The sequence below is a fragment of the Hyperoodon ampullatus genome (assembly GCF_949752795.1).
Source record: "Hyperoodon ampullatus genome assembly, chromosome: 5".
Taxonomy (NCBI): Eukaryota; Metazoa; Chordata; class Mammalia; order Artiodactyla; family Ziphiidae; genus Hyperoodon; species Hyperoodon ampullatus.
Window position 1 is genome coordinate 31,297,688 of NC_136918.1, and position 116,174 is coordinate 31,413,861.

The following is a 116,174-nucleotide window of genomic DNA, read 5'->3' on the forward strand; positions in this document are numbered from 1 at the left end:
AGACAGGAAACAGATGAGTTTTCCCTTTATTTGAATAAAAATGTTACTGAAGGAGGTTTGATCCCAGCCTGTATCTTTCAACTCCTTCCTGCCCACCCCTTGTTGTCACAGTCTGTGATTTTCACCCGAGGTTCCTGAGCAATTTTTGTGTGATTTGGTCTTTATGGGTGTGTTTATCAGAAATCCCAGCCACCCACACTTCAAAGCCCACATATTATTGTGGGTAAACTTGTCAGGGATTTGAAGTGGGGGGAGAGGGTTGTGTCATAATTTATTCATTATTTTGGTACCTGCTTATTAGCAAAGAAAATTGAGTCCCTGGAGTGATTCTCCTTTGCTGTTGTCTGTTAATCAAACGAACACCAGGACTTGCAATGTAAAATCTTAGGACCGTGGAATGTTAGATTCATCTGGTTAGATTTCAATGTAAGTAGAGCCATAAGAGCTCGCACTTCTTTGAATAAATGAGTGACTGTCACAGTGTTAAATTCCATAAAAAGCAGTTACATCTGCTCAGTTTCCAGGTGAGAGACCATGGATGCTGGGGAGCACATTTATCATCGTTATTTTAAACAGCACTCAGTAAAGGAAAAGAACTGTAGAATATCACATTCTTATCTATACTGTGAGTACAATAATGTATGAATTATGTAACTTTATGGGCAAGAACAGGAAGGTAAAATGGGGAAATGAATATGGTTTTGCCAATACAGTTCATTTTCTTTTTAAAACAGAAGGAGGAGAGGCCAGCAGTAATCTATCATCAAATCCCAGTGTGACATGAAACTCTCGGTGTCCTTTTATTACCCTCGGCAACTTTCCTAGGCTCAGATCAAATTACTGAGGAATTTCCCCAAATTTCCTACCACCCATTTCTGTCTCGTCTAAAAGTAGGCCAAAAAACCAGGGCTGGCCAGAGGGGCACTGCAAACACGGATAAACCTGGAAACCAGTACGCTAAGTGAAAGGAGCCAGACACAGAAGACCACATATTGTTCATCCCATTTATATGAAATTTCTGCAAAGAGGAGATACTATGGATATGGAAAGCAGATCAGCAGTTTCCTAGAGGCTGTTGGGAACAGGGATTGAGTATAAAAGAGCAGGAGGAAAATTTCCAGGGTGATGGAGTTGACCTAAAACTGTATTGTGGTGATGGCTGCATAGCTGTGTAAGTGTAGTACAATTCATCAAATTACGAATTTTATGATATGTAAATTATACATAAAGCTGTTTGAGAGAGAAAGAGAAGGAGAAAGGGAGGGAGGGAGGGAGGGAGGGAAGGAGGAAAGCACTGGGAATTGTGCACTGCTACACCATTTCTAAAATGCAAAAAAAGGTTAGACAACAACTTCTGGTTACTGTGGGGTAGAAAAGCTCCCTGCTGGACGAGTTATAACACCTTCACTCGCAAGTAACATCCAGCAGCCCCTGCACATAAACCTTTACCCCCAACATGCACTCGAGGGGAAAACTGACCTGTTTTGCAAGGGAACTTCAAGACAAACCTCCTGCCCTCCCCTCCAACAGACTGCCTGCCCCTCGGTCCCTTCGGAACAGATGAGCCAGCGCAGCACTGTCCCCTGGAAACACAAGGGGAGCCACATGTCTGTACTTCTACATTTTCTGGTAGACACATTAAAAAAGGAAGAGATGACATTAACGTTAATAATATATTTTCTTTAACCCAATGTGTTCAAAGTATGATCATTTCAGCATATCATCAATATAAAAATTATTGAGATGTTTTACATTCTTTTTTTCATACTAGATCCTCAAAATCTGATACGTGTCCAACAGCACATCTCAATTTTGAACAGCTGCATTTTCAAGTGCTGGAAAGCCACAGGTGGCTATTGCCTTGGACAGCACAGGCCTAGAGACATCCTGTTGATCATCCAGAGACTTCAGATTGTTTGAGGAAAGAATGGTTTTCATGCAGACTTCCACTGCTAATTAAACAAACAAACAAGGAAAGGTATATGTTGGATTGTATAAAACCATACTCATCTCTGTGATCCTCATTTTTTAAAAAAAATTAATTTTTCATATGGTCCTGAAGAATTTTTTAATGTACTCAGTGAGTTTCATTTTCAGGTCTTGGCAGTTAAATCCCTATGGTCAGCACACATGGCAGTGTTTAAAATTAATATTGCAAAGGAGGCATTTTGAGACTAGGAATTATGAAGCAAGGATTTTAGTTAAGATTAAAGGTATGTCCTTTATCAGGAAACTGCATTCTGTCCTCACAAGGGAACAACTGTGATGATCTACAGTAATAAGTCTGATTATTGTAATTATTGAACTCTAAATATCAGCCATCTAGAAATGACGGCATCACAGACCATCTCAACCTACAGGTTGAAAGGGTCTCAGGTGGACTTTTTTGGTTTGGTTTGATTAGGGGTGAGATAGAGGTTGTCCAGTTTGGGATAATACAACCAGTTAAAGTACTGTCAAGATTCTTACAATATATATTCATTGATGGGTTCTAGTCTGCTGTCTCATTACAGGAGAATCTGATTAATTCTACAGTATTCGCTGTCCAAATTTGACAGTTCTACCTGGAGCTAACTACGCAGCTCTCTTGTGGAAATAAAAATTATTCTGCTGCTGGAGCACCTGAAAAAATATTTCTTTTCCCAGAAACACAAGAACTACATTTTCCCTGTCAACTCACAAATCCAAATAAGAATAAAGCAACCTCATAAAATCAGCTGGAGGAAGGCAAGTGATTGTTTGATTTCTCAGTTATTGTTGATTGTTCTTGGAAATCCCCCTTCGCTAATGGTGACCTTTTGTTCTGCTCTTCCTTTCCGTGGGTTAAAATTGTGCCCTTGGGATGCAGGTGTGTCCCTATTTGGCCCTGTTGGACTGCTTTTTATCCCTGTCTCCTTCTCCTCATTTCCTGCCATACAAATAGCCCCACAGCCAGGGATGGTCTTGTCGTTAGATCCACAGGCTGATTAGGGGTGTCGTTCCATGGCAGGCCCCTCACACAAATGTGGGGATGGGATAGAGGCCTTCACCCTTGGTCCCTGCAGTTGATCTAGACCACCTCCCCTTCACAAGTCTGCTCTGCCCACTTGTTCTCTGACCCTGTAACCTCAATTGAGGCCTCCCAGGCCTCCGTGGTCTGCTTGGAACATTTGTCTCTCCCTCAACCCACAGCCTTTTCCATTCACATCTTCCACACTAGGGCCGGGGATGTGACATACATGCACGCCCAGGATCAGCCAGGCTGTCCTCCCCTGGCCTATGTCAAGAGTCAACCTGACAGCCTCACTTTGTTACCAGTGGGCAGAGCTGAACCCCACTTCTTCAGCTTCTGGGACACTCCTCTTCCCAACAGTGCAGCTTCCCTTTTTGTTCTCGTTCAGCAAAGGAGCAACTTTATTTCTGAACATTCAAGATAAACACACTCCCATCATGCTCACTGATGCATGTTTTAGTTTAGGTTCTCCCCCAAACAAACCCTCAGCAGAGACTTGGGTCTTGGGTGCAGGTAGCCTTTTGGGGAGGGGACCCGGGAGGTAGGAGAGAGGGAGTGGGGTAAGAGGAGAAAAAAGCCAGTAAAGGCTGTGTGCATCCACTCGTTATTGTCATGGACGTCAGGGGCGCCCTCTTGCTGGGACCCTCCAAGGAATGGTGTAGAATGTCTTCCAGCATTGTACCCCTGAAGAACCAGAGACTGAGGCCACCGACTTTCCGTCCACCCCAGTGGTTGAGGGTTGCCCTGGGAATATTAACACCCCCTGTTCTTCGGGCTGCCGGTGTAAGGGCAAAGTGAACTATCGAAGCTTCAAAAAGCCCTGAGGAAGGAGCTCAAGGTGGGTGCTGGTGGTGTGCACAGAGAATGTCCCCTCAGCTACAGCTGAAACCCCGGAAGGCCAGAGGGAAAGTGGTGGAGAACACAAAAGCACTGGCTTTTTCACGATCCTCCTCACCCCCTCAAAAAAACAAAACCCAAATATGTTTAAATGGAAATGTCCCCACAACCTGATGTAACTTCTGCAGCTCTTTCTTCATTTCAAGAGAATGGAATCCTCAAAGACAGCCAGCTTACACATGGTCAGGTCAGGGCCAAAGCAAGGGCCCTTTCCGCTGGAGGGCCTAGTCTTCTAACTCCTGTCTGTTCTTAAGTTAGATGTGTTTCAGTAGCCAAAGTCAGGCCAAAACGGTGGTGATCCCTAGCCCTGTCGTCACCCTTCATCAGTCTATAAGAAGCTGACTCACAGTCACACGGGGCTTGGGGATAGAACCTACCCCTCCTGTGCAAGCTGTGATTTGGGGAACATTCAAAGCCAAGCTGCAAACTGGCCCAAATGGGGACTGCCCTTATTTCCACAGCAGAGCAGTCCCCACGGTGACATCTTCAAATGTAGAGACGACGACGAGGGGAGAAGTTCCTCGTCTTTGGGGCAACCAAAACAAGTCCAGATGGCTGCTGAGGACTTAAAGTCTGGGAAGAGGAGAGCTTGGGGGGCTTAGCAAGGAGCCCTTGGGTGCTGCTTATGGGAGACACTTAACGTCAGCAGATGACCTTCTAAAGCCTGTGACTTTTGAAGATAAACTTGCTTAAAATTACGCTACTAATCACAGGATTCCCAAAGCATCAAGGTCATTCTTAAAACAGACACACAGACAAGCTGGACTGTAGGATAGGATTACCCAGGAGATCTGGGACCCTTCATAGTCATGGCATAGCTTGGCCTTTTTAGTAAGGGTTGGGTGTCCTAATAGATACTGTCCTTCAGCTGCCATTTATTGTACTCAGAATGCGTACACAGACCTTTATTTATATTAGCTTGTTTAGTACATGACAGCAAAGTAGATCTATTATCACCGGTTGGCAGATGAGGCCACGGTGGCTTACGGAGGTTAAGGACCCACTCAGGGTCACACAGGCTCATAAGCAGCAGACCTGGGATTCTAAACCGGGCCATGGGCTAAGACAGCAATGTGGCTTGTGTATGATTGTACATACCCCTTTCTACGATCCGGGAAAACAGGCACCCTAAAGGATCAGCCTGCACCTCTATAAAATAGGATGGCAAACGGTTCAGAGCTCAGATTTTGGGGTCACATCATCTCTTCGAAGACCCTCGGGGAATAGAATTAGATACAAAATTATCTCTGTGTCTTCTTTACAGTCTGTGATTAAATAGTTTAAAAAATAACAATAGGTTCTGTGTACATGAATGTGTGAGTGTTTTGTCCTGGATGTTTGTCATAAACTAAATGTTTCCCAGAAAAAAAAAATTGAAACAAAAATGATCCTTTGTATCCTTCTGCAAGATGCATTTGTGTCCCAATTTCAGAAATCTGCTTATCCTTTGGGCCGCACGTTTATATTTGGCAACAGATTTCAGAAGTTTGTATGAACTAGCTTCCTTGGGAAAGTGAGGAGGGAAGAACTGTGTGTCCCACCCAGCAGAAATGAAACTGCTGGCCTTATGGGTTTGCAGCCTTCTGACAATGGGGAGAAACCCATGAAAATCTACACTCGTCTCTCTGTGGCTGCAAGCTTTCTTTTTCATTTTGGTTTTTCTTGAATCTCTGTGCATGGATCTCTGTTTTGCTCCGTCCAACTTCCCAATGAACTATCAGAGAGAAATGCCTCATTAGCATCACAGACAAGTGATGAGCTGGCCCAGAGTAGGCGTTTCATGGAGCCAAAGCTCCACAGCATTGAAAGGGACTTTCAAGGCCATGAGCCTGCAGTGGAAGTGCGTGGTTTTGACTCACTCATTAGCAAAACTCGTCAGAAGAGGTCTCTATGTATTTGCTGTCTCCACTGGCCCACATCCCATGTTTTCCTCAATCCCGTCCAGTCAGTGTCCAGGACCCCTACTCACTGAAATTGCTCTGGTCAAGGTTTCAGACAGACCCCCTGTCACCGAATTTGGTGGTCACCTCTCTGTTCACCTGTCCCTCCACCACTCAGTGGCATTCAAGCCAGTGGACCACTCCTTCCCATCATCTCCCGGCTCCCTCCCGCCTTCCCAGACACTCCTTCTTAATCTCTCCATTGATTTCCATGCCACAGACTGGCCTCTGGTTCTTGCCCAGCCTAGGGCTCTCTCCACACCACTTCCCAGGAGGTATTTCTTCCCGGCTTCTGGCTTTCAATACTATCTATTTACGGATGATTCTCAAACTTGGACTCCGAGCTCCAGACTCAAGTGTTTAACTGCTTACATGACTTTGCCTCTTGGATGCCTGACAAAGATCTCAAATTTAGTATGTGCAAAACAGAACTCTTGAATGCTCATTTCACCCAAACTGCTCCTCCCTGAGCCTTCTCCATTTTTGTTAATGGGACCACCATTGGCCCAGTTGTTTAAGCCAAAACTTAGAAGTCATGTTTGATTCCTCTTTCCTCTCATCTCTGTAGCCAATGGCTCAGCAAGTCCTGTGGGCATCCTCAACATGTGTGCCAAATTCATCTTCTCTTGGTTTTTTACTCTGTCCTTCCTCATCTGGATGGTTGCCATAGCCTGCTACTGGTTTTCCCGTGTTCACTTGTATCCTCCTATAATCCATTCCCAGAGCAGATCTTTTAAAAATGGAGGTCAGATCATGTGACTCACTGGTTTAAAACCCTCCAGTGGCTTCCTGTGACTTAGAATAAAATTCAGATGTCTCACGAAGACGTATAAGGCACCCCCTGACTTAGCCCAGGGGTTGGCAAACTTTCCTGTAAAGGGTTGGGTAGTACTTATTTGGGGCTTTGTGAACCGTACGGTCTGTGTTGCAACTTCTCAGCTCTGTTGGACCATGACTGCAACTGTAGACAATATGGCAAACAAATGAGTGTGGCTGGGTTCCAAGAAAACTTCATCTACAAAAAAGGCAGTGGGTTGGATTTGGCCTGTGGGTCACAATTTGCTGACCCCGATCTATTATCCCGTTTCTGCCTTTCCAACCCTGTCGCACACCACTCTGCCCTTCACTGTGGCCAGCCGGGCCAGCTGGGGTAGAAAGTCTCCCGAAACGGCTGCCACCAGTTCCTTTGGTCCCTACACACTAAAGCCACAACCCCTGAATATGCTGGCCCTACCGCTACTTTGGCCAGTGGAAAGTGGTGGGAGGGATGTTCTAGGGCTTCCAAGCTGAGGATTTAAAAAAATTGGCAGCTTCCACCTCCTGTCCTGGAGTCCAGCCACCATGCTGTGAAAAAACAAAAGCCACACGGAGAGGCCACACGTAGGAGAACAGAGTTCTGGGCCATCATCCCAGAGGCCCCCCAGCCGTGTGAGCGAGCCACCTTGGAGATTCCAGCCTTTAGATGACCGAGGTCGACTGGAGTCACACGGAGCAGAGAGCTGTCGGGTGAGTCTGGTCATTTCACAGACTGTGAGAAAGAAAATGGTTAGCACCTTAAGCCATTAAGTGTTGGTGCTTTGTCTTACGGCCATGGATAATGGAAACAACCGGCTTTCTTTCTGTCCCTCAAACCCATTCCTCCATCGGCACCAGCTGGTCTCTCTGCCTGGAGCACACCTCCCCCAGGTCTTCACGTGGCTGGTCCTTTTTATCCCTCAGTTTGGCCTATAGCACCTCAGGTTTTGTTGTTATTGTGGTTATTGTTGTTTCTTTTGGAAAGTTGCCCTTTCTTTGCTCAGGCTGTGCGGCCAAACCCCCACTCTTTGCATCCCCCCATTGTCTGGACTCCAGAATCAACTTGCAGTAAAGGCCAAGCCAATCGGTCGTTCTCCCTCTCCCCACCCAGACCCCCCAGCCTCAGTTATTGATTCAGGGATGGACATGTGACCCAAGTCAGTTCAATAAGAGTCAGTCCCAGGAATTGTGGGTGAGGGTTGTCAGGCAGGTTTAACTCAAGCCTGGAGCTGCTGGTGCCCAACTGTCCACCACAAGGGGCAGGCCTGTCTGGGAACAGAGCAGACGCAGGGGAGAGCAGGGAGGAGAGGTGGAGATGGTGAGAGAGACGCCCGGATCGAGCCATACTTGACACTTGAATTTCCTTGGATTTTTAAGTTACACGAACCAGTACATCTGCCACTCCACGGTCACCCCTCCCTTCCTTTCTTAAGTCAGTTTGAGTTGTATTTCTGCCACTTGCTCAATTATTTGACTCACCCTCCACCATCTCCACCAAGGGTTAGGTTAAGCCATATGAAATTTCTGTTCTTGTAGGTCAAAAATGACTGAACATCAGTAATTTCATCTGGCTAACTTATTTGAACACCTCCAGAGACAGGAAACTCACTACCTATTGCGGCAGCTCAATTGAAAATTAGATAAACTTAACTGACAGAAAATTATTTTTCTAAAATGAAAATCCATATCCCTGTCCCTTCACCTTCATCTGGTGCTCTCCTCTGAACACACTTCACATTTAGCATGGCACTTGACTGCAGACTCCAGGAAGGAGTCTCCCTTAGTTGTCTTCTCTCTAGACACAGTACCTTCAGTAATGCAGCCTACAGCATCCAAATCTTTTCAAAAAATGTTATGTCTTAAGCCATGTTTCTCCATTTTGTTCTAGTTTATTTCAGACTAAGTTCAGGACCTTATATTTAGCCCCAGTGAATTTCACTCTGTTCTCTATGTCCCACTTACCCTAAAGGCTTCTGCCCCTGCCCGTTATGTCAAAGTCTTTGTGAATTATTTTCTCTATAGTTGCCATAGTACAACAACACAATGGAAATCCAATGCCACGATTCGTATGAATCATGGTTGTACAATCTGGGTATCCCTTCCAGCCTTGTGTATCCTGCAGGTTTGAAAAACATGCCTTCTCTATATTCAGCTGAGTCATCACTACAGATGTTGAAAGGGACAGAGCTGAGAGTCAAGCCCAAAGGAGTATGTGTGGTTGGACAATGATCCATGAGGTATTGGGCTTGGTTGTCCAGTCAGTCACTACTTCTCTGACCTGTGCTAGCAACTGCCCATTTCTCAGTGTGTCTGTAGGAAGTCACATGACACCAGCTAAGTGTCTTGATGAAACACATAAGGGGCTCCTCATTACTGGGTATGCATGATCCCATTCCTGAAGGTAAGTAGAACTGTGTGTTATTTGGGATAGGCGAAGCCATGGTAGTAAACAGACCCAAATGTTGAATGGCTAAACACAGTGGAATTTTGTCTGTAGCTTAGGTAACAACTCAGGCACTCAGGTTGGTACTCTCTTCCGGGCAGCCCCTCTGGGACCTAGGTTCTCTCCACCTCATGGGTCTGCCATTCTCCAGGGCATCACTGTCATCTGTATCCAGCCCAAAAGAGCAAAGAGCATAACATGGGAAGTTTTTGTGGGGCAGGCCTGAAAATGCCGTATCGCTGCTGCTCACTTACTCAGCAAAACCACGTTCAGCCAAACGGGTGGTAGGAAAATGCTGTTTAGCTAAGTGCTTAAAGAAAGGGAGAATGGATTCGGTGAACAGCTGGTGATCTCCACTATAGGTAACTAACGTCCTCATGACACAAGATTAATCACTAAAAAACTGACCTCATGCACATTCCTTCCTTTTAAAACCAAGCTTGTCCCTGTCTATTGGGTTGAAATCTTTGTCCAGTATCCCCTCTAGAGTTGTCAAGCTACAACAACATAATGCAAGTACAAGGCAAATAACATCAAAATTGATGGCAAAGTGAAACTGTCAGTCTTGCAAAATAAGCTAGATTTCAAGATTAGGAAAGCTATTTTGGGGAACTGCCCTCATCATTTGAAAAGCCATTAACAAATGAGGAAATGGTAGTGTTAGATCAGAGAATGAGGATGAGGACCAAAAAGACACCATGAGAATGATATTAACATCAAAAGGGTAAGAGAGACAACTGGAAAAAAATCAAACGCCTCAAGTATTTTTGCCGAAGTTATGCTGTTTATGATTGTGCTGTTAAAGTCAAATCTTAATTGAAGAATTTCATATTATGTGATATTAAAAGTTTATCAGAAAAATATGCCCCCCCAAAAAAATCCTCAAAGACGGCAGAGTAAGAGGACATGGAGTTCATCTCTCTCTGCAGATGCATCAGAAGTACATCTATAGACTTAACAATTCTCACAGAATACCACCTGAAAACTAGCAGAAGACCCTGGACACCAGAAAGGACTATAACAATCCCTGCATAACTGGGTGGGACAGAAAAAGAAGGGAGAAGGAGGAGGAGAGGAAGTGGGACGGGACCTGCACCCCAGGGCAGGGGAGCTGAAGTAGAGGAGAGATTCCTGAATTCGGGGAAACTCCCTCTCCACTGGGGAAACCCCCGATGGGGAACTCGATTGGGACAGAAGGCAAGCATTTGAGGCTGTCAGAAGACGCTGAAGCGGCCGATCTGTGGCAGACGGGACAGAGTGAGACACAGACGATCTGTACCGGGGCTCTAAGTGTCCCGACTGGACGTGTGTTCACAGGTGTGCAAGCGGGCTGGGAGCTGGCGCATGGGGACTGGTGAACAGGCCCAGAGTGAGAACTGCTGTTGGCTGTGGGGAGACGGACTGAGGGGACGGGAGGGAGGAAAGCCGCAGCAGGGAATGCCTACGGAGGAAGACAGGACTGCCATGGAAGCAGGCCCTATTGCTGAGTCACACGCGGGGGAGGAGCCACTATTGTAGTCTCTCTCTCCCTACACACCAGCGCCTGCCGAGGACAATAAAAGAAGCCCGCTCAGGGCTGGCTGTTGCACGCTGGTTGCTGAGCAATAAAATAAAGCTCCCTCAGAGCTGGCCCTCACATGCTGGCTGCAGGGCAATTAAAAGAATAAACCCTCTCAGGGCTGGCCCTGCGCGCCTACTACCAGGTGCCAGAAAAACCTCAGCCAGGACTGGCCCTCACAGGCCTTATGCCGAGCACCAGAAAAGGCCTCACTTGGGCCACATCTCTTGCACCCGTGGCTGCCGGCTTCCCTGCGCATTTGGCGCTGCCCGAGCTCCCACAATCCAAGCAGTCATACCACCTCTGTGCCCTGTCCTCACTGGGGCAGACCCAAGAGCTCCAAGGCAGCTTCTGGACCAGACTCCTGTGGGTGAACCACACACAGAGGTGGGGATAAACCAAAGCTGAACCCCAGGGACGGGGTGACTGAGGAAGAGGATTGAAAATCTTTTCATCAGCTGTACAACCTTCAGGTTAAATCCCCGCGATCAGCTAGGTAGACCCTGCGTCTATGGAATATCTGTGTAGACAATGAGTGTTCCCATGAAAGAAAAAGGTCTAGCTCTGGCAGCTGTGGACTTTGGGGGCAGCACACTCAGGAACTGGGCCAAATCAGAGTCTGAGTTGTCCCCACAGGCACCACAACAGGTCCAGAGACCAGCCCAGAGGCAGGACAGCCTCTTGGGGAGACGGAGGTGGGCTGTGGCTCACAGCGTGTGCAAGGACACTTACAGCGGAGACCCCAGGGAAACATAATTATTACTATTAATTTTATTATGTTTTGATTCATTCTGTTGTTGGGTCTGACTTCTTTTGTTGTTGTTTTTTCTTTCTTTTTTTGTTTGTTGTTGTTTAAGTACTCTTTTTATTTAGTCTTCTGGGATCTTCATGTTTCATAACATTTTTTATTTTTTTAAATATATTTCTATTTTTACTTTGCTTTTCTGTTGTTCTGTGTTCTTTTCCCTATTTTTTTCTTCTTTTTCTTTAATATGTTTTTAATTTTTTTATACTTCCATTTCTATTTTGCTTTTCTGTTGTCCTGTGTTTTTTTCCCTTTTTATTTTATTTTATTATTTTTTTAAAATCATTTTTATTGGTTTGTTCTGTTTCCTTGCTTTATTCTTCAGTTGGCACACTGCTATGGTTTTGTTTATAGGTTTTCTGTTTTTGTTAGTTTTGATCCTAATTGATTTCGTTTTTGAGTTCTTCTATTTGTTTGGTTGTTCTCTTCCTTTTTGTTTTACCTGGTTCTGTTTTTGTTCCTCTTGCCTGTGTGTGTGTTTGCTTGTTTCTGTTTTTGTTTGATTGTGTTTCTACCATTTCTCTGGGGTTTTGTCTTTTTTTTTCTTTAATATATTTTCTATTTTACTTTTTTTTTTTTTTTTTTTTTTTTGCGTTACGCGGGCCTCTCACTGTTGTGGCCTCTCCCCCTTGCGGAGCACAGGCTCCAGACGCACAGGCCCAGCGGCCATGGCTCACGGGCCCAGCCGCTCCACGGCATGTGGGATCCTCCCAGACCGGTGCACGAACCCGTGTCCCCTGCATCAGCAGGCGGACTCTCAACCACTGCGCCACCAGGGAAGCCCCTATTTTACTTTTTTATATTTCTATATCTATGCTGCTTTTCTGTTGCTCTATCTTCTTTCCCCTTTCTCTTTTTCTTTTTTTTAAAATCATTTTTGTCAGTTTGTTTTGTTTCTTTGCTTCATTCTTCAGTTGACACTCTGCATTGGTTTTGCTTTTTGGTTTTACTTTTTTGTCAGTTTCCTATTTAATTGTTTGATTTTGTTCTTGGGTTCTTTTGTTTGTCTGGTTGTTCTCTTGCATTTTGTTTTATTTGGCTCTGTTTTTGTTTCTTTTGTGTGTGTGCATGTTTCCTTGTTTTGTTTTCGTTTGACTTTACTTTTTATCATTTGGGGTTTTGTTAGTCTTTTTCTTTTTTTTAAATCCCCTTGATTGCAGGGATGAGAGACTTGCGGGGTCTTGGTTGCTTGACCAGAAGTTGGGCCTGAGGCTCTAGGGTGTGAGCACCAAGTCCAGGACGCTGGACCACTGGAGAATTCCCAGCCCCAGGGAAGAATAATGTCTGAGAGCTCTCAGAGAGGCCTCTATCTGAATCCAAGACCTGGCTGCACCCAACTGCCAGCAGCTCCAGTGCTGGAGGCCTCACACCAAACCAACAAACAAGACAGGAACACAAACCCACCCATCAGCACACAGACTACCTAAAGTCATACTAAGCTCACAGACACTTCAAAGTATATCACCTGACATGGCCCTGCTCATCAGAGGGAAAAGACTCAGCTCCAACCACCAGAACGCAGGCACCAGTCCCTTCCATAAAGAAGCCTACACAAGGCACTTCCCTGGTGGCACAGTGGTTAAGAATCTGCCTGCCAATGCAGGGGACACAGGTTCAAGCCCTAGTCCGGGAAGATCCCACATGCCGCAGAGCAACAAATCCCATGTGCCACAACTACTGAACCTGCACTCTAGAGCCTGCGAGCCACAACTACTGAGCCCGTGTGCCACAGCTACAGAAGCCCATGTGTCTAGAGCCTGTGCTCTGCAACAAGAGAAGCCACCACAACGAGAAGCCTGCACACTGCAATGAAGAATAGCCCCCGCTCACTGCAACTAGAGAAGAGTCTGCACACAGCAATGAAGACCCAATGCAGCCAAAAATAAATAACTGAATAAATAAATGTATTTAAAAAAAAAAGAAAAAGCCTACACAAGCCACTGGATCAACCTCACCACTGGAGGCAGAGAACAGAAGCAAGAGGAACTACGACCCTGAAGCCTAGGGAAAGGAGGCCTCAAATACTGTTAATCAGACAAAATGAGAAGACAGAGAAATATCTTGCAGGCAAAGGAGCAAGATAAAATCCCACAAGACCAAATAAATGAAGAGAAAATAGGCAAACTACCTGAAAAAGAATTCAGAGTAATGACAGTAAACATGATCCAAAATCTCAGAAATAGAATAGAGAAAATACAAGAAACATTTAACAAGGACCTAGATGAACTAAAGGGCAAACAAACAGTAATGAACAATACAATAACTCAAATTAAAAATACTCTGGAAGGAGTCAATAGCAGAATAACTGAGGCAGAAGAATGGATAAGTGACCTAGAAGATAGAATGGTGGAAATAACTGTCACAGAGTAGAAGAAAAAAGAATGAAAAGAATGGAGGACAGTTTCAGAGACCTCTGGGACAGCATTAAGCACACCAAAGTTTGAATTATAGGAGTCTCCAAAGAAGAAGAGAAAAAGAAAGGGTCTGAGAAAATATTTGAAGAGATTATAGTTGAAAACTTCCCCAACATGGGAAGGGAAATAATCAAGTTCAGGAAGTGCAGAGAGTCCCATAGAGGATAAACTCAAGGAGAAACATGCCAAAACACATATTAATCAAACTAACAAAAATTAAACACACAAAAAAATATTAAAAGCAGCAAGGGAAAAATAACATACAAGGGAATCCCCATAAGGTTAACAGCTGATCTTTCAGCAGAAACTCTACAAGCCAGAAGGGAGTGATGAAAGGGAAAAACCTACAACTAAGATTACTCTACCCAGCAAGGATCTCATTCAGATTTGATGGAGAAATTGAAAGCCATACAAATAAGCAAAATTTAAGAGAATTCAGCAGCACCAAACCAGTTTTACAACAATGCTAAAGGAACTTCTTTAGGCAGGAAACAAAAGAGAAGGAAAAGACCCACAAAAACAAACCAAAACAATTAAGAAAGTGGTAATAGGAACATACATATCAATAAGTACCTTAAATGTAAATGGATTAAATGCTCCCACCAAAAGACACAGACTGGCTGAATGGATACAAAAACAAGACCCATATATATGCTGTCTACAAGAGACCCAATTCAGAACTAGGGACACATACAGACTGAAAGTGAGGGGATGGAAAAAGATATGCCATGCAAATGGAAATCAAAAGAAAGCTGGAGTAACAATACTCATATCAGACAAAATAGACTTTAAAATAAAGACTATTACAAGAGAAAAGGAAGGACACTACATAATGATCAAGGGATCAATCCAAGAAGAAGATCTAACAATTGTAAATATTTATGCACCCAACATGGAGCACCTCAATACATAAGGCAATAAGGCAAATGCTAACAGCCATAAAATTGTCAGTAACTCAATAGTAGTAGGGGACTTTAACACCCCACTTACACCAACGGACAGATCATCCAAACAGAAAATAAATAAGGAAACACAAACTTTAAATGACACATTAGAGCAGATGGACTTAATTGATATTTGTAGGACATTCCATCCAAAAACAACAGAATACACTTTCTTCTCAAGTGCACATGGAACGTTCTCCAGGATAGATCATATCTTGGGTCACAAATCAAGCCTTGGTAAATTTAAGAAAATTGAAATCATATCAAGCATCTTTTCCAACCACAACGCTGTGAGACTAGATATCAATTACAGTAAAAAAAAACTGTAAAAAATACAAACACATGGAGGCTAAACAATATGCTACTAAACAACCAAGAGGTCACTGAAGAAATCAAAGAAGAAATCGAAAAATACCTAGAAATAAATGACAATGAAAACATGATGACCCAAAACTTATGGGATGCAGCAAAAGCAGTTCTAAGTGGTAAGTTTATAGCAATACAATCCTACCTCAACAAACAAGAAACATCTCAAATAAACAACCTAAACTTACAACTAAAGCAATTAGAGAAGAAGAAGAACAACAACAACAAAAAACAACCCAGGGCTTCCCTGGTGGCGCAGTGGTTGAGAGTCCACCTACTGATGCAAGGGACACGGGTTCGTGCCCTGGTCCGGGAAGATCCCACATGCTGCAGAGCAGCTGGGCCTGTGAGCCATGGCTGCTGAGCCTGCATGTCCGGAGCCTGTGCTCCGCAACAGGAGAGGCCACAACAGTGAGCGGCCCACGTACCGCAAAAACAAACAAACAAACAACAACAAAAAAACAAAGTTAGCACAAGGAAAGAAATCATAAAGATCAGATCAGAAATAAATGAAAAAGATATGAAGGAAACAATAGCAAAGATCAATAAAACCAAAAGCTGGTTCTTTGAGAAGATAAACAAATTGATAAACCATTAGCCAGACTCATCAGGAAAAAAAGGGAGAAGTCTCAAATCAACAGAATTAGAAATAAAAAAGGAGAAGTAACAACTGACACTGCAGAAATACAATGGATCATGAGAGACTACTACAAGCAACTATATGCCGATAAAATGGACAACCTAGAAGAAATGGACAAATTCTTAGAAAAGTATAATCTTCCAAGACTGAACCAGGAAGAAATAGAAAATATGAACAGACCAATCACAAGCACTGAAACTGAAACTGTGATTAAAAATCTTCCAACAAACAAAAGCCCAGGACCAGATGGCTTCACAGGCAAATTCTATCAAACATTTAGAGAAGAGCTAACACCTATCCTTCTCACTCTTCCAAAATATAGCAGAGGGAAGAACACTCCCTAACTTATTTAACAAGGCCACCATCACCCTGATACCAAAACCAGACAAAGATGTCACAAAAAAAGAAAATTACAGGCCAATATCACTGATGAACATAGGTGCAAAAATCGTCAACAAAATACTAGCAAACAGAATCCAACAGCACATTAAAAGGATCAGACACCATGATCCAGCAGAGGAGTCCCAGGAATGCAAGAATTCTCCAATATACGCAAATCAATCCATGTGATACACCATATTAACAATTTGAAGGATAAAAACCATATGATCTTCTCAGTAGATGCAGAAAAAGCTTTTGACAAAATTCAACACTCATTTACGATAAAACCTCTCCAGAAAGTGGGCATAGAGGGAACCTAACTTAACATAATGAAAGCCATATATGACAAACCCACAGGCAACATCATTCTCAATGGTGAAAAACTGAAAGCATTTCCACTAAGATCAGGAAAAAGACAAAGGTGCCCACTCTCACCACTATTATTCAACATAGTTTTGGAAGTTTTAGCCACAGCAATCAGAGAAGAAAAAATGTAAAAAGAATCCAGATTGGAAAAGAAGTAAAACTGTCACTGTTTGTAGATGACATGATATTATACATAGAAAATACTAAAGATGCCACCAGAGAGCTACTAGAGCTAATCAATGAATTTGGTAAAGTAGAAGAATACAAAATTAATGCACAATAATCTCTTGCATTCCTATACACTAACAATGAAAAATCAGAAAGAGAAATTAAGGATACACTCCCATTTACCATTGCAACAAAAAGAATAAAATACCTAGGAATAAATCTATCTAAGGAGGCAAAAGACCTGTAGGCAGAAAACTATAAGACACTGATGAAAGAAATTGAAGATGTTACAAACAGATGGAGAGATTTACCATGTTCTTGGATTGGAAGGATCAACACTGTGAAAATGACTATACTAACCAAAGCAATCTACAGATTCAAAGCAAGCCCTATCAAATTACCCATGGCATTTTTCACAGAACTAGAACAAAAAATTTTACAATTTGTATGGAAAGACAAAAGACCCCAAATAACCAAAGCAATCTTGAGAAAGAAAAATGGAGATTGGAGGAATCAGTCTCCCTGACTTCAGACTATACTACAAAGCTACAGTAATCAAGACAGTATGGTACTGGCAGAAAAACAGAAATATCAATAATTGGAACAGGATAGAAAGCCCAGAGATAAACCCTCACACGTATGGTCACCTTATCTTTGACAAAGGAGGCAAGAATATACAAAGGAGAAAAGACAGCCTCTTCAATAAGTGGTGCTGGGAAAACTGGACAGCTACATGTGAAAGAATGAAATCAGAACACTTCCTAACACCATACACAAAAATAAACTCAAAATGGATTAAAGGGCCTCCCTGGTGGCGCAGTGGTTGAGAGTCCGCCTGCCGATGCAGGGGATACGGGTTCGTGCCCTGGTCCGGGAGGATCCCATATGCCGCGGAGCGGCTGGGCCCGTGAGCCATGGCCGCTGAGCCTGCGCATCCGGAGCCTGTGCTCCGCAACGGGAGAGGCCACAACAGTGAGAGGCCCGCGTACTGAAAAAAAAAAAAAAAGAAAAAAGGATTAAAGACCTAAATGTAAGGCCAGACACTATAAAACTCTTAGAGGAAAACATAGGCAAAACACTCTATGACATAAAGGTCCTTTTTTACCCATTTCCTAGAGGAATGGAAATAAAAACAAAAATAAACAAATGGAACCTAATGAAACTTAAAAGCTTTTGCACAGCAAAGGAAACCATAAACAAGATGAAAAGACCACCCTCAGTATGGGAGAAAATTTTTGCAAATGAAGCAACTGACAAGGAATTAATCTCCAAAATATACAAGCAGCTCATGCAGCTCAATATAAAAAAAAAAACCCAATCCAAAAATGAGCAGAAGACCTAAATAGACATTTCTCCAAACAAGCCATACAGATGGCCAACAGGCGCATGAAGACATGTTCAACATTGCTAATTATTAGAGAAATGCAAATCAAAACCACAATGAGATATCACCTCACACTGGTCAGAATGCCCATCATGAAAAAATCTAGCAACAGGGGCTTCCCTGGTGGTGCAGTGGTTAAGAATCCACCTGCCAATGCAGGGTACACGGGTTCGAGCCCTGGTCCAGGAAGATCCCACATGCTGTGGAGCAACTAAGCCCATGCACCACAACTACTGAGACTGTGCTCTAGAGCTCATGAACCACAACTACTGAGCCCGCATGCCACAACTACTGATGTCTGCATGCCTAGAGCCTGTGTTCCACAACAAGAGAAGCCACTGCGATGAGAAGCCCGCGCAACAAAATGAAGAGTAGCCCCCGTGAGCCACAAGTAGAGAAAGCCTGCATGCAGCAACAAAGACCCAACACAGCCAAAAATAAATTAATTAATTAAAAAAAAATCTAGAAACAATAAATGCTGGAGAGGGTGTGGAGAAAAGGGAACCCTCTAGCACTATTGGTGGGCATGTAAACTGATACAGCCATTATTGAGAACAGTATGGAGGTTCCTTAAAAAACTAAAAATAGAACTACCATATGACCCAGCAATCCCACTACTGGGCATATACCCTGAGAAAACCATAATTCAAAAAGACTCATGTACCACAATGTTCATTGCAGCACTGTTTACAATAGTCAGGAAATGGAAGCAACCTAAATGTCCATTGACAGATGAATGGATAAAGAAGATGTGGCACATATAAACAATGGAATATTGCTTAGCCATAAAAAGGAACGAAATTGAGTTATTTGTAGCAAGGTGGATGGACCTAGGATCTGTCATACAGAGTGAAGTAAGTCAGAAAGAGAAAAACAAATATTGTATGCTAATGCATATATATGGAATCTAAAAAACCAGTACCGATGTACCTAGTGGCAGGGCAGGAATAAAGACACAGATGTAGAGAACAGACTTGAGGACATAGCGGGGGAAGGGTAAGCTGGGACGAAGCGAGAGAGTAGCATTGACACATATACACTACCAAATGTAAAATCGATGGCTAGTGGGAAGCTGCTGCATAGCACAGGGAGATCAGCTCAATGTTTTGCGACGACCTAGAGGGGTGGGTTAGGGAGGGTGGGAGGGAGGCTCAAGAGGGAGGGAATATGGGGATGTATATATGCATATCGCTGACTCACTTTGTTCTACAGCAGAAGCTGGCACGGCATCATGGAACAATTATACTCCAATAAAGATGTAAAAAAAAAATCCTTGTCAGTTAACTGATCATTTTTGTGGTGGTGAGTATTGCTATTCTGATGAGCTGGTGGCAATACTCTTTCCTGGCTTCTCCAAGGCCCTGCCTCTAGATGTTGGTGTGCTCCCAGCTTCATCCTGGTCCTTTCCCCTTCAGCATCCCCCCTGTCCTAAGTGATCTCATCCAGTTCCATGGTTTTAAATATCATCCATACGCAGTTGACTCTCAAATTTATATTTGTGGACTTGGCCTTCAGATGTGTATCCTCCTATCTACTTGACATCTGCATGTGTGCGTTTAGTAGCCTCTCAGAATTAGGTGTCCAAAAACACACCTCATTTTTTAAATAATTAATTAATTAATTAATTGTTTTTGGTTGCATTGGGTTGGTTGCCGTGTGCGGGCTTTCTCTAGTTGCGGTGAGCAGGGGGTACTCTTCTTTGCAATGTGTGGGCTTCTCATCATGGTGCCTTCTTTTATTGCGGAGCACGGGCTCTAGGCATGCAGGCCTCAGTAGCTGTGGCATGCAGGCTTCAGTAGTCGTGGCTCGTGGGCTCTAGAGCACAGGCTCAGTAGTTGTGGCTCATGGGCTTAGTTGCTCCGTGGCATGTGGGATGTTCCCGGACCAGGGCTCGAACCCGTGTCCCCTGCATTGGCAGGTGGGTTCTTAACCACTGCGCCACCAGGGAAGCCCACACACCTTTTTTTTAAATTTATTTTTTTGAAGTATAGTTGAATTACAATATTTTATTAATTTCTACTGTACAGCAAAGTGATTCAGTTTTTATATATTATTTTTCGTATTCTTTTCCTTTATGGGAACCAAATATATTTCCTTGTGCTATACAGTAGGACCTTGTTGTTTATCATTCTGTATATAATAGTTTGCATTGGCTAATCCCAAACTCCCACTCCACCCCTCCCCCACCCCCTCTCCCCCTTGGCAACCATAAGTCTGTTCTCTATGTGAATCTGTTTCTGTTTCATAGATAAGTTCATTTGTGTCATTTTTTTTAGATTCTGCATATAAGCAATATCATATGATATTTGTCTTTCTCTGTCTGACTTACTTCACTTAGTATGTGAATCTCTAGGTCCATCCATGTTGCTGCAAATGGCATTGTTTTATTCTTTATTATGGCTGAGTAGTATCCCATTGTATATACGTACCACATCTTCTTTACCCATTCATCTTGTCAATGGACATTTAAGCTGCAAAACATACCTCTTTTTTTTTTTTTTTTTGCTGTACGTGGACCTCTCACTGTTGTGGCCTCTCCCATTGTGGAGCACAGGCTCCGGACGCGCAGGCTCAGCGGCCATGGTTCATGGGCCCAGCCGCTCTGTGGCATGCGGGATCTTCCCAGACCGGGGCACGAACCCGTGTCCCCTGCATCGGCAGGCGGACTCTCAACCACTGCGCCACCAGGGAAGCCCCATACCTCTTGACTGCAAACCTTTTCCTCAAGTCTTCCCTGTCTCGCTCAGTAAATGGCAGCATCTTTCAGCCACTTCTCACATCAAAATCTCAAGAGTCATTCTTAATGCCTCTGCCTCCGTCCGTTCCCACATGTTGGATTTGTCTTCAAAATACATCCTCAATCGACTCACTCCATTTACTCAGCCTAGCCATGTCTCTTGCTGGGGCCCCCGTGACAGCCTCCTAACTAGTGTTCCTGCTCCCCCTGTTGCCTTCATGGCCATCCCATTTCCACAGAGAAGCCATGGTCATCTTTTAAAAATACAAAATGGATCTTGCTATTCCTCAACTTCAATCCCTCCAGTGGCTTCTCATCACATTTATAATAAAATCCAAACTCTTTCCTGTGGCCTCCCAGGCCCCACATCATCTGATATGTGACCATGGTCATTTCAACACCCCGTCCTCCCTATTCACTCTCTGGCCATCTCAAGGGCTGTCCAGCCAGCTCCCTGCTCAGGGTCTGTGCCACCCCGATCACTCTTTCCTTCAGAGTGTGGCTGCCCCACTCCTCCTCCTCATCAAATCTCAGCTCAAATGTCATATCCACAGAGAGCCTTCTCCATCTCCTGTCTGAGGCAGCCTCCACCCTCCAGCCTCTTTATTTGGTTTTCCTGTTTTTTGTTGCTCATCATGGCAATTATCATTATCACTAACTGCAACTATTTTGTTTACTTATGTATTTAATTTTTTTCCCCTGTCTTCCCTTAGACTATAAACCACAATGAAGGCAGGAATTTTGTCTCATTTGTTCACTGCTGGGTCTTCATTGCCAGAGGCCATCACATAACAGATGCTTGATAAATATTTGTCAACTAAATAGTCTTTAAAAGAGAAGAAAAAACGTATTTTCATAATTTTAAGTTTATTTTGCAGAGTAAAGCCCCAATAAAAGTCTTTTTTCATTATTTAATGTGAAATTTTGGTTTCCTTTATAAGTGGGTTTATTTAGGTGGCCTTTTCCTCTACCAGTTATCTTTGAATAATGAAGATATCCTGTCTTGCGTATTTCCTTCCTTGGCTAGACTAATAAACTTGTATAATAAGGAAGGGAGGGCAAGGCTGACATAAGTTGTTCTTGGTTAACCCAAGCTAGATCACAGTGATCAATCATTTTTCTTCTGGGGCACAGAAATGACCTTTCCCTTTAAAATCCATTCTAGAATCACGCCTGCAATCTGTTATACTCACTGCTTTGCAGTGTATGGAACCCTCTTTTTTTTTTAATGGAACACTTTTTTCTGTCTCCATGATTCTGGCACCATTTAAAGGACCTTGGCATCAGGTCCTTTAAGACCACAGGTAAACACTGAAAGTTTCCTTGCTGGGTTCTCTAAGTACTCTGGCCTATAGTCCATCTGAGTCAAGAAACTTGAGCTTAATTCAATTTAGGACACAAATAAAGGTTCTCATTAGAGGGGAGCAGCCACAGTGCAAGAAAATTTGGCAATACTATATACTGATGTCACCAAGTCACAGAATTAAACAGACGCCTTGTGATCTGGAGGCCCTGATCCCTTTCAAAGAACTGGATTCTACGGCTCCTTGAGTTCTGAGAACCAGTCATCTGGGGGCAAAAAGCATTGTTGAAGGGTTTGAGGTCTGCTTTAGAGTTCTCTTCCCTCTTGCTGCATGCCGTGGTCCTTTGGAGTTCGTAGGAAGGGAAGGGAGGGTGGGAGGAAGGCAGAGGGAACCTGCATCTCCTCGTCACCTTACAGCATCGCCTTAGTGCCAGGGTGTGGCCTGTGAGACTGAGCAGGTCGGCCTCCACGGCTCTGAGGCTAACATATCCTTTCCAGAGGGTCAGCCACTCCTCCCATCTCTGGACTCTCGCCAAATAGAGAAGTGTGAATTCTCTTGTATTGCCTGGATTTTAACTGCTGCCTCAAATTTACAGAGCACTGTGCCAGCCAGACAACACGTGCCCTCCAGTCTGATCCAGTCAGGAGCTACCAATTTGCCACCTCTGACCTAAGGCAGCAGGTAAAGATGGCAGGGTGGCCAAGAGAAGATGCTGATGTCAATTTCTTCAGCCACTGCCACCAGCATGTGGTGTGAATGCAGATCCACTCTTCCTTAGTCCAGAAGAGCAGTTCCTATTTTATAGGGGTTAACAAGCAGATGCAAATAATTTTTTAAAAATCCATGTTGCAGGGAATCTTCATTTAAATGGCATTGAAGTTTGACAGGAAGAGCCTTAATTTCACAGGAAGGAACCCCGTGATTGCTTCCTTGCGGCACAAGTTTGGTGGGGACGTGTCTCCCCAAGTAGGAAGGCCCTATGACTTTGTCATCTCCATGTTTGGGGCCCTCAAATTGGCACCTGGAATTGTGCATACATGTCAGAGGTGCTTAAAAACATATTGAATTCATTTTGCTGACCACTTTCAGCTTGCAGATTTCACTTTTAAAGACATTTAAAAAAATCTCTTGTGTAAAATACCTGATTCCCTCAGGTCTAAGCCATGGGGCAGAGGAAGAGAAGACAAAGGAAGCACCATGACTTAAAGTTTTGTCAGGGGACTTGCCTGGTGGTCCAGTGGATAAGACTCTGAGCTCCCAGTGCAGGGATCCCTGGCCGGGGAACTAGATCCCGCATGAATGCCACAACTAAGAGTCCACATGCTACAACTAAAAGATCCCGTGTGCCGCAATTAAGACCTGGTGCAGCCAAAATAAATAAATAAATAAATAAAATAAATAAAATAAATAAAATAAAGTTTCGTCATGTGCCGGTAATTCTGTAAATACCATTTTATTTAATCTCCACCTCTCTGATCGGGAGGCACCGGTGTGATTACCTTTATTGTACAGGAAGGATATTAATGTTCAGCTTGTCTAAAGTCAGCTCACAAAGGGTTCAGCTGGGATTTGAACCCAGTTAAGATATCATTTTTGTCATTGCAGCTCTCCAGGAGCCCCACCAAAAGAAGAGATTTCCACTGCACCTCTGTTTCCTGGAGGCTCCCAGTGTCAGGAATAAAACCGGCCTGATCCTTGCAGCCCAGGTGAGCTGGACCCCACTTGCTATGGTAGGGAAGTTTATTGAGGCCATAGGAAAGGTCTTCCAAAGAGTTTTGTTCAACCCTTGGGTAACCTGGATCCCTATTTCCAAGTACGACAGAGAGTCGAACTGTCAGGGTTTTCCCTTTAAAATCCGTATGTTCTAAAAAAATGATAATTTATTGTCTTCCCAGCCCAAACTTCTATAGCATAGGTGCCAATTAATCGTGTCATCCAGTCCCTCGAACTGGAAAGTTTGGAATCATCTTTGACTCTTTCCCCTCCTTCCCTCCCTCCCTCCCTCCCTCCCTCTCTTCCTCCATATCTTACCAACCACCAGGTTCCATTAGTCTCAGGTCCATTCCCGTCTTTCTATCCCTTGATTCAGGGATGGATCATCGCTCCCTGGAACTATTTTAACAGCCCCTGCCTCACCCCCTTACGCCCGCCCTTCCCATTTGATCCAGCTTAGATCCCATGAGCCACCATTAAATCCCTACACCTGCTGTCACCCACGATTCCCTCACCCCTCTTCCCCACCACTGTGGGAACCCAACATAATCCCAGCCCTGGTGAAATCTCGCGTTCTTACTACTTTCCACCTGTATCCTGACGCTGAAGTTGGGTAGGCAAAACCATTCATCTTGTGATGCGTGGTCTCATTGAGAATCTCCAGCCACAGATGGGTCCTCAGTGCAGCCTGACAATTATAATGTATTCCCCTGGGCACTCACTTCCCAGCTGTCCTGGATAGCCATTCACATCTCTCCTCTAACCGCCAGGGTTGCTCCAATGCCCCCCATGCCCCCCTTATTCACAGCCGATGACCTTGCTCACAATTTCACTGAGAAAAGGGCAGTAACCAGAAGAGGCATCCTCATCTCCCAGCCTAACTATCTTGCTTTCTCTCCCACCAAGCTCCTGGGACCCCCTACACATGCTTCAGGCGCTGGAGTGCTCTTCCCCAAAGGGATGGGGGGTTTGCTCTCTCATTTCTTTGGGGTCTTGACTCAAAGTGCCCTTCTCAGGGAGCCTTCTCCATAACCACAACAGCACCCCTCTTTCTCTGTCCATCCCCTACTTGGCCCTTGGCCCTGATCACCCTGACCTATTATGCATTTATCTCCATGACAGCAGGGAGGTAGTGTCTTTTGTTCATAGTGATATCTTGGCCTCTGGTATAGTGTCTAAAACATATTAAGTACTCAGTTAATATTTGTTGGATGAATAATGTCTAAAACACATTAAGTACTCAGTTAATATTTGTTGGATGAATAAATGGACAAACGAGTATCTCATTGTCTATGGTCTGTAGTTCAAAGGTTGAGCCTGTCACTCATGGCCCTTGAGGACCTGCCCCAGACTCTACTTTAGGCTTCATCCCCTGCCCCTTCCTCTTCCCACTGTCCCTCCTGTCCCAAGTTGAGATGGTCTCTCTCTCCGCTATTCCTGACTGGTCCACCCCCTCCATGATTTCCCCATGTTATTGCCTATCTGGGAAGCCCTTTCTTTCTTTCTTTGGCAAAATCCTCCTCCCTTGTTTGAGGAAATTCTGTTTATTATTCAAGGTCCAGTGTCATCTTCTCTGTAAAACCACGCTGGCCCTTGCAGGCAGAAGATGGGATGACCTCTGTGTTCCCATAGAGTGTGACACAGCCCTTTACAGCAGCCAGGAGGGAAAGGGCTGCTCCTTCAGCCAGGTGAATGGTCAGCACTATCCCTCATTCTGCCCTAAACTCCATCCAAGCTCCCTGAGGTCAGCAGACCTCCTTACTTCCTCTCAGGCCTCCACTCCTGGGTGTTCATGAGTTTGGGGGAAAAGGTCACGTTTCTCTTTTCACAAAAAAGGCCAAGAACATTTTAAACACAGTTAGAGACCCTCTCTTCACCCGAAGACAGGAATGTGAGGTCCCTTGAACATGGCAGGATTTTCTTTGCGTGTTTATTAAATAAACCCAAGTTTCTTTCCACACCTATGGAAATAGAAACATCCCCAAACGCTCACTCCAACTGGGGGACTAAATAAGGAGAGGGTCTCCCTTTGCTGGACACTTGCTTGCTTTATAATTCAGAGAGGAGGAGGCTTGGATGATAAATGTGTGACACCAGTGAGGAGGTGGGGTTACAAAAGGAGAGGGTGACATTAATCCCGTGAAAGAAACCAGATCATGACAAATAAGGACCCAATATGGAGAAATATGTAAACCTAGGTTCATCCTGCCAGATACCTTTTTCCTCCTTCTTTCTAAATGTCAGCCCACTGCGCTCTGTGGCAACTGGGGCAGCACAGAGGCTGTGATTTTCATCAAGGAAGATTTTCAGCTTGAGGAAGTGGAGGGGCAGGGAACAAACACACATATTTCCCCCCAGTCTAACCACACTACAAGGAGATAGTAAAAATAAATTGAACAGTGTGGACAAAGAAAGTTGCAGCCATCAAGTCATCAGCCCTGCTGGCGAACCCTGAGGGGATTCAGGGTGGAGAAAACCAGGGTACTGGCCCTAGATAGTTACTATGCACATCTAAGGAATAATTTCAATGAGCCCAGACACTTGCATCTTCACATACATAGAAAAGCATGAAAATCATTAACTTGAGATGTTTGTTTTTGTGATTAGCAGTCATCTTTTGATGTTTGCCTACATGTTTCCCCCCACCCCCAGCAAAAACTTTTAAATGTCCTGGCTTCCCCCACCTCTTTGGAGCAGTTCCTTCAGAGCTGCCTGAGAGGCTGCCTCCCAGGCTATAGTCCTCAGGACTTTCCCCAAATAAAACATAACTTGCAACTTTCAGGCTGTGCATTTTTCTTCAGTGGACAACAGGGAGTATGTCTCCTAGTAAAGCAGTCCTCAGGATTCTGCTAAGACGTTGGCCATCCCCACTTTGCCCACATCACGCACCATGTGATCAGGCTGCCAAAAATCACAGCTCTGGTACAGGTGTGCCCCCCACCACTCGGGACCACCCAAAGCCTGGCAAGCAGAGGCGTGTTCTCGGAAACCACATCACACACAAGGCACTAAAAAGCTGACTGTTTCTCCAAAGGGGCAATGTTATAACTGGGTGATGAATTCTTCATAGGAATTGACAAAATATAGATCCCAGGAAATAACCATACAAAAGCAGCACCTTACCTAATGATCTCAATCACTTAAATTATTAAATTATATTTAAAGTCTTTTGAAATGGACAAAAATGTACTGTGCCCCAAATACTCCACCAATGGGATCTTGGGAGGGGTGATGAATCTTTTGAGTGAAGGAGGCAGTGGAACATTTATGGAAATAAAAATGGATAACTCAAACTGGAGGATATGTTTCCTCTAGCTCAGTGGTTCTCAAACTTTTTTTTTTTTTTTTTTTTTAGATGTTGGGGGTAGGAGTTTATTAATTAATTAATTAATTTATTTTTGGCTGTGTTGGGTCTTTGTTTCTGTGCGAGGGCTTTCTCTAGTTGTGGCAAGCAGGGGCCACTCTTCATCGCGGTGCGCGGGCCTCTCACTATCGCGGCCTCTCTTGTTGCAGAGCACAGGCTCCAGACGCGCAGGCTCAGTAGTTGTGGCTCACGGGCCTAGTTGCTCCGCGGCATGTGGGATTCTCCCAGACCAGGGCTCAAACCCGTGTCCTCTGCATTGGCAGGCGGATTCTCAACCACTGCACCACCAGGGAAGCCCCCGGTTCTCAAACTTTTTGTTGCTAGTACTTCTTTATATTTTTTTAAGCCATTGAAGATCTCAAAGAGCTGTTGTTTATGTGGTTGCATCTACAGGTGGTTACTGTGTAGAAATTAAAACAATTTTTAAAACTTTTTAAATTAATTCATCTAAAAATAACAACACATTCACTACATGTTAACATAAATATCATAATTTTATGAAAAATAACTCATTTCCAAAATGAAAAATAAAATTGTTTCCAAAACAAAACAAATAGTGAGAAGGGCATTGTTTTACATTTTTGCACATCTCTTTAACAGGTGGCTTTAGCAAGACGAAGCTGGATTCTCGTATCTTCTGCATTCAATCTGTTGTATCATGTGTCATGTAACTTCTGGGAAACTCCAGTGAATACTTGTAAGAGAATGAGAGTGGGAAAAGCAAGTCTTGTCTAGTATTTGTCTAAAACTAGTTTTGATCTCATGGGCATCCTGAAAGTTCTCAGAGACCTTCAGAGGTCTCCAGCCCATACCTTTAGAACCACTCATCTAGATCAATATGGCAGCTAAAATAAATACTAAGCATTTGCTTGGGTTACGAGCCACTTACATGGCTTGCCTTCTTAGTATGTGAGGTAGTCAGAAGTATAAGATTGCCCCATTTCCTGCCCCCTGCTGTACATATTCCTATAAAATGTGGGAGCTTGTAAATATGATGGGACAGTCACCACCATGATTAGGTTGTGAATATGGCACAGTTGACTTTATTCTGTGTGGACCTGACCTAAGGTCAGGGACTGGGCTTTTCCTGAAGAGTAGATTGTAGTGTGAGATGGACTCAACCCAAGGAAATTCTCTGCTGCTGGCTTTGAAGATGGAGAGGGCCATGTGGCAAGGAATTCAGGTTGGCCCTTGGCTGAGAGCAAGGAAATGGGGACCTTAGTCCTACAACCACAAGGAACTGAATTCAGCCAGCAACCTGAATGAGCTTGGAAGGACTTTTTCCTCAGAGCCTTCAGAAAGGAATGCAGCCTGATCTACACCCTGGTTCAGTCTGGGAGACTCTGAGCAGAGAAGCTAGTCACACCCTGCCTCAACGTCAGGCAAGCTAGTCACACCCTGCCTCAACGTCAGGCCTACAGAACTGTGAGGTAATGAACAAATGCTGTTTTAAGCCACTAAATTTGTGGTAGTTTGTTGCACAGCAACAGAAAACTAATACAGTATGCATTATTTTAAATTTATTTTAGAATTACACAACTAATCATAAATACATCCTCCTTGTAAAAAATGAAAACATTATCGAGAGATTAAAAGTTCCCTTTGCCATGCCCAACCCCATCCTAGCCAATCTTGGGCCCCTCCATACTGCCTTTTCCAGGGCTAGCCACTCTTTGTTGGGTATGAATCTTCCTTCCAGACCCTTTTCTATGCATTGATGTGCATATGTATGTGTCAATAGAAATATATAGTACTGCTATGGTTTATTTATTTTCCTTATTTTAACTTTAGAACATCATGCTATAGCTGGCCCAGGTCTTCTAAAAATAAAACAACAAAAGTCTACAGTGATGTTCAGTGTTCAGGAGCGGTTTCCCTACATCCCATAAAGGCATTTTTTTTAAAGAGACTACATTTTATTTATGTATTTATTTTTATTATTATTATTATTATTTTTGGCTGTGTTGGGTCTTCATTGTTGCACGGGGGCTTTCTCTAGTTGTGGCGAGCAGGGGCTACTCTTCTTTGCAGTTCACGGGCTTCTCTTGTTGCGGAGCATGGGCTCTAGGCACGTGCGCTTCAGTAGTTGCAGCATGCAGACTCAGTAGTTGTGGCTCGCGGGCTCTAGAGCGCAGGCTCAGTAGTTGTGGCGAATGGGCTTAGTTGCTCCTTGGCATGTGGGATCTTCCCGGACCAGGGATCAAAACCATGTCCCCTGCATTGGCAGGCGGATTCTTAACCACTGCGCCATCAGGGAAGTCCCCCCATAAAGGCATTTTGAACCACCCTATTGCTCTTAGATCTAAGCTTAAACTGTAATGTAATTTGGAGGCTATTGTTTGAATGGTGATGATGAGGTTCCACCACTTGGGAAGCATTTAGAATCAGGGCTGACCTCACTTGTTTTCAACCTCTGTCTCAATCTGTGACTCTTAATGGCCATCTTGACCCTGCCTTCATCCATCACTGGAAGATGAAAAGCAACTATGTCTTTAGCAGGGAACTTGAGAACATCTCACAAAGAACTGCTGACTTTCACTTGATTTAAAGAACAGTGAACAGGTGTGACCTGTTCACAACCAAACCCACGGTGTACACCTGTGTTACCTCCAGGAGACAAGCAAGCTCCTGTGATGGTGGACCACAGTGCCAGAGTGTATAGGGTGGAACCTTGCCCAAGGAGTAACCCCCCCCAACTTAGCTTTTGATAAAACCATCATAAGCACGTTTCCCAAGGTTGGCTTTAATGACAGGCTCTCGGGAAGAGGCTCCTTTCTCAAGCAAGTCTGCCCTCCGAACTCACAGAGCCCACAGGCCACAAGCTTCTGTGTAGAAAGCGTGTATGCTCTGCATTTTTGTAGTGAAGGAGACATTAGCAATGGCCAGTGGCAATGTCCTTGCTTGCTTTGCTAAGGTCATCTGACCTTCTGCTCTCCTGACATCACAGTGGCCCTGCCATTTCATAAAAGCACAAACATTCCCCTTATTCTTTGGCTTTTTGTGATGTTGAATTTGCCAGGCAAGTTCTGGCTCTCTGCTCGTTCAAGGTGGGCAGGAAACCTCACCAGTTCACAAATCCTTGGATGGCGCGTGCCCATGAACAGGGGTTGCACTCGCATCTCCTTGAGAAGGGTGTACTGGCAGGCACCCACTCACCACGCACATCCCTGATCAATGGATTTTCCATGCTTCCTGCCTCTTCAGGTAGGACCATCCCGCAACTGTGAAAGCACAGGTGCTTGCGTATGGAGCTCTGCTCAATGGGGACCACAGCCTTTGGGCAAGGAATCCACGCAAGGAGCTGCAGCTGGCTCCCTTCTTTGTTCTTTTGTGTCTATGTAAGCATGTTTCAGTTCCCTTTTCTGGGGAAATCTTCAGGTACACACATTTCCCCAGGTTAACCCAAGGGGACAAAAGCGCTTTGAGTGTACACAGAGGTTTGAGTGAGTCTTGAAACTGGTCCAGGGTCACTGAGTACAAGCTTCTAAAGATGCCTTCAGATGGTGGGAATACCCCAAACTTTCCTTGCATGCAGTCAATTGCCTTAGCAGAGGAGGGAGGGAGAGAAAAGCACCCTGACACCAGGCGGCCGACGTTGGGTAAATTGTGATCTAGTCGGGCTGCTATGGTAAAAGGGGGTGAGGGCTCCCCCATTTCACCACCCTCACGCGTTCCGGGAGTGAGGTTTTGTGACGGAGCCCCAGCTATCCCGGCCGGCCGGCCAGGTCTAGAGTCGGGGCCGCGCAGAGCCGGCGGGCTGGGGGCGGAGCGGGCGGCGCTGCGCTGACGGCCACGGCGGCGAGGGGGCGACCGCGCCCACTTCCTCCTGAGCTGGGCCCGGGAACCCGCGGCGGCGAGCGGCGCCTTCTGAGCGCGCCGGGCGGTGGCCAGACGGCTTCGGCCCAGTCTGCGGCCGCCACCCCCGCGCTCCCAAGTCCGCCGCCCGCATGGACGCGGCGCCGAAGCGGAGCCGTCCGGAGGAGCCGGCCGAGCTGCCGCCGCCAGCCCGGGACTCGGAGGAAGAGGAGGAGGGGATGGAGCCGGGGCTGGAGGAGGAGGAAGAGGTGGACCCCCGGATCCAGGTAGGGCGCGCGGGGGTGCACAAGGACCCCAGCATCTGCACTGAGTCCACCTCGCAGCCGCCTCCCCCAACCCCCCACCGGTGCTTGAGCCCGGGGGAGGTGGCAGCGTAAGTCCGGGGCTGGAGGAGAGGGTCTGAGAACCCGGTTTCCCCCGGTTCCTGGGAGGCTGCGGTGCCCGCGTGGATGCAGCCTGACTCTATCGCCGGGATTCCCCGGCAGGATCCGGGGGTCGCAGCAGCGTGCCCAGCGCTGCGGGCGGTTGCGCAACAAAGAGGAAAGGGGGCGGGGGCGCCACGCCGGCGTCTGGGTACCCGGCCGGGCTCGCGGCGCCGCGGGCTTTGCACAACCTCCGGGCTCCGGGAGCCGGGCCGGCCGCTTAGGCGCGGGCTCCCGGGGCGGTGGGCGTCGTCGGCCCCTGCAGGTGGGCGGCCACCCGTGCCTGGGGGTCGGAGCCTCCTGCTGGCAGAGGTGCCCGGCCTGAGCCATCTCCCTTCTCCTCTGATTCATTGTTAGCAAACCGAAGGGCTTATTGTCACCACTGGCTCAGCTCTCCGCTTGGCCTCAAACGGTTTAAAACCCAGCTTTCCCTCCATATGAGGTCGGGTGTGAACAGAAATCTGGGACAAGCGGTGCGCATAGCTGACGCGCGAGAAGGCAAGAGGGTTGGCCCGGTTCCTGTGCCTCCATTTCTCTGGGAGATGATTAAAAACGATTTCCAAGCCGAGATCTCGGAGTGACAGCTTAACCTCTTCACCCTCCAAGCAAAAAGCACAGCACATCGCTTTCGAAGACCCGTTTTTCTACCCTTTCCATAAAGCTGTTTTTTATTTTTATTTATTTTTTTATTTTTTATTTTAAATATTGCTTTTCAGCATGTGCTTCGGTTTCTGGAGACTTAACTGGTTTTTCAGCTCGCAGATCAATTAAAAGCTCATTTAACTCAGCTGTTGCATTTAAATGAATTGTTATGGCAGGCTAGCAAGATAAAAATCAGGTGGAAAAATCTTTGCATTAGGAATTCTATTAAAATCAGTTCGGGCTACTCAATTTTGTTTTCTTGGTAGGGGAATTCTGTTCACAAGGTCCTTTGTTTGCTGAGTAAAATGAGTTAACTTCACGCTGGGCACTTTTTTTTACAAAATGTCAGTGTGTAAATGTTTATTTAAAGGATCAGGATTAAAGCTAGTTTTAGTTGTTTGTTTTGTAAAACAGCTAGGTAGGTTGAATAACTGGCAGTTTGAAAAGACTTTTCATTCCTACAGAAAAATACTCAACCATGGATGAGATAATGCCAGAATTGTACCCTTGATTTAAATTATTTCATTGGGTTTATACTTCAGGCTTGGCTTTGTTTTCTTTTATTATCTTTTCTGCAAAATCCTTGCTCTAAAGCAGAAAGCATTGTTTTGATTCAGCCTCTAAACCATTTGTAACAGGTGGGTTTACCTGAAGGCACATACCTGGAATAGATAATTGACCTTCTAAGAGAAGACAAATTCCTAGGACCTTAAAGTCATTTTCAAGAAGACCACCATCAAGAAAAAGGTTTCAGAAATGCTGACATTCATTTGTTCTTCCAGCCAAGGCTCAACTGTTTTCCTTAAGAATTACCACTGACTCGTTCCTCTTCCTACAAATTGTGCCAGAGTAATTTGCAGGTACTGGGGTTGAGTCATACTGGCAACAAAAGACAAATCCCTGAATCTTTTCTCTGTCCCTTTTCTTCATCAGGGAGAACTGGAGAAGTTAAATCAATCCACGGATGATATAAACAGACGGGAGACTGAACTTGAGGTACGGAAAGCTGGGTCTCTTTTCTCAGTGAAGTGGCGTCTGCCCCGCTGACCCCAGGCTGGTTCATTTTGTTTTAATAGCTGGAGGGTGGTTGCTGGCATTCCGTCCTCGAAGTTGAGCAACAGCCTGCTGCCTGACAGAATAAATTACACCACTGAGGCCAGCTTGTGGGTGGAACACGTGTGGATCCAGTTTCACGTGATTTTCATCATGGAAGCTCCGAGGGGCCCAAACCGGGGGCATTACACACGCTTAAGCCCTAAAGTTAATGTGTCTGTGGAAAAGTTAAAAGGACTGAGGGGAAAAGTAGCTGTGCTCTTTAATGGACAAGAATGAATGAGCTCACAAAATCTTTTAAATATTTTAGGGCAGCTCCTTACACTGGTACTTGGAAATATTGTGTGTTTCCTCAGAAAGACTTAGACTTGTTTGACTTTCTGGCCCTAATCATTCACCCCCCTTCCACTCCCGTGCTTTTTTTTCTTTATTGTCTGCTTGTGCGTAGAATATAATGATCTTAATGGTACCGAAAAGCTGTTTAGACTGGAAAGGGCTTTCCTGCTGGGAAGAATCTTGGGAGCCGAGAACTTGATTTGAATTTCATGAGCATCTTCCAACCTGAGTGTAAACAGATTAGCATTCTTCACAGCTCCCACTTAGTCCGCATCCCTTTTCAGCACTGGTTGGTTTTACCATCCATCAAATTTGAACAACCCCTGCTTTTGTCTGAGGGCTGTGGGAGGACCCGTTTCTGTAGCAGGAGGAATGGCAGGGAAGGTCAGCGGAAGGGGCAGGACACCGCTGGTCCCTAGAGTGAGGGGGTGGGAGATAGGAATGTAATCTTACCAGCAACACCCTGGCAACCTTGATTTCTGCCTGCTTGTCGAGGCCCTGGAGGTACTGTGGCCCAGAGGGTTAAAGCTAGTTTCCTGAGCTGTGTGTGAAGCGTTCTTGCTCTGTTCTGATTACAGGTGTCTGTGAACACACTTCTCCCCCAGGTGAAGTACAATCTGTGTGTTTAAATTTTTTCACTTACGATGAATCAAGTCTCTTCGTTGGGCAATTGAAATCTCTCAGAATCTCGCATTTGTAATACATTCAACAACAAAACCCCTACCATTTCTGTCAGGATTTGGCATTTCCAAAGTGCTTTTTACAAGCTTTATCTCCTTCCTGCCTGTCACAGCAGGCCAGAGCTGTGCTGTCCGGGATGGCAGCCTTTTGCCACATGTGGCAATTTGAATTTAAACTTAAATTAATTACAATTAAATAAGATTAAATTTCACTTCCTCAGTCACAGTAGCCACGTTTCGAGGGCCCAGTAGGCACTGTAATGGACAGATCAGAAAAGACTCCCATCATCATAGAAAGTTCTACTGGACGGCGTGGGCCTGGCAGGTAGGGACCGGCAGGGACCACCTCTTCTCCAGGGGAGGACACGGAAGCACAGCGTCCTCACAGTTCAGCGACATGGCAGAGCCTGGTCATTTTCCAGGTCCCCTCCAGCTCTTGTATTCTATCCCAAATATGATCAAACAACTTAGAAATCGTTTTTTTTTTTTGCAAAGTACTGGTTTATTCATTCAACACATATCTGTAGACCTGCTCAATACTGGCCCCTGTTCTGGTGGTGCTCCCCTTCTGAGGGCACAATTGTTTCATCTCTTAACTCTTTTCAGCCTTGATTTCTGAGCCCTCTTTCGGAACACACTTAGGTCTTTGTGTGTCACAGGAAGCCGCGGGACAGGTGTTTCCTGCCTGCCTCTGGAGAGTATTAGCCAGTAGCCGAGAGAGGTGGTCAGGGCTGGCCTGTGTCACTGGCTGCCCTTTCTATGGCATTATTATAACCCAGGTGGACTCAGACAAGTATAGTACCAAGCTCTGTACGTCATGAAAACTTCCTAGCAGCCACGCTCAAAAGCAACAGGAAACAGGTGAAGTTAATCTTAATCTAGTTCCTTTAACCCAGAATGTCCAAGATACAATAATTTCAATATGGAATCAATACAATCATGAATGAGATGTTTTACGTATATTTTTGTACCAAGTCTTGGAAATCTTGTGCATCTGTTATACCTAGAGCACATCTCACTTTGGACCAGCCACGTTTCAAGTGCACAGGAGGTGCACGTGGCCCTGGGCCACAGTGGGCGTCTAATCGGTGGGGTTTCAGCCTCTGTGCAGGCTCTTTGGATGCTTGTCATGATCCCAGAACTCGCCAGGGACCTTGTGGCTGTGTGTGTGGTGGGCTGTGTCCCTTCAGACGGGCACTGGCCACCCACCTTGTGTTAGGCACTGTGGCCCCTGCAGATACAGGTAGATATGGGTACAAGTTAGAGGCTTTGCCTCCGGGAGTTGACGTTTCAGGTGGGGGTGAGGCGTGGAGGGTTGGCTAGTACTTACTGATTGTGATGAGTCCAGTAGAAGAGTGATGTGACAGAGGAGTCTCCAGAAGACACCTGAGCAGAAGCCTGCCGAGCAAGGGAGCCCGTGTGTGGAGTGGCAGATGGAGAGAGCAGTGGGGATGATGGCGGGGGGCGGGGAGGGGATGCCAGAGGACGTGGGGCAGGAAGCAGCCACCTTAGTATATGGTCAGTTGTCCTTATTCGCGGTAGTTTTCACTAAGGTCGCCGTGAGCCTTGAATTAGTGAATACTGAGCCGTGGCTCCCAAGGGAGATGTTGTGACCAGCGGCTTTTGGGACCTTAAACCTCATTAGGCTCCTGTGAGCCTCTGGTCCCAACACCTTCATCCACTGATCAGTACATAACCGTGTGTTATGTGTGTTTCTGTTTAAAGACACCTTACTTAATGCGTATTGTTGGTTGAACTTGGCCATCAGCACCATGGCTCAGCCTGATCGAAGCTCATTTAACACGTGTTTTCTCCATAATGCTCACCACAGCTTTCCTGGGCTTAGGACACTAGCCAACACTTCAGCACTAGGCTTGGGGGCTGTTTTAAACAGCCAAATCACCAACACAAAGCACAAAAGTGCAGAAAGCGTGGCACTAAATGGACTGTGTAAAGGATGTTTGTTTACAGCATGAGAGCTGGACCAGGGTGGCGGGCATCTGTTCATCCTCCCTGGAAGCAGGCACGTCAGGCTACTGGAGTTTCTTGCCACTCTGTGCAGGTCCACAGATGACTGTAGAGCAGCACGGTATTGATTTTGGAATCAGTTTTAGTGAGTAAGCAGATTCACAAATTTGGGATCCACAAATAATGAGGACTGACTGTATACTATTCGCAGCCACTAGGGGAGGGTCTTTTGCTGTCTGCATTTCCTTTCCTTTGCTTTTTGATTATGGTCTGCAGGGCCCAACACCCCTCCTGACTTTGAGTGATTAAAGCAGATTGGCGACCCCAATGTTCATAGCACTATTTACAATATCCAAGATATGGAAGCAACCTAAGTGTTCATTGACAGATGAATGGATAAAGAAGATGTGGTACATATATACAGTGGAATATTACTCAGCCATAAAAAATGAAATAATGCCATTTACAGCAACACGGATAGACTTGGACGACATTATGCTAAGTGAAATAAGGCAGACAAACACTGTATGATAGTGCTTATATGTGGAATCTAAAAAATACAACCAACTAGTGAATATAACATAAAAGAAACGACTCACAGATATAGAAACAAACTAGTGGTTACCAGTACAAAGTATTGGGTGTAAGAGAGGCTCAAGGATGTATTGTACAACACGGAGAAAATAACCAATATTTGGTAATAACTGTAAATGGAAAGTAACCTTTCCAAATTGTATAAAAAAATTGAAAAAAACAACGAATTGGTGACCAGTTTGTGGCGCAGTTGCCTCTGGGCAGCCGCAGCTGAGGTGTCAGCTGGGATTCGCCCTTGGATCCCATTCCGAGTCTCGGCAGTTTAAATGGGAGATGACCAAAGGTGTCTGATGGCTGGCCTGTTGTCAGGCAGACAGCTGCCCCTTCCCATGACCACGGTTTGCCTCTGACCTTGTCTGGACGGCATGGTATCCCCTTGGCACTCTGATTTGTGTTGAGAGAGCCAGCCTTTTCAAGCTGTTGAAGGGAGTAACCTTTTAACCAGAGAGGCTCTTGGATATAAGCCTGATGTTTCAAGTCAAGAAAGCACATGTATTTTCCCACAGGCGCATTGGTTAGTCAGCTTTAATTATTAACTCATGGAGTTATTTCTTGAGCATCTACTATTTGCTTCCGTGAAAGCCCATCTGGAGGGAGCGAGCCTCGGGGCCTTGTGTGGGAAGGGTGTTCCGGCAGTGGGAACAGCCAGTGCTAAGGTGAGAGAGAGAGAGGCCTGGCCCGGCTCAGGACCAGCCAGGGGGGCCAATGCTCTGGGGGTGGGGAGAGCGATGGATGGAGAGAGATAAACAGGTCATTCAGTGCCCAGCAGCCCTGCCAGGTGGGGCAGTCCAGGTAAATGTGCTGATGCCCTTTTACAATGCGTACCCAATAGAGCGATCTCTTCTCAAACGTTTGTTAAAACAAGAGGCAGCACAGAGAATTTCTAAATCATTTTAATCAAGATTTGTAATAGTCCGTGCCAGTTATTTATTTTTTACTATGATGTGTAGTGTTTTTGTATTCCCCCTGCTCCCTCTGAAGGCGGGCTGTTCTAGGGTGTGAAATGGTCCAGGAGGAGGGGGAAGGACACAGCCAGGCCTAGCTGTCCACAGACAGCTTTCCTGGCTCTGAGTAATCACAAGCCGACTTTTCCAGCCTGTCCTTCCCTGGGGGGAGGGAAGGGAGGTTGATTGTAAATGGCCGTGCGCTTCCCCTCAGTGCTTGGGGGAGGGCTGTTTGAAAAGCATTTGATTCTGGACATCTGTGTTCCTCAGACTCGCATAAGGCCTGCACCCAGAATCTGCCTTTGCCCCTGCCAGAAACCAGCAAACATTTTCTCTTAAAAAAAAAAGAAAGAAAGAAAGAAATTAAAAAGAAGACTGTCCTGAGCTTGGAAACCCGGGGGAGGGGGTGGGGGAGGGGGTGAATTGGGAGCAGCCTGGACTCGCTTGTAATGAATTTTTCACACAAGTCAGGGGGAGAGAGAGATTCTTTTCTGAGAGGGCAGTGCCGTCACATCTTAGCACTTTCCCCTTGAAGACGTGTGTGTGTGTGTGTGTGTGTGTGTGTGTGTGTGTGTGTGTGTGTGTGTGTGTGTGTGTGTGTGTGTGTGTGTGTGTGTGTGTGTGTGTGTGTGTGTGTGTGTGTGTGTGTGTGTGTGTGTGTGTGTGTGTGTGTGTGTGTGTGTGTGTGTGTGTGTGTGTGTGTGTGTGTGTGTGTGTGTGTGTGTGTGTGTGTGTGTGTGTGTGTGTGTGTGTGTGTGTGTGTGTAGTGAGGCTGGGATCTCTTTTGTAGCCAGATCTAGTTTGAGGAAACAGTGGCCTGGAGGCGTTCATGGAACCGGCACTGAGGGCCCCCTGCCGGCTGAGTCCTGTGTGGGGTTCTCACCTCGCGGGGGTGGGGGGGCGGTGAGGGGGTCCTGGATTCAAGCCTTGGCCACAGAGCGAGGGACCCGGGCAGGGTCTTGGGAGCCGGGGGACGCTTTGCTGCAATAGGGGGCATCAGCCTGTGCAGTGCTAGGGGCGGGAGCATCGTTGATGGGACCCTTTGTTCATTGGCTGGTTGTAAAGATCAACACACTTGAGGTCTTTACTGGGCCTCCTGGGCCCCTGAGCTGGGGCTACTTCTGTCCCCACAGCTCTGACCTGAAGTTTGGCCATTGGAATAGTAGGCCTTAGGGCTTCCTGCTTGGGTGGTGGTCCCCACACTGCTGCTTGGATGTTGGGGGACAGTGACTTTTGACCCAGCAGTTGCACTTGTAAGAATTTATTCTAAGGGGTTAACTGGGCAAGGATGCAGGTCCAACAGTGCTCACTGCAGCATTGTTTAAAAATGTTGGAAAAATTGTGAGTCTGCGTGACTGTCAGTAGGGGGTTGAGGAAATAAATGAATACCAAGCCCAGGCGTTAGCTAAGAGAATCCAGGCTTTTGGATGATGACACAGCTTGTTATTAACCTAGAAAGGCATCTGAATGGAAAACAGGTTCCAAAAGCTTGGAGTCATGATTTAGACTCATGATGCTATTCTAAAATATATGTTTATATGCATAAAAATATCAGGAAAGGATTACATGCCAGTTATGTCTGGTGAGAGTTGAGTAAGACGTATTCTCTTTCTACTTTTCTATATTTTCTGAATTATTTGCACTGAATTGTATTACTTTAGAGTCAAGGGGGAAAAAACCCAAAGTCATGGGGAAGGGGTGGGTGGAGGGACGTCTTGGCATCAGGTGACGTGGTTAGAACCCGAGCTCTGCTGACTTCTGGGGGCACTTGCCCCTTTGGAGCCTGAGTCCCCTCGTCTGTGAACTGGCGTAGTTATTCTTCCTGGGTGGCCTGGGGGACAGGAGGAGACACTGTGTGAGGCAAGGCTTTGCTAGCTGCACAGCCTGGGTGAGGGAGAGGCTTCCTGCGTGCGGGGCTGGCAGCGAGCGCCGGGGACCGCCGGATGCAGAGAAAGTTCCATCGAGATGTGCATTGGAGCCAGGCCCACCGCAGCTCTGCCCTCTTCCCCTCAGGCCCTGCCATGACGTCTCTTTGTCAGAGACCGGCTCTGGGCAACGGGCCAGAGAGAGGGCTCGTAAGGCTAGGATTACAGCAGGGTGGACTCTGCAGTCTCTGGAGCAACAGGGCTTTGCTCTGTGGCTGGTTTGCAGGGTGTGGAAATCAGTTGTGTCCCTGCATGAGCCCTGCTGTGTTAGGCTGTCTTCTCCTGGGATTTGCCTGGCACATAATGGGCGCTCTGTAGATGTTTGAGTGGATGAATGTCTACAGGTTACTAACCCCTTAGTGGCTGTGTGACCTTGGGCAAGTTACCTAATGTCTCTGGGCCTCAGTTTCCTCATTCCACTGCTGGTGTGTAGTAAGCCACGAATAAACATCATTGCTGCTGTTACTGCAGCAGGGCAGGTGAGGGCCGCAGCATGGTGGGTACTTGCAGGAAGGACTTGTGTCCATCCTGGAATGTCTTTTCTGCTTGTTTTTGTCTGCTGTTCAATAATAATGATAGCTAATAATAATAACAATAATAATAATAAGTGCCTACCATGTACCAGACCCTGTTCTAAGCACTTTGCATAAAGTCACTGAATGCTCAGCACGACTTTCTGTGGTAGATACTATCATCCCCATTTTGCTGATAACAAAACTGAGGCCTGGAGTTCAAGTGTCTTGCTCTCTAGGAGTTGCCCAACTGCGCTGTTGACATTGTCTGTTGACGGTCTTTGTTGTGGGGGGGCTGTCTTGCCCACTGTAGGAGGGTTAGCAGCATCGACTCACTAAAGGCCAGTCAACCCCACCCCCACCCCCCAGTTGTGACAGATAAGCATGTCTCCAGACTTGCAAGTGTCCCAGGGGACGGGGGCAGAGTTGCCCCTGGTGGTGAACCAGTGCCCTAGAGCAGTGCCATCAAAGTGTGGTCTTTGCATCATGCGACCAAGCTGGAATTGCAGAGTCTTGGGCCCCACCCAGACCTGATGACTCAGAATCTCCCCAGGGGTGGGGGGGAGGCGGGGCGGGGGGGGGCGGCGGTGCCCAGGAGTCTGTCCTCACTGGCACTGGCAGCCTCACGCCTATCCATTAGGCTGTGTTCTGGTCGTTTGTGTATTTGGTTCCCCCAAGGGACTAGGCCCCTGGAGGGAGGGGCTTGGCCTCCCCATCTTTGTGCCCTAGTATCTCATGCGGTGCCTGCACACAGGGGTACGATGAATGTCGGAATGAATGGCTGGAGTTTGTGGTTAGAACCAAACACCTTGTGGACTCGTGGCTCTTGGCGTTGCCATACACAGTGTCCTGCAAAACCGGCAGGTCCCTTTTCCCTAGTGCCTGCTCTGGAAATGCACTGGTCCCTGGGCTTTCCTTAGGCAGGGCCAACCCTGGGCACAATGGCAACACTGCTAAAGCACAACCTGTGACCTCCTTCCCCTCCCCTAAGCCCTCACTCCCAGAGGTCTTAGCTCATGGAGGTATAAGATTCTGCCCTGCTTGGAGATGCCAGGGTTTGAAGAGTGTTTTGCATTAAAATAGGACGACATGTGTAGTTGTGGACCCATGGCCATGATCTATTTAGTGGAAAAAAAATCTAGTGGGGGAAAACATATAAAGCTATGTGTAGAGTATATGTAAAAGCATATATACATACAGTAAAAGAACATGTATATTTAACAGAAAAAATGTCTAGAACAGAGATATTCATAGTGTGGTCCACAGGCTATGATCTGCTTGTTACCAGTTAAGGTGAAGTACGTAGAGAAATTGAGAGTAAGACTTTAGAAATTCTTCTCTTTAGCAGTTTGACATTGCTGTGACATCCAAGTGGCTTTTCACTTTTCTAGTTTATTTTTGTTGTATTCTACAGAAGTGTTGATTCATGTTGGTTGGTGATGGAGTAGAGGGATGCATTACCACAGAGTCTGAGAAGTATGTACCCTCAGATGTTACTAGTGGGTAGTGCTGGTCGCTAAGAATGCTGGTGAGTTTAATTTTTCATTTCTTGATGTTTTCTGAATTATTTGCAATGACCATATTTTATCATTTTCATAGGCAGGGCATGAGGGTGGAGAACAAAGCACTATTATAAAAAGATGTCTTTATGAGTCAAAGAGATGAATGTCTTTGGAAGGAATTTTAGGAACGATGAAGGCTGCTGGGAAAAAACTTTCAGATTGGTAGTCCCTGCCCTAATTGTAGATAAACGCAGATGTTGGTGGGTTTGCTTGGTGAATTACTGTATTGTTAAACTCTCATATGGTAATTCACAGAGCCATGAAAAGTGCCTTAAAGGCATTTTAGAATTGTCTGCAGCCAAGAGACCCTCATTTATGAAAATACAAAACAATCACCAAGATAGAACAGTGGAAAACATTCCAAATATTAAGAATATTTAGATATTCAAACTTAGTTACTATATGGATTTGAGTAGTAGCATCCTTTCTACATGGATAAAGACTTGTGGGCACATATAAGTGGGCGTCATTCACTGTAGTCACTTAGGCAAAAATGATATTAGTGTGGGCTGTTGGCTAGAATATAGAAATAACTGTCAATATTGAAATGGAGTCTACTGCTTTAAAAAAATCAGATGTGTCTTTCTTTTAAAGACCAGTGAGATAGTATGTAAACTTTCCTGGCCCCTTAGCTGGCACCATTGTGGGAACACAGGCCATTGCTGTTGTAGTACAGTGACATGACTGTGTCCCCACGTTTATCCGGGATACCTTCCCTCTGACTCCAGGGTGTCTAAGGGTGTCCCAGCCTCAAAAGAAGACAGGCTCTGAGGGTTGGCGGATCCATTGTTGTCCCCACGGTTGATAGAATCTTCAGATACCCCTGTTGGCAGAGAGCTGTGGTCCCTGTGGGCTGCAGCCTTTTAATATTGAGCTGTTATTTTTCCTTCTGAGCGTTTATGGTAGGAACTTTGAACATAGCGGTGTATTTGTGTGTGTGTCGGCTGGATGAATTAAACATCTATTGAACCTCATCCTTTGGCAGCATCCCGGGTATCTTCGCCCAGCCCTCCTTTCCGAGAGTTACTTAATCTGCCTGTCGCCACATAGATGCTTCTAACAGTAGAGACTGTATCCCTTTTATGCAACACATCTTAACCAAGAGTCTGACGATAATTTGCAAATTTGCAAAAGCACTCTTAGAGAGTTCAGAGAATCAGCCTCTTTCATTTCCTTAAAGGAAGATGGAAAACAATTTCATTCTATTTTTGCCTGACTTCTTTCCTTTGCTGTGTTTTGCTGGAATATCCAAGAGATATTAATGTTTGCTCTGACAGAAAGAAACTTCCAGCAGGGAGACAATGACAGGAACATCCGCTGTTTATTCTCACTGCAGCCAAACCCACTTAATGTAAACGCGTACTCTGTGGCATCAGACTCACCCGAAGCATGATGAACGGGGTTTGGGTATGTTCGTCCACCTGACCCTTTTGTTGCCAACACGCAAAAGGCTTCAGCTTCATTCTGATAAGATATGAAACCTGCAGATTTAATGTTCTCTTCCCTGGTTTTTGGCTTTTTTAAAAAAATTTATTTTTGGCTGCGTTGGGTCTTCATTGCTGCGCGCAGCCTTTCTCTACTTGCGGCGAGCAGGGGCTACTCTTTGTTGCATTGCACAGGATTCTCATTGTGGTGGCTTCTCTTGTTGCAGAGCATGGGCTCTAGGTGTGCAGGCTTCAGTAGTTGCAGCACAGGGCTCAGTAGTTGCAGCACAGGGCTCAGTAGTTGCAGCACGCAGGCTCAGTAGTTGCAGCACACAGGCCCTAGAGTGCATGGGCTTCAGTAGTTGTGGCACGCGGGCTCAGTAGTTGTGGCTTGCGGACTCTAGAGCGGAGGTTCTGTAGTTGTGGCGCATGGGCTTAGTTGCTCCGCGGCATGTGGGATCTTCCCAGACCAGGGATTGAACCTGTGTCCCCTGCATTGGCAGGCGGATTCTTAACCACTGTGCCACCAGGGGAGTCCCAGCTTTTTGGAAGAAGAGATGAAACGAAGATGTCCTTCCTTGTGTTTCTGGTTGCTATTTCTACCTAATGAATTACCCCCCAAACTACTTTACCCCAAATCAAATGCTTTATTTTGCTCATGATTTGTTGGGTCGGGAATTTGGAGAGGGCTCTGCAGGGTGGTTCTCGCTGGAGGAGTCCCGAGCAGTTGCAGGCAGATTTTGGTGGGGGTGGGTTAGGGTGCTCATCCGAATGCCCCACAGGACTGGATGTCCGAGGAGGCCCACTCCTGTGTTTGGCCATGGATACTGGCTCTTGGCTGGGGGCTCAGCTGGTCAGTGGTCAGTGTTTACATCCAACTGTCCCAGCACGGCGGTCCCAGTTACTCTGACCTCCTCATGGTGCCCGGCTCCCTGCAGTGGGCATCCCAAGATGACCAGGTGGGAGCATCCCAGCTTTGGAAGTCCCATAGCAGCACTTCTGTGGTATTCTGCTGGTCCAAGCAGCCATGAGCCTGCCCAGGTTCAAGAGGAGATGGCCCAGATGCCATCTCTTGATGGGAGCAGTCATAAAGCATTTCCAGCCCTGTTTTAGAATGGCCACACTCCTGGTGGTGATACAGAGACAGTGACTCGTTCTGAGGCCCGCAGGATGTCCGTTTGCTTCGTGAACAGCCACATTTCACAGTGCCTTGCCGAATTGCTTTAATAGTTAACCAGCCAGCAGAGCAAGGACTTTGATTTGTACTGTCAATAACCCTTAAACTAGCCAGTGACAATTAAAGCAAGAGGGAGCAGTTTTGAGCAAGGACTTTGATTCGTACTGTCAGTAAACCTTAAACTAGCCAGCAACAATTAAAGCAAGAGGGAGCAGTTTTGAGCAGTGCTATGGGTCTTGTGATAGGGAATTCTTTGCTTTGCCTGTTTCTTAAAAATGTTGTCTGAGAGAATATTATGCCGTGGCTTCAATGCCTATTACAGAAAATTAGTGGAGCCTAGAGTCCCCAAAGTACAGTAGCTAAAGTACACAAACACTTTATAAATTCAGGGGGAAGGTTCTTAAGCTCCTTGGATAGCTCTTGAGCGCTGCTTTCTTTCCCTGCCACGGGTTTTGCTAGCGTCCCCACTGCAGAAATAGGATCCTGGTATTGCATGCATTTGCTGGAAATTGGATCCACTCCCCAAGTTGGAACTTGTTCAAGCAAATCATACTTTGATGCTGTGAACCTTGGGATCAAAAAAGCATAGGAAAACTTGGTTTGGAGCTAATAGAGGAAAAGCATGGGCTTTGGAGTTCAGGAGAGCTAGGTTTGAATTCTCCCCCTGCCTCTTCATAAGCTGTGCAGTCTTGGCAAGGTTTTTAGCTTTTCTGGGTTTTTCATTTCCTGCTGTCTAAAGTGGGAAGAGCAATACCTATCTTGCAGGGTTGTTAAGGATTAAATAAGGTCATGGCTGTAAAGTGCCTGGCACAGTACCTAGCATATAAAACGTTCAGCTAGCTTTGGTCCTTCCCTTTCTAACCATTGCTATTTATTGAATAACAACACCTGCGTAAAAGTCACAATTATTTATCAAAAGCATTGTGCTAAGTGGTTTGTATAGTTTATCCTGTTAGTTCTTAAAACTAACACAGTGTCTTGAGGACATTGATGAGACATGGAGATTGAACCAGTTCTCACGGGTCACATGGCCAATGGGATGAGGACCCAAGATTTGAATCCAGGAGTCTGAGGCTGGAGCCCATGCCCTGAAGTAGTTTTTAATATGTGTGTTTGTGGGTGTGGAGGCTCTATCTTCTGAGGTCCTCACCGAGGCTGGTGAGATGAAAGAATGCTGATCTAGAACTTAGGGGACCAAGTTTTCAGTCTTTGCCCTGACACTCGCCAAATACACATCCTTGGGAGAGGCTTCAGTTTCCTCCTTTGTGAAATGGCAGCCTCTCAGCTAAATGATGGGCAGTGGCTTTTCCAGCCCTGATATTGAATGACCGAGATTTTAAAAAAAAATTTATTTTATTGAAGTATGGTTGATTTACAATGTTGTGTTAATTTCTGCTGTATAGCAAAGTGATTCAGTTATACATATATATGCATTCTTTTTCATATTCTTTTCCATTATGGTTTATCACAGGATATTGAATATAGTTCTCTGTGCTGTACAGTAGGACCTTGTTGTTTATCCATTCTCTATATAATAGTTTGCATCTGCTAATCCTACACTCCCAATCCATCCCTCCCCCATCCCCCCTTGGCAACCACAAGTCTGTTCTCTATGTTTGTGAGTCCTCACAAACTTTTGTAGATAAGTTCATTTGTGTCATATTTTAGATTCCACATATAAGTGTTACCATATGGTATTTGTCTTTCTCTGTCTGACTTTCTTCACTTAGTATGATAATCTCTAGGTCCATCCATGTTGCTATAAATGGCATTATTTCATTCTTCTTTATGGCTGAGTAGTATTACACTGTATATATGTACCATGTCATCTTTATCCATTCATCTGTCGATGGACATTTAGGTTGTTTCCATGTCTTGGCTATTGTGAATAGTGCTGCTATGAACATTGGGGTGCATGTACCTTTTTGAATTACGGTTTTGTCCAGCTATATGCCCAGGAGTGGGATTGTTGGATCATATGGCAGCTGTATTTTCAGTTTAAAAAAATTATTTATTTACTTGGCTACGCTGGGTCTTAGTTGCGACATGTGGGATCTTTGTTGCTGCGTGCAGGATCTTCATTGTGGCATGCGGAATCTTTAGTTGCGGCACGCGGGATCTTTTTTAGTTGCGGCATGCAGGATGTTTAGTTGCGGCATGCGGGATCTTTAGTTGCAGCATGTGGGATCTTTAGTTGTGGCATGCGGGATCTAGTTCCCTGACCAGGGATCGAACCCGGGCCCCTTGCATTGGGAGCGCAGAGTCTTAACCATTGGACTACCAGCGAAGTCCCTATTTTCAGTTTTTTGAAGAACCTTCATACTGTTTTCCATAGTGACTGCACCAGTTTACTGGAATGATTGAGAGTTTGATTTGAATCTAGCCACATGCTGAATGAGCTGAGTCCCCCTCAGTCTTGATGATGGGGAAATACAAAACATTGGTCAATCTGTGCTGCAGCCAACTTAAAGTTTGATCTTTATTGAAGCAATACTTGCACATAGTTGAAGAAAAGCCCCTGAGAAAATGAAAGTCCTCTGCCTCATTCCTTCCCACCCCCAGTTCTGCTAGAAGCAGCCACTTTTCCTGTTTTTAGCCACGTCTGTGTTCTTCCGTGTCTCTTAAACCAATGGCAGTGGATTTTTACTTTGTTTCCTTTGCATCCTTTGTCCTACGTTCTTTCCGTTCTGTTTGGTGAGCTGCAGTCAGAAGGAAGGTCCTCCAAGAGGAGCAAGGCAGCAGCTTGCCTGGAGTGCTGGGAGGGGGGTGCGTGCTTTCCACAGAGGCCTCACTGCCTGGTCCCTCGAGCTTCCCTAGGCCGGGCCGTGAACTCACCATTGCCCTATGCTGACACTCATGTTAATTATAAAACAGACCTTGTATTGCATAGCTGCTTGATGGGTGGCTGAAACATCACCCCTGATAAATGTTCTCATTAATTGTATGATCCGTCTAAAATCTAATACATGCACTTTTTTTTTAATAGGAAGGCCTATTTTATTTTATTTATTTATTTTGGCTGCATTGGGTCTTTGCTGCTGCGTGCAGGCTTTCTCTAGTTGCGGCAGGCAAGGGCTACTCTTTGTCGCAGTGTGCAGGCTTCTCATTGCAGTGGCTTCTCTTGTTGCAGAGCACGGGCTCTAGGCCCACAGGCTTCAGTAGTTGAAGCACGTGGGTTCAGTATTTGCGACATACAGGCCCTGGAACGCACCGGCTTCAGTAGTTGCGGTGCGTGGGCTCAGTAGTTGCGGTTCTAGGGTACGCGGGCTTCAGTAGTTGTGGCGCATGGGCTTAGTTGCTCCACAGCCTGTGGGATCTTCCCGGACCAGGGATCGAACCCATATCCCCTGCAGGCGGATTCTTAACCACTGGGCCACCAGGGAAGTTCCCCTAATATTTGCAAATGTTTGAAAAAAAGTGAGTCTTAAAATTGAGGAAATATGTTAAGCCTTTCGGTGCAGACAGGGAGATAGTTCACTTGTGGTTGAACTCCATAAAATGCCTGAGTTTCAGCAATTCTGCCTCCTCTCACACAAAGAATCTTGTGGGTTTAAAAACATGTGTTTGGCTCTGAATGAAAAAAGCAGCGGGTCCTGTCAGCCGTCTCAGCTCTGCTGTGTATGTGTGTGTCACTGTGTGTGTGAGAGAGTGTGTCTGTGTGTGCATGAGTGTGCCTGTGTCTTTCTGTGTATGTGTGTCTGAGTGTGTGTGTGTGTGTGTGTGTGTGTGTGTGTGTGTGTGTGTGTAGGGTGGTTATGTAACTTCTGTCCCTCCTCCTGGGCCTCATACAATTGACCCTTGTGCCCGAAGACTAAAGGGCTGTTGGGTTTTCTCCTTTGCGGTGCTTTGGACCTTAGACTATTTAAACGTATTTTTTGTAATTGGTTAGATTCCATCCTGGTGGCTCCTGCCTCTGTAACATCAACAGAAAAGGTGAATTGAAAGTGAGTCTTTCCCAGTGACAGACATTCTACCCAATAACTAGTTCATATTATTGAAAACTATCAAGACCATGAAAAACTGAAGAATGCTTCCAGATTAGGGAGACTAGAGAGAGATTGACAGTAGATGCCGTTTGAGTCCTGGACTGGATCCTGGACCAGGAAAAATATCTTTTTCCCTTTGCTGTAAAAGACGTTGGTGGGACAGTTGATGCAATTTGAACAAAGTCATAGACTGGATTAATGGCATCGTATCAGTGTTAATTTTCTGATTGTGATCGTCATACTCTGGTTCTGTGAGAGAATGTCCTCATCTTTAGGAAATACACAGTGAAGTATTTCAGGGTAAAGGGACATCAAGTCTGCATCTTACCCTCATTTTTTCCAAGTCTGAAATTATTTTAAATTTAAAAAGTTGAAAAAAGAGCTTTTTCCTTATTCCCAGACCTACCGACTGCCTTAACTCGGCCTCCAAATGGCTGTGGAATCTTGATGCTGCACGAAACTGGGTGGTCCAGTGCGGGGACAGCTGTGGGGGCTGCTTGTGCTCTGGGAGACCGGAGTGGGTCTGCACCTGCTTGTTTGGAAACATCCCTCTAGTCAGATCAGAACTCTAGAGCACAGCCTTTCTGCCTGGGAGTAACTTGGTTCCACTTAGGCCTAAAAAAGCTCTCAGACCCTTGATAACCTCGGAAGAGGCCAACTGGCCCCAGGAAACCATGCTGACCAACCATCTTTTCTTACTTTCCTTTTCTCCTCTCTCAGTGGAAGGAAGCTCTTGGTGGCCCAGAACCAGGACAGATGGTGTGGTGCTGTGGAAAGAGGAAGCAGGGCTGACCTTGTCACCAAGGCTGCCGAGCTGCACAGGGCCTGCCCCTGGGTCTGGATCTGGGGTGGAATCCCCTACACTTTCTTCCAAACCACTCAAACGGCTTAAATAAAAGGCAGGAGTTTCCTTCATGAACCCCAAGGGTGGGGACGACGTTGTAGAGCCTTGAGCAGGGACACCAAGAATCCCAACATCGTTATTCACAGTCCTCACTCTCAAAGGTGACTTTGCCAAAGGTTGGTAAATGATGGGGCTGTGTAATTGCAGAATTCGGGTCGCCTCTGCTGCCTCCTCTTCTCTCGTTTGCTTTCTCTTCCCTCTCGGTCAACTCTCTCTGTGCCCCCATCTCTCCCCCCTCTGGCTTCCTCCGTTTTGTCCCCTGGGAGAGGGTCTTGTGTCAGAAGCACAGCAGCAGGGCTCTGCTTACGCATGAGGCACAGTCCCCACAGAAGGTGGGCTTGGCAGACGCCTCAAGAAGCCTCTGCCTCTGAAGTTGGGGGTTTGAGGTGGGAAAGAAAGGGGGAGTGGAGGGAGGGAGCTAGGCAGAGGTCCCCGGTAGTGATTCTGCTGCTTCCAACTCGGAGGCCCTGGTACTGTCTTCCCCTTCTTTCTTTTCCGTGCACATTTCCGTCCCTTTGCAGCTGTCTTCACCAGGCTCCCTGGTTGGATGAAACTCGCTGATGGGGAATTGGGCCTGAGGGGTGCTGGGCAGGGAGGGGTTGTGGTCCTCACGGGGCTGGCTCCAGCCCCCCGGGGGCTCCTGCTCTCGCCCCCCCTCCTCCACCTCTGCCTCTTCTCTGCTCCTGGGCCCTCTTCCCTCGGCCTTTCTGGTTTGGCTCCCCAGGTCCCGGCTCTGCCCTGGCGCCGTCTTTCCACTTCTGCCTCTGCTGCAGAATTCCTGAGGGTGAAATCAGATTGTCCTGGCCGCCCTTCTCACAGGGCTGTGACAGCCGCTCCTTGTGGCAAGAAAAACCAGGCAGAGGCAAGGAGACAAGGCAGCAGAAGGACCCGGGAGCGTGGCGTGATCTCTCCAAGTGGGGAGCGGGGTGAAATCTGGGGTCCAGGAGCTGGACCTGTGCTGTCCGGGATGGCAGCCACTAGCCCCATGGGGCGATTTGAATTATACTTTAAAAATTAAAATTTAATACAAAATCCAGTTAGCTGCACTAAGCACATTTCAAGTTTTCATTTAGTCGCCTGTGGCCGGTGGCCTCTGTAGTGAGCTACACAGATACAGAACATCTGCATTGTTGCAGAAAGTTCTAGCAGCCAGCCCTGGAGGGCACTTGATCCCTTTCACCGAAGCTCTAGGAAAGTGGTTTCTTTGTGTGTTTTAGTAGCTACTACAAGTGCTGTTAAAGAATAGATTGGATGGGTGGGGAAAAAACATGATTTGTAGTAACATTAAAAACATTTCAGGTACCTTAGAATTGGTCAGGAAGTTGGAGTGTTTCCTGGGGTGCCTTTCATCGTGGAATTCTGGAACATTCCTGATACAGAGACTTTACATCCCAACTCTCTCGTTCTTCTGCCTCTGTCATAATTTTTGCCTTATTCTAGTTCTTATGTACTGTTTATTCTGTATTTTCCTTTACATGGATTCACATTCGTACTTAAGTTTGCTTGAAAATGAGACTTCATGACCAGAAGTGAAAAGTCATCAAAGGGAAATAACTTTGTTTCAAGCAGGCTTTTTTTTTTTAACAATTTATTTTATTTTTTATTATTTTTTAAACATCTTTATTGAAGTATAATTGCTTTACATTGTCGTGTTAGTTTCTGCTGTATAACAAAGTGAATCAGCTATACATATATCCCCATATCTCTTCTCTCTTGCGTCTCCCTCCCACCCTCCCTATCCCACCCCTCTAGGTGGTCACAAAGCACCGAGCTGATCTCCCTGTGCTATGCGTCTGCTTCCCACTAGCTATCTGTTTTACATTTGGTAGCGTATATATGTCCATGCTACTCTTTCACTTCAGTGAAGAATCATATGGACGTGCCCAACTCATAGGGTCCCGCTTGCTGACTTTGTAGAGCAATGCTCTTTGGTTTCCAGTGGGTTTATTGTTTTGCTAATCAAATTCTAGCAGATTCCCTTTGGGGAAGGCTCTGAGCCTGACTAACTCCCCCTTTCTTAAAAAGGAGATTAGCAAACGTGAAGAAGGGCTATGAAGAGATAGTGACCCCAAATGGAGGCTTTCTCCTTGGGAAAATCAGAAGGAGTAAAGGAAGGCCTGAGAAGGAATAACTGCTTCTCTGTTACTGAAAATACACTGGTGTTTCCCTCCAGCAGGGTCTCTGCAGGGCGGCCCTGGGGCAGGGTGTGGTTTGGTGGCACCAGCTGACCCGATGCTTTTTTTTTTTTTTTAATTGGGGTATAGTTGTTTTACAATGTTGTGTTAGTTTCTACTGTACAGCAAAGTAAAGTAGAGTTCCCTGTGCTATACAGCAGGTTCTAATTAGCTATCTATTTTATACATCTTAGTGTATATATGTCAATCCCAATCTCCCAGTACATTCCCACCGCTTTCCCCCCTTGGTGTCCATACATTTGTTCTCTACATCCGTGTCTCTATTTGTGCCTTGCAAACCTGACCCGATGCTTTTGGGCCTGAGGTTCCTTTTACACTCCTGTGATCACTGAGCATTTCAGAGAGCTTTTGTTTTTTGTGGGGAACATCTACGATGTCTGCGTGTTAGAGATTAAAACAGTTGTTTTAAACACTTGTATTCATTCATTAAAAATGACAGTAATAAGCCTATTACCTGTCAGCGTAAAGAATATATCTTTTCAAAAATAACTATTTTCCCAAACCAAAAAAAAATTCGTGAAAAGAAAGCTGTCATTTTATTGTTTTTATGAGTCTCTTTCATGTCTGGCTTAATAGAAGAGCTGGATGCTCATTTCTGCTTCTGCATTCTGTCTCTTGATGTCACTGCTCAAGTAGTCTCTGGAAACTCCACTCAACGCTCATGAGAGAATGAAGGTGAAAGAGGCAAATTAAGTCGAACTCAATTATGAAAATGGTTTTGACCTTGCAGACTCCCAGAAAAGGTCTCAGGGAGCCCCCAGTCCCTACCCCCGTGTTCCCTGGACCAGACTTTGGGAACCAGAGGTGAAGGGAAAGACACATGGAACTTAGGACTAGTGGTCTGTGCTCCTGACGCTAGCCTGACGCTCCCCTGCATGTGACCTTAGGTCAAGCCAGCACTTCTCCCCTGGGGCTGAGGTCTCTTATCTGGAGACTAGGGACCACCCTTCTTGCTGAGCCTAGCCATCCTGTCCTACAGGGTCCTTGTGAGTCTCAGATCATGCCTGTGAAATCTTTCCATGAGCAGAAAGCAGTGTATTTATAAATGGCATTACTAGGGATCTTTTGAAGTTTGGTGTCATCTTTAATTTGTAGGACAGTTATTTTTAAAAACTGACATTGTGTCCTAATCTCGCTTGGTTCTGGGGACACCTTTGTGAAGGGGAGAGGCTGCCCTTCTCAGCTTACAGGCGAGATCATCGAGGCTTGGGTGAGTGGATTGGCCAGAAAACAGGATTGTCCCCAGGGTGGTGACCCCTGCCCGCTGTTTCCAAGGCACACTGGTGCTGGTTTCATGGGGCTGAGGTTCTTGTCTGATACGGGGCTGCATCTTTCACACACTGACATATTCAAACAGGGAGACTGCCACCCTCAGCAGTTCTCCACGTGAATAAATTGCCCTCAGTCTCAGTCACCTGATGGATGTGACACAGTTTTGAGATTGGAAGATCTGAGGCCTCATCCAGGCTGAGGGAGCCCTTTTAGAACTCCTTCAAGTGCTGATCTAAAAAAAATCAGCTGGTAAACAGCCCTGGCTGGTATGTGGCTTATTTTTGTTGACTGGTGGAAGCTCTGCTCGTTCTCCTGAGGTGTTTGTACTTCTGAACTGCTTCCCTCCATGGATCACTTACTGTAGGGAAAACAGCCATCTCTCCTCCCTGGACACTCCTGGAAGCAGCCCCCATTCTGATCTTGGGAGACACATTTGCCTGTAATTGTAGGAGACAAAGAACCATGGCCGAGTCTTTTCTCGCACTAGGAAATAAGGCAAAAAACACAAGTTCAATTGTGGCCAGCTGCCCTTAAGATGGATTGAAAAAAAAAAAAGGAAATACTTTACACAGGGTAGGTTGAATTAAGTTCCCCAGACCCTGCTCCTTATAAGCATGGCTTTATTATCAGGGGCAGAAGCCCTCCAGCAGTTACCTGTATTTAGTTACAGTGCTTTGCCACATTATAGACTGTAGATTGACTTTCCCCTCCCTGAATACATTAATATGACTACCTTAAGGCATACAGTATTTTTCAGTTTTTTTTAAAGGCTTAATTCAGTTGCAAATGATAGAAATTCAATTCCAACCAGCTTAAACACAACATAAAGCAAGGGGGGACAATTGGGTGTGTGTGTGCACTATTTTGGCTCTAGGAGAGTGGAGTATGGGGTTAGACTGTAAAGCATTGCTGGGTCCAAGAGCTCAAAGTGTCATAGGGACTCCCTCCCTGCCTTTGGCAGGCTCTGCCCTCATGGTGCCAAGATGGCTGCCGTCTGCTCCAGCTTTCATTCCATCTTCTCAGCCACCTCAGTGCAAAAAGTTCCTCTAACAGTTTCAGAAAAGTCCCAGAATGAAATCTTACTGGTTCTGATCAGTCCCGTGCCCTCCCTCAGCAATCACTGAGGCTAGGAGTATCCCCAACTGATTGGCCAGGCATGGGACCAGTTCTGGGACCAGGGTGAGGCCTAGGAAAATCAGGGCTATTATGTTGGGTAGGCAGGAAAGGTTTTGGTTTGTGGGCTCCCACACTCCAGTATTTGTAGTGAATTATTACTCAGGTAGCCATGAGTAGCCATGAATTATTACTCAGGTAGCCATCCCTTTGTGGGATGGTACCAGAACTAGGCCCACTCTTTTATCAGGAAGAAGGCTGGCTTTATGTTTAGCTTTTAACACGTCTTGGATGAATAAGTTGTTGGTGCTTGGCTGTCAGCCATCCATGCGTCATCCTCTCTGGCAACACAGCCTCTTTTATAGAGGGAGACGCTGACGTCAAATCATATTTCCTGGGCCCAACACCCTTTGATGGTCACACGCTTGACCAGGCTGGTGGTCCCTGAATCTGCCGACCAGACTCACATGAAGACCCCAGTCCACTCTTTGGTAAAACCCAGATTTGATCGGGTGATGCCTCTGCTTAAAAATCCACCGTGATATTTTACTACAATTTTAAAAAGGGCAGAAAACAAAATAAAACAAACAACACTCTCCCCCCACCCCATCCTCATTTATTTCTCCCTTAGAGGCAATTTAATTGATCAGTTTAACATATTTTATCTGATTATTTAGGTATTTACATCTGTGACTCTAGTGGCATCTTCAGGATTCTCTATGTATAGTATCATGTCATCTGCAAACAGTGACAGTTTTACTTCTTCTTTTACAATTTGTATTCCTTTTATTTCTTTTTCTTCCCTGATTGCCGTGGCTAGGACTTCCAAAACTGTGTTGAATGATAGTGGTGAGAGTGGGCACCCTTGTCTTGTTCCTGATCTTAGAGGAAATGCTTTCAGTTTTTCACCATTGAGAATGATGTTGGCTGTGGGTTTGTGGTTTATGGCTTTTATTATGTTGAGGTAAGTTCCCCCTATGCCTACTTTCTGGAGAGGTTTTATCATAAATGGGTGTTGAATTTTGTCAAAAGCTTTTTCTGTATCTACTGAGATTATCATACGGTTTTTATCCTTCAAATTGTTAATATGTGTATCACGTTGATTGATTTGTGTATATTGAAGAATCCTTGCATCCCTGGGATAAACCCCACTTGATCATGGTGTCTGATCCTTTTAATGTGCTGTTGGATTCTGTTACTTCTGTGACTCTAAACAGTAGGCTTTGTGTGGCTACTTCTTGACTTCTTAGTTTTAGTTCTTATCTGCGGACACCCCCTATGGAAGATGAGGCTTTAGTCTCCTTCCTCCTGTGTCCTCCTCCACCCCTGTCCCTCCCAGCGGGACTGCGTTGTAGTCAGTGTTCGGAGTTTACACTGTTGCAGCTAGGAAAGCTCTGTTCACAGCCATGCCGTCCAGGGAACGATGAGAACTTTTGTTTTTTTTTTTTTTTTTTGGAGAACTTTTGTTTTTTATGGTAGAGAATTCTTCAAGCATTGCTGACAACAGGCACGTGGCAAGTAAATTGAGACTCACACGAGAAACCCACCCTGTCTCCCATTGTGTGTGGGATAGAGTTCAAAGGCCTCAGTGTGGCTCACGTGCCTTTCCTTCCTCTGTCCCACCAGCCCTCCCATCTGCCACCCTTCGCTTTGCTGGTCCCTCGATGCCCCCTTCTCTGGTGAAATCCTTCTTCGTCCAAGGCCTGACTGGAATGGTGCTTTCTCTGGGTGTGTCCTTCCTGGTTGTGTGTTCACTGCAGTGTGTAGACTGAGGTCTTAGTACTTATCACACTGCATGGTGCTTATTTATTTACTGCTTGAGTTTAAATCTTGGCTGTGCTGTTTCCCAGCTTTGCGACCTTCGGCAAGCTCCCTAGTTGCTCTGTGCCTCAGTTTCCCTCTTTGTAAAATGTGGATAAAAACCATAGCACCCGCAGGGGACTAAAGATTTTGTAATAACCTATAATGGAAAAGAATCTGAAAAAGAATAGATATATATGTATAGCTGAATCACTGTGCTGTACACCAGAAACTAACACAACATTGAAAATCAGCTATACTTCAATTAAAAAAAAAAAGGAACAACCATAGCACCTACCTGGTAAGGTTGTTTGTGATTGCATATGCTGATGGAATGAAAGCATCTGTAAGTGTCTGCCCCAAGGGAAACTGTCCATCTGTTCCCTGTACCCGCCTCATGCAGGCAGGTGGCTTATATTCACTGGTACCCAGAATAGCTCTGGGCAAATCAGAAGTCTCTGAGGGCCTGGCCGGGGAGCTCAGTGAGTGAAGCAGGCTGGATGTGGCTCCGGCACAGGGCGTGGGGGCTGGAAAGGACAGTCTCCAAGGGGTGCCTTCTCCTTTACTTCTAGCCAGTGGTTGCCAAGTAGGAATGGGGGCCCAGTTTTGCCAGATCATCTGATTAAAAAAAATTTTTTTTTTTTTTTACGAGAAATGTGAGCATCCGCATTTAAAAAAATATACGATTTTTCCTGACATTTGGTACACAGCGTAGAGGCTGAAGGCCCTAAGCCTGTGGGCCCATAGGCCACTGGTTTGGAGCACAATTCTCATTTCCCAGAGGAGGTGCAGAGTGATGGCGTGACCTGCCCTGGGTCACACGCTGACTGATTTGGCCCCTGGTGTTCCCACCTGTGGTCTGGACATGGTGCTGGCCCCTCCCCCGCCAGGGTGCTGAGTGGGAGGATTCAGCCATGTGTGTAGGTGCGTCTGCCAAGCCTCTGCCCACACAGGGTAGCAGGTTATTCCCGCCCTCACGTCAGCTCCCCCTGCCTCAGAGCCACCCCCTTGGTGGTGTTTAATAGGATTGTGGGTCTCTTTTTATGCCGGGGGAAAAAAATTGTGTGCATTTATTGAGTACCTGCTGTGTGCCCAGGAACTAGTAGGTGTTTCACGTTTGCATTCTCTCTTATTCCTTCCAGCAGCCCTCCCTATGAGATGGAAAGTCACCATTTTATAGGTAATAAAAATTATTCATAAGGAAGTTACCTGATGGGGGCCTCACAGAAAGAGGTTTAACCAGGATTAGATCCATCTCTCTGATAAAAATCCCGAGCTCTAGACAACATGTTACCTCCCACGTACAGGAAGTCAAGTCTAACAGAAGCTTGGTGGAGCTTTGCTTGTCCCTGGCGGCCTGCACGCATCTGTGGCGCTTCCTCTGGAGGACAAGCCTAGTCTTGTTCTGTCTTCGGCAGCTGTAGCTGTAGCACGTGACTGCAGGCCTGGCCAGATAGGAGGGAAGGCAGAGAAAATTAGGATGATGAGGAGGATACAGGCCTGGGGGAAGCAGCCAAGGCCTCTGTCAGAAGTAGGACGGGGCTCAGGAGCTGAGAAGCTCCCATACCAGACCATGTCTTCATATGCTGCAGCCCTGGCACTTTCAAACCCATCTAGAAAACCCACGGTATGAGATGATGGGGGGAAGGAAATTAGAAGTGATCGGGGCCTTCCTCACCCCCATGAGCCATCCCGTTGGCCCAAGAGGCCCATATAATTTTAGATTTAGAAATAGTTTTCAGATAGTGAGGCAGCCCCTTTGTAGCCAACGGAGCACACGTGTTTTACCAGCAGTGTGGCCGGCTGCTCTTGGGGCCGCCCCATGGCTGGTGATCATGTGTTGTTCCTCCTTCCCTGGGCACCCACTTCCCCCTCAAATGCACGCACACACCCCGAGGCATGGCTGTGACAGGCCAGTGCCCGAGGGCAGAGGAGTAGAGGGGAGGGACGTGGGGTCTCTGAAGCCCTCACCCACCGTCCAACATGGCCTTCTAGACATGGGACTAAATGTTGTCTTTTTAATTTTTTTTCCTCCTTGTGGCATCCATGGATCTGGTTTCCTGACTTTCACGACGTGGTTAAACCCTGGCACCGCCCACCTGCCTGTTCTTCTCTCCCAAACTCTTATCCAGGCCACCTTGCTCGTGACATCCCTGGGAGGGGTGGCCGCCCTTATCTCTAGCCACTCTCCGCATTCCAGACGTACAGCTTCCATCAATCTCTGGAAAATGCCACACTGCTCCCTCCCCCCACCCGGGGGGCGCTGGTCTGCCACCTGCTTTGGACTCAGTATTTTCCCTCCTCCCCAGGTGCCCATCCATGATTCAGGCTTCTGTGCAGGTAGTAACCCCTGGAAGTTTCCTGCGAGTCTCCCTCTAACCTCACCCCCCTCCCCCCGCCTGCCTGACCTGGCCTGGTGAGGTTCTCTGCCCTGGGTTCCACGGCACCTGTACTGGTCCCATCCTGGCTCAGACTCGCTGGGATGGGCTGTAAATGCCTCCCTCACCCACCAGACTGGAAGTGCCCTGAAAGCAGGGACCAAGGCCTAGCACAGGGCCTGGCATGTGGGCAATCTGTACCTGCTGTTTAATGTTGACCATGCTACACGGGTGGGGACATCATGAGAGTGTAGCAAATGGTGCCATCATTAGGGAGTGAAGCTGCCAGGGGTGGCCGGACTGGGCATCTTCCCCTGGATGGAGCCTTTCAGTCTAACCTGCACTGTCCAATGAGGTAGTCACTGGCCACACTGTTTAAATTTAAATATAGTTACTTAAAATGAAATAAGTTAAAGACTCAGTTCGTCAGTCTTGCTAGTCAGTGTCAAGTGTTCAGTAGCCATGTGTGGTCAGTGGCTGCCATACTGAGCAGTGCATCTAATAGGACACTCCAGCATCGTGGAAGTTTCTCTTGGATGGTGGTGCTCTAGACACCATCTTGTAAAGGCGTGAAATCAGGGGCTTGTAGGCCGAGTGGAGGCCCTTCTGGGTGCTTCTGGTTAACTAAAGCAGATTTCCGCACGTTCCTTCTTAAGCCTGAACTGTGTCGTCAATTTCCTGCCCGCAGGACATTCGTCAGAAGTTCCGCTCTGTTCTGGTTGAGGCAACGGTGAAACTGGATGAGCTGGTGAAGAAAATCGGCAAAGCTGTGGAAGACTCGAAGCCCTACTGGGAGGCACGGAGGGTGGCGCGGCAGGTAAGCTCTCCTGCTCTGCCCATCACCCCGCCCCGTACCGTGGGCGCACCTCTGACTCGTGGGCCTCCTGCTGAAGCTCAGGGGCATGGGACAGCCGTGGCTTTGTCCACAGGTGCGTTTGGAGTCAGCCCCTTGTTTTCCTCCCCACTGCAGGTTGCTTTCACTCCTGCTCTTGGTACTATTAGTAGGGTAAGCATGCTGGCATTTGGATGCACCTACCAGGGGCTGCTGCCTTGCTGCTGGAACTGGTACCCAGGTCCACCTCCCAGGCGGCCGGACCAGAGGCTGTGCTTAGAACATCGGGCTTGTCCTCCGCCCTCCCTGATGACTGTCTGTTGGACAGCAGGGGGAACGCTCCCCCCACTCATATTCTCCTCCCTGGTTTGGGAGAAATTAGCTATCTGCTTCTCTTGGAACATTGGTTCTTTGTCCTGAGAGCCCAAATAGGCAACAGAGGAACCAAGACCAGAAAAGGGGCGGCAGAGGGGCTGTGGTCAGGCGACTGCCGGGGCTGCTGGTTTCAGAGTGTCTTCCTTGGATCGTCACGGATGTGGGGACTTCCCAGCCTGAGATGCAGGCCCTGTGAATGGGAAGGAAAAGAGCTTCCAACACATGGTGGTACCTGCTGTGTGCCAGGCCCTGGGCTGGGGGCTCTCACACCCCTTGGCCCACACGGGGGCTTCCTGCTCAGGTGACTCTTGAGCAGCTGGTCCCAGTTGAGTTCCTGTCCCTACTGTGTGTTATGAGACAGAAGATGCTGCCGCCTCCCAGGGTCTCTACCTGTAAGCAGCTTGCTCAGTGAGTGCAGGTACCACGGCAGGCCCCCACTGTGTGTGTGCAGTGTGCTATTGGGCTGGGGTGGGGTGGGGGGAGGCAATGGGAAAGTGAGCCCTTGGGAAGCGAAGCCCCAGCAATGTGTTAAGGCGGGAGCCATCGAGGATAAGGGGCCAGGACTTGGGCATTCCTCTTCCTTGCCCCGCTCCGTGCACCCCTCAGATTTCTAATCAGGGATCCCCTTGACGCTTTGGTGGTTCTGCTGAGATTCTAGCTACGTATTTGGGTTTTGCACTCTGAATGCTGAACTGAGCTTTCTCGTTGGAACCTTCCAGATAATGTGGCCTTTGTTCCTAGACAGACCAGCTGCCCAAAACCCTTCCTTCCCTGTCCTGCTGCCCTGGGCTGTACAACATCCAAGTGCCCATGACTTGTTGGCCTGCAACAAGCCTGAGCAGCCGTCCTTCTCTCCGCCTTCCTCTGGGCCCCACCCAGGCTGTAGCTTTCTAGAGAGAAGGAGCCCTTCTCCAGAAGGTGCTCACCAGTCCCCAGAAGCTCCCCAACCCTAAGGCATCCTCCCTCCAAAGTGCCCTGTGCCACAACCTTCAAAGTGCCCCACGTTGGTGATGTGTCTCACCCACCATAGCCCAGGGTGGTAGTGGTCTTGACCTTGCAGTGAGAAGCGTTCTGGTTAGGTTTGAGGAGAAATTTCTGATAATTTAATGTGAACATTGGGTCCGTGCTGAGGAGGTCGTGAAACCTCCTCTTCTGAAAGTCTTCAACACTTGAATTTATGGTCCCTTTGAGGACACACATATCTATATAAAAACATCCATGTCCCCATGCCGTGGGGTGATTTCATAGTGGTCTGTGAAAGCATCCCCTTGGAGCCTCGGCAGTGGCTTCCCCACGGGAGTTTCCCCACTGGGTCCCCTGAGCTCAGATTTTGGAGCAGAGCTGGTAAAGGGACCTTTGTGTTCAGGGGCCTCTGGAGGTTGGCCGTTTGGCCATCAGCCCCCGCTGATGGGCCTTACCCTCCTTTGGCTGAACAGATGTCTTACATGCTCCGACCTCAGAGTCTTGAACTTGCTGGTCCCCCTGTTTGTTGCTGTCTCAACCACAGGATTTGCATGGTCCACTCCATCTCCTTCAGCTTTCTGCTCAGATGTCACTTTATCAACAAGGCCTTCCTGGGCTAACATTTAAATGACAACTGCCAGCCCACCATCTCTGCCACCCCAGCCCTCATTCCTTGATTGGCTTTTTCTTCATAGCACTTCTCACCCCCGACCTGTTATTGTTTACTTGTTTATAGTAGTGAAACTCCACAAATTCCCAGACAGGGAAGTTGGTCTGTTTGGGTCATTGCCAGCATACAGAAGGTGTTCAAGTCTTGAGGAAACAAACAAATGAACCAATGAGTGAATGATGAGGTTGACCAGATGTTCCTCCCGGCCTTCCGTTGGCATCCTGAGCTTTCCCTCTCCATTGCCGCTTTACTCACAACTTCTTCCCTGCTGTGTGCCCTCTTCCCTGCAGAGGGATGGGAGCATGACTGGCAAATCCAGCTTCATCTGGGTTGGGTTCATTCAAATCTCATTTGGTGGGTGGGTCCCCAGTTGGCTGTGACACAACTGGAATAGATTTCACACCACTCCCTTTTTGTTCCTCACCCCAATCCTCTTTGATGGAAAAAGAGGTAGGAAGGAGGGAGCTACGTTGGGAGGGTCCCACTGTTGGACGGCAGTGAAATGTGGCTTTGCGTCTTCCTCTCATCTCTTGGCCAGTGAGGACAATTACCGTGCAGTTACTGAGTCCCGTGGGCAAGCCACTGAGTCATCAGGCCTCATCAGGTGATACAGACTGGGGCTGAGTGACTCTCCGTCAGCTGGCAGAGCCCAGGATGATGTTGAGGGAATCCTGCCTGGCATTATGCCTGCAAACCCCCCTTAAACTCCTGCCTTCTCGCAGGTGGGCAGGAAGAAGGGTAGAAAAGGCTCAGAGTGACCCCTACCCCTTAGCCCCAAGGGACCTTGTTGGTCTCTGGCCGAGGAACTGGAAGGGCGCTCAGAGGCTGAGGCTGGGTGAGGATGTCACTTTTTATCTCTGTGGTTGGTGGGCCGTCTGGGCTTGGCCAGGAGGCTGAGTCTGTCTCTGACCTTTCTGGTGGTGAAGAGGACGGGGCCTCCCCCTAGCTGCTGCCAAGTGGGGCTTCCTGTTTTCTTCCTCTGGTCTTACCCCCACCCCTTCCTTTCTATATATACAAACCCCTCTGACTGTGTGTAGCAGGGATGGTCTCTGAGAGTTGCCTTCACAGCGTCTCCTCCAAGTGTGTCTCATGAGGCACTGCGTTCTCAGAGCCTCAGCATCCTTGTCTCTGTGGAAACAGTGATCTGAAAACAGTGAAACAGTGATGGTCATGGACCGTGAGAGTCCTGAGGTGTCCTTAGGACTTAAATGAGCTAATGTTTGATGATGGAATCCCTGTATGATCTTAGATTTTGGTTTCACTAAAAAAAGATTGTAGAAAATTCAGAAAATAGACAAAAAGAAGAAAATAAGTCCCCACACCTTCTGTTAATACTTGATGTATACCTCCTTTAAAAAACAAAAAAGAAGAGGTAATACTGTAGTGATGGTTTTATAATGTCTGGAATGCTCCTGTCCATCCATCCAGAGTCTCAGCGAACAGCAGAGACTTACAAAGGAAAAGACTTCTACAGCTTGGTTTTCCATAAAGAGTTTACAAAGACTTGTGATTGTTGGGCCAGTAGGAATTGTGTCTGATCATCAGAAATTTGCACTGACTTTACTGTTCCTGATGTCAACTCATTTTCCTACCAGGAGTCGGATCCAGTTCTGTGATCTTGAAAACCCAGTCCGCATTCCGCCAGGAGTGGGCCGAGCACTTGTTTTGTCTCCTGGGCCAGGTGGGGGCAGGAAACTGGCTTTGATTTATTTGAGGGTTTTGTCCGTGAGCCAGAGCTTGTTTTTAACGTGGCTTTGACATATCTGCCAGCCCATCTGGCCTTCAGTGTGTGGCAGGGGACATTCTGAAGGGGGGTGGGTGGGCGTGGAGCCTGTGTGACTCAGCAAACTTGAATGGCAGAGAGTTTCTTGCTTCCTCTGCTCCCTGTATTCGAACTAGTCCAACAGTGGCCCCGGGCCTGTCATTTTATCACTGCCAGTCCCAACCCTTGTGCTTTTTTTCCTTTTTCAAAAATGGTGGTAAACTGTATTTAGCATAGGATTTACCGCTTAAACTGCTTTTTTTTTTTTTTGCGGTACGCGGGCCTCTCACTATTGTGGCCTCTCCCGTTGCGGAGCACAGGCTCCAGATGCGCAGGCTCAGCGGCCATGGCTCACAGGCCCAGCCGCTCCGCGGCATGTGGGATCTTCCCGGACCGGGGCACGAACCCGTGTCCCCTGCATCGGCAGGCGGACTCTCAACTACTGCGCCACCAGGGAAGGCCGAAACTGTTTTTAAGTACACGATTCAGTAGCATTAAGTACATTCACATTGCTGTGTAACCCTCACCACCATCTGCCTTCAGAACTTTATCATTTTCCCAACTGCAACCCTGTACTTATTAAATAATAACTCCCCTCTCCTCCCTTCCCCCCAGCCTTTGGCAACCACTGTCCTACTTTCTGTCTCTGAATTTGACTCCTCTAAGTACCCCATGTAAGTGGAGTTGTGCAGAGTTTGTCCTTTTGTGACTGGCTTTTGTCACTTAGCATAATGTCTTCAAGGTTCATCCATGTTGTAGCCTGTGTTGGAATTTCATTCCTTTTTAAGGCTGAATAATATTCCACTGTATGTGTAGATCACATTTTGTTATTCATTCATCCATCGGTGGACCTTCGGATTTTTAAATGATTGGAATGTGTCAGGAGACTTTGGAACCCTGAAGGGCAGCATAAATGCAAAATAGTGAGGGTTATCCAGTGCTGACAGTTGCCTGTTTTGTGTTTATGGGATCAGGTAAGTCCACGTGCTTTAATCTCCTTTGGGGAGGTAAGTGGTTGGGGAAATGTTTGAAACTTAGCTGACTTAACTGTAGGACCACTGGCAAAGCTTGGCCTCTGAGCCAGACTACCTGGCTTTTAATCCCAATTTACCACTTAATAGCTATGGGACCTCTGCAGGTTACTTAATGTTTGTGCTTTAATTTCTTCATCTCTAAAATGGAATTGTGTATCAGTTAGTTGTTGCTATGAAACAAACCAAACTCAGTGGCTTAATACATTTATTTAGCTCATGATTTTGCTGGGCAAGCTTTCTGAACTCAGGTTTTGGCTGATCTCATGAATGTGCAATCAGTTGGTGGGTTGGCTGGAGCATTGGCTGATCTGGGATGGCTTTATCTATCAAGCAGTTGACTTGTCAGCTGAGGTGTCGGGTGGCTGGACCACGTGCATCTCATCCAACAAGCTAGTGTGGGCTTCTTCATATGGTGCTGGGATTCTAGGAACAGAAACGGCAAGCCCTTTCCAAGCCTCTGCTTGCATCACATTTGTTAATGTCCTGCTGGTCTGAGTAAGTCACATGGCTCGTCCAAAAGCAAGAGGCAGGGAAAAAATAAACTCCACCTGCAAAAATACCTGCAAAGTATTATGGCCATTTTTGCAGTTCACCACAGTGATTAAGTTAGTTCATGTAAAGCATTTGGACGAAAGAAAATGAATGTTAAGTTATCATTCCAGATGTATTTTTCTATCAAATATTATATCTCCAAGGTGAATCTGCTATGTTAAAAAACAAAACAAAAACACCACCGCCACCGCAAAAAAATACCCTGTGGGTGGAAGAAGAAACAGTCCTCTGCTGGCTGGGAGGGGATATGGAAGATGTAGAGACAGAAGGGTGACCCCAGGCAGGGTGGGTACATACCAAGTTGCTTGTGGAGATAAAATGTGGCAGAGGATCGAAAATGATGATGAGGGGATAGCTGACTTACCATGCGACTGATGGAAAGCCCTCCAAGCCCAAACGGATGAGTGGCGGGGACCTTGAATGGAAGGGAAGTCATGTTTCCAATGAAAGGAGTAAGTCAAATATGTCGGATAATCCCCTGAATTCTTATGTTAATCACTATTGTAGTCTTCTGTTGTTGGGAAATCTGGACCTTGATTTTGTTTACAGAAGACCTTCCCTAAGTGGAGAACAGGAAGCCTGGGCTTTGCAGAGATGGGACGAAAATGCAAGTGTATGTCAATACAGGTTATACTCTACTTGTCCATGAATTTTTTTCCTTCTAATTCATTATTTTCTTTCATTTGACAAATATTTACAGTGTTCCTACTAAGTTTCATGTACTATTTTAGCCACTTGTCAAGAACAGAAGAAAGACTCTGTCCTGTACAGCTGACAGTCCCCTCTTAGCAGTCTTATAAAAGTTGTGTGGGATGGAATGTTTGGGGCAAAAGTAGAATCTTTGTTACTGATCTGCATTCGTGTGTGTGTGTGGGGGGGGGTGGTTCTTCCCCCTTCATTTGAGAAATGGAGTGAAGCATTGCTCCCAGGGAAACAGGATTGTTCCTGAGAGCCTCTGGTCACAATTTCATCAAACACAACTTTGTTTTATGTATGTTTCTCTTTAAAGACACCTTCTTTAATCTATATGTCTTACGAATAATCAATTCTATACAATGTTTCTTTACAATGAAACGCTAGCCCGGAAGGGATGAACATTTCCCTGCCCCTGGGTGACAGAACCGAAAATTTCTCTGGCTTTCAGCCCCACACCGTGCTGTGCTTCTGTCGTGACCTCTCAGGCATTGTTGCCACACATTTAGCCGCGTTTCCACGGCTTCATCTTGCACTACAGACTTGACGTTAGTGCTTACTGGAGCAGCGTCTTATACGGATCTGCACATTTCCTCTTCCTTTTTCTGGATTTACCGTATTGTTGATTCATTAACAGTGAACTCATGGCCAACGGCACAATGACTCACGCCTGGAAGCAGCTCATCTAAAACACGTATTTTCTCTGTAAGGCACGTCACAGCTGTCCTGTGCTTAGGGAGGACCCCAGAGGGCACTCAGCACTGGGCTTGGGGGCCACCTTAGAGAGGAACCACCAACGAAAAGCACAAAAATGTGAAAAACGTGGCACTCAGTAGACTGTGAGAAGGATGGGTGTTTGCAACCTGACAGCCGGAACAGAAGGCAGGGGGTCCTCTCTGCTTGGCCTCAGCTGGTATCGTGCACATCAAGACTCACATCTTTTTGCTTCTCTGGGCTGGTCCGTGGATGACTCCAAAAGGGCAGTAAATACTGATTTTGGGGTTACAAATAAATCGTAGCGGGTAGGCAAATTCACAAATATGGAATCCATTGAATGATGAGGATCAATATACTCAACAAGTGGAGAGCCCAGTGGGGAGGACCATCTGTTAGACAACAGGTATAGATGGCACAGGTGTAGACGGTGTGTGGAGGAGGCCGGTGGAGTGAGGTCACGGTGTGTGTGTGCATGTGTGTAAAGCTTTGGAAACATGCCTGAGCCCCTGAGTATGTGAGACTCTGGGTCAAGGACAGAGGAGCCGCAATCTGAGGGTGGAGCCGGCATGGACAGGACCTGGCCTGAGTCCGTCAGCTCCAGGGGTGTACGGTGGGGCCTCGGGCAGCTGAAGGACCAGGCAGGGAGGGAACCGCATGGCCCGATGAGGGAGGGTGCAGCCTCAGCCTAGCCTCCTGCCTGGGTAGAGTAGCCACGGTGGCTCTTGCGTGTGGGCTCAGTTGTGTTGGAGAAACTGATGGGGCACTGATGCCACATGTCGGGTCCGTACTGGTGGCAGCTCTGCATGGAGGTCCAGCGGTGTCTCAGGCACCACGTGTCCCCATAATACAGATGAGGAAAGTAGCCTCGCAGCCCAGAGACCATCACTCGGGCCTTCACATGTGCCTTTCCCGTGCTGTGATCTGATCTGGGAGGACGTGGAGGGGGCTGGATCGGATTCAGTGGTTAACCAGCTGCCAAGAGTGAGTCATGAGAACTCCAAGGCTGTGACCCGAAGAGGCAGCAGGCAGTTGAAGCGCAGTCGGGTGTAGCCCTGGGAGAAGGTGGTGAGCTCCTCCTCCCCTAAAAGTTCTAGCAGCACCTGGTGCCCGAGTGGGAGCCTCACAGTGATGCAGGCACGCCGCAGGGGGGCGCTGGGCGTGGACAGCACCGAGGTGACTGTTTCCGGGAAGACAGGGTGTGGACAGAGCCATCAGAGGTCAAGGATGGAGGGGAGGAGGGGAAGGAGGGTCGTTGTAATGCTCTTTCTACACCAGGCACTTTCCCAAGTGCACTTTCCCAAGCACCAGGGCAATACGTTTTGGGGTTTTTTTGCAGTACGCGGGCCTCTCACTGTTGTGGCCTCTCCCGTTGCGGAGCACAGGCTCCGGACGCACAGGCTCAGCGGCCATGGCTCACGGGGCCAGCCGCTCCGCGGCATGTGGAATCCTCCTGGACTGGGGCATGAACCCACGTCCCCTGCATTGGCAGGCGGACTCTCAACCACTGCGCCACCAGGGAAGAAGGGAAATACTTTTAAAAAACCTTCTGCAGAGGAGGAAACAGGCTTAGAGAAAGTCAGGTTATTCAAGGGGCTCCCACGGCCCTCATTTATTCGGATCTGTGGGGTGCCTGGGCCTGCAGAGGTGGGTCCCTTATGGACATGAACCCACTGGGGCCTGACGGAGGGTGGCCAGGCGATGGTATCATTACTGCCGTCACACAGAGGGGACAGTAACTAAGACTTTGGGAGGTAACGGAACGTGCCCAGACCACAGACCCCGTGGAGAGGAGTGAAGATTTGAACCTCCATCTCCCTGCTTCTGGCTGTTGCCTGCAGCCTGGTGCTGGCCCTCTGACGGTATTTAGGGACTGTTGGAAGCCTGACCACACCCTGACACGTCTTATGGGAACAGGTAAGAGGAATAATCGACTCGTAGGGCTAAGGGGAGATGCTGGGCTCGTCTGCAGTTATTTCCCTGCCTTTGCTGCCCTGGGGCACCTGGGAGGCTCTTGCCAAGTCATCGGTGGCCCTTTGAAACTTCTTCCCCTCCTGGGACCTGAGTGCACTTTCGTCCTGCTTCCCTCTTTCCCGGTCACTTTTGTTTCTGCTGAGCCTGTGCCTGCCTGGGTGGCAGCTGTCTGCGTGAGGAAGGCCGGGTCAGTGACGTCCGCCCCTGTGATCCTGGTCACATTCCCACTGAGCGGCCCCAGGCCAGTTCCTGGGAACTGCATCACCCAGGTGCCCAGGCTGAGGGCAGGCCGCTGGGTGACGGCGGCACCTGTCCCAAAGCAGAGTCCCTGGTGATTTACGGCAGGAGGGAGATGTGCTATTCACCCTCCTTGGCCCCCGCAGGACCACCCTGCCTTGCAGTCTTGGCTGGAGATTCTGGGGAAGAAGCAGCCGCATTGGGAGGCCTAGAATCTTGCGTCAAGATGGGGTCAGTGGGGAGACAAGGGGCAACCTCTGACCCAGGGTGAAGGCTCCTGACGTAGAACAGGTCTCGAGGCTTCCAGAAGGACCCACCCCGCTTTGGAGCCGTTGCCCCTCCTGCTGGGCTGGCTGTGCTTCAGGCATCCTCCACTCTCCCATGACTGGAGAGGGAATGCGGCTGATCTGAGGTTTTCTCTTCTGTGGTGCAAGGACCACCTGCATTTGACCCCTTCCTGCCTGGAGGGCAGCAGGAAGCCAGGAATGGGGCTAGTGGCCAGCAGGGTCTCAGCGGGGCAATATGATGCTGGGGGTGCTGCTCCTGCGCCCCCCGCCGATGCCTGGTCTGTTGGGGGCTTCTCAGGGACAGTCCCCTTTTCCTTTCAATGGCCTTTTGCTGAGGCCTGGCTGATTCCCGTAAGTGCTGCTTGAAGCTGACAGATATGGCTTGTCACCGCAGGACAGCGGTTGGAGGGGAAGCAGGATGTGGAATTCTGTACCGAATCTGAAACCATGAGGCTCCTTGGATGTTTCTCTTTTTCTTTTCTTTCTTCCCTCCCCCGCCTCCGTCCCCCCCTCCATCTGTTATCAATAAAATCAATGAAATTGCTGCTTCCACATGGATCGCCCTTCCCTCCCCCTCCTGTAAACCACTGGCATTCCCTAGAGGGAGCAGCAGGGTGACTGATTTCTCAGTTGAAGAAAATCAGAGTATGGGATGTATTTCTGCTACCAGTTTTGTCAACACGGGTAGGCCTCTTATGTTGCCAGGCAACAGGGTTTGGTCCCCAGCCAGCGGTGATGTTTCTCTTGAACTTTTTGACTTAGCTTTCCTCGCCTGGGGACACCCCCTGCCCACCCTACTTTCTTCCTTTTCTCTCCCCCTTCCCAGTGTGACTTCATGTCCCCGCTTGCCTTCTAGGAAAACTTCCCCCTGAGAATTTGATGGACTTTTTCATGCTGAGAAGTGGATGACTGATAAGGCTTCGAGATTTATGGTCTTTGGATGTTCAAATTGTTCTGCTTAGAAATACTCCCATAGCTTGGGTTTTTCTGCTTCCTGCCTGGTGGGATGGCTGATTCCCAGCTTGGGACTCATCACATAGGGGGGGGCTTCTTGAAATGTGTGTAAAGGAACCATGCCCATCACACCAAGAGGGAGGTGCTGAGGAGTCCAGGCCATAGAGGAGTTTTCATTTCTGCCTGGTGAAAGATCCCTGTGGAGTTTAAGCCCTAAAGGTAGGGTCAGCAGATAGAATACAGGACACCCAGTTCAAGTTGAATTTCAGATCTTTTTTTTTTTTTTTTACATCTTTATTGGAGTATAATTGCTTTACAATGGTGTTAGTTTCTGCTTTATAACAAAGTGAAACATATACATATGTTCCCATATCTCTTCCCTCTTGCGTCTCCCTCCCTCCCACCCTCCCTATCCCACCCCTCTAGGTGGTCACAAAGCACCGAGCTGATCTCCCTGTGCTATGAGGCTGCTTCCCACTAGCTATCTATTTTACGTTTGGTAGTGTATATATGTCCATGCCTCTCTCTCGCTTTGTCACAGCTTACCCTTCCCCCTCCCCATATCCTCAAGTCCATTCTCTAGTAGGTCTGTGTCTTTATTCCTGTCCTGCCCCTAGGTTCTTCATGACATTTTTTTTCTTAAATTCCATATATATGTGTTAGCATACAGTATTTGTCTTTCTCTTTCTGACTTACTCTTCACTCTGTATAACAGACTCTAGGTCCATCCACCTCGTTACAAATAACTCAATTTCGTTTCTTTTTACGGCTGAGTAATATTCCATTGTATATATGTGCCACATCTTCTTTATCCATTCATCCGATGATGGGCAATAGGTTGCTTCCATCTCCTGGCTATTGTAAATAGAGCTGCAGTGAACACTGTGGTACATGACTCTTTGAATTAAGGTTTTCTCAGGGTATAGGCCCACTAGTGGGATTGCTGGGTCATATGGTAGTTCTATTTGTAGTTTTTTAAGGAACCTCCATACTGTTCTCCATAGTGGCTGTACCAATTCACATTCCCACCAGCAGTGCAAGAGTGTTCCCTTTTCTCCACACCCTGTCCAGCATTTATTGTTTCTAGATTTTTTGATGATGGCCATTTTGACTGGTGTGAGATGATATCTCATTGTAGTTTTGATTTGCATTTCTCTAATGATTAATGATGTTGAGCATTCTTTCATGTGTTTGTTGGCAGTCTGTATATCTTCTTTGGAGAAATGTCTATTTAGGTCTTCTGCCCATTTTTGGATTGGGTTGTTTGGTTTTTTGTTATTGAGCTGCATGAGCTGCTTGTATATTTTGGAGATTAATCCTTTGTCAGTTGCTTCATTTGCAAATATTTTCTCCCATTCTGAGGGTTGTCTTTTCATCTTGTTTATGGTTTCCAAAGGAGGCAGGAATGTACAGTGGAGAAAGGGCAGCCTCTTCAGTAAGTGGTGCTGGGAAAACTGGACAGCTACATGTAAAAGTATGAGATTAGAACACTCCCTAACACTATACACAAAAATAAGCTCAAAATGGATTAAAGACCTAAATGTAAGGCCAGACACTTTCAAACTCTTAGAGGAAAACATAGGCAGAACACTATGACATAAATCACAGCAAGATCCTTTTTGACCCACCTCCTAGAGAAATGGAAATAAAAACAAAAATAAACAAATGGGACCTAATGAAACTTCAGATCGTTTTTTTTAAGCATCACTCTGTCCCATGTTAACCTTGGGACACACTTCACTGAAACAGATTATTTGTTTATCTGAAATTCAAATGGGCCTGGGAGTCCTGTATTTTTATCTGCTAAATCTGGGACCCCTCCTGAGGAGGGAAGTTGTGGTCTGAGTCATCAGCGAGGTGGAGAAAGTAGTTTCAGAGTCGGCCGCCCCTTCTCGGGGCTCCTGAAGTCACAGCGCTCAACCATGGAGAGTTGTGGTCTGCACCTTGCCACCTGGCAGGTACAGGACAGGCGCTTGTGCTAGGATTCCACATGACTATAATGCACTCAGCTTGGTGCTTCTAGGAGGAAATGGGGTTCCTAAGAGAGGTGCCTGAGGCTGACATTTTTTTCTGTCCCTTCCTGACCCTCCCTAGCTTGATCGCTGCATTCCGAAGGGCCTCATGGGAGGCCACACCACTGGGTTTCCTCTGAAGGACCTTCCAGAAGGTGAGCTCCCCAGCTGTCCTTCCTCCGCTGCTGGGCGTCAGCCTCCCTCCAGCTCTCTCCCCTTCCCCATCCCGAGTGCCTTTATTAGTTAGTTTGGTCATTTATTCATTTGCTTGTTTATTCATTTTTCCATTTAGAACTTCCTTAGGCCCTAGAGGAAAGGGTGCCTCTTTGCTTCAATTAAGGCAGTGATCAGCTGGCTTTAGGAAGCCTCACTTTGAAGAAGTGGTTTAAATGGAAGTAAAAAAAACAAAATACCATGTGTTCATCAGTTTGTTACTGGCTTCAAGTGCATTCCACAGCCTTTTGGCAAAGCACTGTACTGCAGAGAAGGTGCTGGGCCTTTTTTATTTCTAAAAATCATGGTGTATCTTCTAAGTTCTCTCATTCTTTGAATTTAAGTCTCGATCTCAGGCTCAAGCCAACTGAGCGAAGCTTCTCTTTATACAGAGACGACTGGGAGGTGTTCCTGGGCACTCAACCAGGGTGGCTGCAGGCAGCTGTAGCGGGCTTTCCTGAGAGCAGTTGTTGGAAAGAAATTGACATGTGAGGCAATGTATTAGTTTAGGTAGGTTCCTCTTCCATCTGGCTCCACCCCAAGCCCATAAAAAAATATACAAATGAACTTCTACAACCTAAAATTCTGAAATTTGTATTGCCTTGTACACAAAATAATGGCCTCATCCTGTAGCAGCCAGGAATTGCATTTTGCTGCAAGTAACGCAGGGCTTAAAAACAGTGGCCGAAACACAAGAATACTTTCTCTCACCTGAAAGAAGACCTGAATTAGGCAATCTAGGTTGATGCCATGAGTCCAGGGTCATCTGAGATCCAGTGTCGTATTTATTGCTCAATCCTAGTGTGTGAGTCCCATCCTCGGAGTCACTTCATGGTCCAGGATAGCTCCAGACGCTCAAGCCATCTCATCTGTATTTCAGGAAAAGAGGAAGGGGAAAGGACGTATGCCCCTTGTATTTGAAAGAGTCTACCCAGAAGTCCCAGGCAACACGCTGCTTCTCTTTCATTGCTGGTTCTCTCATTCTTTGAATTTAAGTCTCTTGATCTCAGGCTTACAGCTGAACAAAGTTTCTCTTTGTACAGAGAAGAATGGGAGGTGTTTTCACACTGACCCCGGGCATAGTCATGGGTAGCAAGAAAGGCTTGGCTTGGAGCGTTTTAGCTAGCAGGGTTGTTTCTAAGGATGAAGAGAAGCATGGATACTGAGAGGCAGCTAACTACCTCTGCCATGTCTTTGCTGTGGTTTATTCATCTTCTAGACAGGCTCTTGGTTGGAAAGACTTAGAGGTGGGCAAATGTGACCCATAGAGCAGGCATAGGACTCCTTCGAGGAGGGAACTGCTGCAAACCCTGTATCTCTCTGCTCCATCACTTCTGTCCCTTTCTGCTACATGGGAAACTTCCTTTCCTTTGCACTGTGTTGGAGTCCTAGGAGAAAATGCTAGCTTACCATAAAGGAAGGTGTGTGTGTGTGTGTGTGTGTGTGTGTGTGTGTGTGATTTCGTCAGTCATAGAATCTATTCATACCTTCTTTTAACACACACTCATTAAACGACTCATTTCCCATCACCCCTTCTTGGTGGAAGCCCTCATGTCTTGCCTGGATTGTTGAAATCGCCTTTTTCCATTGGAATTCTGCCTCTCCCAGTCCCCCTTCTCCACTTCTCCCCCATAACCTCCCAACTCAGTCTTGGCAAAGTCAGTTTTGCTGATAATCCTGCTCAAAAACTGTAGTGGATGTGCTGCTTAATTTTATGTGTCAACTTGGCTGGACCACAGTGCCCAGATACACGGTCAAACCTTATTCTGAATGTTTCTGTGAGGGAGTTTACTGGATGAGATTCATATTTACCTCTGTGGGATTTGAGTAAGCAGATTGCCCTCCATGGTGTGGGTGGGCCTCGCCCAATCAGCTAAAGGCCTGGCTACAACGGAAGACTGCCCTCCCCCAAGCAAGAGGCAGTTATGCAGCAGAGGTCTGTGGACTTGACCTGAAGCATCAGCTCTGCTTTGGGTCTCCAGCCTGCTGGTCCACCTCACAGATTTTGGACCTCAGCCTCAAAAATAATCATATGAGCTAATTCCTTAATATAAATCTCTTTCTATACACAGACCTTCCTCAATTTATGATGGGATGACATCCTGATAAACGCATCATAAGTTGAAAATATCATGGGTCAAAAATGCATTTGATACACGCAGCCTCCCGGACATCCCAGCTCAGCCCTGCCTACCTCACACGTGCTCAGAACACTCATATTAGCCTGCAGGTGGGCAGAACCCTCTAACGCAAGGCCTAGTTTATAATAAAGGGTTGACTATTTCATGGAGTTTATGGAATACTGCACTGAAAGGGAAAAACAGAATGGAGTGCGGGTCCGGATGGTTGTCAGTGTATCGGTTGCTCACCCCCCGACTGGGGCTGCAGCTGCCCTGCCCAGGATCAGAGAGAGGGTCGTATTGCACGCCGGTCCCCCAGGGAACAGTCCACCTTTGAAGCGTGGTTTCTACTGAATGCATATAGCTTTTGCACTGTCATAAAGTCGATAACTTAAAAGTTGAACCATCGTGAGTCAGGGACCGGCTGTGTATACACAGCCCACTGGTTCTGTTTCTCTGGAGGACGCTGCCTGACACAGCGCTTCTTCTGTCTCTGGTGACACGCCCAGGTCTGAGCAGAGCACCACGTGCGCCCGTCTCCGCCGCTCCTCACAATTGCTGGCCGCATCGCGTTGTTTCAGTCACAACCTCTGGGTACGTCATGGGGTGTTTTGCATCTGCGCACACCCTATCCTCTTTGCCTGTGATGTTTTCCTCCCCAGACTGACTAGGTCTGTGAGGTTCAAAACAGTGGCCAGTAGCCACGCGTGGCTACTTAAATATAAATAATAAAATGAAATACGACCAAAAGTTCAGTCCTTCGGTCTCACCAGCCACACTTCAGATGCTCACTGGGCACAGGTGGCCGATGGTGGCTGTTTGGGGACAGTGCAGACAGGGGACATTTCCATCGTTGCAGAAAGTTCTATGGGAAGCTTTTGCCCTTCGCCTGATGACCTGATAAAATGAAGGCACAGGTCAGTGCACCTTCTTGAGACTCTTGTTGCAGGCCCCTTCCCGCTCTAAGCTTTCCTGCAGCTTTGCTTTGAGAATTGGATGAAAGTTGTGATGTCGTCCTCTGGGGACACACGGATATGCACGGGGGTGTATACATCATAATCACAATTTCAAGGTGATCGTCAGCTCCCCTTAAGGGTGAATAACAAACCCACAGGACAGGTTTGTCCTGTGGTTTAATAACCATGAGCTAATACTACGTCATGCTTGCTGGTGTAACAGCTGACACTTCTGTCCCGCTCGCGCACGCCTGTTCTGAGCACTTTACGTGTGTTAACTCACTTGCTCCTCAGATCAACCCCACAAGGTGGCTTCTGTTGTCCATATTTTGCAGATGAAGGAACCAAGGCACCGAGAATTAAAGTGCTCAGGGTCACTCAGCTAATGATCCAGGCAGCCCGCGTCCTGCGTCTGGGGTCCTAACCTTTCCAATGAGGGCTGAGAACCCTGACTGCCCGCCCTGAATCTGAGCTCCTTGATGACAGAAATCGCATCTTATCTTTCTGACCTTTGCAGATCTTCATGACGCATGGTGCATGGTAGAAGTGAAATGATCTCTGGGTGGGAGGAGGGTGCTGGGACTGCCTGAGTTATACAGCGGCTTAAGGCAAAGTTGTCACGGCCCTGAGACCTTGGATTCTTCCCCCGGGTGTCTTTTCCTTTTTCTTTCTTCTTCCAATGGCTGTGGTTTGTTCCTGACCCCCTAGGGCCGGGAGAGGCCCCGAGTCCCTCAGACCTGCTTTGCTTGGCAATACCAGATGGAAAGCCAGCGGGTGTCCACCTGGCCTCCCCAAGCCGGGGGCCCCGCTGCACCCTGGCCCTATCACAAGGCCATTCCTGTCTTTCTCAGAGCGCCCTAGGTGGCTTGAAGTGGCATGGGCTCTGAGGCCTGGGTGTGCTTGCTTCTGTGCCCTGTTGCAGTGACGACTTGCTCTGGCCCTGGCTGGGGGCTGCTGGCTTTTCCATATACCGAGCTAGGCGGGAGGTGTGCTGTGCTTGCTCTTATTTATATTAGGCCCTTGTTTTCATCTGTGTCCTCCTGACCTTGAGTTCTTTTGGGGTTCATCTTGCCGGTGGTAGTTAAAATTAAGCCAACTCATGCTAACCCAGAGACAGAAGATGAGTTGGAGGGGAAGGGGGTTGACCTTTCAGTGAATCAGTTGCTCCTCTGGCTGTGCTTCAGTGTCCCAGGCAACCCCTGGTGCCAGATGATCCAGGGCAGGCTGAAACCCGGAGAAGGTGGGAAGGGGGCAGCCAAGGTCCCTGGCTGATGAAGGGCTTGGAATAGCTCCTGTTTCCAAATCACCGCCCTGGTGGCGGAGACTCACAGATGTACAAAACATCACTGCCTTCAAGGAGTTAGCAGTCTTGTCAAGAAGGCCAAGTGAAGGATAAAATAATTCGAGATACGTTGTCAGTATGTTCATATGTTGGACAGTTTTCAAAGTGTTAATAACGTGGCAAACTGTTGAAATATAAGTATAGAAGTCTGGTCCTGTGAATTCAGAGGGTAAAATTTCACCTGGCAACAAATTTCCCGAAGACCCACTGGGACCTGAGTTATATATCAGTCAGCTTGGAGGAGGCGAGGTCGAGTAGAAGGGGAATTATTTAGATCTCAAGAGAATGACATTCACATCACACGATTTAGTGTATGAAGTGAAGTCCTTATTCAGGTGAGTTTTCACATCACGTAAACGGGCACTTCCGAGGATTTGTGCGCCCAGAGAAATCGATGTCTCCTTTGATCTGGAGCCACAGAAGGAGAAAATTACAAGGTGCATTTGGATGACTGACCACCAGGAAGTTGTTTGTGGCTTATCATTTGTACCCTAGCTTGGTACCTGAATTAAACAGACTACACTATTAAAATAAGACATTTCTTAAACGTCTGCCATGTATTGGCCACTTGGCTAGGTTTTGGGAATTAAAAGTTCAGGAATGGTCTCCCCGTAACTAGGGCTCCCTGGGTCACTGGGTGATGCTCTGTAGAGAGATCATGGAAACTCCCTGTGAGCTTTTCTGCTGTGGCACCAACTCTGAGGGCCCTCAGCCCGGAGGACTGACCAGGTGTCTCTGGTCACCAGCATGTGTTGGGGGCCCAAGGGTTGAGTTGTCCTATTGTTTCCCCTCCTCCCTGTCTCCCTTCATGGCTCCTTTGTGGGTGTCTTCCAGCCCTCCAGGCCAAGAGTAGAAAGCTTTACGAATCCTCTTCCCAACCATCCATCTTTAGTTGCCAAGTAAGTTGTGTGAATGGAAGTCACTTTGGAATGGACATGTCCCCTGCCCCCGTTAACAGCAGCCTCTTGGGTGTGAAGCCAAGCAGCTGTGTGATGGAGGCACTGGCTGGGGGGAGGCCAGTCCTGGCCAATGTCAGGAAGCTTTCCAATTGAGAAGCCCCTTTTGTGGATCCCAGACTGGCGGGGAAGGGGCCCTTGACAGATGCTCCCATTATACCTTCTGAGTATTTCTTATCTCAGAGGCAGGAGGAATGTTTTTTGAGTCCATTTATTTTAATAGTGTAGAGGCTGGAAATGTCTTTGGAGCCCATTCGGTCCTTGGTACAGAGCTGGGGGTGGGGAGGTTGGCCGGGACTTGTCCAGCTTTGGATGCTCTACAGAGAGAATGTCTTGGCCAGAGGGCTGGGCAAAGTGAGTGTGCAGATGGAGTTGTAGAGACAGTTTGTCAAACTGAGGGTGGCCCGGTGGGTTCCGTGGTTTCTCATCAGGGTCTAGAGACATCGGTCTTGTCAGCCTCCCCGCTGGACAAGTGGAGTAATACAGGGTCTGTGCTGGTGCTTTTCCTCTTCTAGGGCACTGCAGTCATGGGACCTGGGTCCGAGCCTGGTCTCCTTTCTTCCCTCCCTCCCTCCCTCCCTCCTTCTCTCTCTCTCTCTCTTCCCCTCCCCCTCCCCCTCCCTCTCCCCCCTCTCCCCCTCCCTCTCCCCTCCCTCTCCCCCTCCCTCTCTCCCTCCCTCCCTCCTTCTCTCTCTCTCTTCCCCTCCCCTCCCCCTCCCTCTCCCCCTCCCTCTCCCCCTCCCTCTCCCCCTCCCTCTCTCCCTCCCTCCCTCCTTCTCTCTCTCTCTCCCCCTCCCTCTCCCCCTCCCCCTCCCCCTCCCTCTCCCCCTCCCTCTCCCCCTCCCTCTCCCCCTCCCTCTCCCCCTCCCTCTCCCCCTCCCTCTCTCCCTCCCTCCCTCCTTCTCTCTCTCTCTCTCTTCCCCTCCCCTCCCCCTCCCTCTCCCCCTCCCTCTCCCCCTCCCTCTCCCCCTCCCTCTCCCCCTCCCTCTCTCCCTCCCTCCCTCCTTCTCTCTCTCTCTCTCTCTCCCCCTCCCCCTCCCTCCCTCCCTCCCTTTCTTGTATAGTTGATTTACAATGTCATGTTAGTTTCAGGTGTACAGCATAGTGGTTCAGTGATACATATATCTGTGTATATAGATATTCTTTTTGAGATTCTTTTCCCTTATAGGTTATTACAAGGTATTGAATATAGTTCCCTGTGCTATACAGTAGGTCCTTGTTGTTTACTTTATACGTAGTCTATATCTGTTCATCCCAAACTCCTAATTTGTCCCTCCCTCCCCCCCTTCCCCTTTGGTAACCATAAATTTGTTTTCTATGTCTGTGTGTCTGTTTCTGTTTTGTAAATAAGTTCATTTGTATCATTTTTTAGATTCCACGTGTAAGTGATATCATATGGTATTTGTCTTTCTGTGTCTGATTTACTTCACTTAGTATGATAATCTCTAGGTCCATCCATGTTGTTGCAAATGGCATTTCATTCTTTTTTATGGCTGAGTAATATTCCATTGCATATATATATACCACATCTTCTTTATCCATTCATCTGTTGATGGACATTTAAGTTACTTTGGTCTCCTTTCTAGCCACGTGACCTTGGATCAGTTCCTTAACCTCCGTTTCTTTGGGTTTCAAATGGGTACAGCAATACTTACCAACAGAGCTATAGGCTAGATTCCGTAGGTGAATACTGGTACAGCAGGAGTTTAATAAACACCCTTGACCTGGTCCCTTTTATCCTTTTCGGCAGTAGAAGTGAGGTGCAGGGCAGGGCTTACCCAGGTTTCTGCAGTTTGGTTTCTGCCCTCCTTGGAAGTGCTTTGTGCTGATAATGTGCTTTGTCATTGTTAAGTGGGTGCCCTCCCCACTCCCCCCATCTCTGCGAGGGACAGAGAAAGAGCCGAGGGTTTTAAATCACAGCAGAAAAGATCAAGACTAGAGATGAGAAATTCTGGACAGCCGGAGTGGTTTGGCCACTAACAGGATGGGGGTGGGGGGCAGTGTTGGACGCCACCACATTTTTGGTAAGTTGCTCACATGGGCAAGGTGGGTTTTGCAGGGTCAGGAGCCTTTCCAGTCTTGTAAACCTGTCTCACGCTTGGCTAAAATTTGGGCTCTTTACCTACCCTCATTGGCAATCCTACAGGCGTTAAAATTTTATTTATTTATTTATTTATTTATGGCTGTGTTGGGTCTTCGTTTCTGTGCGAGGGCTTTCTCTAGTTGTGGCAAGTGGGGGCCACTCCTCATTGCGGTGCGCGGGCCTCTCACTATCGCGGCCTCTCTTGTTGCGGAGCACAGGCTCCAGACGTGCAGGCTCAGTAATTGTGGCTCACGGGGCCAGCTGCTCCCTGGCATGTGGGATCTTCCCAGACCAGGGCTCGAACCCGTGTGTCCTGCATTGGCAGGCGGATTCTCAACCACTGCGCCACCAGGGAAGCCCAGGCATTTTATTTTATTTTTTAAAATTTTTATTTATTTTATTTATTTAGCTTAAATTTTGCCTTCAGTGAGGAGCACCTTTGACAGAATACCTTTGGTTTCCCTAATCTTTCAGTGAGTAGCATTCTCTTGAGTTCTGTGATTACGTGGCAGGTAAATAGCAAAAGTGATAACTGATGAACCAAAGCCTTCAAAAAACATTTCTTTACCACGTTTTATTATGGAATGTTTCACGTGTGCACAGAAGTAGAGAGACTATCAGTGAACCCCAGGCACCCATCACCAGCATCAGCAGCAACATCTTGTAATCCTGTGTTCCCCACTGTCCCCAGTTTTAATGGTAAAGCTGTTCACAGATATCCTATCACTTTACCCGTAAATACTTAAGTGTTTATCTCTAACAGATAAGAACCTTTAAAAGATCACATTTTCACAGCTAACAAGATGAATAACAGTTCTTTTTGTATCATCTCATGCCCAATCCTTTTTCAGATTTCCCTGGCTGTTTGAACAATGTATTTTTCTTATGATCGGTTTAAAGCATTTGACTAGAAACAGCGGTTATATTTTGATTTGATAAATAGTGTGGGCCTCTCCTTTCCCCTCACGTGATGCCCTTACTCAACCCAGTGACATAATTTTGAGTGTGTGGAAAGAACTATGTGGTAGATAAATAGCAAAGTAACAGCTGATTAAGAAGTGCATCAAGAAGCAATTTTGTAAGCTTTTTATTATGGAAACTTTCCAAATATGTACAATAAAGATGACAGCAAAAGCAAAATAGCTCAGTGGTAAACTCACCTGCTGATGGACTGTTTGCACATGTCTAAGCCAGACGCTGCGTTCCAGACCGCGGCCTCAAAAATCCTGCTGTAATTACATGTCTTTTCTAGTGGGAACCAGGCTCCCTGGGAGATAAGAGAGGCCTTGGCCTTTCACCTCCAGTCTGAGACATCCAGTGACTTGTTCAAGGTTGAAGACCCAAGACAATGGTCATTGTTGGTGCTGGGAGTGTACCCTGGTGCTCCCAGTTCTTTGGACGCAGGACGGTGCCTCACAGCGGCGCAGCTGTGCCAGGCGATCAATGCCAGGTCTGTGCAGGGCAGGGGAAGGTTTCTTTCGTCAGCACTGTGGTGTGTTTAGAACCGTGGGCCCTGGGATTGGAGAGCTGCAAGGGGCGTGTTTGTCCACGTGGTCCCGGTGGGCCTGCCTTCTGGAGAGCAGGCCCTGGAGATGTTGGCAGCTCCCCTCACAATCCCCAGGTAGAGGGAGGGCTGTGCCCACAGAGGCAGCACGGGCTGAGGGCCAGCCAGCCACCCGGCTCCCCGCCGGAGAGAAAGGAGAGGAGTAGGAGATGAGAGCAGGGACAGAGCTCTGCCAAGGCAGCTGCTGTCTTCGGGGGCGAGACTCTGGCCGTGGCTGAGCGGAGGGAGATGTCCTTCCTCATCCTGGCATCCCGATTCTTCACCCACCCACCTCTCGGCTCCCATGCTCCCTCTTCCCCGTGGGAAACCAGCAGCCGCTCGTGAGCTGTGAAGGGCTGTCATGAGGCATAATTACAGAGCCCGGGGCTCTGCCCACGCAAAGCAGCCCCCTCCCCTCCCCTCCCTCAAAACCTCGGGCCATGGTCGGGCACCCTGTCGTGTCCGGGGTCTGCGCTCTTTTCCAGGGAAGCTTCCCTGATGGGTGCGTGTGTCTTTCTGACCCCGAGACTTGGAGATGCTGTGCTTCTTGTGTCCTGGGAATGACCTGGGGGGGGGGCGGTTTGGGGACAAGGCAGAGACAGAAATAAATGGGAGGATTCGCGGGGAGGAAGGTACAGCCCTGCTGAGTCTGGGGAAACCTCCACAGTAGAGAGGCTCCCCAAGTGAGCACGTATTTGAGGAAGTTAGAGGTGGTATGTGACTTGTCCCTTTGAGCAGGCCAGGTTACTTGTTCGGCTCTTGATTTCGCTTCTGTAAAACAAAACGGTTGGTCTCTGTTGTTTCTGTCTCCTCGAGCCCAAAGACTTCGTGATTCGACCCCCGTGGGCCAGGGGTCTGGGCGTGGTGGTAGCTCCCGGCGTGCTGCTGGGTCACGAGGGCCTTGGCCTTGGGCACCGTGCCCTGCCTCAGGCCTGCCCTGGACCCACTCTTGCCAGCTTGGAGCCCAGCCACGTGAGCATGGGAGCAAGAGGGAGCCCAGGGGTGGATGTGGAGGCACTTTTCTGGCTGGGGAGTGGGGCGCAGAGAGAGGCTCGGCATCTGTTGGGGGCCAGCAGCGGCAGCAAGCATTTGATTTGGGGGCCCGCGTGGGATGTGCCGCTCCCGGAGACCCCGCCACGCGTGGCTGGCAGGCTGGGTGAGCCACAGTGATCGTGCAGGGGGAGCCGAGCGTGAAGGTCAGAGACGGCAGCGGCTGGCCAGCCTTGACCTGCTGACTTGGGCTAAGAGCCCCACGCCCTCCCTCCTGCCAGCAGCTTTTGGCTGGACCGGGGACCGTCTGTAGGGAGGCAGCTGGTGCCCACCTGAGGCCGAGGGACAAGTGGCAGGTGAGTGAAGCGGGAAGCCCCCGGGTGTAGTGTGGACATGCGTGCTGGGCCCAGAGGTCAGGCGCAGGCTGATGCCTCACACAGGAGACAAGCAAGGTGGGCTCCATCCCAGATGAACCTCCCCGAAGCCCCCAACCGAAACCCCTGAGTCAGACCCAGCCCTGGTCACTCTGGGGCCCTGGATGACTAGGGGAAGTGGGAATTGTCCTGCCAGAAACTGGGTCATAGCACCCTATTGAGTGGCTGGGCCTTCCCCGCACCCAGGGTCTCACCACAGTGTACCTCCAGGGTTCCTTTATGACAGGTTTTTAACTGTATGATTATTTATAAAACAGAGCAGGAACAAAAATGCTGCTTTAAAATTTTTAATTTTATTTTATTGAAGTATAGTTGATTTACAGTGTTGTTAATTTCTGCTCTACAGCAAAATGATTCAGTTATACATACGTATACATTCCTTTTCATGCTCTTTTCCATTATGGTTCATCACAGCATATTGAATACAGTTCCCTGTGCTATACAGTAGGACCTTGTTGTTTATCCATTCCACATGTAATAGTTTGCATCTGCTAACCCCAAACTCCCAATCCATCCCTCCCCCACCCTCCTCCCCCCAGGCAACCACAAGTCTGTTCTCTGTCAGTGAGTCTGTTTCTGCTTTGTAAATAAGTTCATTTGTGTCATATTTTAGATTCCACATATAAGTGATATCACATGGTATTTGTCTTTCTCTGACTTACTTCGCTTGATATAATAATCTCCAGTTCCATTCACATTGCTGCAAATGACACTATTTCATTGTTTTTAATGGCTGAGTAATATTCCATTGAATATATGTACCATGTCTTCTTTATCCATTGAATATACGTACCACATCTTCTTTATCCATTCCTCTGTCAATAGACATTTAGGTTGTTCCATGTCTTGGCTGTTGCAAACAGTGCTGCAATAAACATAGGGGTGCATGTGTTTTTTTGAATTACCGTTTTCTCTGGGTATATGCCCAGTAGTGGGATTGCTCAGTCATATGGTCTCTCTATTTTTAGTTTTTTGAGGAACCTCCATACTGTTCTCCATAATGGCTGCAACAGTTTATATTCCCACCGACAGTGTAGGAGGGTTCTCTTTTCTCCATACCCTCTCCAGCGTTTGTTATTTGTAGACTTTTTAATGATGGCCATTCTTATTGGTGTGAGGTGGTGCCTCACTGTAGTTTTGATTTGCATTTCTCTAATAATTAGCAATGATGAGCATGAAGATGCTATTTTTTTTTTTTGCGGTACGCGGGCCTCTCACTGCTGTGGCCTCTCCCGTTGTGGAGCACAGGCTCTGGACGTGCAGGCTCAGTGGCCATGGCTCACGGGCCTAGCCGCTCCGCAGCATGTGGGATCTTCCTGGACCGGGGCACGAACCCGTGTCCCCTACATCGGCAGGCGGACTCTCAACCACTGTGCCACCAGGGAAGCCCAAAGATGCTGTTTTGATGAACACAAATCAGAGATTGTGGTTGGTAGCTGAGACCTTCCACCAGCCTTCATTCATTGTTGGCCAGTGTCTAGGCCAGCCTGTCCAGTAGAACTTCCTGTGATGCTGGAAATGTTCTGTGTCTGCACTGTCTAGTGTAGGGCCACCAGTCACATGTGACTCCTGAGCCCTTGAAATATGACTGGTGCAACCAAGTAACTGAAAACCTAATTTATTTCATTGTAATTAAATGTAAACAGCCACCTGTGGCCAGTGGCTCCGGTATAAGACACGGCAGATCTAGAGAATAGTAAGTAGGTAATTGCAAATGAGAATCGTTTTTTTCTTTACTTTTTATTATAGGAAATTTCAGATATATACAAAGTAGAGTAGTGTAGTGGAGCCCTATATACCCTTCACGCAGCCTCTATAATCACTAACCCATTGGCGAGTCTTGTTTTGTCTTTACCTCCCCACACCCTGACCACCCCAGCTCTCACTTCTGTGTTATTTTGAAGCAGATAATAGCTTTTTAATTTTTGTTTTTGAACAGCTCATCTTTAACCCCAGGACAGAGCAAAACTATTTGACCTTGATGTTTTCTCATCCCTTGGGACTCTTGACATTCTGATTTATTGATGAGCCTTCCACGAAACCAGCTGCAAGCCCTGTATGATGTCTCTTAAAACTGCTCACGGCTTCCTCGTATTTCTCTAATGAGAAATATGCACCATGGATCTTTCATGTAATTTGTAATATATATTGTTTAATATGTTTTATATTATACAGTTTAATATATATATATATTTTACATCTTTATTGCGGTATAATTGCTTTATAATGGTGTGTTAGTTTCTGCTTTATAACAAAGTGAATCAGTTATACATAATGTTCCCATATCTCTTCCCTCTTGCTTCTCCCTCCCTCCCACCCTCCCTATCCCACACCTCTAGGTGGTCACAGAGCACTGAGCTGATCTCCCTGTGCTATGCGGCTGCTTCCCACTAGCTATTTTACGTTTGGTAGTGTATATATGTCCATGCCGCTCTTTCACTTTGTCACAGCTTACCCTTCCCCCTCCCCATATCCTCAAGTCCATTCTCTAGTAGGTCTGTGTCTTTATTCCTGTCTTACCCCTAGATTCTTCATGATATTTTTTTTTCTTAAATTCCATATATATGTGTTAGCATACGGTATTTGTCTTTCTCTTTCTGACTTACTTCACTCTGTATGACAGACTCTAGGTCCATCTACCTCACTACAGAAAACTCAATTTCGTTTCTTTTTATGGTTGAGTAATATCCCATTGTATATATGTGCCACATCTTCTTTATCCATTCATCCGACAATGGACACTTAGGTTGTTTCCATCTCCTGGCTGTTGTAAATAGAGCTGCAATGAACATTTTGATACATGACTCTCTTTGAATTAAGGTTTTCTCAGGGTATATGCCCAGTAGTGGGATTGCTGGATAATATGGTAGTTCTATTTGTAGTTTTTTAAGGAACCTCCATACTGTTCTCCATAGTGGCTGTACCAATTCACATTCCCACCAGCAGTGCAAGAGTGTTCCCTTTTCTCCACACCCTCTCCAGCAATTATTGTTTGTAGATTTTTTGATGATGGCCATTCTGACTGGTGTGAGATGATATCTCATTGTAGTTTTGATTTGCATTTCTCTAATGATTAATGATGTTGAGCATTCTTTCATGTGTTTGTTGGCAGTCTGTATATCTTCTTTGTAGAAATGTCTGTTTAGGTCTTCTGCCCATTTTTGGATTGGGTTGTTTGTTTTTTTGTTATTGAGCTGCATGAGCTGCTTGTAAATTTTGGAGATTAATCCTTTGTCAGTTGCTTCATTTGCAAATATTTTCTCCCATTCTGAGGGTTGTCTTTTGGTCTTGTTTATGGTTTCCTTTGATGTGCAAAAGCTTTGCAGTTTCATTAGGTCCCATTTGTTTATTTTTGTCTTTATTTCCACTTCTCTAGGAGGTGGGTCCAAAAGGATCTTGCTGTGATTTATGCGATAGAGTGTTCTACCTATGTTTTCCTCTAAGAGTTTGACAGTTTCTGGCCTTACATATAGGTCTTTAATCCATTATGAGCTTATTTTTGTATATGCTGTTAGGGATTGATCTAATCTCATACTTTTACATGTACCTGTCCAGTTTTCCCACTTATTGAAGAGGCTGTCCTTTCTCCAGTGTACATTCCTGCCTCCTTTATCAAAGATAAGGTGACCATATGTGCATGGGTTTATCTCTGGGCTTTCTATCCTGTTCCATTGATCTATATTTCTGTTTTTGTGCCAGTTCCATACTGTCTTGATTACTGTAGCTTTGTAGTATAGTCTGAAGTCAGGGAGCCTGATTCCTTTAGCTCTGTTTTTCGTTCTCAAGATTGCTTTGGCTATTCGGGGTCTTTTGTGTTTCCATACAGATTGTGAAATTTTTTGTTCTAGTTCTGTGAAAAATGCCAGTGGTAGTTTGATAGGGATTGCATTGAATCTTTAGATTGCTTTGGGTAGTAGAGTCATTTTCACAATGTTGATTCTTCCAATCCAAGAACATGGTATATCTCTCCATCTATTTGTATCATCTTTAATTTCTTTCATCAGTGTCTTATAATTTTCTGCATACAGGTCTTTTGTCTCCTTAGGTAGGTTTATTCCTAGACATTTTATTTTTTTGTTGCAATGGTAAATGGGAGTGTTTTCTTGATTTCACTTTCAGATTTTTCATCATTAGTGTATAGGAATGCCAGAGATTTCTGTGCATTAATTTTGTATCCTGCAACTTTACCAAATTCATTGATTAGCTCTAGTAGTTTTCTGGTAGCATCTTTAGGATTCTCTATGTATAGTATCATGTCATCTGCAAACAGTGACAGCTTTACTTCTTCTTTTCCAATTTGGATTCCTTTTATTTCCTTTTCTTCTCTGATTGCTGTGGCTAAAACTTCCAAAACTATGTTGAATAAGAGTGGTGAGAGTGGGCAACCTTGTCTTGTTCCTGATCTTAGTGGAAATTCTTTCAGTTTTTCACCATTGAGGATGCTGTTGGCTGTGGGTTTGTCATATATGGCCTTTATTATGTTGAGGAAAATTCCCTCTATACCTACTTTCTGTAGGGTTTTTATCATAAATGGGTATTGAATTTTGTTGAAAGCTTTCTCAGCATCTATTGAGATGACCATATCGTTTTTCTCCTTCAATTTGTTAATATGGTGTATCACATTGATTGACTTGCGTATATTGAAGAATCCTTGCATTCCTGGAATAAACCCCACTTGATCATGGTGTATGATCCTTTTAATGTGCTGTTGGATTCTGTTTACTAGTATTTTGTTGAGGATTTTTGCATCTATGTTCATCAGTGATATTGGCCTGTAGTTTTCTTTCTTTGTGACATCCTTGTCTGGTTTTGGTATCAGGGTGATGGTGGCCTCATAGAATGAGTTTGGTAGTGCTCCTCCCTCTGCTATATTTTGGAAGAGTTTGATAAGGAGAGGTGTTAGCTCTTCTCTAAATGTTTGATAGAATTCGCCTGTGAAGCCATCTGGTCCTGGGCTTTTGTTTGTTGGAAGATTTTTAATCACAGTTTCCATTTCAGTGCTTGTGATTGGTCTGTTCATATTTTCTATTTCTTCCTGATTCAGTCTTGGCAGGTTGTGCATTTCTAAGAATTTGTCCATTTCTTCCAGGTTGTCCATTTTATTGGCATAGAGTTGCTTATAGTAATCTCTCATGATCTTTTGTATTTCTGCAGTGTCAGTTGTTACTTCTCCCTTTTCATTTCTAATTCTATTGATTTGAGTCTTTTCCCTTTTTTTGTTGGTGAGTCTGGCTAATGGTTTATCAATTTTCTTTATCTTCTCAAAGAACCAGCTTTTAGTTTTATTGATCTTTGCTATTGTTTCCTTCATTTCTTTTTTTTTTTAATTTTTTATTAGTTTCTGCTTTATAACAAAGTGAGTCAGTCATTCATATATATCTGTTCCCACATCCCTTCCCTCATGCATCTCCCTCCCTCCCACCCTCCCCATCCCACCCCTCCAGGCGGTCACAAAGCACCGAGCTGATCTCCCTGTGTTCTGCGGCTGCTTCCCACTATCTATCTACCTTACGTTTCGTACTGTATATATGTCCATGCCTCTCTTTCGCTTTGTCACAGCTTACCCTTCCCCCTCCCCATATCCTCAAGTCCATTCTCAAGTAGGTCTGTGTCTTTATTCCCGTTTTACCCCTAGGTTCTTCCTGACATTTTTTTTTTTTAATTCCATATATATGTGTTAGCATACGGTATTTGTCTTTCTCTTTCTGACTTACTTCACTCTGTATGACAGACTCTAGGTCTATCCACCTCATTACAAATAGCTCAGTTTCGTTTCTTTTTATGGCTGAGTAATATTCCATTGTATATATGTGCCACATCTTCTTTATCCATTCATCCGATGATGGACACTTAGGTTGTTTCCAGCTCCGGGCTATTGTGAATAGAGCTGCAATGAACATTTTGGTACATGTCTCTTTTTGAATTATGGTTTTCTCAGGGTATATGCCTAGTAGTGGGATTGCTGGGTCATATGGTAGTTCTATTTTTAGTTTTTTAAGGAACCTCCATACTGTTCTCCATAGTGGCTGTACCAATTCACATTCCCACCAGCAGTGCAAGAGTGTTCCCTTTTCTCCACACCCTCTCCAGCAATTATTGTTTGTAGATTTTTTGATGGTGGCCATTCTGACTGGTGTGAGATGATATCTCATTGTAGTTTTGATTTGCATTTCTCTAATGATTAATGATGTTGAGCATTCTTTCATGTGTTTGTTGGCAGTCTGTATATCTTCTTTGGAGAAATGTCTATTTAAGTCTTCTGCCCATTTTTGGATTGGGTTGTTTGTTTTTTTGCTATTGAGCTGCATGAGCTGTTTATAAATTTTGGAGATTAATCCTTTGTCAGTTGCTTCATTTGCAAATATTTTCTCCCATTCTGAGGGTTGTCTTTTGGTCTTGTTTATGGTTTCCTTTGCTGTGCAAAAGCTTTGAAGTTTCATTAGGTCCCATTTGTTTATCTTTGTTTTTAGTTCCATTTCTCTAGGAGGTGGGTCCAAAAGGATCTTGCTGTGATTTATGTCATAGAGTGTTCTACCTATGTTTTCCTCTAAGAGTTTGATAGTTTCTGGCCTTACATTTAGGTCTTTAATCCATTTTGAGCTTATTTTTGTGTATGGTGTTAGGGAATGATCTAGTCTCAAACTTTTACATGTCCCAGTCCAGTTTTCCCAGCACCACTTATTGAAGAGGCTGTCCTTTCTCCACTGTACATTCCTGCCTCCTTTATCAAAGATAAGTTGGCCATATGTGCGTGGGTTTATCTCTGGGCTTTCTATCCTGATCCACTGATCTATCTTTCTGTTTTTATGCCAGTACCATACTGTCTTAATTACTGTAGCTTTGTAGTATAGTCTGAAGTCAGGGAGCCTGATTCCTCCAGCTCCGTTTTTCGTTCTCAAGATTGCTTTGGCTATTCGGGATCTTTTGTTTTTCCAAACAAATTTTGAAATTTTTTGTTCTAGTTCTGTGAAAAATGCCAGTGGTAGTTTGATAGGGATTGCATTGAATCTGTAGATTGCTTTGGGTAGTAGAGTCATTTTCACAATATTGATTCTTCCAATCCAGGAGCATGGTATATCTCTCCATCTATTTGTATCATCTTTAATTTCTTTCATCAGTGTCTTATAATTTTCTGCATACAGGTCTTTTGTCTCCTTAGGTAGGTTTATTCCTAGATATTTTATTCTTTTTGTTGCAATGGTAAATGGGAGTGTTTTCTTGATTTCATTTTCAGATTTTTCATCATTAGTGTACAGGAATGCCAGAGATTTCTGTGCATTAATTTTGTATCCTGCTACTTTACCAAATTCATTGATTAGCTCTAGTAGTTTTTCGGTAGCATCTTTAGGATTCTCTATGTATAGTATCATGTCATCTGCAAACAGTGACAGCTTTACTTCTTCTTTTCCAATTTGGATTCCTTTTATTTCCTTTTCTTCTCTGATTGCTGTGGCTAAAACTTCCAAAACTATGTTGAATAAGAATGGTGAGAGTGGGCAACCTTGTCTTGTTCCTGATCTTAGTGGAAATGCTTTCAGTTTTTCACCATTGAGGACAATGTTGGCTGTGGGTTTGTCATATATGGCCTTTATTATGTTGAGGAAAGTTCCCTCTATACCTACTTTCTGCAGGGTTTTTATCATAAATGGGTGTTGAATTTTGTCGAAAGTTTTCTCTGCATCTATTGAGATGATCATATGGTTTTTCTCCTTCAACTTGTTAATATGGTGTATCACATTGATTGACTTGCGTATATTGAAGAATCCTTGCATTCCTGGAATAAACCCCACTTGATCATGGTGTATGATCCTTTTAATGTGCTGTTGGATTCTGTTTGCTAGTATTTTGTTGAGGATTTTTGCATCTATGTTCATCAGTGATATTGGCCTGTAGTTTTCTTTCTTTGTGACATCCTTGTCTGGTTTTGGTATCAAGGTGATGGTGGCCTCGTAGAATGAGTTTGGGAGTGTTCCTTCCTCTGATATTGTTTGGAAGAGTTTGAGAAGGATGGGTGTTAGCTCTTCTCTAAATGTTTGATAGAATTCGCCTGTGAAGCCATCTGGTCCTGGGCTTTTGTTTGTTGGAAGATTTTTGATCACAGTTTCCATTTCAGTGCTTGTGATTGGTCTATTCATATTTTCTATTTCTTCCTGAGTCAGTCTTGGTAGGTTGTGCATTTCTAAGAATTTGTCCATTTCTTCCAGGTTGTCCATTTTACTGGCATAGAGTTGCTTATAGTAATCTCTCATGATCTTTTGTATTTCTGCAGTGTCAGTTGTTACTTCTCCTTTTTCATTTCTAATTCTATTGATTTGAGTCTTCTCCCTTCTTTTCTTGATGAGTCTGGCTAATGGTTTGTCAATTTTGTTTATCTTCTCAAAGAACCAGCTTTTAGTTTTATTGATCTTTGCTATCGTTTCCTTCATTTCTTTTTCATTTATTTCTGATCTGATCTTTATGATTTCTTTCCTTCTGCTAACTTTGGGGTGTTTTTGTTCTTCTTTCTCTAATTGCTTTAGGTGCAAGGTTAGGTTGTTTATTCGAGATGTTTCCTGTTTCTTAAGGTAGGATTGTATTGCTATAAACTTCCCTGTTAGAACTGCTTTTGCTGCATCCCATAGGTTTTGGGTCGTCGTGTCTCCATTGTCATTTGTTTCTAGGTATTTTTTTATTTCCTCTTTGATTTCTTCAGTGGTCACTTCGTTATTAAGTAGTGTATTGTTTAGCCTCCATGTGTTTGTATTTTTTACAGATCTTTTCCTGTAATTGATATATAGTCTCATAGCGTTGTGGTCAGAAAAGGTACTTGATACAATTTCAATTTTCTTAAATTTACCAAGGCTTGATGTGTGACCCAAGATATGATCTGTCCTGGAGAATGTTCCATGAGCACTTGAGAAAAATGTGTATTCTCTTGTTTTTGGATGGAATGTCCTATAAATATCAATTAAGTGCATCTTGTATAATGTATCATTTAAAGCTTGTGTTTCCTTATTTATTTTCATTTTGGATGATGTGTCCATTGGTGAAAGTGGGGTGCTAAAGTCCCCTACTATGAATGTGTTACTCTCGATTTCCCCTCTTATGGCTGTTAGTATTTGCCTTATGTATTGAGGTGCTCCTATGTTAGGTGCATAAATATTTACAATTGTTATATCTTCTTGGATCGATCCCTTGATCATTATGTAGTGTCCTTCTTTGTCTCTTCTAATCGTCTTTATTTTAACTGATAGGAGAATTGCTACTCCAGCTTCCTTCTGATTTCCCTTTGCATGGAATATCTTTTTCCATCCCCTCACTTTCAGTCTGTATGTGTCTTTAGGTCTGAAGTGGGTCTCTTGTAGACAGCATATATATGGGTCTTGTTTTTGGATACATTCAGCCAGTCTGTGTCTTTTGGTGGGAGCATTTAGTCCATTTACATTTAAGGTAATTATCGATATGTATGTTCCTATTCCCATTTTCTTAATTGTTTTGGGTTTGTTATTATAAGTCTTTTCCTTCTCTTGTGTTTCTTGCCTAGAGAAGATCCTTTAGCATTTGTTGTAAAGCTGGTTTGGTAGTGCTGAACTCTCTCAGCTTTTGCTTGTCTGTGAAGGTTTTAATTTCTCCATCAAATTTGAATGAGATCCTTGCTGGATAGCGTAATCTTGGTTGCAGGTTTCTCTCCTTCATCACTTTATATAGTCCTGCCAGTCCCTTCTGGCTTGCAGAGTTTCTGCTAAAAGATCAGCTGTTAACCTTATGGGGATTCCCTTGTATGTTACTTGTTGTTTTTCCCTTGCTGCTTTTAATATGTTTTCTTTGTATTTAATTTTTGACAGTTTGATTAATATGTGTCTTGGTGTGTTTCTCCTTGGATTTATCCTGTATGGGACTCTCTGTGCTCCCTGGACTTGAGTAACTGTTTCCTTTCCCATATTAGGGAAGTTTTCAACTATAATCTCTTCAAATATTTTCTTAGTCCCTTTCTTTTTCTCTTCTTCTTCTGGAACCCCTATAATTCGAATGTTTGTGCATTTAATGTTGTCCCAGAGATCTCTGAGACTGTCCTCAGTTCTTTTCATTCTTTTTTCTTTATTCTGCTCTGCAGTAATTATTTCCACCATTTTATCTTCCAGGTCACTTATCCATTCTTCTGCCTCAGTTATTCTGCTATTGATCCCTTCTAGAATATTTTTAATTTCATTTATTGTGTTGTTCATCATTGCTTGTTTCATCTTTAGTTCTTCTAGGTCCTTGTTAAATGTTTCTTGCATTTTCTCTATTGTATTTCCAAGATTTTGGATCATCTTTACTATCATTATTCTTAATTCTTTTTCAGGTAGATTGCCTATTTCCTCTTCATTTGTTAGGTCTGTTGGGTTTTTATCTTGCTCCTTCACCTGCTGTGTGTTTTTCTGTCTTCTCATTTTGCTTATCTTACTGTGTTTGGGGTCTCCTTTTTGCAGGCTGCAGGTTCGTAGTTCCCATTGTTTTTGGTGTCTGTCACCAGTGGCTAAAGTTGGTTCAGTGGGTTGTGTAGGCTTCCTGGTGGAGGGGACTAGTGCCTGTGTTCTGGTGGATGAGGCTCGATCTTGTCTTTCTGGTGGACAGGTCCACGTCTGGTGGTGTGTTTTGGGGTGTCTGTGGACTTATTATGATTTTAGGCAGCCTCTCTGCTAATGGGTGGGGATGTGTTCCTGTCTTGCTAGTTGTTTGGCATAGGGTGTCCAGCACTGTAGCTTGCTGGTCGTTGAGTGAAGCTGGGTGCTGGTGTTGAGATGGAGAACTCTGGGAAATTTTCACCGTTTGATATTACGTGGAGCTGGGAAGTCTCTTGTGGACCAGTGTCCTGAAGTTGGCTCTCCCACCTCAGAGGCACAGCAGTGACTCCTGGCTGGAGCACCAAGAGACTGTCCTCCACACAGCTCAGAATAAAAGGGAGAAAAAGTAGAAAGAAAGAGAGAGAGGAAGGAAGGAAGAAAGAAGAGAGAGAGAGGAAGGAAGGAAGAAAGAAAGAACAAAATAAAATAAAGTAGTTAGAATAAAAAATTATTATTAAGAAAAATATTTTTTTAAAAGTAAAAACAAAACAAAACAAACAACAAAAACACGGATGGATAGAACCCTAGGACAAATGGTGAAAGCAAAGCTATATAGACACATACACACTCACAAAAATAGGAAAAGGGGAAAAAATAATAAATCTTGCTCTCAAAGCCCACCTCCTCAATTTGGGATGATTCGTTGTCTAGTCAGGTATTCCACAGATGCAGGGTACATCAAGTTGATTGTGGAGATTCAATCCGCTGCTTTTGGGAGAGATTTTCCTTTCTCTTCTTTGTTCTCACAGCTCCCGGGGTTCAGCTTTGGATTTGGCCCCGCCTCTGTGTGTAGGTCACCTGAGGGCATCTGTTCTTCGCTCAGACGGGACAGGGTTAAAGGAGCAGCCGCTTCAGGGACTCTGGCTCACTCAGGCCGGGAGGAGGGAGGGGTACGGAGTGTGGGGCCAGCCTGTGGCGGCAGATGCCGGCGTGACGTTGCACCAGCCCGAGACGCGCCGTGCGCTCTCCCGGGGAAGCTGTCCCTGGATCGTGGGACCCTGGCAGTGGCGGGCTGCACAGGCTCCCGGGAGGGGAGGTGTGGATAGTGACCTGTGCTTGCACAGAGGCATCTTGGTGGCTGCAGTAGCAGCCTTAGCATCTCATGCCCGTCTCTGGGGTCCACGCTGATAGCCTCGGCTCACGACCGTCTCTGGAGTTCCTTTAAGCAGCGCTCTTAATCCCCTCTCCTCGGCACCAGGAAACAAAGAGGGAACAAAAAGTCTCTTGCCTCTTCGGCAGGTCCAGACTTTCTCCCGGACTCCCTCCCGGCCAGCCGTGGCGCACTAGCCCCTTCAGGTTGTGCTCACGCCGCCAACCCCAGTCCTCTCCCTGTGCTCCGACCGAAGCCCGAGCCTCAGCTCCCAGCCCCGCCCGCCCTGGCGGGTGAGCAGACAAGCCTCTCGGGCTGGCGAGTGCTGGTCGGCACCGCTCCTCTGTGCGGGAATGTCTCCGCTTTGCGGTGTGCTCTCCTCCGCGGCTCCGAAGCTTCCCCCTCCACCACCCGCGCAGTCTCCACCCGCGAAGGGGCTCCTAGTGTGTGGAAACCTTTCCTCCTTCACAGCTCCCTCCCATTGGTGCAGGTCCCGTCCCTATCCTTTTGTCTCTGTTTTTTCTTTTGCCCTACCCAGGTACGTGGGGGAGTTTCTTGCCTTTTGGGAGGTCTGAGGTCTTCTGCCAGCGTTCAGCGGGTGTTCTGTAGGGGTTGTTCCACGTGTAGATGAATTTCTGATGTATCTCCACACTCTGGAACAGCACACTCCGGAGACCCTCCGTTCGAAGTGCCCTACAGTTTAATATTAACTGGTAACGGCTCAAACTGTACATGGTAACATTTGGGACTGATTAAACATTGTTGTCCCATATGTTCAACACACTTTTAGATCTGCAAAAAATTGGTCCAGGAAAACTGAGTTTGACAGAAATAATGGAAAACTCCATGGCATTGGCTGTATAATGAGTAAAGTTTGTGGATGAAACTGCTCAATCGCTCAAATTGATTTGAAATTGAAAAGAACTGATCCTAATGAAAATAATTTTGACTAAATAAAAATGAAATAATTAGGAAAACTGGATATAAAAAATAATCAAGGAACTAAATGGACTTCTTGGCATTCTCTCCAGAAAATGCTTCTGATTAAAATGTTTGTGTCCGGAACATCCTCAGGGTCAAAGTGGCCGATGCCCATCTCTGGCCATTCTTCCATTAACCTCAGACAGGCTTGAAAGAGCGTGGAAGGAGGAAGTTTTCAGAATTGAAAGTCTCAGACTCTGGCAACTTCCCATCCCTGGGATTGCTCAGAACACTGGTGGACAATGAGAGCTTGAGTGAAACTGAGAACACATGCCCTGTCTCCTGCCCACTTTGATGTTCATCCTGATATCCCTCCCTCGCTGGGGATCTTTGATCTTCCTGATATGGCTTGGAGAGGCATCTGTGGCTTTTCTCCATGAGCTTCTAGTTGGGGGATGGATTCTCCCAGCAGCACATGCAACAGTCACCATAAAGGGGCAAGGACAAAATTGTATCTTTTTCTTTAAACAGGCAAAGACAGGGAGCTTCCCCCCAGTGGATGTCCAGTGCAGCAGGCACCTTGACCTCGTCCTGCTCTCCTGTGGGGTGGGGTCATCCCAGCCAGAGTACTCGGGCCATAGAAGGCGGGCCTCCCTGTGGTGCTCTGCCGCCCATGGCCACCGAAGGGCCGTTGCTGCCCTCACACTCTGGACGGCCTCTGCTCTCCCCAGGCTGGTGACTTTCTGATCGTCTTTAGGAGGCAGTGGGGCACCCTGTGTTCATTTCACGCCCAGGTGTCCCGAGGTTTCCGGAAGCCTCTTGTTGATCCATGATTGTTCCCATCGAGCACTGCGGGGTTGCGTGCAGATGGAGCCCATTGGTTCCTAAGTAAACTCAGAGAATCCCTTTGGGTTTCAAGTGCTAAAGGCGTTCATAGCGAATAGGGAAAGCCATCTAGAGGCCTGTGACCTGAATGGGAGTGTGCTTTTGATAGATGAGAAATTGTGACTGCCCCATGCTCCCCTGGGAGTGGGGTCCAAGTTGTTTCCAAGAGCAGCTGAGGGAACAGGGTTGGGGTGCAGGAGAGGTCACGCTCAGAGAGCTTTCAGCATCAGCCTCTAGAGACCCCACCATCTGTTCCCCGGCTCCTGACTGGGAATGAGCTCAGCTCTTACACCAGGGATCCCACATCCCTTACCCCCTCATTTGCACTCTGGAAGGGAAACGTGGTCTCCTTGGTGGCTGACATCTTTTCTCCCTGCAAACCCCCTAGCTGTCCCCATCTATTTAGCAGTGGCCAGTGTGGCCCTGTGATTAGGGAGGAGAAGTAAGAGGGACCTCGCTTGGGCTTCCCTAGTGGCACAGTCGTTAAGAATCTGCCTGCCAATGCAGGGGACACGAGTTCGAGCCCTGGTCCAGGAAGATCCCACATGCCATGGAGCAACTAAGCCTGTGCGCCACAACTACTGAGCCTGCGCTCTAGAACCCACAAGTCACAGCTACTGAGCCCGCGAAGCCCGTGCGCCTAGAGCCCGTGCTCTGCAACAAGAGAAGCCACCGCAATGAGAAGCCCGCGCACCGCAATGAAGAGTAGCCCCTGCTCATTGCAACTAGAGAAAGCCCGCGCGCAGCAACAAAGACCCAACACAGCCAAAAATAAATAAATATAAACAAACAAACAAACAAATTAAAAAAAAAGAGGGACCTCGCTTGACCAGCACTTCTTGGTCAGGAGTGTGTAGCCCAGTGGGTGGTATTTGGTGGAAGTTTAGCAGGAAGGCAGTGGGTCAGGGTTTGAATCTGGACCCACCCTTGCTATCTGTGTAACCTTGGGCAACTTCTTTAACCTTTCTGAGCTTGGTCTCCTTTATAAAGTAGGGATGACACTTGGACGACCTCACAGAGTAATTTTGAGATCTAAGTGAGACGTGTCCCAGAACACCTTATTATATATTATACTCAGAATAAATGCTCCAATAGTAGCTGCTATGATTTTCTTCGTAATCATCTAAATCCACACTTAGGGTTTGTTAGGAGTCAGGTACTGGGTTAGTCTCGTCTTGCAGGCTTTCTGCGTGATCTGGAGCCACCCCTAGCTAGAGCATGGCTTTGGGCAGCCGAGTGACATGACCCCTACTCTTTTTCAGTTTCTGCAGCTCACTGGCTGGTGTGAATCCCAGGCAGGGGCGCAGTCCTGCACAGTTTGAGCCGCCATCTGGTCTTTGGTCCATCAACAGCTCCTCTGGCTGTGTATCATTTATGGGTAGACTGTCCACTTGCCCCACGATCATGTCATTGGCAACGTTACCCAGGATGCAGGCACCTTGTTGTAGAGCAGAAATAGCCCCACCAAGGGTTGGGGGCTCTGCTTTCCTGGCTCTGGCCAGCTACCAAGTAGCTGTGTGATATTTAACAGGTGGCCTTGCTTCTCTGGGCCCTCCTTTGAAAAATGAGGCGTTAAACTGGATGGCCTGCAAACCTCCTTCAGCCTTCTACCTCTGTTGCAACCAGCGCAAACATCCGGGTGCTCTTGTTCCTTCCTGAGGCCGATTGTGGGCTGGCGTGGAGTGGAGTGAAGGCCATGGCCGTGACCTCGACAGTGGCCGGCCTCTCCACCCTCTCCCCCTTTGTTTGTGACACCGTGGGAACCCACTTATCAAATCCATTCACGAGCAGCCTTTTAACACTCTCCCCGTGGCGCTGTTTCCGTGAAAGCCATTAGTGTTCACGAGTCATGAAGATATTTCACCTTTTTCCTGTGTCACATTGTGCAGCTCCAGCCTGGTTCTGCTAACATCTCCTCCTCAGTGCTGTGTCGGGCAGGCCTCAGCTCTCTGGTTTGCTAACTGGGTTTCCCTGCCGTGCGTGAGCCCCGCTGGGCCGTGTGCGCACTTGGGGAGCCTGGGAGTATAGGGCCCTTATTCAGATAATGTATTAATACCAGGGCCTGGGTCCTTTGTTGGAGTTCGAAGGTAAAACCTAGTTGGCTGGGCTAAAGATTTCTAGGTATCATCTTCATATGATGGTGAGAGCCAGATATAGCCTGCTCTTTTCTTGGACTCTTAAGTTGGCTTCTGATTTTTGAGGTCTCGTGTTCCTGTTAGGAGGCTGAGAAGTAGTCTCTGAGTTAAGCCTCCTCGGTTAGACATGGGTGTGAGCTCTTGGATGCCTCCTGTGCTCCGTGGTGCCTGGTGCCTGACACCCTCTGCTTCAAGAACTCTCCCCTAAGAAACCTTGGACTAATCACTCTCTCTTTCCAACGTTCCCATGTGCTTTACACCCATCACTTGTCACTGTCTGTCTTGAATTGGAGTTTGTAATGAATGTGTTTGTTTACCCGACTGAGTTGGAACCCCTTATGTTGGTGTGAACCCCTCCTCCCCAGAACTCAGCGCCCAGGAGATGCCTCATCAATGTCCAGCGGCTCGTGTCCTGCTGTGGGGGGTGTGTGATGGCATGCTCCCCTCCCCACCTTGTGTGCACCTGCCTGGTCCTTCCTTGTGTGTGTGGGTTTAGAAAATGTTTTATGAAGTGCCTTACAAAGAGGCCATGTGCTTTGGGGTTCTTTAGGAAGCCCCAAAGTTGTTTCCTTGGGCTTAACAGTTATAAAATAGGCTGTGAGCAGCCTGAAAGAAGTTGAGGGAGATCTGACCAGTCTATGGGGGCTGCTCTAGTCACGTCTATCAGGTTTACAGAATAGCCCAGCTGTGTGGAGGGGAAGATGTGTTATCATTTAGGTTTAGATTTGGCTGAACAGAACAGAAAACCTCCAAATAACACTGGCTTGAATATGAGACTTTATTTTCTCTGTCATGTAAAAAGTCAGTTCAGGGCAGGGACCTAATTTACTGTTCCTTCATCCTTAAGAGAGTTGCCTCATGATCCAAAAAGGCGGTTGAAGCACCAGCTGTCATATTAACATCACAGATGGAAAGACAAAGGAGCTCTCCTGAAAGTCTCACTCAGTATCTATTTGTATCTTGTTAGCTAAAAGTTAGTAACAGGAGTACTAGCTAAAAGTTAGTAACAGGGGTACAAGCCTCACTCAATATCTATTTACATCTCATTAGCTAAAAGTTAGTGACAGCTGGGAAGGAGGTTTTAGCTGGGACATTGCCTCACCTGGAGACATGGGGGCTCTATTTCCAAGAAAGATGCAGCGAATAGACAGTACAGAACATGTGCCCAACACTTACTTGAATGAATGAATGAGTGAGGGGATAAGTGATGGAGAGATGCCATCTGGGTTAAATGTATACCAAACCCTCATATTAGCAGAATCCACAATATGACAAGGAAAGCACATTTCTGATACCACAAGAGGGACAGAGCCTTGAGGAAACTTCAGAAACTCCCCAGGGACTCAAAAGAGAGCATGTTGTACAGGGCCGCTTCAGATGGGCATCCTCTTTCCCCTCTTTGTAGGGGTCTGGTTCCCTTATTTGGAACACAGCAGATGCATAGCAGCGGGTCAGTAGGGGCTGGGCCTGGGTCACGGCAGCCACATTTCAGAAGGTTCCCATGAGGGCACCTGTTTTTGGCTTGTTTGAAGAAAGAAAAGCTTCATTACTCAAGCAGGGAGACGTGGCTGAACTGAAATACTAAACTTTCCTTAAATACAGATCCCTTCTTAGAAAATGTTAGAATCCTGTGGGGTTAATTATGGTCTGATGGTCCTGGTTTGAAGCCTGGAGGTGGTCTGTGGTTCAGCACGGCTTCTCAGTGCCAGGTGCCCTCCAGCACGTCTGGGCAGGTGAGGGCCCCCGAGGGCTGTCCTCACACTGGAGAAGCACGGTGGACCTGGAGCTCGGGCTCTGGAGCAGTGAGTGTGCTGCTGACAGCAGGTGGTGCTGTCTCCTCAGTGGTTTGTCCTAGAGGGCGGCCTCTGGTCCCCACTGTGTCCCTGAGGCACAACTGTGTGGTCCCAGGGCCACACAGTGGGTCTGCAGCAGGTAGGTCCCCTGGTTGAAGCTTTAGCCTGGCATTCATTCACAGCCTCTGTTCTTGACTCTTTTTTTTTTTTTTTTTTTGGTGGTACACGGGCTTCTCACTGTTGTGGCCTCTCCCGTTGCGGAGCACAGGCTCCGGACGCGCAGGCTCAGCGGCCATGGCTCACGGGCTCAGCCACTCCGCGGCATGTGGGATCTTCCCGGACCGGGGCACGAACCCTTGTCCCCTGCATCGGCAGGCAGACTCTCAACCACTGCGCCACCAGGGAAGCCCTTGACTCCCTTTTGAAACCTTGATGGGAGCTTTTGTCAAGCCTCCTACAGACACTGTTTCATAACTCTGCTTCCTCCAGGCCCCCCACCAACCCGCATTTTCAGACCATCCCCATCTCCAGCCCTCAGTTCGGGATCATCCTCATTTAAGAAGCCGTCCTGGATTCCCTCCATGGGAAGAAGTTTCTCCTTCATGTTCCCTCACTCTGTTACTTCTGAATGTCCACTCCATCCCCAGTTCGGCTCCCTGACCAGGTTGTTGTCGCCTGAGGGTCGGGTCGGGTGTGACCCGCAGTTACACGATCACAAAGATGGAGGGGGCACCAAGGGGTCACACAGCTGTCCCTCACCCTGGGGGCTGATGGGCTCCAAGTCTGATTTTGTTCCTCTCGACTGTCTTTGAAAAGTGTCCTTGGCCTGTGGTATCCGAAGACTTCCTCTCAATTATGTGAGACTCACTCTTGGAATGGGTGTGGGCCCAGATGTTCCCCCCACCTCCTGGGTCCCAGGGACTGCCTCGGGGGTGTCCCCCAGTTTATGTAACTGACTGAGGGATCCGGTTAGCCAGGGGTGCGTGGGAGACTGCAGCGGGCCAGCATCTGGCAGCGGCTTGCCTGAACCCTGGCGGGGAGTTCAAGGTGGGCCTGCTGAGAGCAGTGACAAGGATTTGCTGCAAATTTCTGGTGCAACCTCATGGCCTACTCCTGGGGGACGCGTTTCTACTGCATGAAAACAACAGAATGCGAGTCAGCTATGTGACTTACAATTTTCTAGTCCCAGTAAAAAATTTAAAAATAGGTGGAATTAGTTTTAAATAATACATTTTAACCCCTTAGGTACAAAATATTGTCATTTCATCATGTAATCAACATGTTCGTTATTAAGGAGATCACAGTCCTCTTTTTGTTCTAAGACTTTAAAATGTGGGGTGTTTTACACTCAGTTTGGATCAGTGACGTTTCATGTTCCCGATAGTCCAGGCTAACGGGGCTCTGCTGCCGCTTCTGTTGATTCTCCCACTTGAAGTTCCCTGAAAGCAGGGACAGCATCGTGATGATCAGGGCCTTCCCCCAACCCATCGCAGGTGTCGGCGCGTGTGGTTTGAGTGGGGGCCTGTCCCGCAGGGTCACCGCACGGGGAGGCTGGGCCTCGGAGCGGCTGGAGTCTGGTCACAGCTGCGTGAGCTCAGGGACGGCCCTGGCCTGTCGAAGCCACTGTTCCCACTCAGAATGACGCTGTTGGACAGTAATCTCCGGGGCTTTTCTGATTCTCACGTGCTGTGAGCTGAACCATGTGTCTGGACAGGGGTGCTGCTGGGGACACTGATACCCTTGGCCGCATTAGCAAATGAGATCATCTCTGTGAAGGGCCACGGTCGACACTGTACCCACCACGGATGGGCCAGTTCGCTGCCTCTAACTCTGACCCAGAGCCTGCGTGTTTATCTGGTATGTTGGGTCCCGGCTGTGAAGACCCTCCACTCCCCCATCCAGCGTCCACACAGACCTGCGGGTGCCCGGCCTGTTCCCAGGCTGCCCAGGCAGAGAAGGACAGGACTTGTCCAGGCCCTCGGGACGCCCACCTTCTGGAGGGTGTGATGAGCCAGCGGGAGCCCCTGCTGTGTCTGAGGCCTCATGAGGTTTCTCTCTTGCGCAGGCGCAGCTGGAAGCTCAGAGAGCCACGCAGGACTTCCAGAGGGCCACCGAGGTGCTCCGCGCCGCCAAGGAGACCATCTCCCTGGCCGAGCAGCGGCTGCTGGAGGATGACAAGCGGCAGTTTGACTCGGCCTGGCAGGAGATGCTGAACCACGCCACCCAGAGGGTATGAGTCTCAGCGGAGTGCGTCCGTGGGACCAGGGCCGGGCTGGGCTTGCGCCGGGGTGCGCGCCTCTGCTTTGCGCCTGCCTGTGGGCAGGGGCCGGGGGGGCGGGGCATGCGTCTGCTTGTGGGCGTGGGGTGGGGAGAGGAGCTGGGCTTGCGTCCGCCTTGGGTTCCAGTGCGGCCTCGGGGTGCAGGTGCCCATCAGACCCAGACTCCCCGCTGGTTTCCCCAAGCAGAGGAAACAGACCCCCAAGCATATTGAGCGTCACAGGTGGTCATCTCCATGGGGTCTCACCGGGCCTGGGACTGAGCCGTAGTCCGCGATGACAGTCACCCGGTGACAGGCGTACCTGCCCCTTCTCTGTCGTTTGAGGTTCGTCTGGGTCAGATCACCCTTGACGGTCCCGACTGTGGATGGGGCTTCCCCGAGGGACCTGATCGTTCTCCAGAGTCCCCTCCCTCTGAGTCCCAGGGGACTGGCTGGGTTTGGAGCCCGAGGTGGAGGACCTTGATTACTTGCTGAGCCTGGACTCAGGGGTGGGTGCCAGTTGGTGAGAAGCGGGGGCCATGGCAGATGAGGCCAGAATACAGGGGGTGCACAGGCTGGCCTTCGGGCTGGGCTGGGGTCTGGGGACCAGTGTATGCACAGGAAGTGGGCTTTGACTCCTAGGTTTGGTGCCATCATTGTTTGGCCCTTTACCAGCTCCCACGATCTGCCCTCTGGCCACATTGCTGAGAACCAGAAGTGGTGGGTATAGCTGGACTTGTCACCTCTTTCCTCCCCTCCTCCAGCTGGTTTGCTGTGGGGAGGTGGGTGAGGCCTTGGATGAAGGGTGATGTAGCGGGTGGGAGCTAGTCTGGACTCCCTGAGAGGCCGCCTGCGGGGCTGGAAGAGAACCTTTTCAATGTCACCGGCCACGGTGGCTCAAGTCCTGGGGGACCTGATAATTAAAGATGGCCGTGTGCTTCCTTAAATGGAATGCCTGACACCCAAACGGCTTAGACTTAGTGTCAAATGCGGGTCGACTCTGTAGCACCTCCCCTGAACCCCGGGCTCTCGGCCGGGCTTGTGTGGCCTGGGGCCTCCTGCCACCTAGTGTACACGATGCTGGGAGAGCCAAACACAGCTTTCCTGGGTCCACTGGGGAAACGCCAAAGGGGAGGTTGGAAATCTTGGAAATTTACAAGCCACAGCCTGACAGAGTGAAAAGGACAGGAAAAAAAAAAAAATTAGAGTAGCTCCTTCCGAGAAATTAGCTGAAGGCCTGCCTTTCTTTCCTGCCCTTCTTCGACCCCAAACAAGATCCAAATCAAGCTAGTCAGAATCATTCAGAAATCACTTAATCTGTTCTTTAAAAAAACAACAAAATGGGTTTCTGCTTTTTATTTTTTTCTTCCTTCTACTCTTTAAGTCCTGGGACCATAGTGGATGGTGAGCGGCAGTCCGGGAGAGGTGTTCTCAAGACCTCCACATCCCATGACTCCGGAAGCACCATTCACACCAGTCTTTGGGCATGGTGCTTCTTGGGGTTGTGCAGTGTGCAACTTGTGGGGCTGTACCAAACGGCCCTGGGCCTCCTGATGTCGCATGGGGCTCCTGAGGTCCCGGGGAGGGTCATCTGATGTGTGCTCTCACTGAGGTCACTGTAGGTTTCTTGGTCATGGGGTTGTAACCCCTGCAGCTGAGCAGATTTTCTGGGTCACAGGCCAGGATTTCCACCCTGGGGCTGCTGTTCCTCTTCCCTAGATTCCTCCCCAGTTTTATGGGCCTCAGATGCTGCTCCTTGACCTGATGATGGGGAAGGAGAGTTGGAAACTGACACCAGCAAGAGACAGAGCCCTTGGCAGAGCTGTCCTCGACCATGTCCCCATGTCACTGAGAAATTCAGCCTGGAGGGGGCACGCTCCAGGGATGTGACGGATGGTACAGATGCTCGTGTGTGGCTTTTCTGTGAGCCGCCCTCTGATTGAGCATGCTCCCCGGGCCATGCGGGCCTGGCATTCTCAGCTTCCTGAGTGCTGGTGGACAAAGACAATGAATGGTCTAGAATATGTCCCCGGCCTTGGCTGACTTCTGGATCCTCCAGGAAGCCTGTTTCTTCAGGAGAAGGGAGCGTCATCTCACCCTCTTCTCCTGAAGAAACTGCCACGTAAGAGTCTAGAGAAAGATGCAGAGCTCAGAAAGGTCCAGGCTGTCTTGAGGAAGTGGCAGTGCTTTGGGCTGTGTGACCTCCACCCCAGGCACAGCGGACGGACCCTGGGGTCCCCACATTCCTTACCTGAGGCCATCCGTGTGTCCCTTCTGTTCCTTCAGACTTAGGGTGACAGCAGGCAGCCCCACTTGGAGCCACGCTGGAGCCCTGGGGTCTCTCTTGTTAGGCCACATGCAGTGCCCCGGGCAGGGACCGAGCAACAGTTCTGCGCTCAGAGCTGGGATCAGCAGGGCTTTGGAAGCCGCGACTCACTTGAGTGGCCTTCCTGGGGACGTGGCGTCCCTGCTGCTCCCACTTGGGCTTTAGGCAGCTGAGGCCCCTCCAGCTTCACCCGGTTTGGCCGCGGAGCAGCCCTTCTAGGGAGGAGGTGTGGGGAGGCATGAACTGTCAGGGACCAGCAGCTCCTGGAGAGGAAAGCCCTGGGGGCATGGGTCTGAGCCCTGGGATGCACATGGCCAGCTTTTCTGTGCTGGTGGGCATGTACCACCCGTCCCCCAAGCCCCTGGGAAGCTACCTCCTTGGCCCTGTGCACCCAGGGCTGCAGGAGGAATCAGAAATCAGCCTGAATGGGCTGAGGATCTGAGGAGACCATGAAGCCACCTTCCCGGGAGCGGAGGACCCTGCTCTTAGCTCCGGGCTGTTGGGCATGAGGATGGATGGCCTCGAGGTTGGGAGAGCCAAATGTGAGGCAGAGGAGCCGGGCTGGCTGGACGTCTCCTGGTCGGTTGAGCTCATTCTGCTGGCAGGGGACCCAGCCTGGCTGGCAGTGCCCGTTGGTGTCCCTGTAGGAAGTATCTGTTTGAGCATCTTCTGTGTGTTGCTGTGAGCAGAGGGCCTGGGCTGCCCTGCGGCTCCCGGGAGGGGGCCTGTCAGCACTGCTGGGCCCCATTCTGTCTATTCTGCTGACCCAGGGGGAGGCCTGTGGCTTCTCAGGGTCCCGGGCACCAGCAGTGGCCTCCCCACATGCTTTCTCCAGGGCCCGCTACCTGCTGCCTGCCTGGGCGTTGGTGCTGCAGCTGTTCTGGTCACTCAGGCCTCACGCCTGGGGCCTCAAAGCCTCTCATTGGGCAGCAGCGGGTGGTCAGTCCTTGGGCGTTTGGAGCCGGCCCGGGGCGGGGGGCAGGAGCGTGTGTCTGTGGGTTTTGGGAACCCCAGGGATGGTGACTTCTTAGTCGTTAGAATCCACAGAGGCCAGTGCACCCAGAGGTTAGCACAGAGCCCGTGGGTCAGCCCCGGGACATGGTCCCCCTGGGGAAGAGGGGCCCAGGGCTGTTGGTGCCCAGACAGTGATTTCTCCGGGAGCCTGCCAGCTCTGGGGAAGGAGGCGGGAAGCTGAGCGCTGCCCGCGGAGAGTGGACGGGTGGCTCTGCTAGGCACCCCCAGCCCTAAGTGCTTCCCCGCCCACACCCTTTCCCCCAGCACCCCACACTGAGCCCCACAGCGCAGCCTCTGCTGCTGGCCCCCACCCACCCCCCTGGGCCCGGTGGCCCCGACAGCCTGGATCCCAGCTGCCCGAGTAGCGTGGTGCTGCTGGGCGTCTGCCCCGTGAGGCTGGAGGTCCGGGTTTGGTCTCCAGTGTGCTCTGTGCACACAGTAGGTGCTTAATCAGAGTACGCAGCTCTGAGTTGAATATGCTGGTGGTAAACTGAAGAGTACGGTGCTGAGTGGGGGCTCAGGGGCCCAGAGTCCAGGCCAAATATCTGTCAGCCCAGATATTTCGCGGAGGTCTGGGCGCTGGCGCCCCAGGGCTGGGTTGCACGTGCGTCTGGCCATCTTGAGGTCTGCAGGGACATCTGCGTTGTGCTTCCATTTGTGGCTTCCACCTTCCCAGCATCCGCCCTTATCCCCCCATTCCTTTCCCACCCCTGGGTACACAGTTCACGGCTGTCCATGTTTCAGGGGCTGCTTGGTTACCTAGGAGACGTAACCAAGGTGACCTGCTTCCCCCCTAGAGGCGGGAAGCGGAGTGTGGACTCTCCTCTGAGAGCAGAGGATTATGTGCACGTGGGGTCGGGGGGTTGGGACGGGGGATGGTAGCTGGCCTGGTGGGGGTGAATCGGGACAGCGTCCTTGCTGCTGCCTCAGTCTGCGCTGGCAACGTCGCCAAGTGCTCGGAGCCTTCCGAGTGTTTAATTTGAGGAAGCTTTTTGCAGGCGAAGGGCCAGGGAAGAACAAGGGCCTGTGTGCAGTCGGCGAGAGCCCTGCTTCCTGCAGGGAATGCTCTGTATTGTAGCCTCAGATCACAGCTTTTGTAGATCGTCTATTCAAAATGCTTTCAGACGGGTCCTGAAAGGTGAACCCTGCATTGAATCCTCTTGCAGTGGAACAGGTCACCACGATATGTTGCCTTCATCTGTCTGATGTGCTTGGGTCCTGCGTGTTCATAAAGGTTACACCAGTAAATCCTTAAAGCTTAAGATTTAAGACAAGACTGAAGAGTTACTACCATTTCCCTAAGTGACCAAGCTGGGGAGGTTTTGAGTGCATTTTATGCCACTGTGACATCTTTGGTGTTAGAAGCCAAGGGGAAGGGTTCTCCGGAGCCCCTTGGTCTTGATTGAGAGGTCATTTTAGCAAGCCTGTCACCACATGCCAGCTTGTCTCACTTCCCTATTTCCATTCTCTGACTTTGTTTTAATTCTGTTTTTAAAAGTATCTCAAGCATTAAAACCATTGTTTAAAAAAAAAAAACATTGTTAAAAGATATACATTTTAAAGAAGGTAAAGGGTGAACTCTGATAAGTATAAAGTGTTCTCCTGTCAAAGATTTTATTTAATTCATTAAGCATGGAACTAATAAGATGTTACAGCTCTTTCAAAGGAGAATTCAAAAAACACACTCATACAGAAGTTTAGGAATGCTGAAATGAATTTACAAGATACAGAATTGGTCAATATTTACAGGGCAATCAATAATCAAATGCATCTCTACTGGACACAATCTTCATTTGTAGGGGTAAGAATCATTTATGCTACTGTCAGTGTTCCCCAACTTACAGGGTCATAAAATAGCTCCAAGACAACGAAAGGCAGAGATAACCTGGAAGGGGGCAGGACACCCAGACAGGGCAGGACACCCAGTCGTTTTATGCTCATATCAAAGTCTTTCAGAATTTTTCCTGACACTTAAAAAACCCCTTATTATAAGTGCATAAGTAAACTTCCCCGGGCTGACCGTGGCTGTTGCCTGGAGGGGGTGATGGACCGCTGGCTTCCTCCTGGGTGGTGTCCTCCTGCAGCTGTCCTGCTGGGCCTGAGACAGTGAACCAGTGGCCTGAAGGCCCTCGGGGCTCCTCCCTGCTGCTCTTTGGGTAAAATAAAGCACGGCCCTCTCGCCCCGCATCACTGCTGCCTTTCCAGTTCATCCCGTAACACTTGGGTGAGTTGTAAGTAAAAGATGAGAAGGAAGTTGTGAGCCGCTGATGTGGCCTAAACTGCTATTTATCTCCTGCATCATCTCTCCTCCCAGCTGGCCTTGTTCTGATGCTTTTTAGGTGATGGGGGAGAGAACCAGCACTGTCCCTGTTTCTAGGAATGTGCCTTTGAGCTGCCATGGAGGGCCCTTGATTGTTGGGTTTTGAACTCATTTTTAAAACCAGAATCTGCCACCAGAACGCTGACTGGTCACAAATTTTTGTAAACCCCCAAATCTGTTCAGTTTGACCCTCTGGATCCTGGATTCTTGTCCACCAGCTAACTCAGGATATTTGGGAAGGGGCCAAACAGCCGAGGTCACCATTGCCTTGCCTTGCCGTCCTGACGTGCACATACCTACCTGGCTTTGTAGGGCTCCCAGGTCCCTGACGTCTGAGTTCCCGCTGGTACCGCCTGCCTGAGAGCAGGAGGAACCTGCGGTGGCTACTCAGAGGAAGTGGACGTCAACTGAATCAGAGAATGTTTCTTTTATTTTTCCCCTCTGATTTTTTGTTTTTCCTTCTCTTCTTTCCTGCTCATTGCCTCAGCCGATCTATTTCATCTTATCTGACATGATTTTTCCAGAATAGATGAATAGGGAAAAATCATCCTGTTCTCTTTGGAAGTTCATTTAATCTTAGTCTGCCCACTAATTTCCTCAAATAATTTTTTTTCATTTATTTCTAGAAATTTTTATTGTAGTTGATTTACAGTGTTGTGTTAGTTTCAGGTGTACAGCCCAGTGATTGTTTTATATATATACATATATATTCTTTTCATATTCTTTTCCCTTATAGGTTATTACAAGATATTGAGTTTAGTTCCCTGTGCTTTACAGTAGGTCCTTGTTTATCTACATTATATATGGTAGTGTGTACATGGGAATCCCAAATTCCTAGTTTTTTTAAATGACATAAGTAATACCCCAACAAGGGACCATTCTGGGTTTGACCGGGCTGACCTCTGCTGTCATTTGAAGGTCATGGAGGCGGAGCAGACCAAGACGAGGAGCGAGCTGGTGCACAAGGAGACGGCGGCCAGGTACAATGCGGCCATGGGCCGCATGCGGCAGCTGGAGAAGAAACTCAAGCGAGCCATCAACAAGTCCAAGTGAGCCTGGGCTGCTGCTTGTTTCCTCTTCCTCTTCTCCTCAACCTTTTCTGTGGCCCGCCCCACCAGAGCCCCCTGCCCAGGCTACCTGTGCCCCCCCTGCCGCTCCCCCCGCCTTTCTCTGTAGTCCCCCAGGGGTGGGGCTGCTCCGACCTGGGAGATCAGGAAGAGGAATTTCAAGAGCAAACCATTAGCTGGCCCGTGGGCCGGGGCTGGGCTTTGGGAAAGCAGGGCATGCCCTTGGCTCTGTGGCTGATGGTGTGGATGAGGCCCTGTCCCTCATTACCTGTCAGCACAATGGGGTGAACTATGTACATAATACACATCCTTGTAGACCAAGAGCTGATGAAATGGAGCAAGACTGGTTTCTTTTCTTTCTTCCCTCCCTCCCTCCCTCCCCCTCTCTCTCTCTTTCCTTCTTTCCTCCTTTCTTTTCTTTTCTTTCTTTCTTTCACAGGATATTTATTTCAAAAGTTTCTTTAATGTTACCAAGTCGAAGCTCACTCCGCTCACCACACGACAGGCCAATAAATCAGGAGATGAGGTGTTGAGGCAAGGAATACAACTTTATTCAGAAAGCCGGCAGACCGAAAAGATGGAGGACTGGTGTCCCCCAAAACCATCTTTCCGGGGTCTGGATGCCCGTTTCTTTTATAGAACAGAGAGGGGGAGGAAGTGAGGAAGTGAAGTAAAAAGGCCATTAGTTGTGCCTGGCTTGGCCAGCATTGGGGAGGGGTTGTATTAATTTCTTCTTTTCTGCAGCCATTCTCAGGTGGGCAGGGTCAGATTGTCTCCCTGTGAGATGAGCAAAGGCACTTTAACATTCAGGCAGAGGGGCAGGGTCCCCTGAGGCAGGCCATTATGTGTGATTATAATAACAAAAGCAACGAAAAGCAAAGGTTAAAGTCAAAGAAACAGATCCAACATGGAGTCAAAATTGGCTCTTCCCTGTTGCAATTATACCAAACACTAGGAACAGTTAATTTGTCCAACAATATAGTCTTTGGTTAAATAAGTCTTGACACTTCCAAACACTGGAATAGTTTAGAGCAGTTAAAATAATGACATAGCTTCTGTCTTCATTAGTATATAAATATGTTTGTAATATTTATATGTAATAAAGGTAGGCCATAAGACAGCACTGAAAGCACAATTCATCTTATTACTGACACAGATGGGCCCGAAGGAATTATTTTTTTTTGATGTATGTATTTTTTATTCAAGTATAGTTGATTGGGCTTCCCTGGTGGCGCAGTGGTTGAGGGTCCGCCTGCCGATGCAGGGGACACGGGTTCGTGCCCCGGTCCGGGAGGATCCCACGTGCCGTGGAGCGGCTGGGCCTGTGAGCCATGGCCGCTGAGCCTGCGCGTCCGGAGCCTGTGCTCCTCAACGGGAGAGGCCACAATAGTGGGAGGCCCATGTACCGCAAAAAAAAAAAAAAAAAAAAAAAAAAACACAAAAAAAACAAGTATAGTTGATTTACAGTGCTGGGAAGACTGGTTTCAATGGAGGTTTTCTTCCACTTTTCTCACTACCACTCCTATATGTTGTCATAGGACAGTGATCCTGGGGACTAGTCCCAGCTTTACTCACAGTTGCTGGGCCTCCAAGCAAAGAGACAGGACCTGGAATGGCCTAGACCCCACAGCCAGAGACAGACCCCGAGCTCATGGAGGCTGAAGGGCTCAAGAATAAAGTATTGTCAACTCCTCATGCTCAGACACCCGAGGTCCTGAAAGAGCCAGCGTCTTCCCGCTGACCCAGAACCCACGACCTGTAGAATGTTGGCCTTTCTTGTCCTCTCTCTTGCCCGTGACCTGGCTGGGTCTGCAGGCTGTCCAGTCCCCCTAGTCCTGCACAGAGTCCAAGAGGCCGGCCTGAGCCCCTGTCCTTGTGGCGGCCCCGCTGTGCTCAGTGGGGGATGGTGGTGCCTCTCCCTTCTCCGGGTGAGCTCGGCAGAGCTGGTGTGTGTTGATGCAGCTTCTTCTCAGCCTCATCCGCTAGGCATCCCTAGGAGAGGAGGTTGGGCCACCTTAGCTGCTGGGCACACCCTATGTGGCCTTGAACAGCCCCCCAGAGAGGACAGTGAGCCAGGGTTTGGGGCCCTGGGATACGTGTGCATGTGTGTGGGTTTCCCGTGTCTTGAGATAGGCCTTCTGGCAGCTCGGCCCTGGGGGAGCATCTGTATCCGTCAGGCCTGGGAGCTGGGAGCACCCCCTTATCTCATGGCTCATCAGAGTTGAGTGAATGTTGGAGGGTGGCCTGGCCAGCTGCAGCCACTGCCCCCTGCACACCCCGTGGAGTTTTGGGGGGCACTGCTATCGTGCTCTTATGTGTTTCCCTCCTGCCTTCTACAGGCCTTACTTTGAACTCAAGGCGAAGTACTACATGCAGCTTGAGGTACGTGTGGCCTTTGGCTTTGAAGTAGATCGGAGTTTTCTGCCCTCAAAGCCCCCCTTTCTGTAGTGGGCTTTCAAATGGCCCCATGGCTGCCAGTGAGGGGGACACGTTCTTGACCAAGTCTTCAGCCTTCCGAGTGGTCTTGCTGCCTCCTTAGTGCTCTCTGACGCCCTCTGAATCTGCTTCAGTCACTTTCCATGTTGTACTCGGTTAGTGGTTCTCAGTAGGGCCCGGGAGCTTGCTGGCAGTGCAGATTCCCAGGCCCGCCCCAGACCGACTGAACAGAGACTCTGCAGGTGGGGACCAGCCATCTGGCTTTTAACACACCCTCCAGGGGGTCCTGATGCACCTCAAGTGTGAGGACCACAGCTCCCGGATCAGATGGCTGGAGTGTGGGACTTCTGTGGGACCTTCACTCCCCCTGCTGCTTCCCTGATGGGCTTATTCCCAGGGGTTGCTCCTGGGTATAGAGCCTAAGCTGTCACCTGGCTGGGAGTTGGGGGGTGGTGGCTACTCTCACATCTGGTGCGTGGAGAGCTGTGGAAGGGGATCAGGGCCCCAGTCGTGTCTTGAGAGTAGAGTGATGGGCGCAAATGTTTGAACCCGTCACTCAAGAGCGTTGCCAGGCCGGCGGGGGTGGCCTCACTCACAGAGCCTCCCGTTCTTCTGAGCAGCAGCTGAAGAAGACGGTGGACGAACTGCAGGCCAAGCTGGCCCTTGCGAAGGGCGAGTACAAGACGGCCCTGAGGAACCTGGAGACGATTTCGGATGAGATCCACGAGCGGCGGCGCTCCAGCGCCATGGGGCCCCGTGGGTGCGGTGTCGGGGCCGAGGGGGGCGGCCCGGCTGCCGAGGACCCGTCGGGGCGCAAGCCCGAGCCTGACGCTGTTTCTGGTGAGTCAGGGGCACGTGTGCAGCTAGTGCGCCCTGCTTCCTGGGGCCTCCCCCGTTGGTGGGACACTGTGTTCACCAGGATGCTACTGAGCATCCTCAAGAGTCAGGATTCTGTGCTTAGATAAGTTTGGGAAATGTTACACTTTCACCCCTGAGATTCCAAGTACATGTCAGGGCACTGAAGTCCCTGAGAAGTCCCGCAGGGAAGAAGAGTCGTCTGGAATAGGGACTTGGGAATCAGATTTGATTCAAGTCCTGACCTTCCCACTCTGACTAGTACGTGACATGGGCCAGGGTGTAACTTCCTGTTTCTTCCCCTGTAAAGCCGGGGGCACATGAAGGTCCCTGTTGTCCACTACGGAGAGCGGTCGTCAGGATTAAATGAAGGGGCACCGGCCTCCAGTGGTCACCGCACATGTGTCCGTCCTTGGGGACCTGTTTTCCAAGGACCACCCCTGGGAAATGGATACAGAGGGTTGTGGTGGCTCCCTCTATGTCAGTCCAGAACCCCCCCCAGCACTGTCTCTGCGCACATCCTTCTTTGTCTTTTCTGTGGAATGATGGCTGTTGACCCTTCCCCACACTCCCCCCTTGGGTGTTCCTTAATTCAGGCAATAAACGTTCAAGTGCCAGGCCCCAGGTAAAAGAAGAGGAAACTAATCTGAGCAACAGTGATGTGAGTACTTGAGTATACATCATCTCATAAACCCTGTGTGGAGAGGAACATGAAGCTCAGAGAGGTTAAGTACCTTGACCAAGGCTACACAGCAAGTAGTGGAGATGGGATTTGAACTCAGAGCTGAGCCCATTTTCTGTGCTCAGCATTACAGTACTTCTTGTGGATGATCATCTATGGGATGCGACAGGCTGTTTTTAAAGCAGAGGGAGGAGGAAAGGGGAGTGGGATCACATGTGGGCTGAGGGGGAAATAGTTCAAAGCTGAGGCGGTTTTCAAACTGTGAGAATGACGTGTCTCTGGGCCTTGGTCATAATGGTCCACAAAACAAACGAGGCACAAGCTACAGAGCGCTGTTAAGGGAATTGTATTCTTCTGGGGCCAGTAGTGATCTAGCTGGGCTCCGAGCACGTCTTTTATGAGATCACAAGTTACTCAGAAGATGGTCCCAGCAGACACTCCACGCAGGGCTGTCTCGTCCAGCAGCTTCTGCTGCCCATGCCGTGGAAGGAGGCAGCCCTGAAGCCTGGCTGGCTTGGTTCGGGGTGCGTTAACGCAGGCCAGCCCTCTTCCAGTGCACGGGGGAATCTGTTTGGGGGACTGGGGTGGATAAAACTCCCGATCTGTGGCTGAATTCACCTTCCACCTTCAGGCAGTGTCTGGTGACGCTGACTTCTAGGGCAGGGGGCTGGAAAGTGATGGTAAGGACACTGACCTTCCATGGGGTCCAGCAGCTTCCCTGCAAGGTGCTCTGGAGTCTGGTCATGCGAGCTCAGGACGGCCACGTCACTCTTCTCCAGTGCCCTGATCCTGGGATCAGGTGTCTGGACCCTGCAGCTGCCAAGCCCCGTCTAGCTCCTGCCTGCAGCGGACGCATCTGGAGACGTGTAAGGAACTGGGTGGCTGTCTGTCAGGCCTGGGTGATGGCTGTTCTCTCTCCTCCTAGTGGCCTCCGAGGCCTTCGAAGATGACAACTGCAGCACCTTTGTGTCTGAAGACGATTCGGAGACCCAGTCCGTGTCCAGCTTCAGTTCAGGACCCACGAGCCCATCGGAGATGCCCGAGCAGTTCCCCGCAGCCGTGAGGCCCGGCAGCCTGGACCTGCCCAGCCCCATGTCCCTGTCGGAATTCGGGATGATGTTCCCGGTGCTGGGCCCCCGCAGTGAGTGCAGCGGGGCCTCCTCACCTGAGTGCGAGGTGGAGCGAGGTGAGTTGAACCCCCTGCCTGGGGGAGCCCGCCCCGGAGGCCGTGCTCAGGGCCTCGGTGCACATGCTGTGGTGTGGCGGCCTGAGATGGCGCCCAGCTCCACTCCCAACCTGCTTCCTTCTGTATCTCCCATCACAACAGTCCTCTTGACAAGCACCTGCTAGAGAGGTTTCTGTTTCCCAGCTGTTACATGAGTGTGACAGATTTCATCTGCAAAGATGAGGGACATATACAGTTTCCCGCGCAACGAAAGCAGTAGGCAGTCCTGTGATGGAAGTCCTTGTGTGATGCGCACAGTGGGGCCACACTGGGAGTCTGGAGGTTGAGCCGGCTGACTGGCTGGGGCCCAGGGGACCCTTGGAATTGTCGGTACTCACCCCGTGATCTTTGCGTTTCTACAGGAGACAGGGCGGAAGGGGCAGAGAATAAAGCAAGTGACAGAGCCAGCAACCATCGGGGTCTCAGCAGCAGCAGCGGTGACAGTGGTGAGAGCGCGAGCAGCACATCCCCCGAGGGCCACGCCTTGGAGGACAGGATGCGGCAGCTGTCCCTGCAGGGTTCGAAGGGCAGGGACAGGGTCATCGCGGACATAAACGTGGTGCAGGTTGGCTGATCTGCTTGGGCTCTGGCCCAAGCGCATATCACTATTTAGACATGAAACTGTATGGAGAACAATTGTGCCAATAATCATTTAATATATGCCAAATCCCAAGCATTGCCTCTAAACTGCACTAATGACGTTTCAGTGAGCTTGAGAGCTGAAGATGTTTCTTCTGGGTAAGAGCTCTCAGGCTGGTGTTTTTCAGCACAGAGTCGTTGCAGGTGGGCTGTGACGAGGCCCACGGCCTTTGTGGAATGTCCCGTCAGTGCTGTGGAAGCAGTAACCGGTTCCCCGGGAAAAATCCCCGAGCCGGGAAAGGGGCCGGGGAGCTGAGCCCCAGCGGGCTCAATGGCTGGCTCGATTGGGAAAACGGCCTTGTTCTCTCCTTTATATCCCAGGGGATCTAAAGGAAAACAAGTACACAAGACAAAACTCAAATATTCAGAACGACACCTTTTCGGCCCAATGAAGGCTTAAAAAAGAAAAAGCCAAGGACACAATTCATTTTCATCATCTCTGGTTTTCAGAGGGGGCTTTTTAAAAAGTGAATTTGCTGGGACACCCATTAAAATCATCTTCTGTAAAAGGTCACCAAGAGCTGCACTTTTGGGGGTGGGAAAGGTGAATGCTGGTGTGGGGATGGGGAGGGGGACGAGGGCAGCAGGGGCCTGTCACAGAAGGGGGTTCGTGGCTGTGGAAGAAAAGCTTCTATAGCGTAAACCTCATCCTACCGGCCCAGGGGACTTATTCTAAGAGAAGTGCATGGGGAATGGTTGCCAGTGTTGTTCTAGATTGACAAGGTGTTAATTTCTCTGTAGGCTGTAACTTTAAAAATAAAAAATTATTTAAGGGTTATGCTGCACTAGTATTTCTTAGAGGAAATTGTTCCTTACAGCTAGGAAAGGGAGGAGGCACATGTTGGCAAAGGCTGTTAAATAGAAGCAATGGTGTCTGTTATGCTAAGTGTAAGTGTTCTATTACTGCTTTTCTTGTTTTCATGGTTACACATATTTAGAGCATTGTATTTTATTTGTCCTTTTTTGTTAAGAAAACTTAGCGTTTCTAAAAGAAAAAAAAGCAACCCCATTCAAGTTGCTCATTAAGTCTGTCAAGCTTATATATTTGTCATTCGTGTAAATCCCTTCATACTGTCCTGTTTTCTCCTTTTTTAATGACTGATACAGTATCCTAATTACAAGGTTATTTTGTACTTGTCTTAATACCTTGAGTGTAATAAAAATGGCTTAAGAAAATGTCTGTCTGTGACTTCAAATAAGAAATCCTGATGTTGCCTAAATCTTCCAGACAATCCTCTTGCCATAAGGAAGAGCATGGAGTGCAGTGGTCATCTGTTCTTATTTTCAGTTAAGGTCCTGGATCCTAACAATTTAAGCCCTGATTACCAGGTTTGAATTAGAATTCCACTTCTGCTGCTACTAAAGCCGAGCAGTACGGAGACGCAGTGGCAGGAAAATAAATAAAGATGAGGTGCTTATGCTGGAGGCCTGGTTCTCCTGTCTGTGGCACCTGGGCATCTCCTAGGTCTCAACCCCAGAGGTTGATTAGTGATTCAGGTATACCTGGGCATTGGACTTCGAAAAGCTCCCCAGTTGTTTCTATTCTCTTTCTATATTGGTCCAACCAAAATTAATCTTTACTTGTACATCGTGAGTTCTATTTAGAGCTCTGTTACAGAATTCAACATTACAATATAGTAAATTGTTTATATAGGTCTCCTCCATTGGATTTTGAGGGCAGGGATTAGGTCTTAGTTTGCGTCCCGTATAAGATCTTTAACACAAAAGGTTCAAATCATGTTTATAATAAATATACCTCTTATGCTTTAGATTTTTCTTTAAAAAGTAATAGAAAAGTAATCCACCTAAAATATGCTAAAAGTGAAAGCACTATTTATCAAAGTGAAATCTCACTATCAATCACTAGTACAATCTACCACTATCCTGAATGTAAAAGAACAGACTTTTTTTTATAAAAGTGTGAATTTTCCTGCAAGTAATGAGTTCTGTTTTAGATGGAACATACCACATGAAGTCCTCTAATAATTTCTCTAGGTTAAACTATGCAGTTTCCATAAGTATAAACAAACATTTTATTTCAATTAAAGATAATAGAAATACAAAAGAAGTTTTAAAAATTAGAGATGATGAAAAATCCCACTGTGTTAATTTTTAGATCTTTAAAGTCTTAAGCATCATTCTACTCTGATGAATTTTTATGTAAACAACTGGGAATTTATACGTAACAGTATCTTGGCAATTTTTTCAAACGCAACCCAATTACCATATATTAAATCCTCAATTGTGTTTTCTTTAGAGTGATGTTACCATAAGAACACTGAACTACAGAGCAATTTAAAAAAGACTATACAAACTAAATTGTAATGTCTTCA

At 47.5% G+C, this 116,174-nt stretch overlaps 1 protein-coding gene across 6 annotated transcripts; it reads left to right on the plus strand.

The window, feature by feature from the left end:
- Positions 1-31,158: 31,158 nt before the first annotated feature.
- On the plus strand, positions 31,159-113,776 carry SH3BP5 (SH3 domain binding protein 5; the record flags this gene model as incomplete). Of its 6 annotated transcripts, none has more annotated exons than XM_079705129.1 (9): positions 31,159-31,293; positions 33,025-33,114; positions 58,603-58,731; positions 101,086-101,250; positions 107,856-107,986; positions 110,344-110,386; positions 111,061-111,280; positions 112,903-113,163; positions 113,565-113,776. In XM_079705129.1, 9 exons carry the CDS (start codon positions 31,159-31,161, stop codon positions 113,774-113,776), a joined length of 1,386 nt encoding a protein of 461 aa, XP_079561255.1. The 6 variants fall into 6 exon arrangements, with proteins under 6 accessions (XP_079561255.1, XP_079561256.1, XP_079561257.1 ...); XM_079705130.1 differs by having other exon boundaries at positions 33,025-33,087; XM_079705131.1 differs by having other exon boundaries at positions 33,025-33,087; positions 113,568-113,776.
- Between the last annotated feature and the right edge of the window lie 2,398 nt (positions 113,777-116,174).